This window comes from Tauraco erythrolophus, chromosome 13 (assembly GCF_009769465.1).
Source record: "Tauraco erythrolophus isolate bTauEry1 chromosome 13, bTauEry1.pri, whole genome shotgun sequence".
NCBI lineage: Eukaryota > Metazoa > Chordata > Aves > Musophagiformes > Musophagidae > Tauraco > Tauraco erythrolophus.
Genome location: NC_141477.1, coordinates 23,303,959 through 23,425,854, shown reverse-complemented (window position 1 = coordinate 23,425,854; position 121,896 = coordinate 23,303,959). Strand labels below are relative to the sequence as shown.

General features: G+C 58.4%; 7 protein-coding genes across 15 annotated transcripts; 4 read left to right on the top strand and 3 right to left on the bottom strand.

Annotated features, from left to right (window-relative positions):
- Nucleotides 1-282: 282 nt before the first annotated feature.
- On the top strand, nucleotides 283-13,888 carry ARHGAP36 (Rho GTPase activating protein 36). The gene is made up of 11 exons (XM_086619656.1): nucleotides 283-399; nucleotides 3,527-3,683; nucleotides 5,384-5,446; nucleotides 6,975-7,231; nucleotides 8,281-8,476; nucleotides 8,944-8,999; nucleotides 9,461-9,611; nucleotides 10,370-10,518; nucleotides 11,153-11,323; nucleotides 12,322-12,419; nucleotides 13,750-13,888. The coding sequence occupies exons 2-11, from the start codon at nucleotides 3,569-3,571 to the stop codon at nucleotides 13,886-13,888; spliced, it is 1,395 nt and encodes a 464-aa protein (XP_086475782.1). The 5' UTR covers nucleotides 283-399; nucleotides 3,527-3,568.
- Nucleotides 13,889-17,008: 3,120 nt separating this feature from the next.
- Nucleotides 17,009-20,758, top strand: LOC104373848 (regulator of cell cycle RGCC-like). Its single transcript, XM_086619701.1, has 5 exons — nucleotides 17,009-17,032; nucleotides 17,764-17,919; nucleotides 18,439-18,519; nucleotides 19,510-19,572; nucleotides 20,453-20,758. Exons 2-5 carry the CDS (start codon nucleotides 17,766-17,768, stop codon nucleotides 20,458-20,460), a joined length of 306 nt encoding a protein of 101 aa, XP_086475827.1. The 5' UTR covers nucleotides 17,009-17,032; nucleotides 17,764-17,765; the 3' UTR covers nucleotides 20,461-20,758.
- A 9,636-nt stretch (nucleotides 20,759-30,394) lies between these two features.
- LOC104382843 (Cl-/H+ antiporter 5) lies at nucleotides 30,395-68,506 on the top strand. Of its 7 annotated transcripts, XM_086619789.1 has the most exons (15): nucleotides 40,778-40,813; nucleotides 40,962-41,097; nucleotides 42,964-43,042; nucleotides 43,374-43,523; nucleotides 53,540-53,691; nucleotides 55,897-55,996; nucleotides 57,514-57,698; nucleotides 58,445-58,567; nucleotides 59,058-59,264; nucleotides 60,254-60,334; nucleotides 61,071-61,613; nucleotides 62,358-62,544; nucleotides 63,887-64,285; nucleotides 66,234-66,450; nucleotides 67,258-68,506. In XM_086619789.1, the coding sequence occupies exons 3-15, from the start codon at nucleotides 42,988-42,990 to the stop codon at nucleotides 67,346-67,348; spliced, it is 2,490 nt and encodes an 829-aa protein (XP_086475915.1). In that variant the 5' UTR covers nucleotides 40,778-40,813; nucleotides 40,962-41,097; nucleotides 42,964-42,987; the 3' UTR covers nucleotides 67,349-68,506. The 7 variants fall into 7 exon arrangements, with proteins under 7 accessions (XP_086475918.1, XP_086475917.1, XP_009989182.2 ...); XM_086619792.1 differs by lacking the exons at nucleotides 40,778-40,813; nucleotides 40,962-41,097; nucleotides 42,964-43,042 and adding exons at nucleotides 30,395-30,407; nucleotides 31,317-31,366; XM_086619791.1 differs by lacking the exons at nucleotides 40,778-40,813; nucleotides 40,962-41,097; nucleotides 42,964-43,042 and adding exons at nucleotides 30,395-30,407; nucleotides 31,317-31,390.
- Nucleotides 68,507-74,961: 6,455 nt separating this feature from the next.
- LOC104372134 (tumor necrosis factor ligand superfamily member 10-like) lies at nucleotides 74,962-79,510 on the bottom strand. The gene is given in 6 exon segments (XM_086619929.1): nucleotides 74,962-75,080; nucleotides 75,083-75,403; nucleotides 75,641-75,748; nucleotides 76,230-76,266; nucleotides 76,575-76,721; nucleotides 79,256-79,510. Coding segments are annotated over 6 exon segments (987 nt in total).
- Nucleotides 79,511-85,286: 5,776 nt separating this feature from the next.
- On the top strand, nucleotides 85,287-88,088 carry LOC147527942 (cell adhesion molecule CEACAM1-like). The gene is made up of 5 exons (XM_086619857.1): nucleotides 85,287-85,362; nucleotides 86,151-86,477; nucleotides 86,608-86,877; nucleotides 87,066-87,125; nucleotides 88,033-88,088. Exons 1-5 carry the CDS (start codon nucleotides 85,287-85,289, stop codon nucleotides 88,086-88,088), a joined length of 789 nt encoding a protein of 262 aa, XP_086475983.1.
- Nucleotides 88,089-93,124: 5,036 nt separating this feature from the next.
- Nucleotides 93,125-107,544, bottom strand: LOC147527941 (uncharacterized). Of its 3 annotated transcripts, none has more exons than XM_086619635.1 (11): nucleotides 107,515-107,544; nucleotides 102,731-102,862; nucleotides 101,184-101,525; nucleotides 99,036-99,308; nucleotides 98,733-98,849; nucleotides 97,774-97,875; nucleotides 97,065-97,184; nucleotides 96,741-96,836; nucleotides 96,280-96,378; nucleotides 95,255-95,334; nucleotides 93,125-94,417 (listed from the first exon to the last, which is right to left on the bottom strand). In XM_086619635.1, exons 2-11 carry the CDS (start codon nucleotides 102,762-102,764, stop codon nucleotides 94,373-94,375), a joined length of 1,308 nt encoding a protein of 435 aa, XP_086475761.1. In that variant the 5' UTR covers nucleotides 102,765-102,862; nucleotides 107,515-107,544; the 3' UTR covers nucleotides 93,125-94,372. The 3 variants fall into 3 exon arrangements, with proteins under 3 accessions (XP_086475761.1, XP_086475762.1, XP_086475763.1); XM_086619636.1 differs by lacking the exon at nucleotides 107,515-107,544 and adding an exon at nucleotides 106,233-106,269; XM_086619637.1 differs by lacking the exon at nucleotides 107,515-107,544 and adding an exon at nucleotides 106,233-106,269 and having other exon boundaries at nucleotides 93,125-94,414.
- A 2,735-nt stretch (nucleotides 107,545-110,279) lies between these two features.
- LOC147527940 (uncharacterized) lies at nucleotides 110,280-118,193 on the bottom strand. Its single transcript, XM_086619920.1, has 10 exons — nucleotides 118,139-118,193; nucleotides 115,903-116,247; nucleotides 114,925-115,194; nucleotides 114,286-114,402; nucleotides 112,523-112,624; nucleotides 111,858-111,980; nucleotides 111,538-111,630; nucleotides 111,146-111,238; nucleotides 110,810-110,870; nucleotides 110,280-110,331 (listed from the first exon to the last, which is right to left on the bottom strand). The coding sequence occupies exons 1-10, from the start codon at nucleotides 118,191-118,193 to the stop codon at nucleotides 110,280-110,282; spliced, it is 1,311 nt and encodes a 436-aa protein (XP_086476046.1).
- Between the last annotated feature and the right edge of the window lie 3,703 nt (nucleotides 118,194-121,896).

Here is a 121,896-nt window from a genome sequence, read left to right as displayed (position 1 = left end):
TTTGGGTTTCATCTGCTGGAAGAGCCGATGCTCCGGTGGGTAAGAGCGGGGACAGAGAAGATGGACTGAGCAGCGACCGATCCCCGGCAAGGCGCAGACACCGTCCGGCGTGGGAAGGGCTGCTCCTTCCCATCCCGCCCTGCCCTCTCTCCGTGCGATGTTTCTGGCTCTCGTTTCTTTTGGCAGAAAATTCACGTTCTCATCACCCCTCTCCTCCCCTCGGCCGCGTTCAGCCGCAGCGTCTCTTCTCCGTCACTTCTCCTCCCGCCAGCGGACGGGGAAGATCCCCCACGGCTCCACGGGACACGGTGGAGACGCTGCTTGGAAAACCATCATCTGGGAGGAAGAGGAGGGAGCCCAGGCTGCTGCTGGTCGTGCTGTGAGAAGAAGACGAGGAAGGTAAATGTCAGCCCTTCGTTCCAGCTGGGAAGGGGATGAAAACGGGAGAGAAGCTGCAGCAAGGGGTGGCAGAGCTGAGCCTTTCCCATGAGATTTCCTTAAATAAGCCCTAGTCCTAAAAATAAGCAGGGAAAGTCACTGCAGAGAGGAAGTGCCACGTTAACGCTCCCAGCGAAAGGCATTTTATTTCTGTTTTGGAGTTGGTGAGATTCCTTCTGTGGCATCCCCCTCCGAAGCGGGCTGTGCAGTTCCCCGGCTTTCGTGTCTCGGCGTGTTCCTCCCCGGGGCAGTGCCAGGGCACCCGCCGAGCTGCCAGCGGGGAGTGGGAAGGTGCGGGTGGTGCTCCCCATCGCCTCGCTCCCCGGAGCATAAAGCCACCCTCGTTGCAAGAAGCAAGGACAAGATTTTTGGGAGTTAACAGCTGAAACAGGAGCGTACCAGGGCGTGAGCCGCGGTGGCAGTTCATAGGGCTGTTCTCGTGCTCGTGGCGGGGCCAGATAAGCAGTGGCTTGTCCGACTTCTTCCCGCTTTCCCTCTGTTCTGCTCCTAATCACATTTCCTCCTCCTCGTCGCCCCAACGCAGCCGCATCCTCCGTGGCTCAGCTCCGTCGTCCTTCCCGCTCGGGGGCCGTGCCCGGAGCTGGCAGCTTTGCCCACACCAGGGCCGTTTCCTTTGGCGTGTCCATCTCGGGGCTGTCTGTCTGCCCGCAGCACCCGCAGGCAGCCCCGTGCCCCCGGCCCAGCGGGAACACGTCGTCCGTCGCTGGTGCCAACGCGTTATCCGTGCCCCATCCCGGCCGGGCGCATCTGCCCGGGTCTCTGTTCACAAAGCTCAGTCGGACCAGTTGGTTATTCTGGTCGAAGGCTGACCTCTTGCACGCGGCCCCGGTAAATAAAATTCGTTCCTAAAGGGCTGCTGCTTCCTGCCACGGGTGGATTTTTTCTCTGCGGGGTGGATGTTACAAAAAGCCGCCTGTTGTGTCCGAGGCTGAGTGTGTGAGTGCAGGGAGGGGGGGAAAGCTGAGGGGTGGCCAAAGCCATCGTGGGGCCTGGAGAGCAGCTCCTGACCTTCTTTGAATTTAATAAAGAAAAAGCTTTTTAAGCAAGATGCGAAATCCTCCGTGCGCTGTGCCTCTCCCTCCGGCCCCTTTCCCCGTGTGTCCTGGGGGCTCCAGCCCCGGTGGGGGTCAGGGCCACATCCACCTGCCTGTGGCACAACCCTCTGGGTCAGTATGGTCCCACCACCCCTTCCCGGGGACTTTGCCCCCCAGCCCGGGGGCTGAGCCAGTCATGGGCATGCGGGTGCCCAGTTTTAGTGGCCCCGAGGTGCTGCGCTGCACCGCAGCGTGTCACCGCGTCCGTGCTGGGGCACTGCGCTTTCGGAGTGAACGTCAAATGCTTCGAGAATCTCTCTGTCTTCAGCTGAATCCCCTTTCCCTGAGCTGTCCTCCCCCCTAGCACGGGCTCCAGGAGACTCCCAGCCAGTTATTTTTCACTATTGCCTTAAATCCCTCTTTTTGGGAGGCTCCTTCCGGAGCCCGTACTCTGACCGCATCCGGTCTGCGCACATGCCCGTAACCTCAGTCCCTTATCCGTGTGCCGCTGCTCGTCGCCCTTTGCACCGGGGCGGGTTCACCGGGCACCGGGGCGGTGGCAGGAGGACCAGCCGTGGCCCCTGGCACTGGCACCGCAGCACAGAGCCCAGGGCGGCGCGAGGCGAGGAGCCAGGAGCCGGCACGGGTCCCTGCGCCGGGACACCAGGATGAGCTGCCCAGAGGTGCCAGGGAGGGGATGGGGCATTTGGCCGTGGGGCTGCGCGGGGCCGCGGTCCAGCCTGCGCCGGGGTAAAGGTGTCGGAGAGGCTTTGGCAGAGCTGGTCGGTGCTGGAAACGTCCGATTTACACGAGGTGGAGCCCAGTGTTAAATTAAGAAATAAACTGATTTAAAATGGGGGAAAAGGCAGAGAAGAGCTTGTTACTCCTCATGCTCCGGCGTGCGGCACGCGGTGGGGTGTGGGTGAAGGAGAGGAGGGATGCGCGTCCGCACAGCGTCCTCCGAAGATGGTGCCAGGCCGGTGCCTCATCCCGAGCCCTTTTCCGCCCGGAGCCGCCGGCCGTGCCTGCGCTGAGCCGCAGCGAGGTGCTGCCGGGAGCCGCCTCCGGCACCTTCGGGTGGAGATGGGCTGCCGGGACCCGTTAAGGTGACGCCGGGAGGTTCGGGCCCCCCGACTTGGTGGAGCTCGTTGGAGGGCAGGGGCGAAGCGCGGGGGGTCTGGGGGAGCCGGGCAGTGCTGGGGCTGCCACGGCAGCCGGGGGGAGCGGTTCGTTGGGCGCCGCTTCCAAGCGGCACCGGAGGGCAAAGGAAATCCCACCCTGGCCGTGCCCAGAGCTGATGCCAGTGTTGGTTCCGACACGCAGCTGAGGGTCGGCTCTGCGGGAGCCACGTGAGGACACGCTGGGATGGAGCCGTTGGCTTCGTGTGTGGCATTGTGAGCAGCTCCCGGGCGGGAAGGGAGGGATGTTGAGGAGGAGTCGGATCAAGCAGGCGAAGTGCTGCTGAACTGCGGATTCCCTCGCACCACTTTTTGTTGGAACACGTTGTGCCTTCCAGGTTGGGTAAGGAGGTGGTTGGATTTGCCTCCGTCCTGACTTGGCTCACGTGGAACGTGGTCTGGAGGCTGATGCCAGCCGGGAACTGTGTTCCCGTGGTAAAGAACAGCCAGATCCCAGCGTCAGGACCACAGTCCTGCTCCAGCTCACCAGGACCTGCCCCGTCTTGTGTGCCGGAGCCTGATGGCGCTGCACTTCGTGTGAAAAAGGGGCAGCTGGAATTGGGAGGGAGCTCTCTGCCGAGCACCGAGGTGCCTCAGGGAGCCCATGGGGTCTTGGGAGCCAGAGCTGAGGTCCCCCACGTACCCCCTGATGCCTCCAAGGTCTCTACATGGAAGGTCACAGTGAGATGGTGTGGCTGGAGCACCACAGCCCAACTGGCCCTTCGGCGAGGGGAGACGGCCACGTGTCTCCTGCTCTTGCAAAGACACCCTGTGGCATTTTCAGCCGCTCCTCCCCTAAAGCAGGTGTCTCTGCCACGTGCTCCTGACTCTTATTTTTATGCCTATGTTTTTCAGAGGACCGTTGTCTCAGCTCTTCTGCCAGGACAAAGCACCGAGATGCAGCCCGTGCCCCTGCACAGCCTTTCGGAGTTGGAGAGAGCCGGTCTGCAGGAGATGGCGCTCTACCAGCTGCAGGAGAAGCTGCTCGTTGGAGACCTCAGCCTGGCCAGAGGTAGAGGATGGGAGAGGAGGGCTGAGCCCTTGCTGCTGCTCGTCCCCACGCCCGCGTTTCGTAACACGGGGTGATGTTTATGGAAAGACACTTGTGACACGTTTTGGTCCGTTTTATTTTTTGTCCCCTGCTCTGGTCTGAGCCCCGAAGGCCTCATCAGCCTTTGGAGGAGGGTTCGTGTCCGTAGGAGTGTGAGAACATGACCTCGCCTGCTGTCCGCCTCTGATCCCCCTCATCCAAACCAGATGTGATACGACTTGGGAAGGTCTCCCGGTGGGACCGTCTGAATGCCGTTGGGATGGGACAAACTTTCCTTTGGATTAACGTCCAGCACAAAGTCCTGGTGCTGGGATGGGGCTCATGCAAGGCTAAAGACGTGCTGCTGAAATTAATGGGCAGATAAATATAGAAGCTCCAGAGGAAATGAGCTCCTCTGTCCTGGTCTACAGGGACATACAGGCGTTGTCCGGGTGCCCATAGCCGCCTGCGACATCCAGCCAAGCGAGCACGGCGAGCTGGGCACCGGCCAACTCCTTCCCCAGGAGTGGACCAACTGGAAATGCCTCCTCTGCTCTGGGCCACGTTCTGGTCTCAGCAGGGCAGGAATGCTGCAGCCCCCAGCCCTGGGGTCCCAGCGGTGCGGGGGCTCGGGGGGCTCGAGCCCACCGCCCGCTCGCAGTGGGGCTGTCGCCAGCAGCAGCCTGGGGCAGCTGGGGCCCCCGGGGATGGAGCCCCCGCACCTCTGGGGACCTGTCCCGGGGGAGGAGCTTTTCCTAATGCCCAACCTCATGCTGGACAGCAAGTGCTTACTTGGGGCGGTGTCCAAGTTTGGTTTCCTGTCTTAATTTGGACAATTTAATGCAACGAAATGGCTTCAAGAAAAGAGGGAATTAGCCCCCTCATTCCCAGAGCTGCCGGTTGCCCCAGGGCTGCAGCACCGGCCCCCACAAACTGCTTTCCAGTCCCCGGGGCACTCTGACCACAAACCTCCTCGTGCCTTTTCTCCTGTTTTGTTTCGAGCTGTTGTGATCCCTGCAGGGACACCCCCCACTACACCAGCTTGCCCAAAGCCCCATCCAGCCTGGCCTTCAACACTGCCAGGGATGGGGCAGCCACAGCTTCTCTGGGCAACCTGTGCCAGTGCCTCACCACCCTCAGAGGGAAGAATTTCTGCCTTCCATCTAATCTAAATCTCTCCTCTTTCAGTTTAAAGCCATCGCCCCATGTCCTGTCACTGCACACCCGTGTCCAAAGCCCCTCTCCAGCTTTCCTGTAGCCCCTTTAGGTACTAGGAGGTACCTAAGAGGTCTACCTGGCTAGAAGGTCTCCCTGGAGCCTTCTCCAGGCTGAGCAGCCCCAACTCTCAGCCTGTCTCCATAGGAGAGGAGCTGCAGAATCCCACATCTGGGGCATCTTTAACCCACAGCTGCAGTTTGGTGCCGTGGGACACCCAGCCCAGGTGCCTGCTGTGGAGGGGTCCCTTCCTCCACTCTGGGGGGCTGGTGGCCCATCTCTGGGGCTGTTTCCCCCCAGTTGCTGGTGCCCACTGTGCCATCCCATGTGACCTTTCTGGGCCGTGGCAGGAGGTGCCTGTGGCCGTGCTCTGCCCGCGTGGGTGCGGGGAGGCAAACGTCTTCAAGGGGAGACGGTACTAAAACAGCCTAATGATGCCCAACCTCTGCCTTCTGTTCTCCTCACAGTCGGACCTAAAGGCAGTAAGTCCATCCGCCAGAAACTGGAGAGCTTTTCCAAGGAGAAGAAAGGTGAGCGCCCGCCCTGTGCGCAGGGTTTGGTCCCGGCTCTCGGGCGGAATTGGTGATTTTTGATGGGGCTGAGCTGGGAGGTGCCCAAAACCAGCACGGCGCTTTGTCCCACGGTGTTTCGCTGTTCTCCAGAGTGGGGTGTGACCACATGTACGCAGGCACGGGAGTAGGGAAGGGAAGGGAAGGGAAGGGAAGGGAAGGGAAGGGAAGGGAAGGGAAGGGAAGGGAAGGGAAGGGAAGGGAAGGGAAGGGAAGGGAAGGGAAGGGAAGGGAAGGGAAGGGAAGGGAAGGGAAGGGAAGGGAAGGGAAGCGTGGATGGAACGCGCGTGCAGATGAACGTCCCCCACATCCCGAAACAGATGAGTCCCAACACCACAATCCTGGATGAGTGAGAGGCCCAAAAGAGAGAGAGAGAGAACTCCGAGAGACCAAGAGTCGAAGAGAGAGACCTTGGAAGAGAATTCCAGACTTCTTGGCCAACCCTCATCTATATACCGGGCATGATGTTATGTGATGCAGAACACTCCATTGGCCAGTTTGCCCCTCAATCCTAAGTCGAAGTTCAAATCCTGAGGCGAGTTGTGGGTCAGTTGTCCCACCCGTGCCCCCCCCAGCCTGTCGTGCTCCTGCACGTGGCAAAACATGGGAAGCTGAAAGGTCCTGGGTGTCTCAGCACCAGCTACAAACATCCATGTGCTGTCAACATTCTTCTCATAACAAACCCTGGACTGAAACCAGAACACAGAGCTCTTCCAGCTGCTGAAAAGAAAAACTAACTCTGTCCCAGTCAAAACCAGGGAGCTACGGGGGGGGCAGAGTTATTTGGGGAAAATGCTTTAATTCCAAGGCTGTTACTCTGGAGCAGACATAGCTGGTGCAGAAAACTGGAGGTTAGAATTTGGTAAGGATCTTTTCTATCAGTACTTCTGGTGATTGATGAAGTCTCCGTAGTCACTATGGCATCTTCACGAGGCTGTGACCATGAAAGGGAAGGAAAGTTCAGGAAAAGTGGGAGAGGCTGCAACGAGCACATCGATGGAGGCCAGTTTTCCTGCCATCTTCCCAGCTGCCCTGCATCTCCCTCCTCTTCCTCCAGCGCCCCATCTCCCACACCGTGCCCTCACCACTCGGCTCCCTGCCTGCCTGGCACCCCAACGCCCCCCACGCAGCGTTCCAGGGCTTTCCAGGGGCAGCAGCTCCCCGTCGGGTGTGCCCAGGGGCACTGGGGACGCTCTTCCCACCCCCCCAGGCACTCCGGGGGCTGGAGAAGGAGCCGGAGGGGTCGGGGCGTGCGGGCACTGGCAGTCACGGGACCGCTGTCCTGGATGCAAGCCGCAGATCTCCTCGTCACGTATTGAACCGGTTTCACACGTTGTTCTCCCCGCTCTCCTGCTGGTGGTCACCATCGCCGGATCCCGGCGTTCCCTTCTGCCGGTTATTGTTCCATCCAGGCGTGCCCCGGGCTGCGCGAGTGCTAACGGCGGTCCTGCTGACGGTGCTTTTCCGTTTCTCCCGTGTTTTTCCCTAGACTGCTCCCCTCAGACCTTCGGCATCCCGCTCTTCCAAGTCATCGCCAACGACCGTGCGCACCGGCAGCTGCAGGAAGCGGTGAAGAGGAGCCGCCGGCTCTGCCTGGAGGTGGAAGCGACGGTGACGAGGTTTCGGGCTCAGAGGCAGAAGAGGTCGGCGGTGGGCAGGAGCCGCGGCCTCGTACCCTGCGGGGGCTTCCCAGAGGAGCCGCTTTCCCCAACTTTTCAGGACAGCAGGTCCTGGAGCCAGCGAAGGGTACGACTGCCAACACGGCTGTGCAGGGGGAGGCTCGGACTGCAGCGATCCAGATGTTTCCCTGGATCTTTTGTTAATGAGCGCGAGTTATTGGTGCTGGGTTGGTGCCGGTCTGCTCTCAGGGAAAGGGGATGCTCCGGCTTCCCCCGAGGGATGGACCGTGAGGGGTGGGACACTCGTTACTGGCTCCGCTCTTACGGTGCCGAGGCAGAAGGACATGGCCAGGCAGCCAAAGTAGACAGGGAGAGGAGGAGGTTCATCATCAGTGGCGTGGGTTTTCCTACTCCTCCATTGCATCACGCCTCGGTGAGCAGCACCGTGAGCGGAGATGACTTCTCCGTCAAACGGCGTCGCCTTTTTGGCAACGTCGCGGTTGGAGACCAGGCTTCGTGCTGGCAAAATTCCCCCCGGGAGCTGGGGCCGTCGGTGGGGTCCCACCGGCTCCCTGGCTGCGCCACAGGGAGGGACCCCTCGTGCTGCGGGGACATCAGCTGTGCTGCTCCCCTGGCACTGACCTTCAGCGTTGACTCCCCGTGTGCCGAGGGGCACGGAGGGCGGTGTGGCCGGGCAGCCTTGGCCACCGCCGCGGCGTTAGTCGTCTTCCCTGCGAGGGCAGGTGGGTGTTGCTGGGTGGGTTTGCCTCGTCTCGGGAGTGGAGCCCCACACCTGCCTCTTGCCAAGTGCCCGTAGCCCCTGGTGGGAAGCAGCCCCAGTACGGGTGATTCAGTCCAGTGTATTGTGCAACGGTGAGAGATGTGGGGATGTTCCCTCTCTCCCCACGTCTGCGTGTGCGGCAGGGGCTGCCGCAGTGGGGGGGCTGCCTTCAGAAGCCCCTCGCGCTGGGACCAGCGCACCTGGATGAGGGCACGGGAGACGAGAGGTCTCTCCGTGGTTCTCCTGCAGCGCCCAGGCAGGCTCTGTAGACTCCTGTGTTCCTTTGGAGGTGGCACCTCCCTTCCCACAAACCTCCGAGGTCCCAGCAGTGACGATGTAGTGGGATCTCCGGGGTAGTTCCCACCACTGTGTGAATCACCTCTGCTCCATCCCAGGGGGCGATGTCCGTGGACTCCATCGCCGACCTGAGCGACAACACTTCCAAGCTGCTGGAGGCTCTGCAGTTGTCCCACCCCCACGAGCTGGATCTGCGGAGGAGCCTGGACAGGAAAAAGATGTTGAGCCTCAACCCCATCACCTGGCAGGTCCCGCGGATCGTGGACAGGTGTTGCCAACACATCGAGACGCACGGTAAATACGCGTCTCTCCAGCCGGATGGCGAGTCCTGCGGCGGAACGTGGTGGGCTGGGGTGGATCGGCCCGGCTGGTCCCTGACACTGGAGGAGGCAGCAGATTCCTGGGGCAGGGCACACTCCCGAAAAGCCACCTGGGGAGACTCTGCTGGGCTGGAGGTCACACCTGGGCTGTATGGGTGACCCATCTCCTGGTGCGCTCTGGCCTGGACTCCCCCTGCAAACCCAGCGTCCCGCTCGGAGTGTCTGTACAGGTGACTTCTCCTCCCTGACCCACAGTCAGCCCCAGAACATCTTATGGCTCCAAACCCTTCCTTTTCACCCCCTCTGCCAGGGGTGGGGAGGGACTCACTGCCTCGCCTGCAGTGCAGGAGAACCGCTTCCATGACGTTGAGGGGCTCCAGGGACCAGCCGGGGTGGCCGGGGGCTGTGGGAATGCCGAGCGCTGACCTGTCTGTCTCCCAGGTCTCCAAACGGTGGGAATTTTCCGCGTTGGGAGCTCCAAGAAGAGAGTTCAGCAGGTAAAGTGAGACACTGACTGCATCCTCCGTAGCCGTACCGCGTCCAAAGGATGGGCGCTTGTGTGGGTGGGGGATGAATGAATGGAGCAGACGTTGACATGGAGAGGTGTAAAATGTCCCAGGCATGTGCTGGGTCACAGACAACCCATCACTTGCTGCTGGGTCCTTCTCCCAGCCGTGGAGAGCAGGCTTCATCTCGCCAGGCTGCCCTTAGCAGATGAGCCTCCATCCTCCGTTTGGTGCTTCAGGAGCTCCCTCTGGGAGCCAGGAGCTCCTTCTGGTCCGTGCCCATCCTCTGGGCAGCAGCAGGCTGTGGGGCTCTGACATGCCTTTTTTTCGGGATGCCCTCCTGTCCTGCCAGTGCAGTAGCTCTGTGCAGGGACAAATCCCGGCACCGTGACTCCTACAAAGAGGAGGAACTGACTGTTGCTTTTATTCTTCTCGTTTCTCCCATCGTTAAGCTGAGGGAAGAGTTTGACCGAGGGCTGGATGTGTTCTTGGACGAGCATCACAGCGTTCATGATGTGGCTGCTCTGCTCAAAGAGTTTCTCCGGGACATGCCGGACCCCCTGATTCCCAGAGAGCTCTACGCAGCCTTCCTCCGCGCAGCATGTGAGTACTTGGGGTGCAGGTTTGGAAGGAAAAACAAAAAACGGGAATTTTCTTCCACCTTGTTTGGTTTTGGAAGGAAAACCAAAAAAAAGGGGATTTTCTCCGTGTCCCAGCGCGATTCGGCGCGGTGCGGGCGCTCAGCCCGGCGCTCTCTGGTGTCTGTGCGGTGCCCGGGTCCCCCCCCCTCCCTGTTTCGGGTGACCGAGGTTTTGGGGGTTCTGCACAGCTCCCAGCATCGCTCGCTCTTGGGCTCCTTCCCCGCCTCTTCGCTTCCGTTTTGCCATCCCGCTCGCCTCGGATCTGCGTCCCCAAACCCGCAGCCTCCAACGCTGCTCCCGCACTGGAACCACGCGGCAGTTTTTGTGATTTTTCAAAACGTTCGGCTCCGCCGTCCTTCCTCGGCTCCCCCCTCGCCAAACCCCCCCGGCAGCGGCGGGATGAGCCGCGTGCTGCCGGCGCTGCCGCGTGCGGTCGCTGCGGTCTCCGCTTTTGTTTTTCCTTTTTCTTTTTTGATAGTTGGATTATGATCCCTCTGGTCTAGGGCAGGCTTTGGCTGCGGGGCTATAAAACACCAAATCAATCACGCCGCAGCCCTCACCGGGGTCTCCCGGAGTGCTGATCCCTGCGTGGGTGGGATGAGGGGTAAGATGCCAGCCTGGCTCCCCCCAGAGCTCGTCTCCGTGGATGTTCACGCGGGCTGTCCAGCTGGAAGTGCCTCGCGGGCTGGGAATGGCACTAACGGGCTGCTCTCTGCCCAGGCATGGAGGGTCCGGCGCAGCTGACCACCCTCCAGCTGCTGCTCTTCCTGCTGCCCCCCTGCCACAGCGACACGCTGCACCGGCTCCTGCGGTTCCTCGGCGAGGTGGCCCGGCACGCCGAGAGCTCCCGCGGCCCCGACGGCCGGGAGGTAAGGCTGGCCCCAGCGGGCGGCTGCGCGGAGAAGGGGTCGCTCACACTTGGGTGGTTAAAACCAAGCAGAGCTTCTTGCAAGCCGGGGTGAGTCCTTTGGCCAAACCAAGTTGTCCGTAGTCCCCTTGTCCGTGGTGGGGCTGGGTTGCTCCAGGTAAGTGATTTTTCAGGTCGCAGTAACCCCAGAGGGATCTGGCTGCGTGTCCGTAGGCAGCGCAAGGGGTGGTTTTTGTGGACTAATCCTGGTTTTCCACCTCCAGCTTTCATGGAGGACATGCAATCGTGCATTGAGGCTGATTTTGGTTTCTCTGAACAATTTGAGCTTTAAGCCTCTCTGTGATTCAAAGAAGGTGATTTTGCCCCATATTGCAAGATGATATAGAAATATTGATTGTGACCTTCTGGCAGGGTTTGTGAAAGTGAGGGAGGTGGGAATGGAGGCCCTGATGCAAGGAGGGGATGAGCGTGTGCCCTCATGCCACCAGGGTCAGAGAGGACCAAACTGGACCCAGATCAACACCTTGACCTCACTCAGCAGCTCGTGTTCCTGTCCTGGGGCGGGCGAGGCTATCTTGGGATGTCTCGTGCCGGTGCATCTATAACTGCAATTTCCTTTTGGGCTTGCTTGCCAGATTCCTGGGAATAAAATGACAGTTTCAAACTTGGCCACAGTCTTTGGTCCCAACATCCTGCAGAAGGAGAAGCCTGGAGAGAAAGACGCTGGTGCCATGAACTTTGAAGACAGCGCTGCCATCATCCTGGTGCTCCAGAGGTTGATCGAGCACTACCAGACCTTGTTCATGGTAGGTGAGGCTTTCTCCTGCAGCTTCTCTGGACCTTTCCTCCCCCTCTGAACCCTTCTAACGGCAGCAGGAGGATTCACAGCCCCACTCAGCAGCAGATGACTCGAATTGTGAAAACGTGATTCATTCCTCGTGGCGGGTGTACGTGTTAATTTGGGATGGCTCGTTACTGGCATCGTAAAGGCAGAGCTGAGGGTCATGCCATGAGCAGGTCCCCTCTTCTCTGGCACTTTCCACCCCGGTGATGTCCACCCTCCCGCAAGGTACTCGCAGGCAGCAGTAAGACCCTCCTTACTGTGTCTTCTCCCGGCCAAATCCCGCTCTGCGCGGTTGTCCGGGCAGACGTCAGACCTTCACCGTTACACGCTCCGCTCCATCCTGCTGCGGCGCGGGTGCCTGGGAGGGACGCCAGGCTGGGGACGCCCACCCACGCGCTGGGCTCGCTCGGAGGCAGGGACGGTGGTGGAGCGGGAGAGCCCTGAGGATGTGCGGCCACACACCGGCTCGAGCAGCGCTGGTCCTTCGTGTGGACTCGGGCACTCGGAAGCAGTCCCCAAGGGATGCCGTGTAGGTGGGCATCAGGCGCTCACGTAGCTAAGGGGGCTGCTCTCCTTGAGGACCACTGGTGGAGGCTGTGTAGCTGCTTTGAAACCCCAGCAGATCGCCTCTGGGTCGGTCAGAGCACACGCTGAGCATCCTCCTGGCCCTGGTTTTAGGAGAGGACCTGGGAAATTCCTGAGAAGTACCAGAAACGTCCATTTCCTACAGGTCTATGGGAATGTGACGTTTCAGGTCCCCAAAAAGCCTTGTAGCAATTGTCAGGTCTACAGGGAGCCAAAGGACTGGGGGTAGCGTGGGGAAAGCAGAGGCTGAGATCCCGCTCAGACCCCCGGGAGGTGTGTGGGACGTGACACCAGCACGGTGGCTCTGCGGGCACCTCCGCTCGTCCCACAGAGCGGAGGAGACGCCACGAGCGAGTGTCTGCGTGTCCCTCCCAGGTCTCCCCAGAAATGCAACGTGACGTCCTACGGAGGCTCTTTCAGACAGACCCCGACGTCATCGACTACCTCTTGCGCAGGAAGTCCGGCGCTGTGCCGTAAGTCCCCGCGAGGCTCAGTGCTGCCGGGGAGCGATGGACAAATCCTGCCCATCTTCCTGCCCGTCCTTCCTCTTCCTTCCACCCCTTTCGGTCATGAACTCCTTGGTTAAAATCCTTCACTTCTGGTGCGAACCCCCAACAGCTGAAACATCTGTCCCTCAGAGCTCCCTGTTCTCCTTTTCTCCTGCCCACCCTGTGCCATGCTCTCTCCTGCACCCAAACACCCATCCCGCGGCACCCCCGGCCCCTCCGCTGCTGCAGCCCCTCGGGATGGCACGATGCCCGCTCCGTGTCATCTCCATCACCAGCATCCTCCACATTCTCTTCACCTATGGTGTTGTCTGCACTTCTGTGTGGTTTTCACCTGTGCACGTGTGTCTGTGCACATGTCTGTGTGTGTCTGTGTGTCTGTACACATGTGTCTGTGCATGTGTCTGTACACGTGTGTCTGTGTGTCTGTGTGTCTGTGTGTCTGTCTGTACACGTGTGTCTGTGTGTCTGTGTGTCTGTGTGTCTGTGTGTCTGTCTGTACACGTGTGTCTGTGTGTCTGTGTGTCTGTGTGTCTGTGTGTCTGTCTGTACACGTGTGTCTGTGTGTCTGTGTGTCTGTGTGTCTGTGTGTCTGTCTGTACACGTGTGTCTGTGTGTCTGTGTGTCTGTGTGTCTGTGTGTCTGTACACGTGTGTCTGTGTGTCTGTGTGTCTGTGTGTCTGTGTGTCTGTGTGTCTGTGTGTCTGTCTGTACACGTGTGTCTGTGTGTCTGTGTGTCTGTGTGTCTGTGTGTCTGTGTGTCTGTCTGTACACGTGTGTCTGTGTGTCTGTGTGTCTGTGTGTCTGTGTGTCTGTGTGTCTGTCTGTACACGTGTGTCTGTGTGTCTGTGTGTCTGTGTGTCTGTGTGTCTGTCTGTACACGTGTGTCTGTGTGTCTGTGTGTCTGTGCACCTGCCGTTTGGCTGCAGGATGGTCCCGCAGAGGCTCAGAATTTGGGCTCGTGCCCTTCCCCGTGGTTAGCGGTGGGGCACGATGCGTGCCCGTGACCATGGGAGGCACGTTGCTGCCCCGCGGGGTGAGGCAGGGCACACGTGGCAGCCCTCGGTCTCCTCCTGTTGCTGACTCTTCAGCGACGTGGGCTGTCCTGTGCGAAACGGTTTCCCGGGCCGCAGATCTCACGAGTCGTCTCTGCTGCTGTTCTGTGTCTGTCTGCACGTTCCTTGGGGACTGTCCAAAGAGATGGCAAGTCTTCAGGGTGGCTGCCAGGGGCCGTTCGGGCACAGAGTTGGCATTAGAAGCAGTTTGCAAATAGCATCTGTTTTTTTCACTTTCGTAGGAGCAGAAAGGGTGAGGACTCAACAGAGGAGCGTGCTCCATCCCTGCTGCCGGCTCGGACCCGCGCCCTGGAGAGCAGCTCGGTCTCGGCGGAGTTGTACAGCAACGTCTCCTTCCTAAACCTGGACGTTGGCATCTAGCAAGCCTGCCCAGGCCCTCTGCCCTCTGGACAGAGCTGGGCACCTCTCCTGGCCCCCTTCGGAGGAGCAGAGAAGCGCTGTGGGCAGGTGTCCGACTGCTCATGCCGCGCTCAGCGGACGGGGCGCAGAGGTCCAAAGCAGAGCCCGTGCGGTGTGCCTGCGGGCGTTTGCCAGCTCGGTGGGGCTGGTGCCCGCGGGTATGGAGGAGTAGCACCATGGGGCTGACCCCTGCACAGGTGGGGAGGAGACTGGGGCAGGAGTGGATGGGGACTGTCAGCAGGGCAGGGAGGATGGAGAACGCTTTGGGATCCCGATTACCGCGTGGTGCTGTGCCACAGGCCTGGGTGGGCAGAAAGCTCCTGGAGCCGGACGACTGCGCTGCCCGTGGAGTCGAGCAACGGCACCGTCATTGCAAAGGCACCCTGGCCCGCCGGGTTCAGAAGGAGCCACGGCTTGCTGTGTTTGAACCCAGCTTCCCAGCTGCTTATTGCATGGACAGAACACACCGTATCGACCCCAAACCGTGTGGCGGGTGTAGTAAGAGGGAACAGTATGAGGATTATGAACTTCGATTACAAACGTCAGTTTTCCTTGGGGTAATGCTCAGTCAATAGACCTTCTAATGTATTTTACAGATTATGGTGTACGATTTGATGATCTTTGGCTGAGAAATATCTGGTTTGGTTTGTTCCTACTGCTCCGGCACTGGAAGTCATAGAATTATAGAATGGGTTGGGTTGGAAGGGACCTTCAAGACTATCCAGTTCCAACCCCCCTGCCATGGGCAGGGACACCCTCCACTACACCAGGTTGCTCAAAGCCTCATCCAACCTGGCCTTGAACACCTCCAGGGATGGGGCAGCCACAACTTCTCTGGGCAACCTGGTCCAGTGCCTCACCACCTTCAATGTGGCCACCGGCCCGTGTGTGAGGACTTGCCCTTCAGCAGCCCTGTCCCTCAGGGCCTCCTCCCCGTCCCGCGGCATGGCTCAGGCGCCTTGCTGCCATGACAGTGTCACAGCTTCAGCTGCGCCTTGTAGCATCAAGAGGATTGTTAAGGAATGCAGGAGCCTTCCTGTGCCCCGGAGAGGGAGGAGGTGCTCCACCATGGCCTCAGCTGCATCTCTCCCATGGACAGTCCCTGTCTCATGGTGCTTCACCTTCTCTGCTGCACTGCCCAGGGCTCAGCTCTTCTTTTGTGAAGGTCCCTTCCCTGCAGACGGGTACAGTTGGGGTGGGTGGAGGAGTGGTTCCAGGAGAATGGCGGGCTGAAGAGAGAAGTGTGTGCTGAGAGATAGCTGGTGAAAGCCTCCCAAGAACTGATAAGCTCCAGAGATGAGCAGTGCTGTTGGGTCTGCAGGAGCGGATAAACCCAGGACACCATGAGTCTGCTGAAGGCTTCTGAGGTCACCACCTCACTCGAGCATCAGCAGCCAGCTGTGCAACCAAGGAGGCAGTGGCTGCTCTGTGTGGACAGACAACAGGATTATGCCTGCTGCAAGAGCAGAGCCTCTGGAGACCTTCCACATTTCTTACTAGAAGCCCCTGGCATGTCAGTGCGACCCTCCGCTCCTCAGTCAACAGCCGTTGTTGGTCCCATGTGGTGGGAGTGACTAGTTACCTCCTGTTGGTTGTAGCAGCTTGAGTCCGTTAACTGGAAGGTGCCAACAAGGACACAGTGTTCCAGTAACTGCTGGCTGTGACTTGCTGGTGGATCCCTCTTGTCCCTGCGCAGAGGCGGGGGAGCGCTGGGAAGGGGCACATCCTCAGGTTGGGAGTTGTTACAAACGTTCACCAAGAATTTTGAATCCAAGAAAAAGCAAGTGATCGTTACATCTTCAGTTGGACAAAGGGGCACTCAAATCATTGTGCCAACCTGAAACCTGGACAGCAAAGCAGCTGGGGGGAATGTGAAGCGTTGGAGTCCTGGGTGTACTGGGGATGGGAGGGTTCAGCCTCACTAGGTGCAGTGGGTGAGGGACCATCCTGGGGACAACTTCCCTGCAAGGGTGTCCTACGTTGGACTCCTTGGGGAACCGAAGAGGAACATGTTCTAATGGCAGAGGAAAGGGAAGGGCACGGTTGTGCAGCAGTGGTGATATGACGTCTGGCCCGTGGGATGTTGCTGGAAACTCCGCTTGAGGGCAGCTCCGCACCGGCCGCCGCCGCTTTGCTGCCCGGGAATCGCCGCCTCTGAGCTCTACGTAGACTCTTTGCTCCCTCCAAAGCACCCGGCTGGCACCGCCTGGCACGCGTGAGTGTTTCCTTCTAACTTGTTTTATCTCAGCCGCCCGAAACAAACCCCGCTTCCCAAATCCCTTGCAAAGCACGGTCATTCCCGGAGCGTCAGCTGTAGTGTTGTTGTAAGGGGTGACCACGTCCCTTCGCCCCGTTGTAGGTCAGTTTTTAAGGTCGTGGTGGGAGGAGAAACACGGGAGAAGGAAAACCTACGGCAGAGCCCGTTCTCGCACACCGAGCGGTGGCTGAAGGAGGGGCGAGCTCCGAGGAGAGGGGGCGAAGCTCGGCTGAAGGAGAGTGGAAAACTCATCCTGTGGGACTCCGAGTTCTGGCGGACGGACAAGGACGCGGGGAAGGAAACGGGGCACCTGGGAGGAAACGTGAAGATCTCCTGAACATCTCCAGCCTCGGGAGAAGCTCCCTTGGACCAGCGTCCGGCTGTGCAGAGGGGAAGAGCGCCCAGGAGGGGGCAGGGATGGGCTGGAGATGCCCCCGGGGCTGCTGGTGTGTGGAAGGGCTCTGGCCACCCAGCTCCGCAGGACAAAGGTCCCCATTCCCGGGCATCGCCCCGGGCGTCGCCCAGGACCACCGGAGCGTGGGAGAGGCCGGTCCCTCGCCCTGCGGGGGAGCGCGCAGACCCCCAGTACCGGAACCCCGTGTCTTCCGGGCGACCCTCGCCCGGGCACGGACGGGGGGCGGACCGGAGGGGCGGGGGGGGAGGCACGGAGCCCCGCGGGACGGGCCCGCCGGGGATGCCCCGGGAGCGCCGCGGGCCCCCGAGCCCGGCGGGGCGGAGCGGGGGGGGGGGCGGAGCCTCCCCCCGCCCCGCCCCCCCCGCCGGGGCTAAAACCGCCGCGCCCGGCGGGACCCGCCGCTGCCGCCGCCCGGACCGGAGCCCGCCCGCCGGTGAGTGCCGTGCCGTGCCGTGCCGTGCCGTGCCGTGCCGTGCCGTGCCGTGCCGTGCCGTGCCGTGCCGTGCTCTGCTTCTGCCCACCTCGAGCCCCCCCTCCGGCCGGGCGCGGCTCCCGCAGGGGCTGCCCCTGTGCCCTCTCCTCCCGCCGCGCTGAGCATCCCGCCGGGAGCCCCCCCGGGGAGCAGCGGGCGGGACGGAGGCTCCGGGCCGGGACTCGTGCCCTTCCCGGGGCTCCCTCGGGTCTTCCCCCGGTTTTGCATCAACCCGCCGGTGGTTCCTTCCCAGCCGGGGCCGGACCCGGGGGGAGCGAAGCGGCGCAGCCCGGGGCCGGGGTGGCAGCTGCCGGGGTCGCTGCCCGGCTCCGCGTTCGCTGGGCTCTTGCTGCCCACCCGGGCTCGGCACAGCCCAGGGCCCCGATTCAGCCCTGCCGTGACCTCCCCTGAAGGCAGAGGGAGAAGCCGGGTCCGGGATCAAGACCCTTCCCTGCTTGGGGCCAGCTCTTGCTGGGTCGGGCCCCTGCTGCGCTGGGGGGTGAGCTGGAAGGATGGAGCTGGACGTGCTCGGAGCTCTGTGGCGGGGGGTGAAGGGCAATGCCAGCCTGGAGCTTGCTGCACGGAGGCAGAGCTGTCAGCCTGCCCCGTCCCCAGCCCGGGACTGATCCAGAGGGGCTTCTGCTGGGGCTGCCTGCCTGGTGCGTGCCCCAAACCTCTCGTCTTGCCCCCAGCGATGGCTGAGGAGCTCAGTGACCTGCTGCGGGAGTTTGATGAGGTGATGGAGGACTTTGACAGAGGCCCCGCTCGTCAATACGAGCAGCACTTGGAGGAGCTGAAGAGGAAGGCGGCACACAGCGTGTACGACAGCGGCATTGAGGAGCTGGAGAGTGAGTCTGGGGCTGGGGAATGAGGAGTCCTGGGGCAGGATGGCGTCTGTCGGGATGGAGTCGCTTCAGGAGCTCTGGTAAACCACGGAGCTTCCTGCTGATCTCGCCTCTGAGCTGCCCGCCTGATTCATCTCTCGGGGGCTGGATGAGTAGCACGGGGTGATGACTGCTGGGTCCTGGGCCTGCCGACATCTGCTGGGGCTGCTTCTGCTGGGCTGGCTGCTGCAGGACTGCGGGAGGCTCGAGATAACTGGAACCTCTGAGGGAACCAGTTGACTGTAATAACCCCGAGGAGTCTCCGTGGCTGTGCCCAGACAGCCTCTGGTGCTGTTTGGCCTGGCAGAGAAGCTCAGTTCCCTTGTTCCAGGTGTTCCTTGCAGCAGGGGAAGAGCAGATGGGCTGGCCAAGAGCAGGGGTGGACCAGGGACCCTGTGCCATGCACAAGGTTGATCCCTGATCCGGCAATACATTTGTAACGTGCCTGTGGCCAGGATGGTGACTGATGCTTTGTACGTGCAGGTACCAGCACGTCCCCAGGCAGCAGTCTCAACTCCAGCGAGGAGGACCTCAACACCCCTGCCAACGCTTACCCTGCCAAAGGTGAGGCTGCAAGATCTGCCCGCAGGGCTCATTCCGGGGCTTCCTCCTCTCTGCTTGGCTTGGCTCAGCAGCAATGGGCCTCCGCCTGCCCCGAGCCCGGGGAGGGGTTGTGCCAGTGGGTTCTGTGGGATCTGGAGGTGGGAATGAGCCCTGGGGTCCTGGCAGGGTCCTGGAAGAGAGGCGTGAAGTTGGATCAGCGTGTTCCCAAGCAGAGCCAGGCTGAGCCAGAGCTGTGTTTGGGAGGGTCGCAGAGGGGCTTTGCCCCTGGCCTGGGAAGCGCAGGAGTGTGCAGGGATGAGACGGCCCAGGGAAGGGAGCGCCCTTCCCACACGCACGGATCCAGCTCTGGCCTCAGCTGAGCCCTGCTGACCGACCTCGTGGCCGTGGCAGGATGTGTTCTGCCTCTGCTTTCCCCCGCGCTGAGCCGGGGGCGCCGCTGGTTGGGTTATGGGATGCTGCTCTGCGTGATGCCTGCGGGTGCCATCCCACCCCCGGAGCTTGTGCCTGAGATCGGGGGGTGAAACGCTGCGTGTCTGCGGTCAGGGTCAGTCCTTGGCGAAACCCCTCGCTCCTCCCCTGATCCGTGCGCACATGGCAGGGGCACCCTGCCCTGGGGGTGGGTGATGCTGGAGCTGCCCCTGAGTCCCACGGGACAGGGGGACTCCGGAGCCGGGCGGCTGCTCGGGAAGGTTCAGTGCTGCCGTTTCGGTGCCTTCAGCAGGTGGGTGCAGGCGTGGGCTGTGATCCCACGGAGGGGCAGCGAGGGTGTGCGTGGGGCGTCCAGCTGGGGTACCCCGCTGGGGTATCCCTGAGCTGTGCAGTGAGTGGCTGTCGCACACACAGCCCCCCCCGAGCCCCCTCCCGCCGCTGCCAGGCAGCGCGTGGCTGGGACAGAAGCCGCGGGCAGCCGGAGCGACTGAGGCTGGAAGCGAGGGGCAGGGATCTCCGGGGAGGAACGGGGAGACCTGACGGTGTGTTTCTCTCCGCCAGCTAAGCTCGGAGACACGCAGGAGCTGGAGGAGTTCATTGCGGATCTGGATAAAGTGCTGGAGGGTACGTACGCAGCTCCGAGCCCCAGGCTGCCCCCGGCGTGGCAGGACACCGCTTGGCAGAGCCTGGCCCAGTACCCCTCCCAGCTGGGGCTACCACTGCGGGGGGCCTAGAGCCGGGGTTTGGCTGCAGGGGTGGAATCCTCCTGTCTTTTCTTTTGTGGGAGGAGGGGTTCATCTGGATGTCACCCTCCATCCCCCTTCAAACTCTTTCAGCTGGGGCAGAAATTCCACTGCCTGAGCGTCTTCACTCTCTGGTGCCTCAGTTTCCCCAACTGGCGAAGAGGAGGTGGCAGTACTGTCCCAGCAGGGGGGACTGGGGATGTGAAGGCCAGATTGGTCCTGGCAGCAAAGTCCTGTAAAAAATGGCCTGACAGTGCAACCTGGTGAAGGATGTGGCTGCAGGTCGCCCTCGGGAGGGTGGTGATGTCGCGCTGGGCACCTCTGGCAGCTTCACCCAGGCAGCTCTGCAGTCTGCAAGGCTGGCTGGTCCCCAATAGCTTCCTTGCTGGGGAAACTGAGGCAGAGGCCATGCTTCCTCTCCAAAGAGGTCCCTGGGTGACAGGCTGGAGGCAGAGAGAACTTGATTTAAAAAAAAAAAATGAAACGAAATAAGAATTTCCCCCAGGCAGGCTGCGTAAGTCGCAGTTCTCAGTATCTGTTCCCGTCGGGGTGGCTGGTGGGAAGCACAGCTTCCGCTGGCCCGGAGCCGCGCTGGGAGGCAGCGGAGCAGGAGCGGGACCAGAGCCCCCCCAGCAGATTTCTGCTCTAACCCTGCTGCTGGTGATTCCTGGGGGGTCCGCTGCACCGTGCAGCCCTCGTCCCCCAACACTCGTGTGTCTCACCCATCCTTTTTTTCTCTCCCCACCCCGCTTGTCCTGCAGAGATGTGAGCTGTGCTTTTGGCATGGAGCTTGGCGAGGACGCCCACCGCTGACGAGCCCCGTGCCTTCCCGATGCCCCACCTGCTTCTGCGCCCCTGCCACCCACCGCCCGCGGGGACGACGTCTCTCCCGTGCCACGCTGCTCTGCGCCGGGGATGGGCAGTGCCGGCTGCGAGCAGGGACCCATCCAGCTGGACCGTGATGGTGCTGGACCTTGCTCAGCTCTCGCTGGGGGCACCGGACCTTGCCCTGTGATGGGGCTGGCAGCTCTTATGACCGAGGGGGTTTGGGGGGAGGGATGGGGGTGTCTGTGCCGCTGTTGAAGCTGGAGGAGGAACCCTGGGTGACGCTGGGGAAGATCCGCTCGCAGGGCGCCAGCGGGACCTCGGTGTCCCACAGCAGCGGCTGCCGCAGGCGGTGCCAACCCTTCGCTTCGCACAGGGAGCCGCGGCCCAGGCCCCTGCCCGCGCCCCCCCTGCCGCTGTGAGCACTGTGTAAAGGGTGTCACGCGCTGTACAGAGGAGATGGATTTTTACAAAGGAGTTTGGAAATCTCTGCGCTTGTCTGTGCCTGTCCGGCCTCTTCCCATGGGCTCTGCTCTCAAGGAAGCAAATTAATCCAAATTTGTCTGCCTGGAGCGGGGTAGGGGACCCCTGGTCCTCACTGCCTGGGGCAGACTGGGTACCCTCTGCCTGGTGTGCTCTGAGCTCTGCCCTGGCAGCAGGGATGGATGGATGGATGGATGGATGGGTGGGTGGGCAGAGGGAGGGAGCCAGCTCTGCTTGGGGGGAGCTTAGTGAAACCCCCTGTGATGTGTCCCTGGGACTCAAATCCTCCTGCTGCCTTGTGACCTGCTAGGGAAATGCCCACCCTGGCTGGGGCAAACCCCAGTCCCTGAGCTTGTCCCCCCCAGGAGCTGGCAGGGAGCCCGGCAGCTCCAGCGGGGCCCGATCCTCCCCTGACCCAGCTGTGGAGGGAGGAGAATGGGGCTGGGTCTGCATGAGGGGGGCTCAGCAGGAGCTGCAGGGTGGGTAAATGGCCATGGCAGCCGCTCCTGGCTCTTGGGCAGCGTGCGGGTGGGAGGAGGGCAGAGTCCGACCCTTTCCACCTCCGGCTGTTGGAGGGGGTGACCCACCGCCTGCGCCCTTCGCTCCAGCGGGAGGAGACCCTGGGCACCTGCTCCTGGGGTGCCGGGGGACTGGCTGTGCTCCTGCCGACGCTGTCTTTTGCAAAGCCGCCCGCGTTACCCCGAAGGTGCGTTACGGGGAGCGTTTCTCGGCTGCCCTGAAGAAACAGGAGGAGGACGAGGCCCCTTCGCCGCAGAGCCGCGGTGCAGCTCGGAAAGGCTGCGGTGGGTGTGGGTGGGTGATGCTGCGCCGGGCGTCCCACTTCCAAATGGATGTGCCCCGGGAGCAGTGGGATGACTGGGAGGAGCCCAGGGGGGCAGGAGAAACGTGGGGCTCTGCTTGTCTGCGAGCTGGCGGTGTCTGCGTGGAGCAGGGCCACGTGCCGCTCTGTTGCAACCGTCTGAGCAGGAAACCAGACGGTTTTAGCGTCTTCCCTCACCCCCTGGTTCACAGGGTGCTGGTCAGGACGAGGTTGGTCACCGAATCTGCTCAGCGCTGCCGCAGGCGTCCGCCGAACGCGCGTTAATCCTGCGAACTCAAGCGCTGGGCAGGGGGGGCAGGAGCGTGGCAGGGGCTTCTGCGCAGCCTCGGCAGAGCCCCGCGCAGGGCGAGTCGCACGTGGGGACACTGCCATCGCTCTCCCACGCTGCGTGACGTGGCCGCTGAGCTGCCTCCCAAACGGACCCCCCAGCCCTGGTGAGGGGCAGCCAGAGGATGGGGGTGAGAGCAGCGTGGTGGGGCCGGGGGCGGCGGTGACGCTCTGCCCGTGATGCTCAGAGATCTGCCCGTGATGCTCGGCTGTGCCACGGGGGCTGGAGCACCCCACTCTGCAGGGAGACAGCCCAGGGCAGCGGTGGTGCTGGTGGTGACGGTGACTCCCATGTCACTGGGGCCGTGTTTTCCCCTCTGAGTCACGGCACGCAGGCGTTTCGCCCTTGCAATCCAGCTCTGACTCCGGCGTTTATTCCACCCGCCATCTCTTTCCGCCTCCTGGCATCACAAGCGCCGTACCAGCCTGCGTGGGAAGGGGTTTGTAACCCACCACCCCCGGCCCACCTGGCACCGTGGTCTCTGGCTGGGTGGTGGCGATGCTCGGTGCCAGGCTGGGGAATCCCGTGCCGTCGCCTTCCCTGGGTGCTGCCCGCCGCCTGCGCCCGCGCGGCGTCTGCAAACGTTGCTAAGCAGCTGCGGGTATAAATACTTTCAAACTCCAAATCTGCTGCGGCAGCTACACCCCTGCAGCAAAATAACAGACTCAGTGAAGCTCCAGAAGAGTTGTTTGTTGTGGGGGTTGCCAGGAGAGGGGGTTGGGTTTCACCCCGAATCGGGCAGGCTTTGTGGGTACTGCCTACACCATGGGGCTGAGCTGTCCCGTGTGGTGCAGGATCCTCTCAGGGCTCGTGGTACCTCCTGCACCCACTGATGTAGCTGTTGGGGCTGGCACTGGGCACCCCACAGTGCTGGTGCTACATGTGGGTGATGGGGCAACGTGGGACCTAATGCCAGCACCATTCTGCCCAGCCTGCACCCACAACTGCAGCAATGGTGATGCCCAGCCTAACGCCCCCAGGACGGACCTGTGCACGTTGCTGCCAGCAGACCCCTTTGGGCTCCGGGGCTCTGGCAGGTCCTCTGCTGCGGCAGGGTGGGCGATTATTTTTCCTGGGGACCCCAGGAAAGAGTTGGGGACACACCTGGGTGGCAGGGTGGCACTGAGATGGGTGCTACAGCACCCACCGGGCCTCGGGGTGTTGTCCAAGGGTGGTTGTTGTGCAGCCCGAGGGGACCACTGCCTCCCAGGCACACTCACGGGGCAGCTGGAAACCCAAGAGCAGGGGGTGCTGCGGCTGGTGGGTGCGGAGGGTCGGAGGGGCCCCGTGTGCACGTGCGGCGGAGGTGCTGCAAAAATAATCAGCGCGGGCGAGCACGTCCTGCGCCACGTCAGTTCCTCCCCTGGGCCCTCCTGCCCGCTCCTGCCCCCGGCAGCTCGGAGGAGGCTGGAGCGGGGCCGAGGAGCCCCGGGAGTGCAGGGTCTGGCTGGACTTTGTGCGGGGCTCTGCAAAGAGTCTCGAGAGCGCTTTGGAGCTGCCAGGCTGGGAACCCCCCCTCCGGAGGCACCCGCAGCAGAGGGCACTGGAGGAGCCGGGATGGGCAGGGCAGCGCTGCCGGGGGATGCTGGATGCTGGTCCAGGCTGTCGGGGCGCAGGCAGCAGAGGGCAGGGAAAAGGGGCTGCAGCCCCCCGTCCCGCCATGGGCAGCGGGGAAGAAACCCATCCGTAGCTGGGCTGGAGCAGGTGCACGGTGCCTGCCCAGGGCCACCTGCGAGGCTGGCACCGCTTCCTGCCGAGTGCTCAGCACCCTGCGATCTGCTGCCCGCCAACTGCTGCTTGGGCTTCTCAGAAGCGAGCGCAGCACGCGCGGGGCCGCCGAGGGACGGGAAGTGGCTCACTCGAGTTGAGGCAACTGCACGGGCCTCCTGCCTGCACCTTTTCCTCCAAGCCCAGCTGCAAACCCGGCTTTTCCGGCGGCACCACGGTTATTTGCTGGTGGGGTGGGTGCTGCTCCAGCAGCGGGTCCCGTACGCTCTTCTGCAGGGTCCCCGTAAGCCCCCTCCTCGATGCCGGCTCGCTGAGGAGCCGATCCGTTGGCTTCCTGCGGACCCGAGCAGCTGGGCTGGGGCACGGAGGTGGGAGCGTTAGCAGAGGTGGCCAGTAGCCACGCAGGGGCTGGCAACCAGCCTCCTCCCTCCCTTGCTGCACAGTGGGCAGCTGGAAGCCTCCCTGGTGGCCGTGGCCAACACTGTAGGGGCCACCTCTGGGCAGATGTTGCCCGTGCCCACAGGCTCTCCCACTTTTCCCCTGTCTAGCATCCGCAGGAAGCGGGACGGGGTGCCTTTGGCTGGGTGGCAGGGTCCCCTGAGACTCGAGGGGAGGCTGGACAACCCTGCCTGGGTCAGGGCTTCTCTCCGTGCTCGGAGGCTGATGGAGTGGGACGTGCTCCCTCAGCCTACCCAGGCTTGACGTTCCTCAATGACATTGCTCCCACCTGGAGGGATCTCCCCAGCCCCTGAGGGGGTCAAAAGAGTCACTGGAGTTCCTCTGAAGAAATTACAGGTTGAATTTCCTTCACTGAACCCCGCTGACCAGCCCAGCCCTCAGAAAGGCACATTGAGTGAGGTGTTTCTCCACCAAAACCCCAAGGCAAAGAGCTGCTGCTCTTGCTGAACTTAAAACCCAGTAGCAAGAGGGGCTGGATGTCTGACTGCAGAAGGATTTGGGTCAGGCCCTCAGTAGTCCCACCAAAAGTTCTCCTTCATCCCCATCTGACCACGGCTCTCACATCCTCTCCAGACTGCTGAGCTCCAGCTCCAGCGGGTGCTTCCTCCCCCAGCAGCCGAGATGGCACTGGTGGGGCTGTGCATGCACGGGGACCTGGGTGCCATGCTGCCCTTCGGAGGGGAACCATGTCCTTGGGGAGGGGGAAGTCCCCAGGACTGGGAGGTTGCCTAACCCCGGGGATGCCGTCAGCTGCCGCCTTTCTTTCCTGACAAGTCCTCTCACGTGTTTCGGGGGATCTTTCCAACACTTCTGGGAAAGGAGAAGTAGGATCCTTTCAGGTGCTGACTTAAAAGCGTATTTCCCAGCACATGTTTTAGCCGGAGCCAGAGCCGCGCGGGGGCAGGCACAGCTCTCGCCGGTCACGTTTCCTCTCCAAAATCCCGGCTCATCACTCCGCACCCGCCCGGACCCAGCTCATCCCATGCTGGTGTGAAGTGCGAGGTCCCCCTGTCCCAGGGCTGGCTGGGTGCCAGCGGCGAGGGGAGCATCTGTGGGGGTCCTGTCCTGGGGGGAGTGGGAAGGAGCACCAGCTCCGTGGGACCTGACCATCACGCCGGGTCTGGGTCCTCGTCAGCTCATCCTCCTCCTAATGAGTGTACGTGAAAGAGCCGCCAGCCATGCGGAGCATCCCGGCCCTGGAGCCCTGCCCGCCCTGGGGTGCTGTCCTTGGCCCCTCCTCTACCCAGGGAGCTGCCAGCCCTGGCCGTGCCCGGCCTAAGTCCTGCCCGCGGGAGGTGGTGAAGCAGGTGTCAGCGCAGGACCTGGGAAGACCAAAGTCTCCATCACCTGAATCCCGGAGAACAGCCCTGGTGACGCCCGCGAGGGGGACGCAGGACCGGCAGGACCGCAGAGCAGAGCCCGAGATGTTCTCCTGGTGTCAACCAGAGCTGGGGGTCTTGCTCCTGCTTTACACCCTTCACCCTGATTCCCACCCCAAGGAAACTCCAAGGGTGCTCCCCACCTCCAGGTGCCTCGGGGGAGTCCCTGGGGAGGTCGGCAGGGAGTCGGCAGTCCGTGGGGACAGCGCGCTGTCTGTAAGAGCTGCCAGGGCACGTTGGTGATGGCCTGGAAGCTTTGCCCAGCGGAGTTGCGGCTGCCCCATCCCTGGAAGTGTTGAAGGCTGGGTTGGATGGGGCTTTGGGCCACCTGGTGTAGTGGAGGGTGTCCCTCCACCCCGGTGGAGACCGCAGCGGGTGCCTGCGGTCAGAGGGATTTTGTGTTTCTTTCTCCCGGCCACTGTCCCCCCCCGACCCCCCACCCCGCGCTCCTCCGCTGGGGCCAGCTGCTGACTTCATCCCCTGGGTATCCAAAGAGACAATGCCGGCGGCGGCGGCCAGCGCGGCATCCTGTCCCCTCGCCCCCCTGGGTCACTTCCCGGGATTGTTCTGCTCTGCTCGGACGGGGGCTGGCTGCTGGCCGGCCCCGAGCACCGCCATCGGACGAGCCCCACGTGCCTCCCGGCCGGCCGTTTTCCATCCAGCGGCAGAGCGTGGCTGGGGCACAGGATGGCGCAGGGAAGGTCACTCCGTCTCTCCAGACTTTCTCCCACCGCCTTTCCCCCTGCTCCTGCAGCCCCGACAGTGGTGACGTCAGGTGGCCCCAGACCATGGGGCAGGAGCCCGATGCCCATCCCAACCAAAACCCTTTGGCTGACGTTGCCGGGTCCGGCGCAGCTCGGGGCGAGCTCCAGGGAGAGCAGAGGGACAGAGCTGGTCTGGGCTGGGGCTCCCTGCTGCCTTAGCTGGCATTAACCTCGTAATTAAACTAATTAAATTAATACCAGGAGGGTCCAGCCTTGTGTCACCATTCCTCTGGCACCAAGCCTGCATTCAAGCGGGGGGCTAAGCCTGCAAATAACCCTCCTCAACATAATCCCCCCCGATTTTCCGCACCCGGAGGCCAGCAGTCTATTCATACAGTGACCTTTGGACTGGAAATACCTTTTTTTTCCGTGTAATTCCTTATGGTTTGGTTAATGTGATGCCCAGCCACACACTCCTTTCCTCGCTGTGACCCGTGAGTTTTCCTGTCCCGCCTGTCCCATGCAGGGCATGTTTAGATTTTGAAGTTCAACTCTTTTCCCGTTTTGCTGTGATATTTGCTGTTTTGGGGGATGTGTTCCTTGCTCTCTGTTGGCTCCCAGCTGCGCACTGGCTGTCACTATTGGAAGGGTGATGCTGGGCAGGTACCGCTGGTGGCACTGCATGCAAATACCAGGTGGATGAAGCATCCTCTTCCTCCCTGCAGCCTCCATGGTCCAGAGCATCCCTTGCTTCCCACTCGCCCTCTGTATGGTCAGCTCGGACCTGCCCCTAGGTCCTTCTGCCCCCCCAGGCCAGCAGCTCCATCCCGGCATGGTTGCCATGTGGGGTTGGACAAGAAGCTGGTTGTGTCCTCTCCGAGGATGGCCTCCGGTTTTATCCCCACCCCGGGAGGGTACGGGGCTGAGCTCTGCATCAGCAGCGGGATGAGGCCATGCCTTCTGCAGGCAGCGGTGAGAGGGCGCACCCGTCACCGGGATCTCTCTCTGGGTGCACTCTCCAAGGGAGGTGCCAGATCCAGGGTGGCCCAGAGCACGGCAGGGACAGGTCCCGGAGCACCCAGTGCTTTGGTCTGGGGTCTGCCGGGACGAGGAGGGTGGGGAGATGGGAAAACCGCAGCAGCAGGAGAGATAAAGGGCAGTGGGCTCATCACAAAACAATGCCAAGGAGCAAACTGGGGGCTGTGCAGATGAGGTGGTGGGACGCTGGGTGCTCCCAGCTCCACTCCCCCCTCCCCGGCCACGTGTTTCCAGCTTCGGCTATTTCAGGGCTTCCTGTTTCCCTGAACCGAGCGGCTTCCCGGTGCTGGGGATGAGGCAGGCGGCCCTGGGCTGTCCCTGCCTCTGTCTGATGGCTCTGACTTTCGCATTGAGCCAGGGGGATTTTTTCTTTCTTCTGGTGAAGCTCCTGGGCCAATGGCATGGGAAACAATGGGCAGGAAATCGGGAATGGGGTTTGCCTTCCTGCTCCCAGCAACTCTGTTCATGGAGTGTGTCTGCAAGTATGTCCATGTCCAGGTTTCTCTTCCTGAAGGTGCCCCATGGAGCAGTCACCGCAGCAGCTCATGTTGCTGTTGGGATGAGCAGGATGGTGGTGGGGAGGAGCAGAGCCTTCTCCTTCCCTCTGTCCCCCAGCCCCACAGCCCTGCTCCTCTCTCCCAAAGACTGTTGCTTGGCAGAAAGTCGGTTTTCTGCCGAGGTTTCCAATTTGCACCTCCCCATCCTGTTTGTTTCTGGTTCTTCCAGGCCTTTTGCATGCTATGCAAATGAGAAATTAAATGCTGATTTTTTCCAGAAATTAAAAAATGAGAAGTTCATTTGATGGGAAAATAGTGGGGCTGTCGGTCCTGCGGGAACTGGGCATGGGGCTGTTCCGGGGAGCGCTGAGGGCAAGGACCTCCTCCGTGGGGCACGCGGGACTTCCCAGACCTGGGGCCGGTAACTCGGTGAAGAGGGGAGAAGGGGACCAGAAAGGAACCGGACCAGCAAACAGGGCAGGGGAGACCCCCTCGCTGCCATGTGTGCTGGGCCTTCGGGCAGCGGGAGGGAGCGTCCTGCTGTCCGTCTGCCCCTCTCCATCAGCCCCGATGCCCTGAGCATCCCTGCCAGGCAGGCGGTGGGGCTGAGAGCACTCGCACTCCCAGCTCAGTGTGCCTCTGAAGGGTGGGAGCACAGGATTGGGGGGGGGGGTGGCTGCATCCAGCGGAGCCACCTGGGGCTGAGGCCGGAGGAATGGGTACTGGTTTCTCAGCACTAACCCCTGGGAGAGCCCGGCTGAGCCGTGTGATCACAGGGACGATCGGATGAAGCCGGGGTCCACCTCCTCCGGACGTGCGGCAGCGTCTTCCTCCGCTGAAGGATCTTCGCTCACACGGTGCCATGCTGGTGCCATCTGCTCATGTCGCCGTTATGGTAAAATTAAGGCGTCTCTTCTCCCACATCCCCAAAATGGGAGTGTTCCAGCCCCACTGCGGCATTCACCCTCTTTGCTACCTCTCCTGGTGGGACACGGGAGGTCTGAGGGCACCAGGGCGTCGGGCATCGGGTGAAGCCTTTCGCTGGAGAGGCGCAGGGCCGCGTTCCCTCGGGGAAGCGAACACATCTGCGCAGCATCTGCGCATCTCCCGGCGGGCGGGAGGTGGGAGCTCGCAGGGGCTCCCGGCCAACCTCTGCTCCGGGACGAGGGAGAGCCGGGGGCCGGGATCCTGCCCTGCCCTGGCCCTCTGGCACCCGCGGGGCCGTCTGCTGCCCAGCTCAGCCCGCTGCCAGGAGCGAGGCGGGTTGTCCCTCCGCTCCCAGCATCCCCACCCCGCCGTGCCCTCCGCACGGCTCCGCGCTCCTCCGGGCGGTGTCCCAGCAGGGACCGGCCACGCTCCCCGGCGCAGAGAAGAAAGCAGCCAGGTGTTGAGCCAGGCTCCATGGGCGGAGGAGGAGAAGACACCCCCGAGGGCACCGCGGGTAACCGGGGCGCCCGAGCGAGGTGCTCCCGGCCGGGGGTGGGCTCTGCCGGGCAGCTCCTGCCCGCGCCGCTGCTGCCCCCTGGTGCTGCCGGTGCCTGGCCCGGCCGGGCTGGTGGGACCGGTGCCGGACGGGGAGGGGGGCTGTGGTACGGGGGCTGCATCGGAGGAGCTGGTGCTACTGGGGGCACGACCCGTAACCACCCCGGCTGCTGCTCGGGGGGGCTCGGTGCTGCTGAGGATGCTCATGCGCCGGCGGGGGGGAAATTCCGATAAAAACCGCTGCCAGTGGGTCCTCTGTGGCAGTGCTTGGCCCATGGAGACAGGTGGGGAGAGGGAAACTGAGGCACCGTGGCTGTCCTTCCTCCCCGGCTCACACAGCGGCTCAGTGCTCCGCTCCGATGGTGCAGCCAGTTTGGGTGCAGGGGGGTTATGGGGAGCATCCGGGCAGAGACCAGTGGGTGCAGCCAAGCTCAGGGGGTCTGGGCATGGGGGGAAGCTGGGTTTAGCCCCAGAGCCCTGAGGTGCTGACCTGGTGGGGACTGGGTGGGGAATGTCCCCCCGGCTGGTGGGGGGCCAGCGAAGAGGGGGAGAGGATCCGGCGGGGCGGAGGTGCGATTCGCGCTGTGGCCTCACGGTGGCCTCACGCACGGACCTTCCGCACGCGCTTTCCCTGCCCTTGACCCCGCCGTGCAGAACGAGGAGCGTACCCCTTTAAGAGCCCGGCGCCCACCCTTAAGATGGCGCCGGCAAGTCGGGCAGCGACTTCAGCAGCGGCGCAGTGCGCCTGCGCACAAGCCCCGCCGGGAGAGAGACGAACAGGGCGGGCCCCTGGCGCGGCGTCACGTGGCGGCCCCGCCCCGCCGTGGGTGGAGCCGCCCGGCGCGCAGGTGCAGCGGCCGCGCGGGGCTGCGGGGCCGGCGGCGGCGCGGGGGGGGCCCGGGCCGGGGCCAGGCTCGGCCTCGGCGGCCGGAGCGGGGCCCGGAGAGCGGAGGTGAGGGGCCGGGGCCGGCGCCGGGCGGCTGAGTGCGGGCGGGAGCGGAGGGGCCGAGCGGTGGCGGGGGGGGCCGGACGCGTGGCCGCCGCTCGTGCCGCTGCGTGCCCCGGGGTCGGGACGGCCGCGGGTCCCGGCACGGGCGGAGAGGGGCCCGCGCCGCCAGCCCGGGGCCCGCCCGGTGCTCGGGGTCGGGGGGGGGGGGGTGGTGCTGCGGGGGGATCGGGGGTCCCGCGGCGCTGCGCGCATCCCGAACGTCATCCCGGGTGATAACGTGGGGAGGGAAGTTTGGAATAACGCCGGATTGAGTTCCCCCGCCAGCCTCGGGCCGCCCGCCGGTGGCTCCATCCCAGAAGGAACGTGAACACTGGCAAGGAGCTCGTGCTGGGAGCCTGTGCTCCCGGGAAAAACCCTGCTGGCTCCCAGTTTCCTGAACATAAACGTTTGACAGCCTGCTCCTGGGAACGAAGGCTGGCGCGTGCCTTGTCTCGTCGTGTTCCAGGGTCAGCAATAAGTCCGCAAAGTGCGGCCTCAGGCTGAGGCTGGGTTTGTGGGCCTGGGGGCTTCCCTGTCACCCCCCTGCCGCCTCCCTCTCCAGCACAGCCGTTACACTTGTGGCTGCTAAAATTAATTTGCTTGCCCCGTGCCTGGCCAGTGTCGCAGGTGGAGGTGGGAAGCAGGAGCTTTGGCAAAAGCTGGCGTAGTAAGTTGAGGACAATCACGAAATGGGAGAGTTCCTGGGTCTCTGTGTCAGGCAGGGATGTTCTCCATGAAACTTGAGACAAATCCAGTGCCTGCAGCCCCCCTGGCTCTGCGTTACAGTGACACCCGCGCCGTTCGGCACTGGGGAAGGCTGCGTGTCCCGCTCTGTTTTCATGCCTGGGCAAGTGACCCTTTCTCTTCCAGCAGCTCCAAGAAGCGTCGGAGTGAAGGCAGGAGCAGCCGAGCCTTGGGAGAAGGTACCGAAGCCGCTTGTGGGATGGGTAAATGATCCTCTCGTAATCGTGATTGACCTCTCCTGCGGGCGACGTGCCGAGCTGCCGCTCGCTTTTCTTCTGTCTGCTGGAGTGCACGCGGTCAGGGCTGGTGTCCTCCTCGGTTTGTTTGGGTGCTCAAGGAAAATTCCCATCTGAAGGAGCCTCCGGGAACAGATGGGGCAAGAAATAGGTCAGCCAGAGTTTGGAAATCCTTTAATAGAGCGTGTGTTCCCGGCTTCTGGACGTTGCGAGCTTTTGTTCATCCAAGTTTTAAAGCTTTCGCTAATCTTGAAGGTTGTACCTGAGTGGTTTTCTTTTTTGCAGCCAGAATGAAAGGAAACGATTTAGCTTTTTACACTTGTGCGAGCAGGTGTTTGTGAAATGCACACTTAGTAATTTTCCAGGTGTTGCTGGTTCTGTTCTGGGCTCCTGGTGGCTGTGGGGCAGGACAGGGAGCACTGGCACCTGGGAGGCAGTGGGGATGTGCTGCTGGCAGATGCTGCTGTGCCTCTGACTCCCTTTGTTCCCAGAAGAACTTGGAAACAGGATTATTTTTGTTTTTAAAACACTGCTTGAATGACGGTTGTATAAAACAGCAAATTGTTTTTAATTTTTTGGGATGCAATGGCCAAATCATCTTCTTGCTGGCCTGAGCCAGAGCCTTCTGAGCTGCTCCTTTCTGAACTGGCCTCCCACACCCTGCGTGGTGATAGTGAAGGTCTGTGGTATATGACCTTAAATGTGGTTGCACCAAAATATCTTCTGAGATTTGGATTTGTTTTTGGTTTGCCCAAGGTTTTGTGGCGTTGTCGCTAACAGTTGTTCTGCAGTAACTCCAGGAGCTGAAATGATTCGGGAGCAGCACCCGACCAAAAGTGTTTTTTTAATGGAGTTGTGTTGTACCTGCACCTTCTAACCCCGCCGTCCACCACACGTGCTTAAAAACCTGCAGCAAACTTCCTTTGGTCTCCCTGAGGACTCACGGGTCATAATCTTCAGCCACCAGAAAGCTGCAGAAGGTAGAAGCCCACCACGGGCGCTGAAATACAAAAGCTCATTTCTCTTTCCTCCTGTCGCGTTTTGCTGGGGTCACTGGGAGGTTGTGCTGCGTTTCATCCCGTGCCCCTCACCTTGGAGCTGTGCTGCCGTGTGCTCTCGGCAGCCCCGCTGCGTTTCGGGGCTGGGTGATGCCGTGAGGCAAGGCTTTCCTTTCATCTAAACACTTTTTCTGTCGTTCTCCAGCACTGCTTTCTCTGATCTGCATTTGATCCAGCTTGACGATGGTTTGTTGTTTTGTTGTTTTGTTTTTTTTTTTAAATAAAAAGCCACGAGGCCGGTAATTGAGTAAGAAACGCAGTTGTAACAGCAATATTTCAGGAAATGTGTGTTAGTGATACATTATTCTGGCTGTGGATGTGTCGGCATGGCAACAAGCCGGTTGTGCAATTGCGGCGTTGCAGGGTACAATTAGAACTCGGAGTCGTTTGCTGTCCGGGCGCAGAGCTGCTCTGCACGAACAACTGGTTTAATGGGAGGAATGGTGGAGCGAGCTCCTGGGTCGCCAGCAGATGTTGTCACGCGAGCCGGCGGCGGCAGGGCTCGGCAGAGGGGTTTTAAAAACCACGGAAGCCCGATGGTGCAGGGGGGGCAGTGGCTCTGGCGTGGGGCGGTGGTGGGTGGCTCCGTGCCTGGGGAGGGTCTCCTGATGCTGAGATGCCTGGGAACATCTCTTACAGCACCGAGGCTTGTGCTGCTGCTGCCTGGATTTGACGAGGGGATTTTAACTGCAGGGTGATGTAGGCAGATGTTCTTTTTTTCACCTGGGAATAGCGTTTTCAAGAGCCTGTCTGTGCGGTGGTGGCGGGCGGCGGCGTCCTTCCGTCAGATCCAGGTGCTTGCTGCAGCTCCGTGGGCTCTCAAGGCTCATCTGCTGCTTCTGCACCTTTGCTCCGTGTCCGCCTTTCTCAACTCCCACATTATTTTTTTCCCTCTGCCACAGTTGCTCATTTTCTTCTTCCATCCGTGGTGTGGGAGGTGGCACCAGCTGTGTTTCCGGCCGGATCTGGTCACTCATGAAGGAAGGCAAACCTGTTGCCCAAAGTTCCTCACCGTGAGCGTGCTCGTGTAGGGCTAGAGTTCATCCATATGATATCACAGGTCGTTTGGGTGTTCCTGGGTGGATGAAGCCTGACCGGGCAGCCAGCACCCCAGACTGCGTGCACAGCCAGACCAGGGCTGGCAGTGGCTGACGTGGCCATCACCTGGTCTTAGACTCATCCAGCAGGTTTGTCCAGGAGTTTGGATTCAGGTCTGAGCGCCCGGGCGCAGCATTTGACAGCGTGGGTTTGAACATTTGTGTGCGTCTTGTGTCACGCGTCTAATTATTCCCCCTGCACCAGCAGCTCGCTGTTGGTTATGCAGCACAGCTTCACCTGCAGTTGTTCCTGAAGGACTGTGAGCCCTGGATTTGGAAGATGCTTTTCTGGATGAGTCCCTTGAGCCTGGAAGCCCACCCATCTCCTCGACGTAGCTTGGGCAGAGCAGATGTGGGGCCCTGGGGAGCCCGCTGCCCGAGGCGGAGCGGGCACGCTGCTCCAGCCAGGTAACCCTGGGCACATCCCTGCTGGACAGGAGAAGCCACGAAGCCAGGTGGTTCGGAGTTCCGTGGTGCCACCTATCCATCGCTGCCACGCTGCAGGTGTTTGTGTAGCGCTTTCGGTTTGAGGCCGCCGCTCGGATACCGCGACGCGGTGTGGGAACACCGTCACTCGTGGTTCGGGGCTCGTCGGCGCCGCTGGCGGAGTTCCGTGGTCTGCACGGCTGTTGGGTGCGTGTCTCTGCGTCCTCAGGGACCCCGTCAAGGGTTTCCTCCGCAGCCCCCTGTTTCTGGAGGCTGAGCAGTGGGTGAGGCTGGCTCCGGGGCCGCCGGCCGTTGCAGCACCCTGTTGTGAGCTGGAGAAGAGAGAGTGGCTGTGCTGTAGGGCAGAATTGGGTCCTGGAGGCCCCTTCTCTCACTCTGCAGCTCTTTTCCAGTCAAACGGGACGCTACAGGTGTGCTTGGGTGGTGGTCAGGGGAGATGGGGCTGCCCAGGCGAGCGCTTTGGTCAGACAAGGGTAACTGCTGGCTTTTGGGGGGTGGCAGATTTTCATCGTGTCCCTCATTTTCATCTTAATAGTCCTCTTGCCTCTGTGTGGGTTTTTGCTTTAAGCAGAAAATCTCAAGAAATGCAAGTGCTGTAGCGAGCCCTACGCAGGGTACGTAAAATTACCTCCACTTTTCTCTTTTATTATGACACCTGGTACAATATCACTTGTTAAAAAAGTTTTACTTAAAAGAAATACAGCTGCAGTCAGTGGCAGTCCATTTCTGCTCTTCTTCGAGATCCTAAGGACCATAATGGATAAAGAGGAAAACCCGTGTGTGTTTACGTAGTGTCCGTGATCCCTGAAGTGCTGCGCGACGAGAAACGCAACAGTTCTTCAGGAAATGTGTGTGCAGCCGCGTTTTCCAGAGCACCTTGTAACGAGCAGCACGGAAGGTGTCCGTTAACGGAGGATCCGAAAGCCGCGTGGTGGCTCCTCTCCCTGTCGTGGATGAGGCCACCGTGCCGCCGCCGAGACTCGACTCCCAGCGGAGCTTCCTGAGAACCTGGCTGGAAACTCGGCAGAGGGTCAGGCTGCGTGTTTCAGTGACCGTAGTGGCTTTGCTCTCTATCCAAATTTCACTTCTCCCAAAGAGGGTATGGAAACCTCTTTGTCTTTCGAGGGTGCTGGTGCCGTGGGTAGCTATGGAACGTTTGGACACGGAAACGTGGCAGCTTGTGCTGTTGGAGGGCGAGAGACGAGCTGCTGAACCCGTGTCCTGGTTTTGTCAGAGGCTGAACCGTCTGTGGAAATTCAATGAGTCCCGAGAGCTGTTTCAGTATTGCGGTCAGCGAGTTGGCCCCGTTGTTCGCGTGCCAGCTTGTCCTGGTTCAATGCCGGGGGTGTCAGACCTGTTGGGCTGGGGTTCAGTGCTTCCAAAACTCCATTTTTATCCCCTCTTCTTGAGGAACTTCTGTCTTGTTTTTTAAACATCCAGCGACTGTACGAGGAAGGAGCATGCATACTTTGGGTCAAATAACCAGCCAGCCTGAGGAGGTGCCTGCGAGCAGGATGTGGCTTTAGAGTCTTCATCCAAGATTTTGATGTTTTCAGGATGGAAGCCATGTCAGATCCGTTCTTAACGCTGAAGCAGTCTCTGTGATGGAAACCACGTGCGTTTGTTCTGGCCGTTTCGCTCTGGGTCGCATGTTAATCACGCTCTTCCCGTTCGTGTTGGGAAGGCTGGATGGATGGAGTGGCATCGGGCTGCGTGTTGGCGAAGACTTGCTGACCTGAGGATGGCCCGTGGACACGGTGGAGTCATCACTTACCAACTGCACGGGTATGTTTTAAAAACAAGGCTGTAGCTCAGCTGATAGTCCTCCGCAGAGCCGTGCTCGTCACCGTCCTGGATTTCCAAAGAGGGTGGTAACGGCAGAGCAGCTGTCGGTTGTGGTTCAGTATGGAAACTGCTGTAAATAACTGAATTTAGGCTGGAAAATACAGAAAGCTTAAAACTGGGAGCAAAAGCCCCTTAACTGTCTGTCGCACAGCGCAGTCACAAGCTGCCCGTGATTTGGGTCGTCTGTGTTTTCGAGTTCAGCTGCTTTCTGTCAACGCGTTAGCCTGAAAAGAAGCTGGAAGTGTTTGTGAAGGAGCTCTTGGGAAGAGAGGTCTGAGCTAAAATTGTGGCTTTTTAACTGGAATGTAAAATGAAAATTACAAAAAGTTTAGGAGGAAAAGAAGCCAACCCAGCTGAAGCAAGGCGGTCTGACTCGCGTCTCGGCGCTTGCAGCGTTTCTGTATGAGGAAGCATCTAAAAAAGCAGAGATTTCTGGAGAAAAGCACTGAAACATCCGTGATCCCAGTGAACAGGCGGGTCAGGATGCTTTGATCCTAACATTGAGCAACAGTCATGTTGTACACGAGGGTAAAACCAAACCTGTTGGAGAAATGCGAACGCTGCGCCGGGTCCGTGCCTGGCGTCGGTGCGTTCCCTTCCCCTGGCATCGCCTCGCTGTGCGCAGCCACGTGCTGGCGACTCCTCTCGGCGCGAGAGATTTCCCTCTGGCTGTCCCGCGTTGTCTTAATGGGAATTTACCCCCAGCCAGAATAGGGCCTGGTTTGCTGGAGGTGATTTAGCGACCTAACAATTGGGAATTCCAGTAACGTTGTAAACAGCCTTGTTTGCTGACTGGTGAACGTGGCTTGGCTTGTTTCGACACGGTTCCTTAGAGCCGTGCCCAGCGTGACTAATATCACAAGGAACTGGAGCGCGCCCGGAAAGAGAGAGGGAGGATGAGGTTTCCTGGAGAGGCCAATTGGGGCAGTAGATAACTGGGAGGAAATAACTAAGAAAATATGTTTCTAATAACGAGTTGTGATTTACTGGGGCTACCAGTGACAGCTGAGCTGAACTCGTGCCGCACAAGGTTTCTTTTGGCTTTTGGAGGACCGATGCTGGTCGAACGGGGCCGGCAGTGCCGTGGTCGCATCCGTCTGCTCTTGGCATCGCGCTGCCGGAGCGGCTCGTCGTGGTCGGTACCTGCCTGGAGTCGTGCCCGGGGCTGTGGCGGTGCGGAGCCTCCCGGCGTGGTTGTAGGATGGGGAGCGTGAGCGCAGCGCTCCGCTTCTGGAACCGACTTCCCTTCGCCGAGGAAGGCTGTTCCGGGCGAACCCCCGCGGTGGGGACTGCCCGACCGCCGGCCGGGACCCGCACGTTCCTTTCACGCCAGCAGTGCAGAACCAACAGCTTCCTGCCGTTTCCGCGAGCAGTGAAGAAGCCTTTCCCCCGTTCCGTGGATGGAGACGCTGAAGCAGATAATGGTTTGGCTAAAGCCACAAGTTGCTTTGTGGGACGAGGATGCAGCCCTACGGCTCGTGGCTCCTGGCCTCCAGCCTGCACGACCTCGTCTCCTAACGACTTTTTGCTCGTTGGCACCGCGGGACGCGACGGCCGGCGTCGTCGGAAGCGACGCGTGGTGCGGGAGCGAGGGAGCAGCAGCTGTTTGCCTGCAGCACTGTTCATGGGGTGGCTCTCGGGAGCGGATCTTCCCCAGGACTTCCACCTCCCTCTGCCCTTTTCCACCTCTTGCCCCGCGTGCGGCAGGACCAGCTCTGGTTCTGTGATGGCACGAACGAGCCTGGGCACTTTGTCACTGCCCTTGGCCTTTGTGTCCCTATCGGAAAGCCAGATGTTTCCAGAGTTCCCATCACACTCTGTCTTGTTGCCTCTTTTTTTCCCCCCAAAGCACACAGAAAAATCCACCTGATCTGCCCTCTCGGGCAAACCCGGGGAGCTCTCCTGCAATGTGCCCTGTGACTATGTTTTGCCTCCCTAAAGTCTTCTGCCCAGCTCTGCGTAGCTGTCGTGAGCTGTGGGACTTCCTGGTAAAGCAGGAGAAATGGTCTGCTTTTTTTTTTATTTCTAGAAACGCCTTTTATGTAAAGCGTCTGCAGCAGCAAACTGTTTCTTTAATCAATGGTGGGTGATTGTGGGGGATTTTTAGTCTAATAAATGAAATACTGGAACATCTTGCTTCAGGAGATACGGCTTTCTGGCAAGTAGACGTGATTTGCTTAACAACACTCGTGGAAACAAGAGTTTTATTCAGGAGCCAAGTGTCGTTGCTCATGAGCTGAGGATGGAATCAGCTGTGAGTGATGTTTGCCTCCGCCGGAGCGCTGCGCTGCACTGAGTGGTGTCAGCCGTAGAGATGGATGAGTTAGTCACGAAGAGGTGACACTTAAGGACATCGGCGGCGGGTGTCTGTGTGCCTGTGAGCATCCCGGGGTGGCGGTGAATCTGTTAACGTGTGATATCAGCCCAGTGTATAGAAATTATCATAGAATGGTTTGGGTTGGAAGGGACCTTCGAGATCATCAAGTTCCAACCCCCCTGCGCTGGCCAGGGACACCTTCCACTACACCAGGTTGCTCAAAGCCCCATCCAACCTGGCCTTGAACACTTCCAGGGATGGGGCAGCCACAGCTTCTCTGGACAACCTGTCCCAGTGCCTCACCACCCTCGGTTCCAGGGGACCCTGAAACATCCCACGATTCGTACGGCGCTGTCTGGCGTTACCTGGTGAAACGTGACGGTGTGTGTTACCGTGCTGGAAGGACGTCAGACCAGAGCATGGGATATCGTGTCCCTGGGGCCCGCGTGAGTACGTGTCGAAGAACAACGAAGGAACCTCAAACAAGCCCTAAAACAATCCAAGTCTTTGTGTCCGGCTTGTGTTGGTTGATTTCCCAGTTCCTCTGAAACCATCTATTGTTCCGGCGTGGCCGTGCAGCCCTTGCCCGGTGTGTGCCCCTGCTCAAGCGGCCGCGGAGGACGGGATGCTGCGGGGTGGAGTGGCTGGAGCAGGTCAGCCTGGCGCCGGTGTAGGGGGTGCGCCGGGCACCCGAATCCAGCCCGAGGGGCGACTGCTCCACTCCTGACCGCTGACTTCTCCGGACCCCCTTGTCCGCCCCGGGAAGGGACCCCTCATCTCCTACGGGGAGAGGCGGGCAGTGGGAGAGGTGGACAGGTGCTCGAGGGTGAAGCGCTCGCCAGAGGAGAAACGGGCACGTGGGCAGCGAGAAGGGAACGCAGGTGAAGAGATGCTTTTATGACCGCGCGCCTAGAACGCAAGGGCAGAAGATGCGTTGATAATCTTCTCAGAAGGGTTTGGTGCCTCAGTTAAGTGATTCACGTGCTGTTTGTGAAACCGAGGCGTTGCCAACAGCGACACGCTGCAGAACGTTTCGTTTCTCCCGTATTTATGTGTCACATGCTGCACCCGAAGGGAACTTAATGATGGTGTAAAAAATCCTCTGGGTTATCAGCCCACGTGTTGGTGCAGTTTCCTCTGCACGGAAGGGGGGACTGGTTGTAGCTGCTTCAGGAGCACAGGGAATCGGAGGAAGGAATGACTTGGAAAAATAGCCTCGTCTCTTATAAAGCTATAAAACAATACTTTCAGGAGTTCCACCGGTATCTGAACCCTGATTTGTTTTCAGATGAGGGCTGAAAACCTTGGAGCTCTTCCATGAATGCTACTTCAAACTTTGTACGCACACTGGTTTGATTATTTTTTTTTAAGCAGTTAAAGAAGAAATTACAATTGTTTTGTTTGGGTTTTTAATTTTTATTTTTTATGTTTTTGTTAAGATCATTGCCCAGCCCTCTTGCAATTCCCTTGAAGTCTGCACATCGAGCCCACACCCGACAGGGTTACGTGCTTCATGGGCTGCGATACGACAAAATCCAAACCAGCTCGCTTAGTTGACCAGTGCACTGAAGTTTCTATCTCATGGAACAACCTCCTCTGCTCTGAAAGAGAAACCTTTTCTTTTTTGTTTGTTTTTAACGGTCAGGTGAGTCTCTGGAGTGATAATATTGCAGCAAAGCCTTGCTCTGCTGGCGCCAAGCCACGTACCTCGAGCAGTGGCATAATGGCTACATGATTGTTGGGTTTTTTCTCGCGCCTTTCCTTTGTGTTTGCGGTTGCAATTGGTTTATTCTGGTTTTCGTGGTTTGTGTGCCATCGGATCTGGTGGTTGTGGGAAGGGATGTGCCTGTCCCTGGGGGATGCCGTGGGATGAGGAGGAAGAAGTGCCCTGAACTGCCAAGGCTCAGCTTTGATTTGCTGATCTTGGGAGGGTAAAAAAGGACAATTTTGGGGTCTGGGCTTTGGTTTTTCACGGAAAGTAGCTGCTGGGTGGTGGGCAGCTGGCTCCTTCTTCCGCAGCAGCAACCGCTGATGAAGGCGGCTGGTCAGGATTACTGGTCAGGATTACTGGTCAGGATTACTCACTGCTCCTTTTTCAGCTGTATTCTCCTGGTGGGATGTCTCTGTGGTGCCAGTGGAGCCAGAGCCAACCCTCCCATCCGATGCAGGAGTCAAAAATGCTGCAGGAACTTTTACCATGCTCTGACTTGGAACGCATCGCACCTGCACGCCGGAAGGATGGTCCGAGCTCGCGCGGGGCTGGCCGGTGGCGGGGCTGACCGGTGGCGCTCCTCTGGCTGCAGAGAGGAAGGGGCGACCGTGCTGGTGATGCTGGTGATGTCCAAGCATGGAACTGGGAGAAGAGCGTTGATCAGAAAGCGCTGCGAGGGCTGGGGCCGGGTTTGCTCCGCGGGACGGCAGCGGGTGCTCCGGCTTCCTTGTCGCCAGCGCTGTCATCTGAGTCACTTCCAGGCGGCGCGGCGCCCACCCCGCCAGGTTCTGCTTCCCCTTTTGCTTGGCCGCGATGGGAAGAGCCAGGACGGGCTGCAGAAGGCAGAGGAGGTGGATGGGGGCCGCCGGAGGAGGATGGCTTCTCGCTCGCGTTGGGCGCACCAGGAGCCTGTCGGTACGTAGGGTGCTGCGGGGCGCCCCGGGCAGCACCCCTTTGGGGGGAAGGAGCCAGCTGTGTCCCGATGAAGAACTGCGGTAAATTGACTGAGCAGATAAGCACGAGAACAGACTTTCTGTTTTTTCCTTTTAATGCACATGGAAAGGCCCTTCTCGCCCGTAGAGGGAGCATTCTTGCAAGAAAAAGTGACTTAAACCTGCATCTCCAGGGACTGCTTAGGGCTCGGGAGAGAAGCCAGCACGGAGTTGTGTGTACGCGTCGGGCGTTGCTGCCGCGGGAAGGTGACGTGCTTTTGGCTTGGGTTTGGGGTTTTTTTAAGCTGTAAATGAGACCAAAGTCGGGGATGGAACGGGAGGAGCAGGGGGTGACGTTGCTCCTTTATGCTTTTTGTGCAGAGCGAAGACGTGAATACAGACGTTTTTAAAGCTCCTCTTCCTCATATATATATATATACACACACAGAGTCTTACTGGAAAATAAATGCCTATAAACCCGTGTTATGCAGCAGAAAACCCTGCGACACACGAGCACCGAGTTTCTTGTTCTCCGCTGGGGCCAAGCGTGCCGTCCCTGCCGCCCGGGCTGGCAGCTGGCGTTTGCCCCGCTCCCTGCGAGCAGCGACCCAGAGGCGCACCGCAGCGTGTTAATGAATCTTTAATTATTTTTATTGTTAGCTGCTAAGTTACAGCTTTGGATTCCTGTGTTTCTCCTGCCGTGGCTCTCCGTGGCGCTGCCGGAGGACAGCAGCCCACGCCGTCTCCGCGCTTTCGGAACAGCCGGTGCCCCTCGGCCGGCGCTCAGCGCTCGCTTTACTGCTGTGTGCTGCACCAGTTTAATAAGTAAACAGGGCTTAAAAGTTGAGTCATGTCGTGTTCCACAGAGTAGGGCTCAGCGACGAGGCCAGCGTGTCGCTCCGTACAATGCCAAGGGCTTTTTTTGGTGGGGTGCCTTTTTCTTTTTTTTTTGTTTGTAATAGGAAGTGCTTTCTGCAGAGTGTGTAATTCGTACTGTTTGCAAGTGCTGGCTGGCTTTTTCCCTTCCCAAAATAAAGCTGAGCTGCGTACTTGGTTCCTCTATAATTCTCTTGAAAAATATGTGTGTGTGCAAGAGGAAAGTGAACACAACCTGTCGTCTCACTGAGATGAAAAGATTCCCACTTTCAGGTTGCAACAGCTATTTTTGAGTCCGAGACCTGATTTATTTTTTTTTTTCCCCCCAACTTAGCTTATTATTATGTTTTCAGAGCTTGTGCTTTCATAGTTTCCCTGCCATCTTAGAGAAGAGGAGGAGAGATGACGGGTTTCGTGTTGTGGTCTGGCGTGGGCAGCTCCTCGAGGTGGCCAGGTCCATTCAAGGGCACTTCTTTTACGATTATTTATGAAGTTTACTCGCACACTTCCAGATTGCATTTTGCAACTTTGTGGGCAGGTGGTTAAGAATCTTTCACTTAACTCTTAAGGTTCTTTTGCTAGTTTGCCTGCATCTCAGAGAAGGACAGGTAGGTGAGCTTGGCACATCTGGAGGGCATCACAGCTGCCTTTCTGCTGCGAGGATCCTTCCTCTGTGGTGGGCTTTGCCCAGTGCTCTAGCAGTAAATACAAGGACACCGTGGGAGGTGAAATGGTCAAAAAAAGAAAAAAAAAAAAAAGTAGTTGCAGACCTGTTGAGAGCACATGCAGAGATTATTTAGAAGATCCATCAGCGGATGTCACTTGGCTTATCTACCGTGGTGTTGGCCTGAGTCATTTCCCACCTGCCGTTAGAGTGGGTCTCTGGTTCTGTCTGGAGGTGATCAGCAGGTAGAGATGGTTTCACAGGCTTTGTGGGAAATACAAAGGAGAAAGGAAGTACCTTGAGAGGCTTTTTAGACCAAGGAATATAATAGAAATATATTAGAAATATAACCAGTTTTCTACAGAGAAAAACTTTCTCTGAGGCACTTGTGCTGCTCTTGCGTTAGAGATTGTAGTGGGATCGCCGGAGCAGAGCCGCGGCGGTGGGTGACACGGGACGGTGCAGCTGAGACGGGGCTGGTTCTGGTTTTTGGGGTGGTTGGTTGCAGTTTGTGGGTCTCATAGCCTCGCTTAAGCCTGCCTCGTGGCTGGCAGCTGGTCTTTCAAAATCCAGTTTGAGCCCTTTCCCAGCAGGCCGTGGACTGAGGAGTAGAGGATATGTGTGCGGGATCCCTTATTATGGAAGGATTTTCCTCTGCGAGGCTTAGCTCGGGTGTGCAAAGTTTTCTAAAACTTTTAAGACCCTCTTGCTGCTGTGTCTGCCTTTCCAGTTGCATTCAGATGCCATCAGATGGGACTTGGTGTGTTTCTGGCATGTGGCAATATGAAATCCAACACAGGAGCTTTGCTGGGAGTTGTGAGCGTCCAATTTTGTCCTGTTCTACCCCAAACTTCAGGTGGTATCGCTGCATTTCTCCTTTGCATGGGAAGAGCAGTGTGGCCTCCTGGTCTTCGGGACAAAGCGTCAAGTGGACGTCAGTCCAGTTGCCTTAGAAAATGGGTCTTCACGCTCGCAGTCTAAAAACTGTCACCTTTGCTCCCAGGTTTGGAAGCTCTGGCCATGGATCAGAAGGGCTATCGACGGGGGAGTTTCCAGAGCAGCACTAGCGATGAAGATATGCTGGAAATAGCCGGAGCATCTCTGGACTTCCCCATGGCAGACGACGACCCACCGCTGGACAGGGAGATGGGAGGTAATCCCCGGGCATCGCTCCGCTTCCTGCTTTTCCTAACGGCTCTCGGAAGGATTTCGTGGTAACGTTTTCCACGTGGGTCCCGCTGGCCTCTGCTGAGCAGAGCACCGATACGAGGAGCTGTGTGTGTCCAGTAAGCTGTCGGAGAGCAAAACCGCTCTCTGCTGTCTCTCTGGTTACTTTGCTGTTAAATGTAGTGCATCATCTCCCAACTCTTTGCTTTTGGGGCTTCTGGATAGTCCTTTCTGGAGTTTTCCGAAATAGCTGCTGTAGGGAAGAGCTGGTGGTGCCACAAGGGAGGTGTCGTGAGTGATGGGCAGGGGTGAGAGCGCAGAGCGATTCCTGGGGTTCGTGATACGGGCAGAGACCCGACCCTCCCCTCCCCTTCTTCCTTATCTGTAATTTTAAAAGTTGTCCATTGTGGAGAGAATCCAGAAATGTAAGGGCACAGGGGGGTTTGGTGCTGAGCTCACTTGGTTTGGTGCTTGGCATCCCCTGCCACCGCCCATCTGTTGCTGCCGTCGCTGGGCTGAGCCTGAGGTGGTGAAATCAATGGGGGAGAGATCAGTCTGCGTGGTTGTGCTGAGCTTTGGCACAGGACAGCAAGATCTGCCTGATGTTTTTTCTTCTGTGAATTATCATAAGTTAGTTTGAAAGCAAAAATACTCCATTTTGGACAGCAGGCTGCAGGTCTCCCTGACTGCCCATAAACCTTCTGGTCCTCTTCTTCCCCCATCCCTGTTTACTGTAGGGCAAAAATTGAAAAGAAATCCTTCTGTTCCGCTTCTCAGCTCTGTGCTCTGCCGCTGGGTGCTGCAAATGAAGACAGACTTCCCCAAAAGCCACCTGTCAGAGCTCTCCTGCTGCTGGACATCCCGCAGGGAGCACGCGGTTGTTTCCTCCTTGGCTCGGTCCCTCACCGCTTCCGGGCTCAAGCGGAGGACGCATCATAGAATCACAGAATGGTTAGGGCTGGAAGGGACCTTCAAAGGTCATCTAGTCCAACCCCCCTGCAAGGAACAGGGATATCTCCAACTAGATCAGGTTGCTCAGGGCCTCATCCAACCTGGCCTTGAACATCTCCAGGGATGGAGCATCCACCACCTCTCTGGGCAACCTGTTCCAGTGTTCTACAACTCTCATGGTAAAAAATTTTTTCCTAATATCCAACCTGAATCTACCTCCCTCTATTTTAAAACCATTACCCCTTGTCCTATCACAACTGGCCCTCCTGAACAGCCTCTCCCCATCTTTCTTGTAGGCCCCCTTGAGGTACTGGAAGACCGCTATAAGGTCACCCCGGAGCCTCCTCTTCTCCAGGCTGAACAGCCCCAACTCTTTCAGCCTGTCCTCATAGGAAAGGTGCTCCAGCCCTCTTGTCATCTTCGTGGCCCTAATGGACGCATCGCCGCGGTTGTGTTGCCCGAGCGATAAGCGTTGGTTTGCGGTTAAAACCCCTCTGTCCGTGCACAAAGGGGATGTGTGGAAGGATCTGTGTCCTGAGCGTGGTGTGTCCTGGGTCCCGTCCGACGCGGAGGACGGAGGCCGTGGTGCAGGTGTTGGGTGCTGTGCTCGCTCCAGCCTGGCCTCGTGGTGGAAGTGACTTTTAGAACTGGTCACATCTGGGAGTCTGCTTCAAAACTCCCTGCACGGAGCTTGAAATAATGACTTGGGACCAAGTTTACCTCCAGAGATCCATTAATTACTGGTATGTGCAGAATTAGGTGCATAGAAACAATCATGTTATGCATGTTGGTAGTGGAGTTGTAAATTCACGTTGTCTTACCTGCTGGTGGGAGCTGCTGGCTTTATAGCCATTGGGGTATCAGCCGTCTGAAGTCAAGTGTCTGCTCGTGTTTAATATTTAGAGGGAAGGACCTGAATTCTTTTAACTTCTTGTGAGGAAACTTTGTAAAATTTGAGATTTGAAAGAACTTTTTGTAAAGGAACAGTTTGCCCAGAGAAGCTGTGGCTGCCCCATCCCTGGAAGTGTTCAAGGCCAGGCTGGATGGGGCTTTGAGCAACCTGGTGTAGTGGAGGGTGTCCCTGCCCATGGCAGGGGACTTGGAACGGGATGGTCTTGAAGGTCCCTTCCAACCCAAACCATTCTGTGATTCCATGAAATTATTATTCTCTGGAGCTTAGAAGCAACGGTGGGTAACTCAAGCTGAGCTTAGTTCTGTTGCTGGCCGAAACCAGCACTCGGATATTTCCCTCTGTGCTTAGATGGGCTTTTTCTGTCTCCACCAAGGGCATTTGAAGGCCTGTGGCTACTTCTAGGAAAAAAGCGAGGGTCCACCCCGCTGGCATGTGTGGCTTGGCGCGATGGTGGTGGTGGTGCTTCAGGGGCTGCCCTGGCCCCGGCACACAGCGGAGTGGTTCCCCTGGGAGAGGCTCTTTGTTGGCAGGATGCTCAAGTCCGTGGAGAGGGGGTCGACAGAAAAGAGGAAATGTAAAAGGGGGAAGAGCTGCTTGCCCAAAATCAGTTTCAGTTCACTCTACAAATTTCCCCTACTGACTTCAGGAAACGGTTGCTGGCAAATGTTTGGGTGTCAGATGGGCAACTTGAAGATGTGGTGGCACAGGCTTGGCTGGAGCTGGAGGGGTGGTGAGGACTGGAGGTGAGGTTCTCCCGCGGTGGAGTCAGCTGCAAACCTCTGCCTGGGACCTGGTCCTTCTGCTGTCTGGTGTGTTGTTGGATGAGGGGGAGCTAGAGACAGCTTTTGGAACTGGAACCAGCCCCCTCTGACCACTGTCTTGAGACGGTCAGACTCTCCTGCAAGAGCATCTCACATTGAAAAACCAGCCACGACTGGAGCTCGTAGATCCTGTCAAGGGACCTGAGGATGGTACTGGGTGCCTGGGTAGGTTTGTAAATCTGGAGTGCGTTCAGCAGCCGATGCTCCTCCGTGCTTTCCGTGCGAGCCCTTGGCTGACGAGCGACAGGACGTTGGTACCGTGTCAGGTCCCCGACGGGAGCCACCAGCCTTTCCTGCTGCCTGCAACATGGGATGGTGTGTTGAGAAATGTCTTTGCTGAGGATCTAGACTGACATGAAGCCTTGTTCTCCAGTGGTGTTTGCAGGAACGCACCTGCTTCCCGACGGCTGGAGCTCTTCAAGACCTTGAGCCAAAATGTGGCTATTCTGAGCGCTTCGGGCTCGTTTTGGTCAAAAGGATTTAAAATGCAGTGGCTTTTCCCCCCTGCTGCTGTGCCGTTGGCGCTATTTAACACTCACCGTGCGTAGCACATCCTCTCACTCTTATCTTCTCCAGGTTGGACTTCAGCCCTTCGTCAATAAGAGGTGACAGATAAGACTTTACTTGATTTTTATTATTTTTTTCCCACACTGTTAAGTTACTTGGCTTTTCAATAAAATCCCCCCAAAACTTTACTAGTTTTCCTTGCAGCCTGGGTACCACACCAGGCAGCAAGTGAATCCTAGCGGGGCTTTCTCAGAATTGACCCCACAGCACAGATGTTGATCTTGGCCGAAGGGCTGATGGGTGGCACGGTCTTTTTACGGGTACAGTCACGTGTCCTAGAAGTTGTTTCATTTCATTGGCATCACCTCCTTTCTGTGCCACACTAAAAGCGACCAGAACTACACGTGATGTTCAAAGTGCGTTTGTACAGCAGTAAATCTTTTCTGCTTCTTAGTTTAAGGGATTTAAAAAAAAAAAAAGCTATTGTTGACTTTTCTCAAGTATTGAGCAATGACTTGCAGAGCATTATCTGCAGACACTTGAAGTTTTGAGTCAGACAGGCTGACTTAGAGCAGGACATGTTTGCAGTCGTCTCTTCCCCTCCCCGCATGCCTTGCTTTGTAGGCACTGAGTTTCTTCTGCTCGCTGGTAGCCCAGTGTCGTCCTTCGAAGGCAGCTGAAGAGCTGCTGGTTACCCAGCACACGTTCCAGTAAGGGTAGGCACTGCTTTCCCAGACCACTTACTCATACGCTGAACAGCAGAAATGGACGGGATTCCATGGTTGCCTTCCTCCTCTTTCCAAAACATAGAATTTGCCTTTGACATCCTGAGTCTTCAGCCAGTTGCTTTTCTGTGATAAAACTTTCCCTGTTATTCCCCGAGAGCTTAATTTGTGTAGGACGTTCTAAAGAAAACTGTACCCAAAGCTTCCTGAGTACCTACGTACATGGTCAGTGAGATTATATCTGCAGTCCTGTTGGTTTGGTGTTTTGTTTTTTTTTTTTTTAAGAAATAGAAGATTTCCAAGGCCTGATTCCTTTAGCAAAGTGTGTCTGAACAGCTGCCTTACCAAGGGATATCTCCTAGATGAGGTGTTGCTTCTGTCAAATGCTCTGTTATGAGGGGAAGTTGTACTGATTTCTAGTTCCTTGATATCCCTTTCCAAAAATATTAAAGTACACATGGTTTCCTCTGAATAGGTCGGAGTAGCTCTGGGTGTACAAGTCGGGCATCGGTGCTGGCTTATTTGTGCTTTTCTCTGGCTCGTGGCGGCGGTGAGGAGCGAGGTGTAGTGCCTGGGCATGATGGTGGCCTCTGGATGGGCTTTAAATTGTAGGGAGCAGAGGCAGGACCGTGGCCCCTGCTTCTTTCGGAGGGAGACTTTAAAATGTTTCAGTGGCTGGAAGGTCTCCTTTTTGCTGTGGGATTTAAGAAAGTTATTTTATTTTTGAGCTCTAAGGGCAGGAACGGAGTATTGCAATAGCAACACACAGCTCCCAGAAGCGCAGCAGGGTTAGCAGAGCTTAGATCCGTGTGGATTTCTGATTTTATCCGCTTGTTCTGTCCTTGTCTGTACTCTCCAGACGTGCTCTGTGCGATGGGAAGCGGGGTGCATGGCATGGCTGGCTGCAATATTGGGGCTGCCCAGCTGCTCTCAGGGGCATTAAATACCTTTCCTTGGTTTGCTGGCCAGGGGAATTCGCTGAGCTGCTGCCCCTCTGCCCAGTCAGGCACGTTGACCCACCCATGAGACATGCTGAAGGGCCAACCTCCAAGAAGGGTCCCTGAGCTGGGAGACATCTCCCCTGGCTTTTTTCTTCACCTGCCTTCCTCCTTGACCTCCGGACAGAGGCGCAGGGTGGTGGGAGCAGCCTCCGGCCGGCGTATCGGGTGAGCCCACAGCCAATGTTTGCTGGGGTGTAGTGTTTCAGACTTGCCAGACGGTGTTGAAATGACAAGCTATCGCTAGCAAACTGGAGCCAGGACAACTTAATCACCCTTTGAGCTCTTATGTGCATGGAATGGGGAGATAAAGGGTGCTCACGGGGCCGGGGAGGGCTGGGGGAAGCGCTCCGAAGTCCTGCCCGTGCAGAGAGGACAAAAGGAAAAATTGAGCGCCTGCCTGCTGGAGAGACGGCGAGCACGGAGCGTTGCTGCCAGCCCTGCAGCCAGGTGGGAAAAGAAAGAGTTTTTTGGTACATCTGGGACTGACCCACCAGTGCTGAGATACTCCGTTGGTAGACACGTGTTTTCCTGTGCCGGAGCTCAGCTTGGCCCGGAGCTCTGAAGCCGAGCGGATGCGGAGCAGGGTCTGTGCCAGGGGCAGCGCCGTGGGTCCGACGTGGCTAACGGGGTGCTGGGTCCAGGGTGTCCCTCCACAGCCAGACTGGGTGAGGGGGTTAAGGGCCACGTTTGCCGGATCTTTGGGGTTGGACTGTCGGGGTGCAGGGGGTCTGGGGGCTGGAGTGCACAGCTTTGCCCTCCCTGGCTTCTGGCGCTGAGCAGAGCGAACAGCATCCGCAGCGAGCCGCTCTCCAGCCTAAAGCCCCTGCGCCGCCAGCTCCAGCTGCCCGCGGTGCCCAGTCTGTGCCGCGCAGCCAACGAGCAGATTCCCGACCTGGGGGATATATTCTGCCCGATGGAACATCCCGAGCAGTTCTGCTCGCAGCTTCGGGGTGCAGCCTCCGTTCCGGGCGCATCGGGAGTCACGGTCCCTGGACATCGCCAGCTTCCTCCGTCCGTGCCCGCCTGCGGGCGCGAGCCTCTCCCCGTGCCGCGGGACGCCCGCGGCTCCGACAAGGTGAACCTCTCCCCGTGCTGCTGGAACCCGCCGCCCCGGCGAGGTGCACGGGCGGCTCATGTGACGGATGCGGTGACGACACGCCGGGCGCGCGGGGAGGGCCCGGCGCTGCTGCGGGCACGTCTCCGGCCAGGTCCGGAGGAGGAGGAGGAGGATGCAGCGAGTGCCGCTGTAAGACCAAGGAGCGCCCGCCGTCCCTCGACCCGCACGGCCATGGGGCGGACGGGCTCCCCAGGGTGCTCCTGTGGGAGATGGAGCGGCTGAGCGAGGGTGAGGAGATCCCTTCCAGGGAGGAAGGGGACACGCGAGCCAGGGGGGAACGCGTCCGTGTGCGGGCGTGCGCTGCGGAGGCTGCGGGGCTCCCACTGCTCCCAGTCCTGTGCTGGGGCGAAGGGGTGGTGGGGTGGGGAGAGCCCCGGGCGGTCTGTTGGATTTCTGCTGTGTAATGGTCGTTGTTTGCCGCTCTCCCTGCTGTCTGCAAAGCCCTTTCTTTTTTCCTTTCTTTGGAGCAGGGACGCGGTGCGGAGGCAGGCGCCGGCCGGGTGCCGGGCTGTGCTGGCAGGACGATGGATAAACCCGTGGGTTCGCTGCGCTGTGAACGACAGATGCCTGTAACTTTAACAAGCACTGCTTTTTTTTTTTTTTTTTTTTAAGCCAGGCAGACTCTCTGAAGTGGAGCATTAACCCATTTTTGGGATAGGAGGTGCTCAAAATGCTAAAAAAAAAAAAAAATCTGTGTTTAAAAAATGAGCCGTACTTCTCTAACAGGGTCGCATGTAACTTGCTGTCTCTGGGCATTAAATACTGATTTAGGGATCCGTGTGTTAGGAACTGGGGAGACCTGGATGTTTGCCTTGGCTGCGTTTGGGCAAGGCACTGCTGAGCTCGTTTCTTCCTTTATTCCTATCTGCTTATCCTGGAATCCTTGATTTGTGACATGCCAAAGCAGGAAATATGGTTTTGATAAATATTTATGGCTGTCAGCCATTTTAGGGTTCAATATTACTCCTGGAAGAAAATAAGGGTGTTTTCTCATTACCTGCTGTCACGGGGACAGCTCATCCACTGGCACGGCTGTGAACCCGCCGTGCGTGGCTGGAGACTTCGGGGTTCTGGTTTTGTCATAGAACCCCCGGTGCTGTAGGGACGGCGTGCTGGGCTGGATGGGGCCGGAGAGCAGGAGCAGGCTCCAGCCTGCACCTGGCTGGTCCCCAGCCTGCACGTCGAGTCGGAGCATCCCTTCCGCGCTCGGCCTCGTGGCAGGATCCCCGTGCCCCTGCCGGTTGTGCTACGGACGGGACAGTGCAGGCTGGCACCCGCGGGGCTCCGTGCTGTGTAACGGGGTGTTGCTGAGGATGCCACGACCCGCAGCCCCTCCCGTGTTGCGGGGTGATGCTGTGTGCCAACCTCGTGCCCTCGGGGTCTTGTCCGTGTTGCTCTGTAGCTGCTCTGAGCTGGGAGAGTGTTCCCAGCACAGCTGGAAGTTGCTGGTCTGGGCAGTTATTCCAGATGAGCGAGCAGGGAATGACCCCGATCTCATCTTCTTGCAGAAAACACTTCTCAAAGTAGTCTGTTGGGTTTAACGCTGTGTTATTAATACTTTTTTTTTTTTTTTAGGACGGCTGTATCTTTTTATCTTTAGGGAAGATTGTGGTAGATGTGCCAAAATTGAATTGAGCAGCCAGTGAAAACTTGCTGTCTGCAGCACGGAGACAGGGATTGTTGTTGAGCTTCTAGAGGAATGGCCATTCCTGTAGAAACAAAAGCAAACTCTTGCAGCTGGGCTGCTTGGCTTTGCGAGGTGAGCGTGCAGGAGATAGTCCTTCATCTTCTGTTTCTCAAGGTAGACTCAGTGTCCGGCCCCGAGCCTGCCGAAGGCACCGTGTAGCTCGGTGGGTGTTGGACAACTCCAGAACGTACGTTCGTCATCAGCTGGGCTCAACACAGAGAAGTGGCTGTTCTGTCCCTGATCTGCTTGTAGCAGGAAAGGAGGTGTTCTGCGCTGGGATGGGTGGCAGGTGGGTCAGCAGAGCAGCTCGAGTCCCAAACGGAGGGGATTGTCATCGTCAGCTCGTGGCTCTCCAGCAGCCCTTCTGGTCCCTATAGTGTGGTTTTAGTTTTCAGAAGTTGGGGGAAAAAAACAACCCAGATAGCAGTGTGGCAGGTGCAGCCCTAGCTTGGGAGGTGTTAGGGCCATGGAGCACCCTTGGGAGCGAGGGCTTCTCAAGGGAGCTTCAGAACTAGGATTCACCATGCAAGACAGTGTCACTTCTGTTTTCTGAGGATGCTTTTGCATAGGGGATAATAGTCTGTGGGGCACCTTTCACCTCCGCTGAAATTTAAGGGAGTGTTTCTTGGAGTAACCCTGGCAAGTTCTGCCCTTTCAGCATTCAGTGGCTTAAAGAAAAATGTATGGAGTAATTACTGGAAGGTGCTGGTGGTGTTGACTTGGAGCAGGGGCCTCCGTGCTCTCGCAAGCAAAGGAATGAAGCTTGGGCTGAAACAAGAGAAAAACTTGTTCTGTGTCAGTCTGTGAAGAGAACTGCTTGATTTCCTTGGATAAGGATAAAAAGACCTTTGTTGTGTTTTTCCCTCAATGTGTTTCAACACCTTCTTGAAACTCCTTGCAAGGGGCTTTGAGGAACTCATTTTTAAAGGAGCAAGGAACAAGTGTTACGTTAATGGGGGTTTAAAGGTTCTTTTCAAATCAAAGATGCTCAATATTTTGTTCTAGGAACAAAGGAAAACAGGAATAGATTCATGGAAGTTTTCCAAGTGGAAAAGATTTAAATGCATTTCCCAGGGCAGGTGAAATCTGCTTGGGTCCAAGGGTTCTGCCCGGGCTGCCCGAGGGCAGGCTGAGGTCTGCTGCTGCCCTCTCCCCTGGGTACGGGGTGCGCCCGGGCGCTCCAGTGGGCACAGGGCACGTAGCAGGCGGGTGGGCTGGAAGGGAGGCAGGGGCCAGCGTCACCTTGGCCGGGAACTGCCGTAAGCCGAGTGCGCGGGGACGTGGAGACAACATCAGTCCATCGGATCTGACCCGTTTTCTACGCTGAGGTCCAGGTCTGGGGGGATGGGACTGGGTGGTCGGTCAAGGTCCCTTCCAACCCCAGGTGTTCAGTGAGTCTGTGATTAATGGATTTCTTTTCTTGGCAGAGGATGGTGGAACTTGGGGGGAATGACACTTCGGAGGCTTTGCTTGGGACCATGGCTTGTACCGTGCAAAGCCTTTGCTTGTTGTCTTCAGGTGGACCTGCCAACCCTCATCTCTCTGTAGACGAATAGTTTTCTGTAGGTCCTCGCGTTACGCTGCCCCACAGCCGTGTTCCACGCTCCCAACTGCGAAGAGACCGTCTTGCGACCAAAATTTTGGGAGCGTACATCCGCACTAAGCCTCATTTTCCATGGACTGCAGTAGGTTAGGTCAAGTCGTTTGGCCAAGTTTGTTTCACCTGAAGGGAGGCTGTGAGCCCCAATTTTGGTATCTTCCCAAGCCCCCGTTTGGTACCACTTTTGGCTTTTCAGGCCCTCCTGGCTCGCCCCAAGCGATGGGGGAGTTGGATGCTTTCCTTCTCCTGTCTCCCTGCTCCCATCCAGAGCCTTCCTGCTGTTCCTGCTGTCATCCTCACTCGATCCACCTCCGACTCCCTTCAGCTCTGCTGGAGGTCTCAAGTATTCGCCTTCTCCTCTCCCCTCTGCTCTCCTCAAATGGCAGAAGTTCTGGATTTAGGCAAAAGTTAACATCTGGATGCTAGTGTTGATTTACTTTGCCGGTGCCTGAACAGTTGTTTCCAGGATCGACCCCGTCTCCACGTGAACTGCTGGAGCTGGGGAATGCGCTGCCCACCTCATCCCTGGACGCTTGCTTGGCGTATTCAGCTCAAGGAACAGCTCATTACCTGTTTGCTTCTGCTGAAATCTGTGGTTTTCCCACTGAGTTAGTGTTTTGGTGATTTCCTTCCCCCCTAAAAAGGAGGAAAACTAAGAAATGCTCCATTTTTCCCCCCAGGATTTTCCTCGTATAATGGAGGAGGGATGAACGGCACAAGCACGATGATGGATTTCCTGGAGGAACCTCTTCCTGGCGTGGGGACCTATGAAGACTTTAACACTATAGATTGGGTGCGAGAGAAGTCCAGGGACCGAGACAGGCACAGAGAGGTAAAATTTCTTACTACTCCTTGCTGGCCCTGAAGGCAGAATGATTAACTTGCTGGAGCTGATCTTGGTTCCGAGTGCTGGATGGAGGAGGCACCTTCTGAGGATGCCCCTGGGATGGAGGGATTGTCCTTAGGGTGGGAGCTGAGCACCTCTCCGCAGAATCTTTATTTTGAGGAAGAAGAGCACCAAATTGAACGTGTTGCAGTTTATCAGTTGCTACGTCTCTTCCAACGGCTTTTATTTAATTAAAAAGCTTTGGTGGGTTTCTGATCCATGGCTTAAATGCCTTAAGGGCACATTTTCTTACACCGTGTTAAATTTGCTCAACCCTGAAGCGTAGCAAAACCTGCACTCCTGCTCCGGGAGGGTGCCTGCAGTATTTGGAAGAATTACACTGCTGTTGCATGGCTTGTCACGGAGGAATCTGAGCACCATGACCCTGTCTATTGATAAACGAACTATTTTCCGCTCATGCCGTTGCACTTGTGAACGATGCTTTTTCTGTTGGAATTATTTCATGCTGCACGTTTGAGAAAACTAAGTGCAGTTCTTTCAGAATTGGTTCCCGGGACTTCGGTGCTCTCTGCAGTTAAAGGAATCTGCTTAGGAAGCAAGGGATGCTTTAGATAACGTACCGACGTCCCCAGTGTGCTCCCGGTTCACGAGAAACCCTTGCTGGCAGGACCCTTGTAGGGCGATGACTGAACACAACTGGTCTATTTGCTTACCAATGTAGTCTTTAATTTTACTTTTTTATTTTCCTGAGCCTCACAAAACATCTTATGCCTTAGTAACAGTGCCCAAACTGAACGTGGTCCTTGCCCAGAGTGCACAGGGTACAGTGCAATGCCCAAACTTGAGCAAGTAGAGACCCAGCTAAGGGGCACCATGTCCCCGCTACCGCCTGCCCAGAATACATTTCCCATCTATGGGTTAAGAGTACAAACCCAAAGACTTCTCACACGTCTGCCCACGCGCAGGTGCGTGTGTGCAGAGATGAGCCCCGTCAGTGTGGAGCAGGACGATCTGTTTCCCATCTGCAGAGATGCTCGTATAAAAAGGCCACTTCTGTCTTTATGGAAAGAGGTTGAAATCGGGTCAAGGCAGAAGTTACTGCTGGCCAAAGAGGTGTAGGGTTGGTCCAACGAAAAGAAATCTAAAGGAAACAGTTGTTAGTCGTGGCACCCACCCCAGCCCTGCCTCGGCTCGGCAGCAGTGCTACGCAGGATCAAGGCGGTGATTGAAAGCCAGAAATCCAGAGGGGAAAAAACTGAACATCCCTCATTCAGGCAGAAAGGATTCTGACTTTATTCCTCGTTTAGTGAGTATTAGTTGTTTACATCAACGTGCCTTTTTATCTGGGAATAACAGCGGTGTACTGGAATGTTTCCCTTGGGAGAGGCAGCCGGGGGAATCGGGGCGCACAAAGCTGTTCTCTCACCCTTTTGTCCGCCTGTCAGAAGCACTGAGGCTCACGGGCTTCACCCGTCCCCGCCAGCGCCTCCGAGGAGCTCACCCTGCCAGGGCATCTCCAACGGGTCCGAGTCCCGCGTTCCGGTGCCACCAGCACAGCCCGGTCCCAGTTGGACCGTTCCTCTGTGTTGGCATTACACCTGTGACCTGCCTGGCATCCAGCTGAGCAGCACAACGTCTGGTTTGCGTCGGGCTGTCGGGGCAGTGCCCGGCGGCTGTGACACGCTGGTCACAGCTGCTCTTCGCTCTCGCCGTCGGTGGCACCGGTACCCGTGCGGTGGGATTGAGAAACTGCTGGGGGCGAAGAGCTTCAAGGTTTCTTCACTGTTCAGATTCGCTTGTGGCATCAGGATATGGGCGACTTGCTGTCGCTAACGAGTAATGGCTTTAGAAGGTTAAGGGATGGATTTTGTCTTGGTTTTGTGCAGAAGACACCTAGGAGGAAAGCTTTACCTGAATACTTTCTTTTTTTTATGGGAAAAATGCAAGTATCCTTGATCCATTCTTGTACATCTCCTAACCAGAGCTGCACTGACTGTGCCAGCTGTCAGAGCAGCCGCTGCCTGATGCTTTTTCTCTTGCCCCTCAAAGCGGAATACGCCACGACAGCTGTTTTGAACGTTAGGGGCCACCTTCCGCTAACAACGTCACCGTGCAGTTTTTAGAGCGTTTACACCAAAGTAAATCAGTGTTTTGACAGACTGTTGTTTCTTTTTGAAAAATCTTTTCTAGATCACCAGTAGAAGCAAAGAGTCCACCTGGGCACTGATACACAGCGTGAGCGATGCCTTTTCTGGCTGGTTGTTGATGCTTCTCATTGGGTTGTTGGCAGGTAAGAGCAAACTGCGGGTTAAAACGAAGTCCTGGTTCTGCGCCGCAGCGTTAGTGTCCATTTCTGCTACAAATGCTGGCACGTCCCTGGAGCAGGAGGGGTTTTGCCCCTGGAGCCAGGGCTGTGTCGAGAGGCTGCACTCACGTTTGTGGCTCTGCTGCTGCTTTACAATTTATGGAAAGTTGCTTTACAATTATTTATGGAAAGTTGCGTTCATGTGCTTTGAGGCTGTGTTTGTGTAAATAGCCAGATACAAAACTGAGACTGGAAGCTGTCCTGGATGCTGCTCTGGATCTGCTGCTGGTACAGTGCTCTGAAATAAGTAAATAAATAAAATTCATAAACAAATCATCAGAGTGGATCAAAATGCTGGGTCAGAGGATAGTGTAGTGCTGTACGTCGTCTTTGCTGAACACTCTTCATTGACACTGGAGAGGTGAATGCCAAGGTGCCAAGGAATGCTAGCAAGACTTTCTCTTGCACCCCTCCCTAAGCTGTAAGAAGTCGGAGGTGTTTCTCGGGAAGTCAGGCTTCTTGCAGAGGTTGGCTGGCTGAGAGCTTTTCAGTGACTGCAGGAGCAAACTTTGGACCCGGAGCAGCACACGTAGGTCGGTTGGATACAGATCTTCCCGATGGAAGGCAGCTAAGCATTCATCACTGGGAACGAGGTTAAACCTTCTGTTAATATTTATGCAGGAAAGCTGCTGGCCAGTTTTTCATTAACTGGAGGATTTGCTAAATATTTATTGCTACCTCTGGAGCTTGTGCCAGCGCTTGCTCCTACAGATCAGAGGTCTCTGCTGGTGGCCTCTGTTGATGTGGCGTTTTAGTCGAGAGCAGAGCTGACTGCAGCGTTTATCTTTGGGGATTGCAGGAGTTATTCTTAACAGGGAAAATAAGAACGTGCTTCAAGAATCCTCTTTTAAAAGCTGAATTACTTTCTGTACTGGCACTCTGCTTTGCTTTGTTTCACTTGGCGCAGTTGTAACTTTCCCCCCCCTTTTTTTTTTTTTTTTAAATTGGGATTGGTGATGTTTTTCCCCAAATTCAAAGTTATTCCCGTCAGTCTTAGTCGTTAGTGTGACACTGGGATTCCAGCTCTGCTGCTGGAGACCGGTGACGTGTTTTGTCTGCGTCCTCCAGCGATGTGATTCATCCCCCTCTGCCTCTCAGACTGCTTCCTGCACCATATTTCATAAGTGCTCTTTCAGTGGGGTTGGGAAGAGTTAATTTCTGGTGGTGTAGGGTGGGTTTGAATGCGGTTCGCCGTGGTCAGCCTTTGAAATATTGTCAGTCATGCTCCGTTTCCTGACCTGCTCTTTTCCATATATATACGTAAGCAAATCTTCCCATTTAGCGCTCTCTAGAATAAAAATTAATTGTAGTAAAAAGTACCAGTACTGCTCTATTTGCTGATAGGGGAGTCAAAACCCAGGAGGGCAGACTGTAACCTTCAGATATTTGAATCTGCAGAAGATGACTATTAAGTTTTTAAATTATTTTTCTCTTTAACGTAGGTTCCTTAGCGGGTCTGATCGACATTTCTGCGCACTGGATGACAGACCTGAAGGAAGGCGTGTGTTTAGCAGGCTTCTGGTTTAACCACGAGCACTGCTGCTGGAAATCCAACACCACCTTCACGGACAGAGACAAGTGCCCCGAGTGGAAGAGCTGGTCCCAGCTGATCCTTGGCCATGGAGAGGTGACGTGTGCCTACGACTGGGTTTGCTGCCCAGTGTCCCGTTTCCCCAGCCCGTATCGTCCCTTCCTGGTGGTGTGGGTGTATATGCCACAAGCTCTGGGTGGTTCAGGGGTTTAACGTTCATCGTTGGGGTCTTCCAAGGGCGTGAATAAACTCCAACAAGTTACGGAAGCGTTGCCCGCGGAGGGGATGGGCAGAGGCAGAACACTGACACGTTTACAGGCGCCGTGTTGTAGCCATGTGTCTGAGATGTGCTGCTGGGAGGGCGTTTTCCCCGTGGACGTTTTAGAGGAATGCCGGATGAGCTCAAGTCTTGTGTTTCTGGCAGCTCTGTTCAGTGGAGCAGCCCCCTTGACTGGGACAAGGCTTGTCCCAGTACCAAGCCGCTCATGGACCTTGTTTGCTGTTTTGTGTGTTGTATCTAAATAATTTGCTCTTTGGAGACACGGTCGGTTCGTATCCCCGTAACCCAGCAGGTGTAACTTATAGAATCACAGAATGGTCAGGGCTGGAAGGGACCTTCAAAGGTCATCTAGTCCAACCCCCCTGCAAGGAACAGGGATATCTCCAACTAGATCAGGTTGCTCAGGGCCTCGTCCAACCTGGCCTTGAAACCCTCAGGCTTCCTGTAGTTCTCTTCGTTTTGGGCTGATAACTGCACATGAGCTGGCCCGCTGTGCCGCCCGCGGGTTGGAGGCGATCTCGGTCGGAATGATCTCATTTGAGTACATTTCTCTGCGTTTCAGGGAGCTTTTGCCTATATTCTCAACTACTTCATGTACGTGATCTGGGCCTTGCTATTCTCCCTTCTGGCCGTGTTGCTGGTGAAGGGGTTTGCTCCTTATGCCTGTGGCTCAGGAATCCCAGAGGTGAGTGAGACTGAAAGCGGGTGTTTTTTTTTTAAGGTGGGATAGGGATCCACCATCCAAAGATGACACGTGCCTGCTATGGAATGATAATTTCTTGCACTTTAGACAGTGTCTTAATACACACTTTTTGCCAGACTTACTGAAACCCGTCTGATACTGAAGCCTCCATGGGATCCCTTTAAAAACTGAAATATTTTGGTGTTTGCTGCAGGAGGTACAAACGCTGTTTGTGTAAGACGGGCTACAAAAGCTGCCCTCAGATTTGCTTTTCAGCAGGGAGAGTAGCCCTGGAGGAAGGACTCAAACAGCTGTTTCTGCCTTTACACAAAGGAATATTTTTTACGGATTGTACGTTACTTCTGATAGCTGGGGAGGGACTCTGGAAGCTGTAGTGGGAAGCTGAGAGCAGGACTGGGAGCACCTAGTAAAACAGGAGCTCTGACCAGGGCTCGAATGAAGGCCTGTAGAGCTTTGTGTGCTTGACTTCCAGATCAAAACTATCTTAAGTGGTTTCATCATTAGAGGCTACCTGGGCAAGTGGACGCTGATCATCAAAACCATCACCTTGGTGTTGGCGGTGTCCTCTGGGCTGAGCCTGGGCAAGGAGGGGCCCCTGGTGCACGTCGCCTGCTGCTGTGGGAACATCTTGTGTCATCTCTTCACCAAATACAGGAAGAACGAAGCGAAGCGCAGAGAGGTACGGAGGGACAGCGGTGGTGGTGCGGGGAGACCGGTGGGTCTGGCGCCGCGTGCTGAACGTGAATCGTTGTGTTCTGGCACGTTCTCGCCGTGCTTCAGCGCAGCACACGGCTGGAGCCAAAGCCATCTGGGTTAGGGAGTGACACCACAGCATCTCCCAGCACAGGGTGGTGTTCTGTCTGTGCTGGGAGCGTTTGCTGGCACTAACCTGCTGCAGACCCGGTGCCGCAACGCGTGTTTGTGTTTACCGTGCGACTCCGCGCGCCGAGTTGGGCCTGTTTGAGGGACCTGGACTTGGCCGTAGGAGTAGAACGAAGGGCTTTGCTTCCAGGGACACATGATGGGGAGGGTGTAAGAACCAAACTGCCACCTAGTGCGGAGCTGGTGAGTGCTTCCGCACCGAAGGGAGCTGTAAGGCTTTTCCCTGGACAAGTCGCTGGAGGACGGTGAACATGAGATGCGTAGAGTCACATTGGCCAATTCACCTCCTGCTAAACCAAACCCGACAGAATCTGCCCCATGGGCAGCAGGGTTTGGGGTGGCCTCGCAGCACCTCCAGTTACGCTGCGTGACCCTCTCCTGAGAAGCGGTGGGGATGTGAGACAGGCCAACGTGGGAAGAGCCGGTGTGTTCTGGGAGGCGAGATGGCGGCTGTTGCGTTCTACCGGAGCTGGAGCTGAGGTGAAAGCGCAGCGTGAAATCAGCTGAAATGGAGAAAGGGAACTGCCAGTGATGCTGCTTCTATGGATTCGGGGCTGGGACTGTTGAAATGCTAAAACTAATGTTTTTGTAGCTCCTTGCACCCCTTCTCCCTAGGGAATTGGCTCGCACCATCTTTTCCCTGCTGTCTTTAAAACAGGTCAGGCCCTGGCTTGCCGTGCACTCTCTGGAGATTAAAATTGTATAAATCTAAGTGAAGGCAAACAAAAAAAGAGGGAAGGTCGGGGGGACTGAAAACGCCTGACTGTTTTTTGGTTTCTCTCTTAGGTTTTATCAGCAGCGGCAGCTGCTGGTGTGTCCGTGGCTTTCGGCGCGCCGATCGGAGGGGTGCTCTTCAGCCTGGAAGAGGTAACACCAGCGTTTTCTATTGGCTCGGGGCGAGCTGTTTCATTGCAAGAACTGACCCTGCTGGTTTAAAAATACGGCCCGCTCGTGGCTGCTTGGGTGTGGGAAGGAGACCCTGTTGAATACTGATTGGTGGTGTATTAACAAGGCCAAGCAACCTAAAAGTTTTTTGGGGTTTCAGGTAATTCTTACCCATACTGGAGAATTTATTTTTGGGTGATGCTTTTCTGTAGCTTTGCAATAAACCTGGTGCTGTTTATTGGTCTGTCCGTGCTCAGCAACGCTGACTGCTCACAGCCTCTGTCGTGTTCTCCGTGTATCCGCTCTTTCCTGACAACTCTGTCCCAGGGTACCTGGGAACAAACTTATCCGGCTTATCAAACCCCTTTTCTTCCCAAGGAACTTGTAATCCTCGTTCTTTTGATCCAGATGTGAAATGGGTCACTGCTGCTTGCTTCAGGGCTGAGCTCGGAGGAGGAATAAGATGCTCCATCCCTGGAGACGTTCAAGGCCCGGTTGGATGAGGCCCTGAGCAACCTGATCTAGTTGGAGATATCCCTGTTCCTTGCAGGGGGGTTGGACTAGATGACCTTTGAAGGTCCCTTCCAGCCCTAACCATTCTATGATTCTAAGATGGTTTTGCTCATCTGAGCTATAGTCGTGGTGGCAGCTGTGGCAGGCACTGCTCTTCGGACTCTGCAGAGCATGAAGGCCAATAGTTCTTTTTTTTCCTCCTTAGGTCAGTTACTACTTTCCCCTCAAGACACTGTGGCGATCCTTCTTTGCTGCTCTGGTTGCCGCGTTTACCCTACGCTCCATCAACCCTTTTGGGAACAGCCGCCTGGTTCTCTTCTACGTGGAGTTTCACATGCCGTGGCACCTTCTGGAGCTCGTGCCCTTCATCCTTCTGGGAATATTCGGTGGGCTTTGGGGAGCTTTCTTCATTCGCAGCAACATTGCCTGGTGCAGGCGCCGCAAGACGACCAAGCTCGGTAAATACCCCGTGCTGGAGGTGTTCGTGGTGACCGCCATCACGGCCGTGCTGGCCTTCCCCAACGAGTACACCAGGATGAGCACCAGCGAACTGATCTCTGAGCTCTTCAACGACTGTGGGATTCTGGACTCGTCCAAGCTCTGCGAGTACGTGAACGATTTCAACAGCACCAAAGGGGACGACCTGCCAGACCGAGCGGCTGGCCCAGGAGTTTACACAGCCATGTGGCAGCTGGCTCTGGCCCTCGTGATGAAAGTCTTCATCACCATCTTCACCTTTGGCATGAAGGTGAGAATTTGCCTGTAATGGAGCTCGTGTTCTTCTCATCCTCTGCAGGAACCCCAAGTCTCAGGGTAGGTGATGGACTGCAGTTGTCTGTTCTGGTGCTCGTAGCTGAGGGCAGCAGAAACCTTTTAGCTTCAGTGCGGGCACCAGGTGTGGTCACTGAAGCTGGTGTCTTGGGGGCACTTCATGCCCCATTTTCCAAACACAGAATGCTTCTAAATTGTCCTGCCTTAAGCCTTTTTGGTGTATATGCAACAGCGAATTGCAAAGCAGTCGCTACCTTGATTTGTAAGTGCTCACTTCCCATAGCTGTGCCTTGGTCAGATGGTTCTGAACCTGCCTGGTGGCAGCCCCCTGAGCTGTGGATACAGTGCCCAGCTCTGAACTTTCCTGCAGTGGGGTTCAGCAGGTGGAGCTGAGCATCTCCGCCTGCCCCACCGTCCTCCAGTGGTCCGTCCAGAAAGGTGACCCCACCGCAGAGGTTTGGGCGTCACTGTTGCCATGAGGTGGTCGCTGACGTTCAAGGGCAATCAGCAAGTCCGTGAGAAGGACGTACGACGTGTGAGAAAGCTGTATGACAAATGTGTAAAGGAGAGGGGGGCAGATTCTGACTCCAAAGAGCAGGAGCTTTCGGGATCCTGGGATAGCTGGAGCGCAGTGGTGGATCTCGCTGGCAGGGGCTCTGCTGGGGGTTGCTCCCGTCACCAGTCCTTGGAGCGGCACGTTTACCGATGGGTGTTTTCACAGGTGCCCTCGGGTCTCTTCATCCCCAGCATGGCAGTGGGGGCCATAGCGGGCAGGCTGCTGGGAGTAGCCATGGAGCAGCTGGCGTACTACCACCACGACTGGGCCATCTTCAGCGGCTGGTGCAGCCAGGGAGCCGACTGCATCACCCCGGGCCTCTACGCCATGGTCGGGGCCGCCGCGTGCCTGGGTAAGCGGGATGGCTCCTGAAGTCGGGGCTGTGCGTTGGGTCGTGGGTGCCCATGGAAACTGGCTTCATCTCAAGAACTTTGCAGCACAACGCGCGATGTGTTTCTCATCCCGTTGCCACCCTTCTGCCAGCACCGACGTGTCGTTGGATGGACACGACAGGTTTCAGGGGAGTCTCCTGAACGGGCAGCCAGAACAAACGAGACTGGCCAGGGACTTTTGATGTTTTCTGTGGGTTTTGAATTCATTTTGCTTCCTGTCTGGCCTCAAATCTGATGGTGCAACTCTTCTTTCAAGTGCTCTGGTTTTTGGTAACACTTCTTCCGCTTGGCTGAATTTGAGAAGTTGAGTGCACGTGACTGAACTTCACTTTCACTGTAATTCCCAATCCCCTCCTCCATGGAATAATATGTTTAACTCTTAAGGGACTAGTGTAGTGTGTCAGGAGAAACTCTCATTTCGGGCACAACAAAAGCATGCTGCCAAAACCGATCCTTGGCCTTTTTAGGAGGGATTGTTTGCGTGCAATTGGTGGAAAAGAAACACAGTTCTGCTTCATGAACTGTTGTGTTACGGCTGGACAGTACTAAATGATGTGTGCTCCTTTAGGAGATGGTTATTGGAGCAAAACCCCCCTCAAATATTGGGGAGTAGCTTTGGGACTTGAATCTCAAAAGCACAATTAAAGTATGCCAAGACAAATTGCTGTTATAAAAAAATGATGTCAATGTTTAAGAAGACTCGTCTGTCTTCTCTTGAAACGCCTCAATGGTTTGAGTGTTGAAAACCTACAAAAGTGTAATGAACAGCAGACAAAATGGCTGGCTGGAAGTCGGTGAACTTGACAGGAAAGTTGTCTGAAGCTGCTGCTCTTGGAGAGTCAGTGCTGGTAACCAGAGGGTGCCGGGATGGCACCGGCGTTTCACGTACAGCTGGTCAGAGGTCCCGTTTCATGGATCTGCCCACGCAGGTGTGTGTAAGGCCCTTCCGTGGCACGGCCAGACCATTTTGCAGCTGGCTAAGTAACACGAGAGAAGGTTAGCCATCTTCTAAGGTTGCTTCGGACCCGTCAAAACCATGCAGCAAATCCTTACAAGGCAGCTCATGGCAGGATGTTCTGGAGGGGACGGGTGGTTTCAGTGCTGTGGTCTGCTCGTGTTTGGCTTCTGCTGCGATGCTGAGTGTGATGTAGGAGTCCAACAGTGCAACCTCTTGCTGATACAAGACCTTCTCTAGATGCGTTGGCAGAGGACAGCTGGAGCAAACCTCAGAACAGCTCTCCTGCCTGGAAACCCCCGAAATTACCTGTTCATGTCATCTGTCTTCCTGTGTTCTGTTTGCAGGTGGGGTGACCCGAATGACTGTGTCGCTGGTGGTCATTATGTTTGAGCTCACGGGTGGACTGGAATACATCGTTCCTTTGATGGCAGCAGCCATGACCAGCAAGTGGGTGGCTGATGCCATTGGGCGGGAAGGCATTTACGATGCCCATATTCGCCTCAATGGATACCCTTTCTTGGAAGCCAAGGAAGAGTTCTCGCACAAGACCCTCGCGATGGACGTAATGAGGCCACGGAGGAACGATCCTTCTCTGACTGTCATCACTCAGGACAGCATGACCGTAGAAGATGTTGAGACCATCATCAACGAGACCACGTACAGTGGCTATCCGGTGGTGGTGTCGCGGGAGTCCCAGAGGCTTGTTGGATTCGTCCTCAGGAGAGACCTCATCATTTCAATCGGTAAGAGGCAAGATGCTGTCTGAGTGAACGATGCTGTTAGAGGCCTTCAATGGCACCAGCTGTAATCTACTTGATGAGCTTAAACACCCAGTAGTGATGGTGGCTGTGCTCACTGATGCCTGCATCCCCCTCCCCGAGCCGCGTGGGGTCTGCGTGCATCGAGCGGGAAGGACAGGATGGCTCTCCCGGTGCGATTAGTGTGGCTCTGCCGAATTCACAGGCCTTAGGGCACGGTTGTGGAGCGTGAGACTTCTTGCCAGCAAGAACTAAGCTTTCCTGACTTCGTGGATGACTGGATGTGGAAAGTTTTCTTAACTGTTAACGTCTCAAACCTTATTTTATTTCATTGAGGAGAAGTCTGGTTGGTCAATGGGTTGTGGAATATTGGGTCACTTCTAAGGTGGTGCTGTCAAACCTATAAATACCCATGCTAATGTTCAAACCTTCCATCTCCCTTCATGGCAGCCGGCCTGGTCTTGCACACCGTTCACTCGTGCGTCGGTGGCTGTGAGGCCGGTGGTGCGCGGTGCTGGCAGGACTGGGTGTGCTGGTGTCGCTCAGTGCGATTTCCACCTGAGGTGTGAGTTGAGCTCCTTTGGAAACAGCATCGCGGTGTGTTCTCCGGCGCGTGGTTGAACGCATGGTCCCAGGCTGGCGTGGTCCCACGGCAGAGCTAGGGTAGGTTTTAGAGTTGAGTTGCCAGCAGCTACAAATCAGCCCCGTGTGTTCCCCCTCTCTTTTAAGGTAAGTTTTCAGGGTCGGTGTCAGTTTTTAGGATGTGCAGTGCAGTCTTTTGGAGCGCGTGAATATTGCTCTCGTTCTTCGGGTAAGCATCTGCCCAAGTGCTTAAAGACAATATGCCCTGAAATACAGAAACAAGGGCACTCTCATGTTGGAGCTACTTGCATTGCCTTCCTTCTGTGAGGCAGCTGCGTGGTGTGACCCCAAATTCTTGTGTTTGTCTTGGTTTGAATCCCCAAGGACTCGTGAAGAGTAATCTCTTCCCCAGGACGTGCAGGGTAATGCCCTGTTTGTGCCACGGGATGGGATTTAGCTTCTGATGGGCAGCTCCGAATATCCAGTCTGGTGTTGGGCTGCCAGGCGAACCCCTTCGCAGCAAGTCGTGGAACGTAGATGCCAAACCGGAGCTGCGATGTGGCGGACACCCAGACTGGCCCTGGAGCAGGGGTGCGATGGGCTGGTGTCGGCACCGGAGTGATGCCGAGTGCTTAACTTGTTTGCTGTTCTGGACTCTAGTCGTGGGCGTGGAGCCTGCGCCAGCAGCTTAAGTGCTTAAAAATATTTATTTGGCTACTCTGCATGGGACCCAAGTTGGTGACTTAAAGTACAAAGCATTTTATCGACCTCCTCTTAAAGCTGGGAAGTTAAAGATCTCCAGAATTTGTGTTTACACGGCCAGAGCAAAATGTGGAGATGTGCAGCAGCCCCGGCGTTGGGCAGAGTGTGTGCCCATCTCACCCCGGGGTGAGGCTTCGGGGTCCTTAGAGGTTACGCTGTAGTTATTGGAAGGAGGATGGAAACGTGTCGCACCCTCCTTGGGTCGTTGATTGCCTGGAGAAGTGGTGTGAGTGGAGGGAAGGAACGGACCTCTTCTCTATCTTCTTAGATATAAGAAAGAAATTTTTCACTCTGAGGGTGCTGAGGCACTGGCACAGGTTGCCCAGAGAAGTTGTGGCTGCCCCATCCCTGGCAGTGTTCAAGGCCAGGTTGGATGAGGCTTTGGGCAACCTGATGTAGTGGAGGGTGTCCCTGCCTATGGCAGGGGGTTGGAACTAGATGATCTTTAAGGTCCCTTCCAACCCAAACCAGTCTATGATTCTATGACCTTTAAGGCCATCCCAGCGTGGGCAGAGAGAGAAAAGGGTTTGCTCTTCAGTTTGGGAAAGGAAAGGAGGGATGACGCTTAATGAAATGTTTCTTCTTCCAGAAAATGCCCGGAAGAAGCAGGATGGGATTGTGAGCACTTCAATTATTTATTTCACTGACCACTCTCCTCCGCTGCCTCCAAGCTCCCCCTCCATGCTGAAACTCAGGAGCATCCTGGACCTCAGTCCTTTCACCGTGACAGACCAAACACCCATGGAAATCGTCGTGGATATATTCCGCAAGCTGGGATTGCGCCAGTGCCTGGTTACTCACAATGGGTAAGAACGCTGCGGGCAGAGCCCTGGGGTCCCAGGGTTGCCCCTAGACCCGAGTCAAAACCTCCCCTCCTTCGAGTGGGGAGCACTGAGCGTCACCGGGAGCGTCGGTACCTGGAAAAAAGCGGTGGTGGAACCCCTGAGCCGCTTTCGGTCGAAGCAGGGACATAAAGGTGAAGACGCAGCTCCGTGTGGTGGTGGGTCTCACGCCGATGGAACGGGCTCACGGCCACCTCTCAGACCTGGCCACGTGTATTGTGTAACTGCTTAAACTCGCTTTGGTGCCGCTCCGAAGCCACGTGCCAGGTGAGGTGGGAAGGGGGCATGGGCAAAGGTGGCACCCGAGCGACCTGTCCCCTGGAGCGTGGCAGGAGCAGGTCCTTCCCCCGCTCCCTGCTGCGACGCGCTCGGAGCAGCTGAGGTTTTCGGCTGCTGACGGGTGGGTGCAGAGCTGGGCACCGCTCCCCGGTGGTCCTGCCCCATCCCTGGCTCCCGGCGTGCCTTTCCGCACCCTTCTGGCAGCAAAGCTGCGGAGAGCGCGAGGACTTACAAGGCAGCTCTAGACGTTCAGGTTGATCTTTTCGGAGGAGGTGGGTGTTAATAACCATTAACACTTGCCTTTTGGTTATAACCTTCCCTTTTTTGGTGTGAAATACTGATTGATGGAGTTTCCTGGGGCTTGTGAGCACCAGACTGCGTGTGGAGTGTCAGCGCCATGATCCGAAGAGGCACTTCGGTGACAGTTGCCCTACGCGAGAGCAAAGGGTCCTTCCGCGGTGTCTGCTCTAAAAACGTGCCTCTGTTTTTCAGGAAGCTGCTGGGGATCATTACCAAAAAGGATGTGCTGAAGCACATCGCACAGCTGGCTAACCAGGACCCCGATTCCATACTCTTCAACTGAAGGCTGACGAGGAGGTGGTGTGTGTTCAACACAAGGCAGACTGTAGAGGTGACCCTGGATATACTTCCTTATTTTTATTGAGACCACAGAACTGTTTTCAGCGTTTCCTTCAATGGAGCTGAAGAAGATAATTTTTTTTCTACCAGATAACCAATTGCACTACATAATCTGTGGAACATAATCTTCTTTTCAGAAGAAAAAAAAAAAGACTTTATTTACGTTGCTTTTGTGAAGTCGCATTGGAAAGATTCCATGAAGGAGTAAAAGCAAAATGCTACAGAATTGTATCTCCTCTTCTTATTTTCTGTGAACTCTTGTCACTAACGTGGAGGAAAACAAGGTGTGTACCTTCAGAAGCTGTGAAGGAGAAGGATGAGTTTGCACACAGCGTTCAGGCGGTGCCGGAAAGATGCGATTGTAACTCAGGGCGGTGTGTTCCCAATCAGCCACTTGGGAAAAGCAGGAACCTTGTCAAGTCGAAACAGGGAAGGGGAGGAAAAGAGGTGGCTGGTTGAGGATGTTTTGCTGGGAGGAAAAAAAAAAAAAAACAAACCACAGGAAGACAACCCCCCTGGAAGACCAGATCCCCTTAGAATTCGGCCCAGTTTCTGATTGGGAAGAAGCTTATTTTGATGAACCTTCTGTGAATGTGTTCAGTCGCTCCGCTGCTGCCTTGCCAGGAGGACCCGGAGGAGGCGGCAGGAGGAGTTAACAGTCGTGTTCTCATCCTGATCCCTTTTTTAGTTCCATACCCAAGGTTTTCTTCTCCATGATTTCCCTTGAGCACGTCACCAAAATCGCAGGGGCCCAAGTTACTGCCCCCTTTACCGCCCTTCCCAGTAACCTCTGATGGTGGTAGGTCCCGCACAGCCGACCTGCCCCGTAATCAGCGGTGCCTCAGGTGGCTGAGGACGTCCCGCTGGAGAGCCCTGTGCCCGGGACGTCTGTGCCCGCTCCACTCCTCAGCCCCACGTCCCGGCTCCAGGGCCGGCCCTGCCGCGGCTCCGTGCCCGCGCACGGCTCCGTGCCCGTCCCCTTGCCAACAACTATGCAATGAAGCCCTTCCCGAGCGCCGTCGGCTGAGTCGCTCGTTCCACGTCTGTGCTCCTCAAGTCCCTCTCCCAGATCTTACCAAATTATTTTCCTGTTAATAAAACTATGACCATTCACTGGAATTTTGGAGGTATATGAATGCTTTCGGAGGTCGATGTTGCTCATGGTGGTTTCGGTCGGCAGCGGATGTCGTTTTGCTGTCGGTGGCAGCGGGGCTGCCTCTGGCTCACCACCCAGCTCTTGAGTAGTGGCCAAGAATTACGGGGCGAGTGCTCCAACTGCTTCCTGATGGTCCAGCTGTGGAGCAGGCTGTTGGGCAGCCTCGGCCACAAAGGCTGTGGTGACAAGTCCCCTTGTCCTGTCTCCGGCGCCTGCAGCCCCAGGTGGCAGAGGGGATGGGTTGTCCTGTGGGGGAGTTGGGTCTCCTGGCTGGAGTCAGCTGGAACTTTGCTCAGTCTTCAACTCACTCAAATATAAACAAATCCGTCATCTCTACTTGGAGCAGAAGCAGCGTGTTTGTTTTCCCAAAGCCATCCAACAGCGCGTCCCCGCTGCCGCCGCGGCAGCCTGGCGGCGAGCTGGTGGTGTCTTGAGTTCTTGTACAGCTCAAAGCTGAGTCAAACCAAGATGTTACCGCTGGGTTTGACTTTGTCTGCGGTGGTTTTGCCCAGCGGGAGGTGGCTGCTGAGGTGAAACAAAGACCTCAGCGTGCCCGTGAGTCGCTCACAACTTGAAATGCTTCGTGTCCTGCCCCGGCCCAGGGGTTGGCACGGGCAGGGTTTCAAGTCCCCGTGGTGCCAAACCAAACATGGTGACGATGGGTGAGTAAAAGAGAAACGTTGTGGTGGTACAAGACCTTTCTTTGCCTCTTGTTTGAGCAGATCTCTCCTTTCTTGCTGCTTTTTAGCACGGAAACGTAGTTTTCCTGCAAACGAGGACGCGTGCTGCCGCGGCTGGAGCTCGGGTACGCGTGGGCGAGGTGGGAGCGGGCACTCTTGGCGCGACTTCGTAGCTGCTCTGTCTGTGCGTGAAAAGCTGCTGACCCCGTTAACCGACGTCAGTGGTGTCGGTGTGGAGAAAACACTTGTTTTGGCTCCAGAGCTGTTTCCAAGCTCTGGTTCTCCGTGGAGGGAAACTGGCAGCAAAGTCACTGCGTCGGCTGCAGCAGAGACACCCCGTGCCCGGGTGGCACGGGTGTGGATGTGCAGCTCTGTGCCCTCCCTTTCCCACTGAGATGTGGCTTCTAGAAGCTCCTGCCCGTTCCCTGTCTGCTTTGGTTGAATTCCTTTAATTCCTACAAAAATAAGTTCAATTCTCACCAAGGATTCTGTGCAGGGGCCAGACCATACTCGAGTTCTTTTAACTCCAGCGTTTTCTGGTGCTGCCTGGGATGGGTCCAGTTCCCCTTCCCCGGGCGATGTGAGCTGCTGCGAAGGGTTTTGCCCCGTCCAGTTCTTGTTTTCCCTATGGTTTTACCTCCGGAGCGGCTCCAGGAGGAGCCCTGGGGTTCCTGTTCAGCAAACAGCTGGTTATGCAAGTCGGAGCTGGAGCCGATCCATGCGCTGGATGATCCGTGCGCTGGATAAATAACACAGAGCCCGTGACCTCCGGAGCCGAGCGAGACACGCGGCGCTGGGGCGAACGGCCGGGGCTGGTGCTCTCGTAAATCCCTCTGTCACCCGTTGCCAAAACCTCCCGACCTCTGGCTCCAGGCAGGCAATAAGTGCCGTGATTTTTTTCCTGGTATCTCCAGCTTGTCTCACTTGGGGAAGCAAAGGGGAGAACAGCGTGGCGCATGAGATCCGTGCGTGTGGATGGAGCTGGCTCAGCTGTTTTGGTTTGTGCACGGCTCGCTCCTCCCCGGGGCAGCGCAGGGAGCTGTCGTTGCTGCCCGGGGAGCCTGCACCCGTGCCAGGGAGCCGTGGTGATGCATCTGCCAGGGCAAAGGGAGGGACGGCTGAGCTGTGGGCACCTGCCTGGCCCCTTCTGCAGCCCCGTGTCCAAGGTCTGGGCAGTAAAGGGCGATTCACTCTGGAAGGGGAGAGAAGTCGCCTCCAGCGCAGCGTCGTTGCTTTGGGACCTCGGCACCGGCCCCCGTGGGGCTGCAGGCGTTTGGGGAAGGTGCTGAGCAGCTCTGCTCCGGGAGCGCGGGCACGGACGGGATGGGTGGGAACGGGCTGCTGCATGCACTGACTTCCCTCTGCTCGCTCATGTTGCAGGAGCATGAATGTTTTCCCGTCGGTTTAACGAGCATCCTGCAGCTACCTGAATCCTACTTGCTGTTTCATTTTCCGCTTTTCCAGGTGTATTTAGTGCCTGGGGGACAGCGGTGGTGGGGTGAGCTGTCCCCGGGCAGAGCGCTGGGCACCGGTGGCATCTGCGTGCGTGCAGTGGTGGGGTCACAGCCCCGGGCTGGCTTTGTACACTTTATTTACAGTGTCCCGAGGAACGATTTCCTGGGGTGTTGACATGTTTTTCAGTGTGGATTTCCTCCTTCCCGCTGCCAACTTGCTTGGGGCTGGAAAGTGAAACAAGATCTCGTTTGGGAGGGAGCAAAAGACTTGGAAGTAGCGACGAACCGGTTAATAACAACAGAAGGAGGGGGGAGAAAAGAGACTTCAGCCCCAGGATTTATTTTGAGACAAAGGGCAGCGCTCGGCGCTGGGAACGCCCTTGGCTGGCGCGTTCGCCGGCGCTGAATCGAAAGCGGAGCTCGGCGGCGGCGAAGATAAGAGGGTCCGTAGGGAGCAGCGCGTGTCCGGATCAAACCCGGACTTCGCTTCTCACCGTGAAGCCCCGAGAAAGGAGGTCAACCTGGAAGTGTTATTAGGGCTGTGAGTTCCCACCCCCCCCCGACCCCCGGGTCTTTTTTAAAGCAGGAGGTTTCGGAGCTGTCGGAGCAGCTTTCACTCTGGGGTGGTTTTTCTCCTTTTCCCGAGCGGTGCTGGCGGCGGCCAGGGAAGGCACCCCGGAGCGGGTGGGCTGACCCGCGCTGCCTTCGGCACGGGAAAGGCAAACCACGTTCTCACTGCACGACTTGCCTGGTAACCGGTGTCCTGGCACTGAGGTTTGGTGCCCATCCTCTTCCCTGACACCCCGCGTTCCCCCTGGCACGGCCCCGGCTCTGCCCGCGCAGCTGCAGGAAGAAATCACGGCACGGCAAAGTAACCGTGTCCCGGATGAGTAACGCAACCGGCGCCGCGACTTTACACGCCATCGGGTGCCAAATTGTTTTATTAGCATTTACACACACACAGACTTTTTGGTGTCAAATCCACGACAGCGCAGGGCTCGAGGTGTCTGTGCCACCCACCAGAAATGCACCCCGAGACGGGTGAGGCTGAGCCACGGGCACCCCCAGTGAGCTCTTCCCTGAGGGTCTTGGAGCCTTTTACAAACTCCGACATCCACAAGTGGGGAAACTGAGGCACAGAGGCTCCATCAGTGACCAGGTCTTCTGGTGGAGAAATGGCGCAGTTGCCTGCCTGTGCTCTCGGCTCTTGCCCAACTCAGTCTGGTTTCTCCATCCCTGGCAGCTGCAGACAGCGAAGGTGGTGAGGGCTGGCAGGTTACGGTTGTGACTTCAAACCCCCTTGATTAAAGACACCCCCCTCCTCTTCACTCCGCCGCGCTGTTCTGCAGGTATTCCCCAAAAAATCTGTGTGTAATGTGTCCATGAGCTCTCAGCTTGGCGAAGGGCACGAGCCGGGGGGTTCTTCCAGTCCCTCTCCGAAACGAAAATGCTCAGTTTCTGTGGGTGTCACGTGTGTGGCCGTTGGGTTGATCTTGGATGAGGCTTTGAGCGACCTGATCTGGGGGAAGGTGTCCCTGCCCATGGCAGGGGGGTGGAACTGGATGATCTTTGAGGTCTCTTCCAGCCCAAACCATTCTGTGATCTTCAGGACTTTCCATCAACATCAAGTTTAGAAAAGCCAGGACCTGCTCTTGCACAAGGAAGCAGCGAGGCAGCTTCGCCGGGTGCTGAGAACATCTGTGTGAGTGTGGGAACGAACCCGGAGTCTGCAGGGGCCGGGGGGATGTGCCAGAGCAGGAGCTTCTCCTGCACCCACTGCCATGGGCGCTGGGTGGGTTTGGCTCCAGCAGCACTTGCTGGGTTTCCAGGTAGTTTGGGAAACTGAAAACTCTCTTCCAGTTTGGCGCGTGCCAAATGTGCATCGAATTCCCCGGATTGTTTTGCTTTTCTCAGCCTCTTGGTTGTTTTTTTGCATTAAGCCTCCTCTGAGCTCACGCCGGGGACTGGGCAGGGTGACGTCAGGGGAGATGTTATGGGGTGGGGAAGAGATGAAGCATCAGGACCTGGTGACCCTCCTGGAGCACCCTGCGCCTCTCCAAGCAGAGCTGGGACCTCCAGGGCACCTCCCGGGCCGGGGCCAGCCTGCCCCCCCGCCAGCTCTCTCCCCCCGACTGTCCCGTCTCCCGTTGCCAGCGCTGCTGGGCTCTCGCCACGCTCAGCGAGGCGGCTCCTGGGGTTCATCTCCAAAAACATCCACCCACCAGCCTTCTCCCTTCCAGGAAAGAGGAGTGACCCGTTGGCACTGAGCCTGGCTCTCCTGGCCAGCCTGGAGGCTGCTTCACCCGCGCAGCAAATGGGAACCCCCCTCCGGGCCGGGGGGGCTGCTTTAAATTCTACTTCATAGAAAAACTTGGAGCCACCTGCTCCGGCTCCTGCAGCCCCGGGTTGGCTGCCTCACCCCTGAGCTCCCACGGCTGCTGCCAAAGGCAGCTCCAGGGATGCAGGAGCGGGATGAGCCCGGTGCTCCCCAGGGGGGACGTTTCAGGCTGGTGAGGATTTGAAGAGCCCCAGGTGGGTGAGAAAGCAGGAGATTGGCATGAGAGGGGGAAGAAAAAGGGACCATCTCAAAGGGGGTTTTGGAAGGGTGGTCGTGCGCAGGGGGATGGGGCCGCGCTGGAGCAGGAGCCTGGAGGAGACAGAAGCTGGTGAGTGGCAACAGCGAACGGCTGGGGATGCTGGGGGATGCAGGAGCCACCAGCTCAGCCTGGCACCAGCTCCTGGCCCCAGCCAAGGATGCCAAGAGGGGGAGCTTGGGCTGGGAAAGCTGTGGGATGAGTACTGGGAGGAAGGAGCAGCCCCTGCCTGGCCATGGCGCGACGAGGAGCAAGCCCATCTTGGCACCCCGGGGTTTGGCTGCTCCTCGGGCTGGGCTTGGTGACCCTAAAGCGGGAGAGGAGGAGCAGCACCACGGGGCTGGGTTGGGCTGGGGCGGTGGGGCAGTGAGCAGGGCTGCCTGGCACCCGGGGGCATTGCACCGTGCCCCCCAAGCATGGGACCAGTCCGCACCTCGGAACAGCTGGTTCGGAACGTCTGGTTCGACGGGCACTGGGGCTTCTCGGGGGCTGGGGTGCCCGGGCAGAGGGGCCAGAGCAGCGCTGGGGTACAGGCTTTATTTAAACCAGTACTGAGCCCGCGCTCGTGTCCTTTGTGGGAGCCGGTGCCATCCTGTCCGTGCATGCCAACAGTCTTGGTATGATGCCGAGGTGACAGGGCATGACAAACGGGGGTGGCGTCCGTGGCCGGGGCAGCCTGACCACGCTCTGCCCTGCTCGAACCCAACGCTCGCATCCGACGTGGCCGTTCACGCCGAGGGGTCGGTCCTGTCCCTCCGGGGTCCGGTGCGGCCACTGCCAGGGCTCACCCGCGAGTTGAGATCCCGGGGCTGGGAGAGCCAAAATCCCTGGGAAAGAGACGCTTGGCTGGAAGCGCCGGGAGGTGTGATGGTGAGCTCCGGGGCAGGATGGGTCTGTGCAGCTTGGCTCGGGCAAAACGTGCCTCCCCGCCACGTGCCTGGGCGCGGTGGCTCGGGCTGGTGACTGTTGCGGCTTCGTGGTCCTGCTCTTTGCCCTCTCCTGAAGCCAATTGTGGGAATCGCTCCAGGCTTCTCGTTAGCCTGAACTGAAACTCCTTCGGTCCCTTCCAGGAGCTGGCGCTGGACCCGCCTCGTCCCTGCAGGTTGTGTGCCAGCCCTGCGCCCGCTGTGCTGCTGCTCTCTGCCAACCCCGATGTCTGTCCCAGCACCTCTGGCTCGGGGGTCCCTGAGCCCCCACAGCCCGGCCAGGTCCACCCCTGCCAGCCGCGGGCTCTGACTCTCCACGGGTCATCCTGCCACGGGGACGTGTTGTCATTGCGGTTGCGGACGTGGCCACGGTGCCTCCCTGGCAGCAGGGAGCCCAGCGGTGCCACCCGCTCTGTTTGCTCCGACAGGGGCCAGCGAGGCGACGTGTCCCCAGGGCTGGGACACCCCCCTCGCACACGTCACCCCTGGGCCCTCGGAGACCCTCCCTGGCCACGGGCTTCCTCCTGGCTGCACGGCGGGACCCTGCGCGGCACCGAGCACAGGGAGTCCCTGCGGGCACCCACCCCCCGCGCCCTCCTCTGGCTCATCCCTCGCCGAGAGGGACAACACGTGCTGGGACGGACTCTGCACCAGGTCTGTCGGCTGTTGTCCTGTTCCAATAGCTGCTGCTCCGGGGCCACGCGGGACGGTGGGTGGGCAGGAGCGGCGGGAAGGCGGCGGCGGCTGTCACAGATCGAGCCGGAAGGCACCGAAGTAGCTGGCTGCTGCGTCGTTGTAGTCGATGGCCAAGGAGGAGACGGAGACGAAGAGCTCGTCGCCGGCCTTCAGCTCAAACAGTCCCCCTGGTAGAGCGCGTGGAGCCCGTAGTCCGCCCCGGGAGCCCAGCACTTGGTGCCCACCCCCTTGAGCAGGAGGATGGGTTGGCTGTAGGAGGTCTTCCAGTTGATGCACTGGACGAGCTGCGGGACGGAGACGCGGGCGCCGGCCCCGTCGCTGGGGTAGCGGAAGTAGATCTGGGAGTAGACGTAGTACTTGCCCGCCTGGTTGACGCGCAGCCGGCCGTCCCGGTAGGTGATGTTCTGCAGGTGGGAGTGGATGGTGCTGTCCTCCCAGCGGGCGATGGCGTGGCGGCACGACTGGGAGAGGTTCCCGAAGCGCCGGGAGTTTCCTGGGGAGAAGGAAGGGTCACTGAGGGGAGCGAGATGCTTTGGGGAGGGCTCTAACTCTCTCCCACAGTCATCCAGCTTGGAGAGGTGGAGAAGGTGGTCTTGGACCGGACAGGAGAAACATCTTCCCATCTGCCACCCAATGTGTCCTCCCATCCCATCCCTGCCCTTTGGGTGAGACCTTTCCCCTGTTCCCATCTCAGGAGCCCACCAGCACTCGCCGGGGCTCCCCGACTCACCGTCCTGGGCCAGGCTCTGCGGGCGGAGGATGAGGTGTGCCGAGGGCTTGCCGGCCGTCCTGGCAGGAACCTGCCCCTCCGACGCGTTGAAGTGGCTCCGCCGGGCTTCTGCGAGGGAAGGGACAGCGGGTGTGGGGGACAGAGCGCGGGGACGCGCGGCCCCGCGCCCGCAGAGGGGGTCCGTCCCGAGCCCCCGAGGGAGCGGGCAGGGAAACGTCCCGCTGACCCGTCAGGAGGGAGGTTATTTGGGGATGGAAACGTCTCGTCAATCATTATCCAATGTTTGTGCTGGCCCCGGTGGCTCCCCGCGCTCCGGATGCACACGGCTGTCCCTCCGGCCCCCTCCCTGGGGACGTGCGCCCTTCACCCCCCCCGCTCCTCCCTCCTCCTGCCCCAGCTCCCAGCTCCATGCCCGCCGGAGTTTGCCCTGGGAGCGACTGAGCCCCCCCAGGCGCTGGCACCCCCGGCTGCACGCCGAGCCCTGCGCACGTGGCCCGCGGCTCCGGCTGCCACCGGCCCCGGTGAAGAGGTGGTCGACAGTGGGGTCCGTCCGGCTGCCGCCCCCGGTGCGGGGCCGCGAGGGACTCACCCTTCACCGCGCTCCTGCGGATAACGTTCTCCGTCACCTGAACCGTTGCAGGAGAGAAAGGGTCCCGCGGTTACAGGGCACACGGGCGCTCCCCGGCTCCTCTCTCTCCCATCCCTTCCTGACCTTCTCTTTCATGCCATGTCTGGGCTTCGTCAGCTCCTCACCGCAGAGGGCACGGCGTGCAGCCCCGCTCCTCCACTCCCCCCTTAAACCAGCCTTGCCACCACCCTCCGCCACCCCTCTGGTGGGACCGATGGGGAAACTGAGGCAGGGAGGCAGACAGGAGCTCGCCCATCGGCTGTCCCATCCTCCCCTGGTCCCCAACACCGGCAGGTCGGGGCTCACCGTGGCCACGTAGGCTTTGATGGTGTTGGCCAGCTTGAGGCAGGACTCGTTGCCCACCAGCTCATCCAGGCCGGAGCTCTGCGGGTGCTGGCTGATGACCTGCAGGCACCGCAGCTCCTCCGCGCTGCCGGGGGCCTGGGCTTTGAGCTGCAACACAAACACCCCGCACACCCCGTTCAAAGCGGGCTGGCGGGGCCGGGGGAGCAGCGGGGGGGCCGCCCTCGGACCCGCTCCTCCAGCGCCAGGGCTCCCGCAGCCGCGGGATGCAGGATGTAACCCCGGGCTGCCCCGATTCCCGTGCCAGGCTGGGACAGGGCGGCACCGCCAGGATACAAACACCAACCGCATCTCCTGCACCGGGATGGTGGCAGGAGGGTCTCGGTGGACCCCGAGTTCTGTCAAAAACCTAATTTTTGTGAATTGGACAGGTTAAATCTCATCTCGTCCTCCTACGATCCCCGGCAGAAGCGAGTCCTGCGCGTCCCAGCTCTTCGGGAAACGCGACAGCCCCTTTCCTCGGGTTCCAGCGCCGAGCGCGAGGAAGACCCCAGGATTCTCGCAAGCTGCAGCGCACCAGGTAAAGGAACGGGACCCGCCGGCCACGGACGGGACCCCGAGCAGCCGCCGCGCTGCGTCAGCCCGGGCAGGTCCCAGACGCTCCCTCGCCCGCGCTGGCTCGTGGCCGGGGCTGGAAGCCTTCCCCCCGCGTGACACGGGCTGCTGCATGGCCAGCTGTGTCCGCCCGCGCTGGCCCGGGGCTGACCCCCCTCAGTGCCAGCCTCGCGGCGCAGCGGGGGACCGGCACAGCTGGCTATAGGGTGTTGCCACGCCGTGCTGCTGTCTAGGGCGTGGGGAAACTGAGGCACAGACGGGATGGCTGCCCTGAAATCAGTGTGCCAGGAGTGAACGCCAGCACCTTGACCATCCTGCTGTTATCACTTGGGTCATTCCCAGAGCCCAGGACAGAGCCCAGGAGTCCTTGGGCTTGGCCACATTGTCACCTGGGGCTTGGCCACATTGTCACCTGGGGCTTGGCCACCTCCAGCACCCTGCACTTCCCCCAGGTCCCTGCTTGCTCCAAGCCCCCACCAGACTCCTGCCTGCCCATCTCCATCCGTCGCAGTTTCAGGTGCTCCCTTCACCTACTACCAGGTGCAGACTCTACTACGAGCAGAAAGACCGCGTGAGGTCAGACAAAAAGGGTTGGATCTGGGGGGGTTTGGCACTACTGGGCCAACGGGCTGCGGTAGCGAGCTCGGAGGGACCGGTGCGGCCGCTCGCACGGCTGGGCGGCGGGAGGAAGGCGAGCGCGGCCCCGGCAGCGCGTTCCCTGCGGGAGCATCCGGGCAGCGGGGCTGCAGCGGGCGCGTGGATGCACGGACGGGGCTGTTTGCGTGGAGCTCCACACCACGAGGGTGTGAGGTGTTTAAATTAAGGAAAAAGTGGGGAAGTTTTGTAAAACCGGAGGCACTGCCGTACCCCGTGGGAGGGGGTGAGGGCCGGCTGGGGTTCAGTGTGCCCAGAGATGCTCAGCTCTGACTGCCCATCCCCAGCACAGGTCCCACGCGGGGATCCAGTGACCAGCCTCTGAAATTATCCCAAAGAGGCCAATTTAAGCGACTTTCTCCTCCCTCCAGCCCTTCCCTGTGGCTCTGCCTGCCCGCATCCCCCTCCCCTCCCCGGGGCCTTTCATGTGGATCCCTCCCAGCGGCTGCCCCCTGGGATCCGGGGATGGAAACAAAGCCCAAAGCCGGGGCTGACGCCTGCTCCGCAGGATGCCCCGCCGGGCACCAGACGGGCTCTTCCTCCCGCATCCATGGGCAGGGCTTTTCCTCCCCCCCCCCCCCCCCCCCCCCCCGCCTCTGTTGTGGTTCTGTGCCATGCTCGGCACAGCGGGACCCTTTTCTCGACGGCCCCCACCGCCACGGGTGATGGTACCACCGGTGGAGCCTCCCGGCAGCCCCGAACTTCCCTCTCCCCCCAGCGACGATCTCTCGTGTTTGGGGGGTCCCCTCCTGGACCCTGGCGGGGGGCTGCGGGCACGAAGCAGCTGCTGGGGGCGGTCCTTGAGCAGGACCAGGCCTGGCACGTCCCAGTTTGGGAAGGGTCGGACAGGATGGCGGGACCCCAGCACGGTTGTTTGTGTGGTTAAGCACCCGAGAGCTGCTGGTTTTGGGAGGGGGAGGGTCTCTGCCAGCCAGCCAGGGCACTGCCAGCAGCTCACAAAGGGGGTGAGGAGGATTCGGGTCCTGGAGCGTGGGTGGGCTGGGAAAGGAGGGGGTGGCGAGATGAAGTAGGAGCCAGGGCTGCTCCCCCCAGCCCATCTGCGGGCTCCGATGGGAGCCCAGGGCAGCCCCCCCCGCCCCGCGCAGCTCCGGCCGGAGCCCAGGACAAAGGCTCCTTCTCTCCACATCTGGATCCGCGGCTCCCGGGGCAGTGTCCCCCCTCCCTCCCCCCCCCCCCCCCCCCCCCGCCCCCGCCTCCACATCTGGATCGCCGCGGGGCAGCGCCGGCAGCCGCCGTCGCCGGCAGAGCCCTCCCCGCAGCCCTCGGGTCTCCCGGGGTGCAGCACCCCCGCCGGCCCCGGCCCCCCGGGGCCCCTCCCGCACCGGTACGGCTCGGGGGGAGGGTGTGCGGGGGGTGGGGGGCGCAGGACAAAGCCCCCGCGCCGGCGGGCTCACCTTGGAGATGGCCATGGTGAAGTAGACGAAGAGGCCGGTGGTGGAGGCGATCTGCAGGGCGAGGATGGCCATGACGGCCACGCTGCCCCAGAGCGGCCCGCACCGCCGCCGCCGCGCCCCGCCGGGACCGGGACCGGGGCCGGGGCCGGGGCTGGGACCGGGGCCGGGCCCGGGACCGTCCGCCAGCATCGGGGCCTCCGAGCCGCCGCTGTCGGAGCGCAGGTACTGCCCGGCGCTGGGCTGGTGCGGGGCCATCGCCCGCCCCGGCTGCCGCTGCCCGGCGCCCACCGCGCTCCGACGGGGCCCCGGCGGCGGCGGCGGCGGCGGCGGGAGGGACCGGGCGAGGGGCGGGGCGAGGGGCGGGGCCTCCCCCGCAGCCACCTCCCACCGCGGGGGTCGCGAAGGGGTCGGGACACGGGGACCGACACGGGGACCGAGGCGGGGACGCGGGGTCGGGGACGCAGCGCGGCCCCGGGGACCGCAGCTGCCCCGTCGGCAGCGGGAGACGGGCGGTGGGACGACGGGGGCGGGGGTGGAGAAGGTGGCGAAAAGGTTTTTTCCTCTTGCTGTTCCAGCAGAAAGGCAGCGCTGATGCTGCCCGGGGGCCCCCTCTTCCCCATCTTCCCAGCGCCTCCTGACCTGCACCAGAGCCTGGTCAGAGCGAAGCTGCAGGAGCAGGACAAGGGAGGTGGGACGTGATACAGATAAGAGTCGTGGAGGGGGATGCCGAAGGGCTGACGACTGATTTATTACTAACCTCATCGACCTCAGCACCCGCTCTCATCTCCAGCACCCTTTGTGTCCTCCGCTCTTTCTGCGGGAAAATGCTGCTGAGCTCCTGGTGACTCGTCTTGCAGGGACCTGAGCCCCTTCCACTTCCATGCTGTGTCCAGGATGCTCCTGAGACACGGAGACCTTCCAGCCAAAAGCATCTGCCAAGTCCACGAGCCCAGGCACTGCTCGGCTCAGCACCAGTGCGGGCACCGGCCCTGCCCTGGCAAGTAGCCGTTGCCACAGGCGAGATGCCTTCGCTGGAGGTGGGGAAGGGCACTGAGTTGGAGAGCGATGATTACCCATTTCTAAAAAATCCGATTAAATATGAACCCTCCTGGTTGTTCTTCTCAGTAAAAAGGCTCAGGACCTTCCGAGCCAGGTGGAGGGGAAGAGCTAGAAAAGGCCCAGCAGACCTTGCCCTGGTCTCTGGCAGCAGTTCCACCTGCTTTTTTTTGGGGGGAGGGGGGGCTGCGTGTGCTGGGGGGTGGCAAGGACCCCCCCACCCAGAGCAGCCAGCCAGGGAGGGGGCGGTGGGGGCAGAGGGGGCCAAGCTCCTGCACTTGGCGAAGGTGAACCAGAAGAGCCAAATGCATTCGCAGTTTGGAATGAGGATGCACGTGCAGAAGCAACCTGGGCACTGGGATCCTGGGCCACGGGCTGCTCCGTGGATGAGGTGAGGGCACCTGCGGGCTCGGCTGATAAGCTGGGGGAAAGCTGGAGCTACAAGAACTCAGGGCTGCTCTCCATGCCTTGGGGACGGGAGGTTTGCAGAGCTGCTGAGCCTGCGAGCGAGGGCAGGAGCTGAACTGGAACAGTGCAAAGAAAATTGGGCGGGAGCCAGGTAAAAAAAAAAAAAAAACAACACAAAAAAGCACCTCCTGATACTGGCTGAGGAGTTGTTTTTCACTTTGAACGTTTCCTGGTCTGTGCACCAGGAGAGCCGGGGCCAGCGGAACCTGGAAAGCTGTTTCCTCCGCGCTCGCTGGTGCAGAGCAAGTGCAGGAGAAAGTGTTTTGCTGGGGCCACGCTGCTGCTGCTGGTGGGGCACTGGGCTGGGGGGAACCAGGCGTGGGAATGGGAGGTGCAGCTGTGATTTTCCAGCGTGTCCTTTGGATTCGCTTCAGCTCGGCTGGCAGTCAGAGGTGCAAGTTGGCCGTGTTATTTTCTTACGTTTTACGGGGTGACAGCGCGCACAGGATCTGCTGGGTGCGCCTGGCCTGGGGCCCCCCCGGGCTGGGTGTCCCTCCCCGGTGCGAGGCTGGAGCTGAGCTCCGGTGCCAGCTCGCAGCGTCCCGGGGCTGCTCCTTCAACACAAGCCACAGCCCGGCCGCTGCTTGAGCAGCAGCTGATTTCTAACATGTGTTGGCTGCGTGATCCTGAATCTGGAAGCTGCAGCCCCCCGGGAGATGAAATCATCGTGTGCAGCTCCGGGAGGCCTTTGCTAACCCCCCCAGTACGCGCTCTCAAACTTTTGTCTTTCGATTTGAACTGAGCAATTCCTGTGCTGAGATTTCGGGACTCCTCTTCGGGTCTGGAGTTGGCCACGAAGATGATGCGAGGGCTGGAGCACCTCTGCTGTGGAAACAGGCTGGGAGAGTTGGGGCTGCTCAGCCTGGAGAAGAGAAGGCTCTGGGGAGACCTTCCAGCACCTCCCAGTACCTAAAGGGGCTACAGGAAAGCTGGAGAGGGGCTTTGGACATGGGCGTGGGGTGACAGGACACGGGGCGATGGCTTTGAACTGAAAGGGGAGAGATCACAGACACGGTGACGCGTGTGCTCTCGCTCACCGAGGTGCTGGGACCCCCCTGCCTGGTTCCCGGGAATTCGGGGAACCGTGCGAGCCAGGCAGAGGCTGGGGGGGGGGGGGGCTGCTTTCAGCAAAGCGGTGGCTGGAGCTGACTCAGAGCTTCCCACCACAGGTTTCCTGCTGGCTCAGGGCTTTTTCGTGCCTCCCCACCCTCCTCCTCCCCAGAACTACCCAGCTCCGTGGGAGGATGCTGAGATACGTTTGCTCCCCGCAGAGCTGTGAGCGGCCCCTTCCCCTTGTCGAGGGGGCTCAGGGGGCCAGCGTGCGCCTGCTGCCCAGTTCTGTCTCAGCTGAAACCCTCTTTCTGGGTGAACCTCACTTGTTCTGGGGCTGATGGACGCCTGGGCAGTGCTGAGGGGCGGTGGGATTCGGCCCCTCCGCCTGCAGCGGGGCTAAAGCAGCCTTTGGGCTGCCCCACCGCCTGCTCGCTATGGGGCTGCAAGCGGGGAACATCAGCTGTGAGGACGCAGCCTCTTCCCTCCCACCCCATGCCCTGGGAGCAGCCCCCCGCCCTTGGCTGCTCAGTGGGTCACTCCCTGCCTGGGGCTTGTCCCTGCCATCATGGAGGAGGGAGACCTTCCCACCTGCTCTGGCCCCACACATCGCCAGGTGTAGGGCTGGGGTTGGTGATCACCCCGAATGGGATAGGACAGGCTGTGTGGGATGGAGACAAGCCGGCCCTTGCTGCTCGGAAGCCGTGATGGAGAGCTGGTGTGTGCGTGTGTCCTCCTGAAAACCAGCATGGATCTGGGCTCCTTCACTCCCTTACTGAGGCTCAGCCCCAGGACCCGTCATTGCACCCCGAAGGAGGATTGATCCCATCCTGGGGCTTCTCCTGCCATCTCCGAGCCATTAAACTGGGACACAGCTCCCGGCTGCTCCTGGGCTGTGCAGGGGAAAAGGGAGCTCCGGGTCCGTTTGACTCATCGCCTGCGTTTTGCAACCTCCTGGCAAAGCAGAGCATCAACAAAAACAAGAGAAAAAGAAAAAATAAAAAGAGGAAGGAGGACAGCCAGAGCCCAGCTGGGGTCCAGTGCGTCAGCCGGCGGTGTGGGCCAGCCGTGCCTCCCGTCCCCACTGCCACGGCTCCGCTGCCCTGGTTCTCCTTCCAGGCAGCTGCCTCCACTCCAGCTCTTGCAGCGGGAGCTGGGGGCGCAGGAACAGCCCAGTAGAAGGCACTCGGGCAGCCCCCCCGGGTCCCACCGCATCCCGCCACGCAGGGCGACAGCCACGCGTGTCCCCGCACGCAGGGAAAGCGGCTGGAGGTGCCGGGAGGGATGGGCATAAAGGCGCCTGTTCCTGTGTCCATGGTGTTGGCCAGACGTGGTGGCAAGCGTGTGCTGGGAGGGGGCACGTGGGTGGCCACCAAAACGCCCTCAGTCCCTTTTCTTTCGGAGAAATGGGCCTGGCAAAAGGTGTTTCTGCCCTGCTCCGTGGGCAGCCTGGTTTCCGTGGAGTGGGAAAAGGAGACAGAGATCCCGGCTGTGTTCACCCCTCTCCCTGCTGCCTGGGGCTCTGTGCCAGCCCAGGCAACCTGAACTGCTTTTTCTCAGGGACTGGCTCGTTTTCAGCTCCCAAGCTCCAAGGCCTCTGCAGCCGGATCTCCCAGAAGCTGTGTGCTGAGCAGTGATGTCCATGATGCTGGGAACGCCGGGACACCCCGGCAGCGGTGCCTGGGGGGCTCCCTGCCGCATCCCTCCTGCCCGCCCACCTTCACTCCCTGCTGCTGCATCCATCAGATGGATTGACCCTCCGAGGGGTGAAAAGCAAGTGACTTGGAAGAGCTGGGAGCATCCAGTAGAGCTGCTTGACGAGGCTTGGAGCAGCCTGAGTGAGGGGAAGGTGTCCCTGCCCATGGCAGGGAACTGGTGATGCCCTTGCCCCACTGGCCATGGTATGTCTCGTGGTGCCCAGCCCTGCCGAGGGAGCAGCCAGCCCTTGTTTGGGCTCCAGGAGTCCCTGGCGAGGGCCAGGGCCAGCTGCCAACCCTGCGTGAAGTGCCGGGATCCCCTTCCCTGCCCCGCGGAGATGGCCTGGCAGCAGTGCCCTGGCCAGGGGCATCCCCAGGCTCCGGTGGGTGGATGAAGGGCCAGTTTCCGCCTGCGGCGCCTTCTCCGGGTTGGGCGCTCTCATCCCAACTCTCCTCCTGGTCTTCTCTGACCACCGATCTTCTCGCTCCCCCTAGTGGGACGGTGCCTTGGCAGCCCTGCCTGCGCACACGCCTGCCCAAGCTTCTGCTCTTCCGTCTCCATGTCTCCCTGGAGATCTTCCTCCCTGGCTCCGGTCCCTGGTCCGGCCACCCCTCTCCTCCCCGCAGCCCTGCTCCCCTCACCGGTCCCGGTGCGCAGACGGACGGGTCCATCCCAAGGGATGCAGCGGGGCTTCCCCGGCCGTCGCACAGCCAGAGCTCTGCAGGAACACGGGGAGCTGCACATCTCCGGACACTGCCCGACGCTGTGACCACCCGTGGCAGCCGACACAGAAACAACAAAACGACCTTTTTGGCTTTCCCTGTGCTGCTTCTCAGTTTGGTTTTGAAACAAAGTCCTTTCTTCAACCAAAGGGGTTGGAAAACCCAGTTTCTGCAGCAGGTTGTGTGGATTCGGTTGGTGCAGCAGGTTCTTGCCATGATTTTGTGCCGCGCGTTTGGTTCGTGCAGCAGCTTTGTGCACACCCAGTCAGAGTAACGCACCCAGTTAAAGCAGCGCCTGGGGGGATGCTGGAAGGTCCAGCACGTTCCGCAGCTGCCGAAGGCACTGGGAGGGGGCTGAGGGGACCCAGCCGTATTGCGTTCCTGAAGTTGCTTGGGGCTGGGAAGAGATGCCGTGGGGGTGTCTGAACCTGCCGTCAGCAGGAAGGTCTGCTCCGGCACGGGGGGGTTGCAAACCAGTTTGCTTGGCTGTTTTCTATATCTCTGTATCTCTATCTCTGTATCTGTCTGTCTGTCTGTCTGTCTCTCTCTCTCTCTCTCCAGGGTTGGTTTCCCCAGGAGAACGTAGGGGTTTGCTGCGGGGGGGCGGGGCAGGGAAGGAAGGGGAGGGGGAGGGGGAGGAGGAGGAGGAGCAGGAGGAGGAGGAGGAGGGCGGGAGGCTAGAAGCCAAACCCGTGGCCAACTCCCCCGCCCCCTCCTGCTCTGAGTAGGGGTCTCTCCCCGGCCGAGGCGGGTGTCCCCCGCCGTGGTGGGGCGGGGGGGCTGCGGCAGCCCCCGGTCAGGGCCGGCTCCGCGCTCCGCCGCGCTCCCGAGCCAAGGTCACCCGGTTGAGCGACAGCGCCAAAAGCCGGTGGGGCGGGGGTGTTGCGGGGGGACTGGCTCCGGTTCGCACCCCCCCCCGCCCGCCCTCCCCGCCACTTCCCGCCGTCCCCGGGGCGGCTCCGGTTCCCCCGCCCCGCCCCGCCGGCGGGAGCGTCCCGGTGCCTCGTGGCGGAGCTGCCTCCGCTCCGGCTCCGCAGATGTTGCTGCTCCTCATCCTCCTCTTCCTCCTCTTCGCCTGCCCCGGCAGCTCGGCAGCCGGTCTGGGCATCACCGGTAAGTCTCCGCCGCCGGGGGAAGGGGGGGTGGCGGTTCGCGGCCCCCCCCCGCGCTCTGCGCTGCCGGGACTGCGCCCCGCGGGGGCGGCCGGGCACGTTCCAGGGGTGCCCGTGGGTCTCGCACCGATCGTTTTGGGCTGTTTTGCTGATTTGTGAAGAGCTGGCAATTGCAGCAGGGCGAGGCGGAGCTGGGGGGGGGGCCGGAGCACCGTGGCGGGGGGGGGGGGCTGCACCTCGGCGAGCCCCTCCCCGGGCCTCAGGACGTTTTTCCTGGCTGCTTTTTTGGGAAGCGAAGGCAGGTCCCGGGCTCGGGCGCTCCTTAGCCCCGGCTTTTCCCCGGCCACGAGCTTTCCCGGGAAGGTCTGGAAAGGGCTTTCCCGTCCCTCGGCGCTGTTTCCTGGCAGTGACCCGACGGGAAAGCGCTCGTGGCCGGTGAGGGCCCCTTCAGCCCGGTCACCCCGGGGTTTGTGCCCCCGGGAGAGCGGGACGGGGGCAGGGGGGGCGGCTCTCGCAGCCGTCCCGGGGTACGGGCTACCGGGGCTGCGCGGGATGCGAGCGGGACCGTTTGGGCAAAGAACTGCGTTTTTCGGGCGACGGACACGACGGGAACTCGTGCACAACCGGCGGGACCTTCTCCTTCTCCACGTCGGGGCTTAAAGCCAGAACTGACGAAATCCCCGGCGCTGCCGTTTGCAGAGCGGCTGAGCCGGGGGGTTTCTGCGCCCACCGCCCGGGTGGGTGAAGCTGGAGCTCGGTGGCCACAGTGGCATCTGATTTCTCTTCCAGCCCGCACCCTTCCTCCCTGCTACTCCGCTGACCTCAGGCCGGCGTCGGAGCGACTTGTCTCGGCCGTGGGCTGCACCGTGCTTTTGACCGTACCGCCGCTGAACGCCAGCACAGTCCGCTGGGAATACAAAAGCGGCTCGCGGGAAGGAGTCATCGTCAGTTATGCTTTCGATAGACCCGCCAACACCTCCCGCCTCTACTGGAACCGCACGAGGTTCAACGAGACGGACTTCTCGCTGCAGATCCTGCTGCTGCGGAGTGGTGACCGGCTGTACCGGTTCCGGTCCGAGTCGGAGGCTACGGGCTGGTTCCAGCTGGGCGTTGTCGGTGAGTGATGAGCTGGCAGAACCCCGCTGCCGCAGCCGGAGAGCTCGAGTTGCTGTGGAGGAAGGTGGTCCGGGTCTGGCAGCTGGGGAGCTGCGGGTTTGAACGCTGATGGTCGCTCCATCTTTCCCAGATCCGCTGTCCGAGCCAGAAATCGTGGGCAACTCATCAGTGACGGCGGGACGCAACACCAAACTGGTCTGCAGGGTCCTGACAGGGAAGGCAGACTTGTACTGGTGGAGGAAAAATGAGGAGCGGCTGCTGGGAAGCAGCCGCATCCGGTTCATTGACAACTCCACCCTGTACATTCTTAAAGCCTCAATGAACGACAGCGGCTACTACGCTTGTGTGGTCCGCAACGAAGTCAGCCAGAACGAAACCTCCTTCCTGCTCCACGTCCAGAGTAAGTGGGGATTTCTTCCTGGTACCTGGGAAAAGAAACAGGGGAAACAGCCCCAAAACCCCCACACACCCTTGCCCAGTGCCCCTGTGCCAAGCGTGACTGCCCCGCGGCGGGTTTTTGGTTGGAGGGGGTGGGCAGGGGGTTAAATTCCATCTGGCTGCAGACACTGTGGATCTTCTGCTTTGCAGATGCCGCGGACGTGGTGTTGCCCGTGAACCTGGCGTGCGCGACCATCGGCTCGCTCGCAGGTGGGTGCCAGGGCTGGCTCAGTACCCTGGCTTTTTGGGTGGCTGCTGGGTGCTATGGCAGGTGCTGCGTGCGGACAGGGCTGGGGCGAGGGGTCTGGGCTGGCTGATGTGCCACGTCCTTGCTGGCACCCGGGCGTCCTGCGGGCAGGGGCTGGTGCTTCGTCACCGCTGTCATTTCAAGGCGGGATGTCCCCAGACCGAGGAGGTGACGTCCTCCGTCACCTTCCCTTGTCCCCCTGCTCCCAGACGTGGCAGGGAGGGTTGTCACAAAAACAGCTCCTCGGTGTCCGGAGCAGGCACGAGGTCGTGCTTTACTGGGGAGTTGCACGTCCCTTCTGGGGTAAGCGCGCTGAGCTGCGGTTTTCTGCCCGCAGAAGGGAAACCCGCTTCCTTACTCCCTGGTCTGCTTTTCCTCCTTTTTTGGAGCTGGAGAGCACTTTTTCCGGCCCATCCCCAGTCCCTGGCAAAGCAGGGATTTTAATTCTCAGATTGCCAACTGCAAACTTGTAGGGAAAGCAAAAAAAAACCCAACCAAACGCAGGAAACGCCCAAGTCTGGACCTGAGAAGAGGATCTGGCGGTTTGAAGGAGCAGTAGGAGGCTCTGCCTCGGTGATTTATGCGTCTGTTTTGCTATTGCACAAAGTTTTCAGGTTTTTCCTGTGAAAAGCCTCCGGGCACTGGGTAGGTGCTGGAAAAGCTCATCGGTGTGTTCCTGCCCTCGTTGTCCCTGTGACGCTCCCCGTGTGCTGCTGGTGCGTGGCCGGAGCTGGTGGTGGGTGGTGGGTACCTGGGGGCTTCCCCCGGACCCCCAGCACCAACCCTGCCACGAGGTTTCCCGGCCGAGCGTTCCTGTGCTTCGAGCACCGTCTCTGGGTGTTTAATGGAGGTTTAATGGTTTGTTCCCAGGTCTCCTCATCTGGTGCAGGAGAAGGGACCGCCTGTGTCGCAACGGCTGCAGGTGAGACGCCTTCGGCCCCTCTCTCGGGGCTGCTCCTCCAGCCGTAGCCACAAGCCAAAATTTATCCTTGGCTGGAACATCCGTGCAGGTGGAGGAGGCTGCCGAGGGGCTGCTCACCCCGCTCCGGGGGCTCAAAGCGTTGGCTGTCCCCCCTCTTTAGTCCCCCCTGGGATTTACTCTGGAAATATCCTTAATTCCCCCACCCAGACCCTGATAGTGCTGGTTATCTCCAGCAAAGCGGGTGCTGGCAGCAGGGCGCGGGGTCTCGCCGGCAGCGGGGAACCTCGGGGTTCCTCCGGGCCCCTCATCCCTTTGCTCCATCACCTGTTCTCCCTCTGCACTGGCTTTTTAATTCCCATTATGCGTTTTCTGAAGCCAGGTGAACTGGGGTGATAGATCCTGTCCCAATTCCTCCCATTGCATTGCAGTCAGAAACTCGCCCTGTGTTTTTTGGGAGAGCGGAATCTTCCCCAGCAGGGAAATGCTCAGCTTCTCCAAAACACGTCCGTGGCTCGGATGGGGCCAAACTCTGGATTCCAGTAACGCTTTCCAGACGGGCATGAACGGAGCTGCCGCAGGCTCTGGGGCAGAGCGGACGTACAGGATGTGCAGACGTGCTCAAAACAGCCCCCCTTAATGGGTGGGGTGTTTTTTTTTTTTTTTTTGACTTCTCCGAAGGGCTCCAGAGGTTTCTGGGAAGTGAGTGATTCTCGAAATCTTCTTGGAGCTTGCTCACTCCGTGTGACCACAAAAAACTCGGGCTGTTAACTGGATAACTGGACTTCCTGGAGGGTGAGGACGAGGATGTGTGACCCCCTAAGGATGGGAAACCCCATCCCAGATGTGGCCAGGCGAAAAGAAGAGGGCTCTGGGCTGGCTCATGCAGCCGGGTCCCGGGTAACTGCTCCCAGGGGTAAGTGGGCTGGAGTAGCTCCTGAAATTCGGAGCAGAGCACAAGTCCAGACCTTCTTGGCAGCTGCGAGGCCTCAGAGGGGACCTGGGCACACAGAGGATCCACACCCAGGAGATGGCTTAGGTGGAGACCTCTCTTCTCCTTGCAGGTGCAGAGCTTGAGCAGCCACACTCTTGGTGCCTTCCTCCGATGGTGATGGTGATGATGGTGGTGGTGATGCTGCCTGGGGAGTGCCGGATGTCTGCTGCTGCCCCAACATCTTCTGGGCTCACCTCTGGATTGCTCAAGCTGCTGAACCCCACAGATATTTTTTTGTGAAACACTGGCTTGGACTATTTCCGCGTTGTCCTGCCCTTCCCCAGGGCTCCTCGTGCGTCCCTAGGGAAGCAGTGGCCGTGGCCGTGCCTGGAGACCCTCTGCTGCTGTGTTCATCCCTCCCTCCTCTCCTGCCCTCCACCGGCCACGCGGGGAAGGTGCTTGTGGATGTGCCGATGGCTCTGGAACAAGCCACCATCCCCACCGGGCACACACGTGGTCCTGGGGCTGCTGGGGATGGCCGTGGTGCCAGCCCCTGTGCCAGTCCGTGCGCCAGCCCCTGCCTCCTCAGGGCTGGAGCCCCTCACCATGGCCTCCCGGTGTGCTGCCGTGCCCAAGGCTGGCCAGGGTGGCTCAGGGGCTGAGGCCATGGGTGTTCTATTCAGTTTGGCCCTCGGAGGGAGGAGAAAGGGCAGGATTCTGCCGTTGTGTGCACTGGGGAGACTGGGAGATGAGTGGAAGGCGGCAGAGGATGGAGGAGCAGCAAAGTAGTTGCAGACCCCGAAGAAGTTCCCATGGCTGCTGTGTTAGAGCAGAGCCGTGGGGGTGCTCCCGAGCCGTAGGGGTGCTCCCGAGCCCATCTCTGTCCTGCAGCCTCGGGGTCTGGGGTCAACCCCCTCCTCTTCCAAGCGCTGGCTGCCTGGGCTGTGTGTGTGCCAACACAAGTGCATCCTTCCTTCCGCCGCTCCCACGGGTGATGGTGGCTCTGGGTTCTGGTCTGGTTTGGTGTGGCCAGGGCTGCCCCACGTCCAGCCCCGCTCCTGGTGCCTCCCTTCCCCACGCGGCTTCTGCAAAGCTCTTGTGGGCTTCGCTCGTGAGAGGGTCGATATTCGATCCTGTGGCTGGAATTGCTTAGCCTGGGGATACAACTGGCATCCTCACCCTGGAGAAAACTGGGTGAAGGACCTCCTGCCGTGCCTTGATTGCACCCATCCTTCGTGGTGATGGGAACGACCCCCGGTCCAGCACCCTGAGCCGGTCCCTGGCACCTCTGCGAGCGCAGTGGTTTGGGTGCCCTGCTCCAGGTACTGGATGGTCCCTTCTCTCCCCGAGCAGCTGGTGGCTCGGGGACCTCTCCTTGCTCCGGGTGATCGGAGCTGGGTACAGGTGGGTGTTGCTGTTGCTGGGGATTTGCCTGTAGACCTGTGTCTGCAGCAAAGGGCTTTCCTGGGGAGGGGGGTGGTGGGTTCCCCTCTCCCCGGAGTGACCCCTTCTCTATGGAGAACGGGAGCACACCTGGGAGAGGCCCAAATCCTGTCCCACTTTTCGGAGAGTTGCCTGTAAATCAGTTTGGGGACGTTGTGGGTTGGTTTTTTTTCATGTCTGTTGCTGTTAATAAAAGCGCGTGTGTTGTTCCTGGGAATATCGTCCTGATCTTCAGGGGCTGTCGTGACTGGGGGGACCGAGCTGGGGTTAAACCAACCCGACAGCCTCGCTGCGGAGCCGGGTGAGGATATTTTTAACCTGGATCAGTTCGCTGAGTCACCAGGACCTGGCGAGCAGCCGCCCTGGCACGGTCCGGGGTCCCTGGGGTGGTGGGACTTGGGAGAAGATGCCACCCAAGTGGGATGGGGTTAGAGGTGCCTCTGGGGTTCACCCTGTGGGTGCTTCTCAGGGGAGGTTTTGGCTTCGAGGTTTGTCTGGTGGCCTTTGTACGCAGGTTTGTAATCGGAAACGCCTCGCCTGGGCTGTAGGAAATACCTTTGTGCGTCGTAGCAGCTGAATCCAGTGGGGAAAAAAGAGCCTTTGGGAAAGGTGGGAAGTACCCGGCGAGTTTAAACGTGCCCTGAGCGAGCAGGTCGCTGCGGTCGTACGCCGGAACACATCGGATGTGCCGGGATGTGCCTGCGGGAGGGGTGTTGCCAGCATCCATCTCCTCCCAGAAAAGCAAGGATTTGTGTGTATTTCAAGCTACTACCAAAATAACCACTAGTAAAGCAGCAAGTATTGATGTTTGTTGATATTTGATGTTAATGTTATTGATATCTAAGTATCGATATTAGAAGTATGTCTATCTGTGATTGATTTCTTGCACAAACATCTGTATATATGAATTATTTGACATTTACTGGGATAACACTCACCAAACCGCTCCCAGGAGCGAGGCTGGTTGGTGATGGACAAAGTCTCCCTGCATGGATGATCCGTGCCAAGGACCCGGCTTCGGGCAGGCACCCCCGTGCCAGGGACCCGGCCGGTCCCGTCTCGGGCAGAGACATTCCCGCAGGGAGAGGCTTCGTTTTGGGTAGCAAGGGAATGATTTTTGCACCGTAGTGACATGAGGGGGCGTAGGACACCGCCGTTGGGAGCAGATGGTTCTGTTTCACCGGCAACAGCCCAGAGATGATGATTTCCGTCTTTCTCAGGACGATTTTTGCTTTCCCGGACTGTTTCTCTATCCCTCCAGCTGAAGCAGCCAAAGCCTCTCACCAATTCCTGCTTTCCCTGACTTTTTCACCTTTTTTGACTGATTTCCCCCTTTCAGATGATGCGTTTGTTGTCGGTGTTTCTTGTTTCGGTGTTATCGAGGGTCTCTCGGGCTGTTCCAGGTTTGTTGCTGGTGGGAATTGGTCCCTTGCACCCAAAGCCAGCGGGGGAGAGGGCTGTTCCTCCCCTGGCGAGCAGGGACACCCCGAACCCAGCCTGGTGTGTGCCCGTGGGGACGAGGGGTGTCCCGGCGCACCAGAAGGGTAAGTGAACGTGGGAAGATACCCCCATGGCATCCTGCCAGGACGGCTCGGTGGGGATTCAGCCGGGCTGTGGGTGCTCGGCCAGCCGGAGTTCGGGTGGGGAAGCAGGGCTTGGAGCGGGGAGGTGGAGGGAGGTGGTGGTGGGTGAGGAAGCCGTGATGAATGTGTCGTAGAGCTGACACCGTGTCCGAGGGGGACTGGTGTGGTTTAGCCCAGCTGGCAGCGAAGCCACCAGGTTGCTCGCTGGGGTGGAGAGGAGGAAAATGTCACAAAAGGGTCGAGATAGGAACAGGGAGGGAGCACCCACCAGCCATGGTCCTGGGCAAAACAGACTCAGCTTGGGGACAAATCAATTTAATTTATTAAGTTACTTGAGAGGATAACAAGAAGCAAAGCCAGATCTTAAAACACTCCCCTCACCCCTCCCTTCTTCCCAGCTGTACCTCCTCCCCCAGCAGTGCAGGGGGGCGGGGAATGTGGGGGTTGAAGATCAGTTCATCACACGTTTCTGCCACTCCTTTCTCAAAGGAGGAGGACTCCTGACACTCTTTTCCCCTGCTCTGGTGGATCCTCTCCTCACGGGACAGTCCACAGACTTCTCCCAGGTGAGTCCTTCCCGCGGGATGCAATCCTTACCCGTCACATTGCTCTGGTATGTGCTTTTCCCACAGAGTCATGGCTTCTTAGGGTGCAGCCACCCGCTCCGGCGTGGGGTCCTCCAAGGGCTTCAGATGCATCTCTGCCTCGTTGTCCGTCTCCAGCAGTGTGGGGTCCTTCCCACGGAGACAATTTATGACCTCCCTTGGGCACAGGCACCTCTGCCCCAGCGTGGGGATCTCCATGGGCCGCGGGTGGGTCTCTGCCCCACTGTTCTATCTCCACGGGTGGCAGTGGGGGCCGCCTGCTGCCTAACTGTTATTGTCCCACTGTAACTCCCGAAACACAGACAAAGAGACTACGTTTAGAAAGAAGACATCGCTTTATTTGAGGAAAATTCCCAAATCGAGTGCAACATTGTACAGGAAACTGTATGTATTTATACGGTGAGATTTGCAGGGTACATCTGCCACACGAAATCCCACCCATCTCCTCCATTTGGGGGCATTGCAGAGCTATCCTGGGCACGCACGGGGCCTCAGGTGGTCATTTGGGTCAGTAGGTGCTTGTTCTACAGCGAAGTTCACTTCAGGACACAACTAGTTGCAAAGACTGAAACAGCTTTAGGAAGGACTGTGTTTAATATTCCATTGGTACCATCACCATGGGCCGCAGGGGAGTCTGGGGCTTCTTTGCCCCCATCTTAAATAGGGCATTCGCAGAGGTGGTGGCCTGAGGGGATGGGGGTCTGGCCTGGTCAGAGGCTGGTCCGATCGGTTTTGGAGCTGGGGAAGCTTCTCGCAGCTTCTTACAGGGGCCATCTCTGCAGCCCCTCCCCATCACGTAAACCCAGCGCAGGGAATGAAGAAAAGGACCTTGGCAGAACTTACTGCAACTTCACCTCCAGTGCTGGAACCTGCAAAGGAAAGTGCTGAAGGCCGGGGCACGAGTGCAGGGTCAGTTAAGGGTCCCGTGGAAGGGAAATGGGCTCAGGCTGATCTAGAGGGATGCTTTGAAATACACTAAAAATCCCACCCCGAAGGTACACGGGGATGCTGATGGAGCTGCCTTTCCTGGTGAGCCAAAGCGGGGCAGGCGAAAGCGGCAGAGGCAGGGGCAGAGGCAGAGGCAGGGGCAGAAGCTGGCACAGCACCCGAACAGGTATCAACCGGGCCAGCGGCCAAAGCTGGCAGTTAATGTGCTCTTCTGGAGTTGTCCACACCAATTAAGAGCAGCAATGCATTCCGGTTGAGAGAACTGGATCAAATTTCTCAAAACACTCCAGAGCATCATTTTGCTCCCTCGATGGACATTTACGTGTCTTTTTGGTGGTTTGGTTTTTTTTTTTTTTTTCTTTTTTCGTGACTCATTAATATTTTTTAAAAAAAGAAGGCACAGGGTGTGTCGGTGTTACTGAGGCTGGTTAACTTTCAGCTTGGAGTCCGAGTCCATTTCTGGCTCGTGGAAATGCCGCCCGTGCCTGGTTGATGACCGGCATTGGCGAGGGCAGTGATTAGTATTTCCTGGTTTTATTTTTATTTCCACCCAGGTTTTATGAAGAGCGGGCAGGGAAAGCGGGTGGGGAGTATCCCACAAGTTGTCACTTGGAGCTACTGCTCGGTGGCCCGGGTGGCAAGGCTTTCGCCGACAGCCGTGCCTCGGCGGTGCTGGGGCAGGGGCAGAGCTTACGGAAGCTTCGCTTCTCCTCAGGGCTCTTGCCCGGCTGCCCGCGGCGGGTGGGCTCAGGTCCCCAGCTGGCAGAGGGACAACCCTTTACTCCTCTTCTTGCTTCTGTCCTTGGGTTTCTTCCACCACCTGCTGAAAACACAGGGACCATGTCCTTTGGTGGCACGGAAGAGACTGGGAGCTCTCCAGCCATGCTGTGAAGCATCCCATAGTCAACCATGCTGCTGGGGGGACAGGCTGTGCCAGCCCTGGGACGAGCATCCCCCTGGCACGCAGTGCTGTTGCTGTCCTCTTAAACATCCTGATCCCTTAAACCGGCCCCGGAGACTGGGGCAAGAGTGAAGCGAGCACGGAAGGCTGCAGGTACTGGTGATGTTGGGAGTATCATCGAATCATGGAATGGGTTGGGTTGGGAGGGACCTTCAAGACTATCCAGTTCCAACCCCCCTGCCATGGCAGGGACACCCTCCACTACACCAGGTTGCTCAAAGCCTCATCCAACCTGGCCTTGAACACTGCCAGGGGTGGGGCAGCCACAGCTTCTCTGGGCAACCTGTGCCAGTGCCAGAGTAACAGACCTGTGTCTTATTTGTAGCCCTTTTGGGTTAGGTGGTGTGGAAGACTCTGGTTTTTCCCAAATCAGACCACAGTAGCCCTGGGAACTGGTGTACTGGGAACACCAAGATGCTTTGCTGGGTAGCCGAGCACGTGCCGGTGAAACGGCGGCACTCGGCATTGCCCGCTGCACCCCCCAAACCCAGGGAAGCTCCCCAGGACGTGGCAGTGACCCCTGGGGTCCCACGGACCGAGGTGCCCGCAGGCTCCCTGACTGCCCTGGGGTGAGGACAAAGCCCAGAGCGTTCTGCAGGCAGATGCTTCCTTGTTATTATGATCTAACTGTTCATTATGAATTAAATATTCATCATTAAATAATAAGGATTTGCAATAGTGGGGAACCAGCCGAGTTACCAAGGTGGCTGTGACTTGGGTGCTCCGGACGGCATGCTCCTTCTCCATCCTCATCATCTTTTTCCTCCTGTTCCTGTGATCTGGGAATAAAGGAAAGGCCAAGTAACTCTTGGGTTCCCAACCAACCCTCCTTCCTACCAGCTCCCCGAGATGCTCCATGTGACATGACTGAAGGCTGATCCTGCAGTTTTGGGGCACCCACCGGGGTGCCCAGCGGCCCACAGCCCACACAGGGGGAGGCTGGACAGCAGACCTGCTGCCAGGGAGGGTGTGAGCGGGGCCGGGGGGTCCGTGGCTGAGCAGCTCTGGCGTGGCTTAGCCCGGCTGGCAACCAAACGCCACCCAACCGCTCAGTCACCCCCCCCAGCCCCAGGGAATGGGGAAGAGGATTAAAGGGAAAAGGGAAGGAGACTCGTGGGTTGAGATAAGAACAATTTAGTAATAATAATAGAAAAAAATATGATAATAATACATACAAACAAGTGATGCACAGTGTAATTGCTCATCACCCAGTGACCAACCCCCACCCCGTCCTGGCTCATGATCCTGAAGCAGATAAGTCCCGACACCGCAGTCCTGGACGAGTGAGAGGCCCAAAAGGAGAGAGGGAGAGAGAACTCCGGGAGCGAGAGCCCCTGGAAGAGCGAAAGCCCTTCTTGCCAGTCAACCCTTGTCTATATACCGGGCATGACATCGCATGTTGGCCAATTTGCCCCTCAATCCTAAGCCCAAGTTCAGATCCTCAGGGCAGTTGTGGCCCCTCCGTCCCAGCCACGCTCCCCCCCAGCCTGTCGTGCTCCTGCACATGGGCAAACCACGAGAAGTTGGTAACTCCTGGATGTCTCAGCACCAACTATAAACATCCGTTCGTTATCAACATTCTTCTCATAACAAACCCTTGAACACAGAGCTGAAACCAGAACACAGAGCTCTTCCAGCTGCTGAAAAGAAAAACGACCTCTGTCCCAGCCAAAACCAGCTCAAGCTCCTTACAGTTGCTGGAGGGAAACCGCGGAGCTACTCACACCGCAGGAGGAAGAGGAGCAGCAACGTTACGATTGCCGCAGCGGCAATGATGCAGCTGACTACCAACGGCTGATCCACGGCCTCCGAGCAGCCTCGCTCTGCCAAAGAGAAAGGGAGAACTTGTCAGCAGCTGCTCCTTTGGCCAGCACCCCACTTCTTGAACATTTGGGTGCCATGAATTGAATCCAGGGTCTTCCTGTGCGACGGAAAGGGGGGTCCCTGTGTGTGAAATCACGGGCGAACCTTGTTTTGCCACATATGAGCTACAACCTCCCCGCTCAGCGCAAAGCTGCCATGACCACGTCAACTCCAACAAGGTTTCATGCAAGACCAGCCATGCAAAGCCACCTACGGACCCTCTCTGCCCCGTGTGAAGCCAACCTCCCCCCAGATACCCCACTGCTCCCCAGGAGGAAGGCGAGTGAGGGTCCGACTGGCGCAAACCCGGGCCACCCCTTACCATGGAGCTGCTGGATGTTGTGGAGCAAGAGGACGGCGAAAAGCAAGTTGACGACCAGTGTTGTGGGGGCTGTGAGGCTCCGGATGACATGGTGCCCTGGGAGAAGGAAAAATTGCTGAAGGATGAGAGGACAACGCGTGAGGAATGCTGGCTGGCATGCGGGGGAGCTGGGCTTCGGTGGGAGGGTGAGCACGGTGTGGGCAACGTCTCCGGACAGCAGCGTGCCAAGCCTCCACTCCCTCCTGGGAGGGAAAACCCGAGGAGTTCACTCCTGGGCTCTTCTCACGCCTTCTCCAGCGGAGGTTTAGATCAACAGCAACTCACACGTTCTGGTTTCGAAGCAGCTGAGAGCTGTCGGTCTCCTCACTGCTCCGGCCACCTGCACAGCTCCTATGGCCGCGGCACCGAAGAACAGCCCGAGCAAGACGAAGGCCACGGAAAGACCTGCGGGAAGAGAAGTAAACCAGGAGGTGAGATGGAAACCGGTGGCAGAGGCATCTGAGAACGAGGCAAGGGAAGGTGGCCTGTGGCAACCCTGCGCCCAGGATCTGGCACCCCGTGCAGCCACAGAGGGTCCCGTGTCCCAGGGATGGGTCTGGGAGCGGGACTGGCTCGGCGCTGCTGGCCGGGGGACTGTACCCTACAGGTGAGGACAGTTTTTACCCTGGCAGCTGGTAGCAAGCGCTGTTTATTATAAATGTGCACATAGAGCTGTTTTAGAACAGCTGAGCTTTGTGTTTGTCACCCATGGTCCCTTACGGGCTGCTGGAAGTGGTTTCTGAACTGCTTTGGGTTTTTGAGAAGCCCTGGAGAAGGGGTAGTGGCACCCGAAGAGCGCAAAGGGCCAAACGTAGCCCTTCGGTTCGAGAAGAGCGGAGAAAGAGCAGCCCGCAGGCTACAGCGCAGTGATCGAACTTCGGCCTCTCCAAATCAAACACATCTGCATCAAAGATGCTACTGGAAAGACCTGGGGGGGGAAAGAAAGATGAGACACCAAAGCAATCAAGAACAAACCAGGTTAAACGAATCCTACCTTCTTCCCACATCCAGGTGATGGAGGTGGCAAGCAGGAGGAGAGAGGAGATACACAGCAGCCCGTGAGCAGACACGACGACGTGTTTCTGTGCTTCGTCTCCTGGGAAAGAAGGCAAACATACTGGTTACCACACAGGAAGGGGTGGGTGCAGTCTGCAAAGGGAAGATAAACAAGTACAGCTTTTTGTTGTAAATAACTGAATCCCTGAGGTTTAGAAAGCCTGGAAAGAAAACCTGCAGAACTTTCAAGGGCTTGCTTTGACTTCAGGAAGAACCAGGAGAGACCAGCCCGATTCGAGGTTGTTCCACACGCAACCAGACACCAGTTCCATCTAGTGAGACACTTCACAACACTTCTGCCTGAATTTTTGCCTCCCATAATGACCAGACAAGTGCTGGGTTTCCTCTGGAGACCCATTTCACGGGGGAAAGCTCTTGCCACAAGCACCAGTCATCAGGTTTGTGTTCTATTAGTCAATCTATAGGTTGCTGCAGAGGCGCCCACATTAACCCGTACGCCCCTCGGGCACGGATCCAACACCATGGCCCAAACACCGGTGTGCTCAGTCACCAAAACCCACGAGACGTGGTCTTTGGCTTGCTCCAGGCAGGCAGGCTCTTCCCACGCAGCCTTCTGTGTCCTGCACTTTTTATTTCTTCCCCAGGATGCCCGAGGAGCAGGAGAGCAACGACCCGTACGTGTGGTACTGTCGTATTTTTGGCTCCATCTCTCTCAAAGCCATTTGGGATCAGCTGCTTCTGGAGGGTTTTATTTTCTGCGCAAGATGCAGAGGTATAAGGAGAAACGCACGAGCTGAGCGCGTCTCCTCCCGCTACCCAAGTGAATCAGGACGACAGCGGAGAAGGAGCTCGGCTGAGGCTTTCTGCCAGCCACCCTGCCCACGGCGGGGAGAGAAGGGTGTAGTTTGGGTGCTGGGGCGCAGCCCTGGCACTCACCGAAGCGGCGCTCCCTCAGCCGACAGGGCGCAATGATGAAGCCGACGGCGGAGACGGTGACGAACATCAGCGCGACGATGGCCAACCTCTGCACGTGGCGTAGACGAGGAGTGAGACCTGCGAAGGCAGAGCCGGGGGGAACCCATGCTGGGGACCACCCCAAAACACGCCCCACAGAGCACTGGAAAACTCCAGGGACGAGTCCTGGGTCTTCCTCGCTCAAGAAAGTCCCCGAGAGGCAGTTGCACCCCGCCGGTTGGACCTGCGATGGCACGGCCAAGCGCCGGGCGCGCCGAGGCTCACCTGTCACTGTCAAGTTCAGAGCTGCCTCCTTCCAGCTGATCTCGTTGCTGACGTTGCAGGAGAAGGAGCCGCAGTCCAACTTCTCCCCGCTCCTTATCTGCAGCACGGTGATGTTCTCAAAGGGCAGATGATAGCACTTTTCTGGGGGAATTGGACGTCCCTCCTTCTTCCAGGAGATGGAGGCCACCGTGCCCTCCGGCAGCATGCAGAGCAGCTCGATGGGTGAACCCGCCAGGTTGGAACTGCGCCGGAGCTTGGGCTGGGGCACGGGCTCTGCAAAGCAGAGAGCAGCATGGTCACACCCCGGGAGCAGGAGGTCTGCAGCTCCACACCTCCAAACTGGGCGACATCCACCAGGTTCAGCTCCCTGCCCTTGAGGGGACTTTGTGCCATACGCAGGCGGCTGCCCATGACCACACAATGAGATAAAGGTTAAGGCAGAAGGTGCCCCCCGTTTCTATCACTCTGGGATGAAGGCACCGTGCAGCCTGATGTCCCATCCACGACCTCAACCCACAGCCAGACTCGGCTGCCAAAAACCCTCTGGCATTTCTCAGCGACTCTTTTAGGGTCTCCAGCCTGTGTCTTTCAAGTCTCCTCTACCCCAAGTCTTGCTGCTCCAGCTGGATGCACCTAAGCCCGATGGGATTCATCCCAGGGTACCGACAGGGGTGGCTGATGTTACCACAGGACCTCTCTCCATTATTTTTCAATGGTCCTGGGAATCTGGAGAGGTCCCAGTCAGCTGGAAGTCAGCAAACGTTGTCCCAGTTTTCAAGAAGGGTGAGAAGGAAGACCCCGGTAATTACAGACCTGTCAGTCTCACTTCAAGGCCTGGCAAAATTATGGAGAAGGTTATTCTGGGAGTTGTTGAAAAACGCTTGAGCAACAACGCAGTCATCAGTCACAGCCCACATGGGTTCATGAGGGGAAAGTCCTGCTTGACTAACTTTTAGGAAATTAGGTCACCCATCTGGTTGACTAAGGGAAGCCAGTAAATGTGGGGGTTTAATTATTTTAGGAAAGCTTTTGCTACTGCCCCTCACAGCACCCTTCTGTGATGGATGTCACAGGAGACAAGACCGTAATACGTTGGGTGAGCAATTGGTTGATGGGTTGGGCTTAAAGAGTTAGAGCAAATGGGGTGACATCAGGCTGGGGGCCAGTCACCAGTGTGGTTCCCAGGGCTCAGTTTTAGGCTTAGTGTGGAGCAGAGAGCTGGGCAATCACCAACTGAATGAAATTCAACAAGAGCAAGTGCCAGATTGTCCACGTGGGATGGGGTAATCTTGGTTATATGGACAAACTGGGGGATGAGAGGCTGCAGAGCAGCCCTGTGGAAAGGGATCTGAAGGTCTGGGTTGATGGCAAGTTGAACAGGAGTCTACAGTGTGCTCTGGCAGCCAAAAGGGCCAGCTGTGTCCTTGGGTGCATCAAGCACAGAATCACTAGCTGGTCAAGGGGGTGATTGTCCCACTCTACACTGCACTGGTGCGGCCCCATCTCGAGCACTGTGTGCTGTTTGGGGCTCCTCAACACAAGGACATCAAACTATGACAGTTTGTCCAAAGAAGGGCAACGAAGATGGTGAAATGTCTTGATGGCAAGACTTAGGACGAGTGACTGAGGTCACTTGGCTTGTTCAGCCTGGAGAAGAGAAAGCTGAGAGGTGACCTCATCACTGAGGGATGACCTCATCACTGAGGGGTGATCACATCATAGTCTACAACTTCCTCAAGGTGGACAGCAGAGAGGCAGGTGCTGATCTCTGCTCTCTGGTGACCAGTGATAGGACACGAGGAAACGGGATGAGGCTGCGGCAAGGGAAGTTCAGATTGGACATGAGGAAAAGGTTCTTCACTGAGAGGGTGGTCGGTCCCTGGAACAGGCTCCCCAGGGAAGCAGTGATGGCACCAAACCTGTCAGAGATCAAGAAGCATCTGGACAACACTCTTAGTCATATGGTTCAGTGTTAGGTAGCCCTGTGAGGGGCAGGGAGTTGGACTCCGTGATCCTCGAGGGTCCCTTCCAGCTCAAGGTATGCTCTGATTCTCCGACTGTCCTGATTGCCATCTTGAGGACCTGTCTGCTGCACTGCCTGGCCAAGCTTTGCCTGAGAAAGCCATCCTCTCCACCCATTCCACTTACTGAGAACTTCCAGGAAGGTCGTCCTGGCTTTGTTGCGCATCAGGTCAACCGTCGCCTTATAGATGCCGCTGTCCGCCTCTCGCAGCCCCTGCAGGAGAAGGGAGCCGTTCTCCGGGTAGAAATCCACTCTGCCCTGGTAGGCGGCGTACACGGTGGGCTGCTGGTGGCCCGCGTAGCACTGCAGGATGACCTCGGAGGTGCCGTTTCTGATGTATTCCCACTCGGTGAAGTTTACGTTCTTGATGTCAGGTGCGTCCATCAGGACGGAGGACCCTTCAGCTGCAAACCTTCTCTCCGTGACTGCCACCCCCATGGAGGACACGTGTGAAAGCAGCAGCAGGCCTGGAAACAGGAGAGATGGCAGAGCAGGATGGGTTAGTTTTAAAGCAAAGGCCAAAGAGCAATTTAATCTGCTTGTACATCCCTTTTTTTTCTTTTTTTTTCGGCACAAGCTACCAATGGAGTTCCTGAAGCGTGTTGTGCCATGTGTCTCATTTCCTTCCACCTTTGCCAAGATAAATACAATAATGTTTTCGTTGGTGTGTTATATAAACAATTCTTAGCCAGCCAAAACAATTCCTTGCCCTTTGAAAAGAAAGAGATGAGAATCTGGAGGTTTTGGGGATTTCCACACACCAGGAGTTGCCGACGGGGACCACAATCAGCTCCAGCTGCTCCGTCGGCACCGGATGGAAGAGCATTGCTTGGAAAACAAGCTCTGAAACGCACTTTGTTGGGACTAGGTGGTCCCAGCTGCTAAATAACTGGTGCCTGAGAGCTGCCCTTTGTGAGCGCTGTGAAAACCTGCAGGTGCCTTCAGCCTCGGCCTCATCATCCTCACAAGAGGATGTCACACCCTGCGCAACTGATGCTCCCGCTTCTCTGTGGGCTGAGCCACCTCATGCATCCAGAAGGTGCTTATTCATCCTGTGTCCACACCTCTGAGTGATGCAACAGCTGCTTTTAACACGAAAATGAGCCTAAATGGGCCCGTGTCTGGAAAACGTTTTATGATTTCTCCAGGGGGGAACGAAGCTAATGGGGGGGTCAGTCTGCAAACCCCTGAAACTGACCCCTCGGCTGCCCAAAACCCAGGTGCAGGAAAAGGGCTCAGCGACTGGGAAGTCACGTCCGACACCTCCAGCCCCCAAATCTGCCAGAAGAGGGGTCCTGGATCCGCGTTTGGCACCTTGGAAAGGTTACGCCGGCTGCTGAAGAAGGAGCAAGCGCGAGGAACAGACGTGGAAAGCGAAGCTCATCTAAGCAAAGAGGGAAGAGGCTGGGGGAAGGCTGAGGAAGGGGTTGCCCATGGCCAGGGGATGGAGAAGAGGCTCCCAGGGCACCGATCTGCTGGCATGGGGGGGAGCAGAGCCGCGGGGACGCGGTGGCACCTGGATACGGCGGTGCCGTGGCACCAGGAGGAGGGAGGCACTGCCAGGATGGCTCCGCGGGCACGAGCCTTCACCCACGCTGCCGCGGCCCAGAGTGGAGACACGAGGAGAGGACGGGCACGCCGCGAGCACGTGCTCCGCGCCAGTCGTACTCACAGTCCATGACGGCCGCCCGCAGCCATGCCAACATGGTAACACCCCGTGGGCTCCTTCAGAGCAGCACGAGGGGTGAGCTCCTCCTGCGGCCACGTGCGCTCCGGACAGCTGCTCCAGGCATGATGGACCGGCCTGCGAAGGACACCGTGAGAAGCACCGTCAGCATCAGGGGTCGGGGAAGGTGCTCAGTGTGGGGATGGGGGAGCCCCCGACCTGCTCCGCGTGTCCCCCCAGCACTGGGGGCGCAGCCCGAACTGGGGGTTGCTGCAAGTCCTTGCTGCTTCTAACGGCGCAGGGAAACCGTCACGGCCGTATCTGTGCTCAGCACCAGTTTGCCACGGCGGTTAAAAGAGCCTTCCCAGAAGCCAAGAGCGCTGGTCCCAGACCGCGCCGAGAGCAGCAGGGGCGCAGCAGCCGTCGGGGGGACGAGCGCGCCCGGCCCCCTCGGTGCGCGCTGCCGCTGTGCAGTGCGGGCAGGTGCAGCCCCGCATCCTGCCTTCCCGGTTCCTTTCTGCAGCCGTTGGCCGCGAAATTGCCGTTTGTGCCCAGCAACCCCCTCCGCAGCCTCCAGGGGAGGAGGAGGGGCACGCTCACCCCCGCCCAGCCACACCAGTACTGCTCTTCTCACGTTTAACCATCTCGCCGCTGCCCCACGCAGCCCTGACCCTTGTCCTGCGGCACGGAGCGACTGTGGGCTCCGCGTCTGCCTGACGCATCACTCCAGAACTCCCAGTTCTGGAGTGATGAACTCCCAGTTCTGGAGTCCCCAACATAAGAAGGACATGGACCCAGAGGAGGGCCACGAAGATGATAAGAGGGCTGGAGCACCTTTCCTATGAGGACAGGCTGAAACAGTTGGGGCTGTTCAGCCTGGAGAAGAGGAGGCTCCGGGGTGACCTTATAGCGGTCTTCCAGTATCTCAAGGGGGCCTACAGGAAAGATGGGGAGAGGCTGTTCAGGAGGGCCAGTTGTGATAGGACAAGGGGTAATGGTTTTAAAATAGAGGGAGGTAGATTCAGGTTGGATATTAGGAAAAAATTTTTTACCATAAGAGTTGTAGAACACTGGAACAGGTTGCCCAGAGAGGTGGTGGATGCTCCATCCCTGGAGACGTTCAAGGCCAGGTTGGATGAGGCCCTGAGCAACCTGATCTAGTTGGAGATATCCCTGTTCCTTGCAGGGGGGTTGGACTAGATGACCTTTGAAGGTCCCTTCCAGCCCTAACCATTCTATGATTCTATGATTCTATGATCACCGTCAGAAACCTCCATCCCACCCCTTTCCCGTGCCCTCCTCTCCAATCTGAAGGCTCCCACACTTTCCAGCCTCACCTCACAAGCTCTCCATCGCTTTGGCTGCTGTTCTTTCGGCCTTCTCCAATTTTTTTTTTTTTTTTTAGAGACCTTTTGCCTCGGTTTCCTCACTCCAGAGCTGTAACACACATGGCACCGACGGGAGAGGGCTGGAGAATGACCAGCCGGCCTCCAACGCGCTTTGCCGTGGGTGGAACAGCGCTGGGAGCTGGTTTGCAGAACCAGGCTGGAAGTCTGGCGTTTGGAAAACAGGGATTGCATTCCCAGCTGGGCGTTGCAAGGCCCTGGTGCAAGGGTGAGGGTGGGGGTGTGTGGGAAAGCAGACAGTGGGACCATTTTTTCAGCCCTGGTTTTTCACCGCCCTGTGATCAGAGTCTCCGCTGGGACCAGCAAAGGTCAGGGTGGTCCGTTTTAGAGAGACATTTATTCCATAAACAGCCCAAGGCTGGTGGTTGCTAAGGGATGCAGAGGGGAGGAGATGTGTTTAAGGCTTATCTTGTGGCAGCATCCAGCTTTCCTCTGGAAAACCCAGCAAAGAGCAAAGCAGTGTCTGAAAGGGAAACCAGTTCCACCGTGGAGCTGCCCACGTGTGCGGCCGTGCCCAGAATCCTCTCCTGGACCCGGCCAAAGAGCACCCCCAGCCCAGCCCCCCCACGCCAAGAAGGGGAAGAGAAAAAAAACACCCCAAAACCCAAGGGAAGAGAAAACAGCCGTGGTAGGTTGTGCCTGGCCAGCTGCACATCCCTGCGCTCTGCCCTGCTGAAGGAAACGGGGGCATAAGGTTCTGGGGAAAAGTGCCCGAGTTACGGGTGATTCAGCTTCCGTGCGGTTAAAAACGGCCGTTATCGGGACGGAGCGGCTGCGGCACGCTGCAAAGCCACATTAACGGGCAGCAAGCTGGTTATCTGAGCACTTCCATGTCTCACACGACCTCCTTGTTGGGCCCTTCTAGGCTAGCGGAGAACATGGAAAATCCTGTCATTTCTGTTGTAGGATTTCCTCACAACTGGATTTTATCTGCTCGTTAACCCACAGGTCTAATTAGAAGTGGAGGGGAAGGAGGAGACTGTGTCTCCTTTCCCTTCGCAAAATGCCTGAGGTCCTGGAGGAGGGTTTGAGACGTGGGGCTTGTGGTGCTAAACTGAGCTGCTTTTTTCGGCTGTGTTCTCCCGTATCCTCTTGATCTCTGAGGTCTGGGCAGGAACAGGCTGTGGCTTTACAGGGAAATGACAAACATGTTTTTTTTTACAGATACAGGGCTGGTTTAAGGATGTAAGAAAAGCTGCAGGAAAAGCATTTATGTTCTTTAGCGATGGAGGATTTCCTGTATCCAAGGAAATCCAAATAGATGCGGAAATGACCATCCTCCCACCCAGCACAGCTGGGTATGACAGCTTCTCCCTGTGCCTACGGAGCAGGAATAATGCTTAGCCCGGGAGATGGAGAGTGTTTGGAAGGAGGGCACATCCCACACCTCCTGCTCCAAGTGCTGCGGCTCTTTTGGAATACTAATCCCTCTTCCTCTTCCTTCTCCTCCTCCTCCTTTCTCCCCTCCACCAGCAGACCAGGACTCCCCAGATACATAGCTGGGGAATGAGTAAGAGCCTTTGGTAAGGAGATGCCCAGGTGGAGGAGGGGGTTAGATCTGCTGCACTCACATGGACTGTTTTGCCTCTTGAAGAGAACAGCATCCATACACCACTTGGGAGACTCATCAAAGAGGCACTTTGGCCCCTCATCCAGCCTTTCATGGGAATAGAATGTGCATTAGCTGCTTCATCAGCTGCAAAGAAAGAGCTCATTATGGACCTACCAAACCCAAACAAACAAGGTCTGTGTTTGGAAAAGGGTTGTTCCCAGTGCTGCACAGCCCTGCCAGGCTCGAGGGCTGCTGAGGACATAAATCAGGGGGGCCAAAGGAATGCTCCGCTGCTATTGGAACTGCCTCCTCCTCCTCCTCCAGGTGTTGGCAGCTGGCTGGGGGCTGGTGCAGACACGGCGGCCCTTGGCCGTTAGCTCTGCCCTTATCGCTTCGCCCACGCAGCCATGTGGGGACAGGAGAGACGATGGGGACAGAGGAGGCACCGGCTCTATCAGTCCCTGGCAAAAGGGAGGTGGGGGAGGCCTCGGGCTGGGGTTATCTGAGCGCAGGTGGGATGGGGCTGGGGCTGCTCGGACCCCACGTTTACCTGGAGGCACGTCTCCAAAGGCACGAGGCAATGCCAGCTCCTGCAGAAGGGTGCCACGTCCTGGCCCTGAGCCCAGCTAATGGCAGAGATGTTGTGACAACAGACCTTGGATGGGAACAACAAAAGGGATGTGTGATTTGCAAAGACCAAGGTCCTTTCCTGTGCCAGGCACCTGGAAACACTGTGGGCTCTTTCATAAAGTTCTTTACTGCAAAATTATACAGAACAATCTTTGGTCTTCCTGGATATAACAAAAAAAAACCCCACCCAGATGCAAATCATCCTATTATAAGTCATCCCACAGCTTTGAAAGATTAAATATCACATTAGCAAGTACGAAACCTTTCTGAGCAACGTCGAGCTCTGCTCTCGGTCTCACATCTGCTGGGGCATGGCAAGAAGAACAGGAAGAGGGGGTGTGCCACTGCCCATGATGAGTAGGGAAACCCCAAAACGCTCCTTGTTTGCATAGAGGGGAAAAGCCCCTTCAAGGTAAAACCCCCAGGCCCCTGTAAACAGCAGGACCGTCGCGAAGGTTCTTCACGGCTGTCACAGGCTGTGACGAGCTGCAAAGCCCACGGATCCGTTTGTGCTCAAATCAGAAGCGAGAGCAACCAAAGCCGAGCGGGTGCCGGTGGTCACCCAGAGAAGAGCAGCTGGATGGCAAGTGCAGCTCTAAGTAAAAAACCCCGACTCACAAACCAGTTACGAGTTGCTTAGGGACTTTTCTGACTTCACCCTGTCCCTACCCAACGCTCTTCACCTCCCGCGCTCCAGACAGACAAAATAACGTCGGCAAAGAGGCCGGGGATGCACCACGGCAGCGGGGGGTGCGGACCCTCGAGCGGGGCTCTCCGGGGGTGCGCAGGCAACCTGGGGAAGGGGTGCAGGACACAGGTGGGTTGTTCAGGAGCTGCATACGTGGCACCGCTGACCTGCCCGTCTCTAAGTATTTATTTGGTATTTCTGGGGCTGGGCGGGAGCTGAGCCCGGGGAGCAGAGCCCCGTTCCGGGCAGGAAGTGATGGGGGGGGGATCCCCCCGGCCCCTGCCCCATCCCCGCTGCTCCAGGAGCCAACGCTGGCACCCCGGTACACAGCCCCACCGCTCCGGACCCCATCCCCACCGCTCCCGGCCCCATCCCCACCGCTCCCAGCACACATTCCCCGCCGCCCCCGGTCCCGGCCCCACCGCTCCCGGTACACATTCGCCACCGCCCCCGGTCCCCGCCCCACCTCCCCGGCCCCGCCGGACGGCCCCTGCCCGCGCCCCGCGACACTCACCGCGGCTTCGGGGCCGCCGCTCCGCTGCTGCCTCCTCCCGCCGCACCGAGCGAGGCTGCGCCGGCGCGCCCGCGTTGCAGGACACGCCCGCTGCAGCATCTCTCCAGCCCACCGCTGCCCAGGGACCCCCAGCCCCGCACCAAGTGCCGCTGCTCCCCACCACCGTCGCCCTTGGCGTTCTGGTCTTTTGACATCACCTCTCACGGCACCCTCGTAATGCAGCTGCCGCAGCCGGGGTCCGTGAGCGAGCAGTGGGGTGGGTTAAAGCCACCCAAAGAGCCAGGGCCGGAGCGCTGTGGCTAACGGTGCGTCCTGAGGGTTGGCAGTGGGGCCGGTCCTGTTTAACGTCTTCGTTAATGACATGGACTATGGGGCAGAGCGTGCCCTCAGCCACATCACCGAAGCTGGAAAGCTGGGACCAGCGGCTGGTACAGCCAAGGGTCCCGCTGCAGTCCAGAGGGACCTCAACAGGCTGCAGAGATGGCTGAGAGGGACCTCGTGCTCTTCAACAAGGGGACACAGGAAAGGAAGAACCCCAGGCACCAGGACACGCAGGGGCTGGCTAGGAAGCAGCTCTGCAGAGCCTGGGGGTCCTGGTGGACACCACCACCTTGACCACAAACCAGCAACGTGGTCATGCAGCAAAGGTGGCCTATGGTGTCCAGGGCCGCCTTAGGAGGAGCATGACCCACCCTTCTGCTCTGCTCAGTGCTGGGGAGTCCCCGTCTGGGGTGCTGGGTCCAGTTCTGGATACTCAGGGCAGGAAGAATATGGATTTACTGGAAAGAACCCAGAAAAGGGCCGCGAAGATAATTGACACATCTGTCATCTGAGGAGAGGCTGGGACTGTTCAGCCTGGAGGAGAGGAAGCTCAGGGGGGGTCTCATCAAGGGGAATAAATATACAAATATCTAATGGGGTGGGTGCAACGAAGAGGGAGCCAGACTTCAGCGGGTATTTGCCAAGAGGCGATGGGCACACGTTAAAAAGGAAATTCAACCCGAACGCAAGAAAACATCATCTGACTGTGAGGCACAGGTTGCCCAGGGAGGATGTGGAATCTCCATCCTTGCCAGCATTCAGCAGCCATCTGGCCACAGTCCTGAGCGACCAGGCACCCTCAGCATGCCTCGCTTAGTGCTAGATTAAATCAGCCACTTTTTTTTTTTTTAAACCTTAATGGTATTACAGAAGAGCCAGAGACTCTGCTGACAAGGACCAAGCAAACAAAAAGCCATAAATAATTCGTATTCACGGCTACCAGGGCAACAGCGAGGGAGGACATATGGCTCAGAGGTGTGTAAACAGGCCCCTGCCCCGCAGCAAAGCTCCTTTCCGTCCGTATTATCTAGAGATGCTCGTGACATCGCGCTGGGAAGAGGGAGAAAATTCCCTTTACGAGCGGCAGGAACTGCGGCTCTGGATGCGTTCACTTCCCCACGCAGTTACCGCTGCAGGAATACCCGGAGGGGGCGGAACTGAAAAAAGAGACTTTAAAAAGCTGTAGAAATGGGTGAATTCTTAACTCCACCTCCAGTATGGCTGCGATGTCTGGGGCAGACCCTGTCGGCTCCGGGAGTGACTTTGCCTCTGTCTCCTCTCACCGTGCAATTAGGTGATGCCGAAGGCTGTAACAGCCAACGCGGCCTCTCGCGGTGTGATGTCCCATAAACTCACCGGGCTCTGAACACTCAGCCTGAGATGGAGCACGTCACGGTTTCCCCGGATCCCCATGGTGAAATCCAGCCCCGTGGCACTGCGTGGTGAAACCACGGGGCGCTCACAGCCTCACCCCCCACTTGTGATTTTAATGTCTGTTTTTCGTACGTCTCCATCCTGCTTAACTCCTGATCCTCAGCTGCGCGCTCCTCCCAAGTCAGGTCACCTGGAGAAGGGTCAATAGAAAGTTCCTGCTGAAGGTAATGGGTTTTTTTCCCCATTTTCTTGACACAAGAGGCCCAGGAGCTGCTGTTTCTCTACGGAGAAAGGGGGGAGGCGGGGAGGGGGCTGAGATGCAGATGTGACGCTGCCTGTTCAGGCAGGAAGTAACAAAGGAAGACCAGAGGAAAAAAAATAAATAAAGTTAATAAGGATCCAGATTCCTGCTGTAGGCAGCACCTGAGCCCTGACCTCCCCATCGCCACCCCAAAACCGCCCCACGGCCCAGCCCCCTCCTTGTGGGTTGGAAAAGCCATCCCATCAACGCAGGGTCAGGGCTCCTTTCGAGCGATTTGCATTTAAGCAAATCAAGAGCGGGCTCAGGGCAGCTGCTGGGGAGGGGGGGGACGGCACAGGGGTCCCCCAGAGATGCTGTCCCCATGGCACAGGGGCACAGCCAGGCCTGGGGGCTGTGGGGTTTGGGCTAAAGGGGACCGGCAGCACTGGCATAGGGTGGGGCGGGCACCTTTAGTTACCCACAAATGGTTAAAAAATTTAAAAAAAATTAGAAAATAACGAGTGGCCTCGTTATTTCATTATCGTGATGAACTACTGAGAGAGGCTCCAGCGACTGTCCCGAAAGGGGCTTCTCTATGTCAGGGCCTGGTTTTAGAGAGAAGGGAAGCAAAAACCAGCTCTGTGTTTTAAAAAAAAAAAAAAAAACAACAAAAAAAACCCCAAAAAAGGCAGAAATGAGTTTCTTTCATTGCTGTTTATTACAAGTCGTGCAGAGGCTCAAACCCACTGAAACTGAGAGCCCTGAACCCGTCAAACCCGGGAGGAAGATTGAGTTGACTTGACCAAGTGAGAAACGCCCCGATGGACCTCTAATGGGTGGGAACCGCGTCCCTGCTGCTGGGCTGGGACATCTCAAAGCACCTGGAAGAAGAGGAGGGGGGACGTGCTGAGCCGTGCTGGGGCCAGCGGCTCCGGGATCCCTGTCCGGACCAGCCCCGCACGGTTTTGGCTGGGGTGAAGAGAAGCTGGTTGAGGTCCATGAGGTTGGGATGCACTGGGAGCCTTCCTGCAGGCTGGCAAAGCCCAACTGCACCCACAGCACGGCTGGAATCCGGAGTGCCGGGATGAAACCAGCAGGAATTAAGGCTTAAAGGCTTCAGGCTGAGGCCATGAGGGGCAAATCTGGGGGGAGATTTGAGCAGGGGCTCAAGCACGTTGCTGGGGAGGGCCTTCAGAGCTTCCTGCTCTGAACCGGGGTGAGACCAGGGGCTGGGAGGGCAGCGCTGGGCTGCGTCTTTCTTGGGGTCTGGGACTTAAGGCACGGGGTAGTTTCCACATCCCACCATTTTCTCTTCGAGATGGGATGAGGTGATGCAGAAGGTGCCAACAGAGGACGTACCTCTCTTTGTCCACCACGCGGCCGGAGCTGCGTTCCTTCAGGCACCCCTGAGTCGTGTGATCTGCGGAAGGACAGGTCTGTTCCCAGCAGTCGGGAGAAAAGCGTATGAGAAGGAGTGACCGCCCAGTGCGGGATGTGGTGCACGGGGGGACACCAGTGGGGGGGTCACCGGGGAGGGGAAACACGCAATGGAGACCTCATGAGGTCTTCGCGAGCGCCGAACAATTAACTTTTAAGTAATTCACACGGCCGCTCGATCGCGTGGGGACAGAGGGAAACCAGTGGCTAAACGCACGGCACTGGGAGGGCGGGGAAGGGACGGAGTGGGGGACTCACAGCAGAGGAAGATGGCGAGGAGGGGGAGGGCTGACACGGCCGCTGTGCTGACCGCGAGGGCGGTCACGTCCACGAACGCCGCGCATCCTTCTTCTGCCGGAGCCGCCGGGGTCGGCGCGGAACGCCGCCGGAGCGGGAGAGAAAAGGAGAAAGGCAAAGTGCCACCGTGAGAACACGCACACGGGCAACAAACACCACAAATAAAAGGAGGAGGGGGGTGAAAATTAGTCTTCCTTTTGCAAAAATTTCACTTCCCTGAGAAACCCGATTTGTTGGATGTGTTTTGGGAGCAGGTCTAACTCCGAGCGGCCAGACCGCGGGGGTTACACGGCGCGGACAGTGCCAGGCTGCGTGTGATGGATGCGCGGGCGGCCCCCAGCACCCCCTCTCACCGTGGCGGTGGCGGATGTTCTTGATGAGGAAGGTGGTGGTCAGCACCACCGACACCACCCCCGCGGGAGCGGCGTAGCCCATCGTGTGCTGCGCTGGCCGGGGGACAGACGACAAAGTGACGTTAATGCGCGTGGCGAGACACGGACCGGGGGTCTGCCCTGCCCGTGCTCTGGTGTGGAACCCACCAGCCTGAGTTAGCACAGAAGCAGGAATAAAGTTTTCATTTTTAAAAACTGAAGAGAGAGATTTTTGGGTCAAATAAAAGCCTCAGGGACTGGTTTTATCTCCCTCCTTCCATCCTGGGTCAGAGCTCACTCACCTGTTTTGCTTTTCAGCTGGGTGAGCTTTGTGGGCTGGAAGGTGACGGTGGCGGAGACCAGGAAGGTTATCACGACCACGTAGGTAAGGGCGATCTCCGGCAGGATGATCGCAATAGAAGGGCCTGAAAGAGCACGGGACGAGGCAGGGCACCGGTCCCTGCCCTCATCTACCACCTCCACCACCTTGGAACCCTCCACCACGTCCCTGTCCCACCCTCTCCTGACCCTCAAGCCTTTTCGACCCATCCTCGCAAGCAGCCGCTCCATCCCTCGATCGTTCCAGCCGCCCTCCTGCGATTAACTCTGGGAACGGGCTCCGGGGGGGGGGGGGGGGGGGCAGAGCTGCATGAATTGTGCGGGTGGGTGTGCGACCCCTGCGGTGCTCCAGACCCCCAAACCCCCTGAGACCACGCGTCGGGGGGGGAAGACACGCGTCGCTCTGGCTGGGTCTATCCCACGTAGCCAGCTGCGCATCCCTCCCCTCCGCGGGGCCAAGCCTTCCCCTCGGACCCCCCCGAAACTCCCCATCTCCCAGGAGGTCTTCACCCCACGCGGTTTGCACGACAAGGGTTGCTTTTCCACCCTGCACCTCGCACAGGGTAAGGGAGGAGGGTCCGCACAGCACCGGCCCCCACCCCAAACCGCCCCCGCAGCCACCTCCTACCTTCCTCCCGCATCCAGAGCATCCCAGCGGTGCCGGCCAGGACGGCGGCGATGCACACCAGCCCACACGTGTAGGCGCTGAGCCACCTCCACAGCTCCCCCCCTAAACACCCAGAGCAGCGGGGGGTGATTGCTGTGACCCCTCAGCCCCGGGACAGCCCGTGCCAGCCCCCGCCTCCCCTTCCTCAGAGGTGGGACGTAGCTCAGCCCCACCTGGGATGCTGGGGGATATCCCCAGCCAGGATCCGGTGGGTTTGACCTGCTCTTTGGTGTGGGTGGCTGGAAAGGGCTCTGTCCCTCTGGGACAGCGATTAAACACACTCTTAAAAATCACAGAACGGTTGGGGTTGGAAGGGACCTCAAAGATCATCCAGTTCCAACCCCCCTGCCATAGGCAGGGACACCCTCCACTACACCAGGTTGCTCAAAGCCTCATCCAACCTGGCCTGGAACACTGCCAGGGATGGGGCAGCCACAACTTCTCTGGGCAACCTGTTCCAGTACCTCACCACCCTCAGAGGGAAGAATTTCTTCCTTAGATCCCATCGAAATCTCCCCTCTTCCAGCTTAAAGCCATTGCCCCGTGCCCTGTCACTACACGCCCTTGTCCAAAGCCCCTCTCCAGCTTTCCTGTAGCCCCTTTAGGCACTGGAAGTTGCTGGAAGGTCTCCCTGGAGTCTTCTCTTCTCCAGGCTGAACAGCCCCAGCTCTCTCAGCCTGTCTCCATAGCAGAGGTGGGAACAGAGCCTGGTGTCACAGATGGAATGTGACGTGATATTGTGGTGGTGCAACCCCCCCTCCCTGGCCAACATTGTTCTTGTTTCAATTGCAAGTGCAACGGGCCCCTATATATAAATATATAAAATATAGATATATAAATAGTGATTCCAAGCGAGACCCTTAGAGCTCTCGTGGATCCCAGCAGGCTGTGACCAGCATCTCCCCTGGGCTGGGACGCCTCGTAGGTACCAACTCCACGGCTCATCTGCCGACAAAGCCGACGGAAGAGCGAGGTGGAATACCCTCGAGTCTCAAGTATTTCCCGCTGAGGAACGCCGACGTGCTGTGAGTATTTACTCCAAACTCCAGAGGGGAATTTCACCTCTGGGCTCGTCCCCTCCATCTGCCTCTGCCTACCTGTGTGTCGGGACAGGCACATTCGCCTTCACCAGCCCCGGGGTCTGTATTTCACCAGATCCAAATATTTCTGTCTGCGCTCTGGATGTTTTGTACATACGTGCCTAATATTTTGATTTAGGATGCCTTGTAGCAAGTGTGAGTCTTGTCATTCTCGAGTCTGTAATTAAGTCACTATTTTAATTATAACTTATCCTACTGTCTTGTTAATCTTTAAATTGGTTAATCAAGTGTTGCCAAAATTTAACCTTTGGTTTACCTCATACCATTAATAAATCTTGAATTGTTAAATCTTAACTGTGTTAAAACATTCCATCTGTGACACCTTGTAACCCCAGCTCCTGGGAAACGTCTCCTGTAAAAGTGTGGGTCAATCCCTCAAGTCTCTAGAACAACGATGTCTGGGCAGTACCAGGATCTAACCTCACTTGAGAACAGAGCAAAATCAGCTTTTTGCCATTAAAAAACGTGTCCAGGAATGTTTTTCTGCTCTCACAAAGACCTGCCAGATGGTGTGAAGATGAGATGTCTGGGCAGCTGGAAGGGGAAGGAGCTGGTGACCAGCTCCTCGCGCTCCCCCACCAGCCACGGACACGAGGGTTCGGCTGCCCCCAACCGCCAACTCACTTATTCTCAGCTTTTCAGACTGGCAGACGGGAACAATTAATCCCCATCCCGAGATGGCAGCAAAGACCACAGCAACCACCGCAATCCTCAGCACGTCCTGCAAGGGAGGGGAGAGACCTGGGGGAGAAAAAGCCCCGAGGAGTCAGGCCACTGGCAGGACCAGCGTGGGTGGCTCTGGCAGGCCGTGGGGCTCCTCCATCACCAGGATGGATCCAATTTATTTGCCGGCTGGTGGCCAAATCAGCGCTTTCTGCTGTAGGCTGTGGTCCATGAAATGTCCAACCTGGGACGTGTGCTGCCCACAGGCTTCCTGGCCACCACCCCCCTGCCTGTGTCCTGCTCACCATCACCTTGGCCAATGGCCATCGCTTGGGACATTCTCCAAGAGGGAACAGCCAATCTCCTGCTGCCCATCCTGCCAAGGACTGCGCCTTGGTGGGATTGGAGAGCGGGAATTGCTGCTGATCATCCTACGATGGGGAGCTCCTGTTGGCAGCACGTGGGCCACAACCTCATGAGAGGGTGGCCGGACCCCTCGGGGGACAGAGGCAGAGGGATGGGACGAAACCACCCAGGGATCCCCAGGGAAGAGTGGAGAGAAGGAGGAGTGGTGGGAGGTGGAACCTCAGCAGCGATCACCTGCAATGGTGACGTTCAGGGAGGCTTCTGCCCAGCTTATCCCGTTGCTGGCGTTGCAGGAGTAGGAGCCGCAGTCCGACTTCTTCGCCGGCCGCAGGTACAACACGCTGAGGCTGTCGGAGAGGCGGAAACCTCTTTCCAGGGGAAGGGGCTGCCCGTCCTTCTTCCAGGCCACGGTGTCCACCTCGCCTTCCGCCACGTCACAGAGCACCTCGCCAGTGGCCCCGACCACGAGAGCGCTGGTCCGGAGCCGAGGGCGAGACACGGGCTCTTGGAAGGGAATGGGGGAAACAGAGGGTGTTGGAAAACATGTCAGGAAATGAGAAAAAAAAAAAAAAGAGGAAAAGGATGAAGAGCCCATTCAGGTTTATGTGTGGTGGAAAGGAGAAACGAGAGGGGAAGGGCTGCGGCAGCATCATGGCAACGTTACCTAGAGCCAGGGCAAACAAGAGAGTTGCCAGTTATCAACGGCAGCTCTTATCTCCGTGGCAGCAGCCGGCGCCTGCGGATCACAAACCGGCCGTCGCTCAGCCTGGGCTGGGGGGGGATTTTTGTCGTGGCTTCTCCACAACGCCCGCCCTGCTGGGCTTAGCTCCATCGCCTCTGCCAGGTCCCCCTCGCCCAGGGTGCCCCAGGTACCCCCGTGGCTGCAGATACGTGGCGTCCCACCAGTCCCTCCATCCCTGCACCCAGAGTAGAAAACAGGGAGGAAATTGCTTTTCCAGGCTGGAGCCCAGCCCTGTGCCACAGCCAGGCACCCCACAGGGTCTCCTTGGGCACCACCACCGGATCTTCTCCCCTAGGACAGGTTGGGAACCTCTTTGTGAAGTCTCCCTGGTGATGCCTCCATGCACGGCAGGTTCAACCCGTTAGACTCAGCTCAAACCCCTTTGTCTGGCCGATGGTCCACGCACGGTCAAACACCACCACGGCTCCGCATCCGTCACCCCACTCCTCCCTCCTGCACCCACCACTTACTGAGGACTTCCAGCAGGATTTTCAGGCTCTCCCTGTCGCCCGCATTGACGGCCACTTTGTAGATGCCGCTGTCACTTTCCTGGATGTCCTCCAGCCAGAGAGACCCGTTGGATGGGTGGAAAATGGCTCGTCCTGTGTAGGGCGCGTGGATGGTGGGGCTGCGAGAGCCCCTGTCGTACTGCAGGACGGTGCGGGAGCTGGTGCCGTTGAGGTGCTCCCACCACATGGAGTCGGTGTCCGTGACATTATCCGGCCCGGGAAGCAGCACTGAGGATCCCACAGCGATGGATTTTCTCTCGAGGGGTCCTGCCACTTCCACAGCCTGTTGCAGAGGCACCAGCAGCCCTGGATGGGGTGGGAAGGGAAGATGAGTCGGGGAGATGGAGTGAGTTGGCATGGTCTGGGAGAGGCTTTGGGACCCCCCCGTGCCAAGGACATGCACATGGACCCCTCGGTCACAGCCTCTCACAAAGCCATCGCCCTTCATGCTGCCGAGACATCCCAGCCAGAGCTGATCTGGATGCCTGAACACAGCGCAGGGTGCTGGGAGATCCCTGGCTGCAGGGCTGCAAGTTCCCTCTGCCTGGGTTTTGTGCGTATTTGGGTGGCATCTCCTCCCAGTCTGTGCCCAGGACTGTCTAATCCTCACCAACTTCCATGACTTATTCCCGATCTCTGGTCGTCTTTGGGGCTGAAAGTGCTCACACACTCCCAGCGGAGGGGGACGCAGCTGCCCCCCCCCCAAACACATGGCAGTTTCTGGGCTTGTCTTGACTTGGGCTCTACCAGGTGCTTAGGGACTTTGAGAGAAGCTGCTGCAGGCAGGGCACAGCTCCCAGCACCCCCTCCCCAAAAAAAGAGCTTTCTAGGAAAGCTGGGCAGAAAGCACTACCGCGGTCCCATCGTGTAAAGTGGATTCTTAAAAAAAACCAACCCCAAACAAAAAAAAAAGGTGAAGTTAAAGGCTTTAAAGCAAGGAGGCAGCCCCGGGCAGAGGGAAGGAAAGGAAGGGCGTTCAGCTACCCAGGCAGAGCTGCGGTTAATTGCCAGTGGCAAATCCCAGTGCTCCCAGAGGCTGCTCTGAAGCAGCCACCGGCATTTCTGCGGAAGATCCTCTCCTCACCGAAGCCATCACTCCACCGAACCCTCGTGCGGGACCGTCAGGTCCGAGACCCGCCGAGACGGGCACCGGTGGCAGCAATCCCAGCCCATCCCACGCACCTGCCGCCCGACACACGGGATGTCAGGGAAACACGTTCCCAGCGCCAGCGGCCCCGGGCAGCGGCTGCGAGGCGCAGGGATGGTGGGCAGGGGGCCGGGGACCCCGCTGGCTGCACCGGCTGTGTTGGCTCTGCCCTCTGTGCCCTGTCCCGGTCCGGCCGCGGTAAGCAGACGTTCGCGTGCGTTCGCAGTGCCGCCTGCCGTCTCCGCGAACGCGGCCCAGCGCCGGCCCGCGGGCCCCGAGCGGGGATTTCTCTTGGCCATTTTGCAGCACAGGTGGGAAAGAAAATAAGTGTAACAACCCCAGGGAACCCAGCTCATCCGACGATTTTCATTTCTAACTCTCATGACCTTGAGAAACAGCTACTGGTTTTTGTGCCCCTCAAACCGTAGGATGTACAGGGGGAGGAAATAATCTCATGGCTGAAAATCCCCTTGCTCTGCTCTGGGGGAGCACTATTTACACAGAACGTGCGGCACCATCAGCAGAAAACAGAAAATATTTCATCGCAGGCGTTTTTTACAACACATCCAAAGCTCGTCCTATAGATGCTCGAACAGAACTCACTAACTCGACGGTGTCTGAAAATCTGGGTTTATGGGAATGGGTTTCCTCTCTATTTCAGACACTCACCCTGTAAATCTTTGCACATTTGTGCTTCAAGGCAGCTGGTGCATATGTACAGACCACAGTGAGATCGCTCCCCTGAGTACAACCGCAACAAATTTTGTTGTGAGTGTCAGCCCTAGCGCGGATCTGCAGCAGACGTTTAGCCTTGGCACCGTGCCTCGCTCTCCAGCTGCTCCTACCTCCTCTGCCCGTGGGCAGCGAAGCAGAGACACCTTTCCCCTTCAGATTAACCGTTTTGCCCATCTAAAAAGTCCAGAGATGCCTGTTGCAAAGCTCCATTGAAGCTTCTGGCTCTCTGCGTGCTTGCAACAGGTGAGGATCTGGCCCGGACCGCCCCCCCCCCAGAATGGCACCAGCATCTCACCTCGCCTGGGGATGATTTACCTGCAAGGAGCATCCAGCTGGTCCCCAGCAGCTCCGCGGGACGGCACAGCGGCATCCGTGGAGGAGAAACGGCTCAAAAATCACCAAGCTTTTAAAACAGCCCCTCCAAGGCCGATGGAGGAGAAGAGTGGGTCCGGCTGCTCCGCACGAGGAGCCCTCCCACCCTTCAGGACTGGGTTTCCCACGCAGTGCCGTGGACGGTCCCAGTCCCAAGCGGCTCCACCCCGCCGTTATCCTGCCGACGGCTCCTCTCCTTCCTCGCCGCCTCCTCTCCCGCTCGTCCGTCGCGGGGGACCCTTCCCGGCAGCAGCGCCCGCTCTCGCCCCCGCGCTCCTGGTGCCACTCCCCGGCGCTGCGGGAGGCAGAGCTGCCCAACGGCTCCCGGTGCCATGGCTGGGAGCAGCGGCTCCCACCACCCAGACCCCCCGATGGCCTTTCTGCCGGGGCAGGGCAGGGGAGGGACCCAAAGAGACCCCGATTCACCCCAAAAACAGCCTCATGGCAAGAAACGCTGAGCTTGATTGCGGAGCCAAACTGGGGAGAGTAACCCGCCTGACCCCGCTTCTGGGAGGGGTTTGCTATTGTTCTTGCAGCACTACAGATCACAGGGGATGTCTCGGATCCTGGCCGTGCCCTGGGGCCAGAAGGTCCATCTCCGTCCCTTTCTTACAGCTCAGCCCTCTCCCGTCGTGCCCCCGGGACTGGAGCCCTCCCTGGGCAGAGCAGAGCTTGAGCTCACCCTCCAGCCCGCTTCTAGAGGCGGCCAGGGGCTCAACGGGGCTCCAAGACACTCGTCCCACTGCGAGGAGCTTTTTCCTCCACCGAGGCAGATGTGGACCGAGATCATCCGTGTCCCACAAGCTTTCTGCAAAGGGAATTTCAGTTTAACAGAGAGACACTCCCGGGATCAGATGAGCACCTGGGGACCAAGTTTCACACTCTGGATGGGACAGCAGAGGGACGAGCAGCTCGGGGGGTTTGAGTTCTGCCCCAGAGCGCCAGGGAAAGCTCTCCTGCCCTGCCCAGTGCGCTGGTGCTGTCTGCCTGCCCCACACCACCAAAACCAGAGCGTGACAGATGCTGGGACAGGACAGCTGTGCGTAAAATGTTGAGAAAAGGTGGGTGGATGCAGATGCTGTCGGGTCCAGAACACAAACACGGTGATACCTGTCAGCTCCACCAGCCCCGTCCACCCGCTCCCTGCCAGCCCATGCCCACCCAACCTGCCTGCCCTACTCAGCCGGTCGCTGACCGTGCCATCCCCTTTCCCATTTTGTGACCCTTCCTTTCACCAAATGTCTCCTTCCAAATAAATATATCTGTGAGTACTTTCCCCTCATCGGTCCTCGTTTTGCTGCACCCATCCCCAAATTCAATATTCCCGGCACCACCACCGTGACAATCTCAGCTTTGGCTGCTGTTGCCCGTTTGGTTTCCTCTTGGCATCCTTGGCCTTGCCAGCCCGCTCCCGGAGAGGTCCCTGGTGCTCCCCACCCTCAGCCGAGAAGTTGGGCTGTTTCTCACTTCCCCCGTCCCTCGGCCACCGTGAAACGCACCCGCACGCCGTGCCCCAGCTCCGAGCTCCGACGCTCCCGACACGCTGTTCCCTGTGCCCACCCGCTCGGTTCCTCCATGCCAGGCTGGGTGTTTGCAGGATCATCCGATGGCATTTTGCCATCTCCACATGCAGCTTCCGTGAGCGTGGGGTGGCCGAGGAGCTACAAGGAGCTGGCCGCAGGGCGAAGGCACGACGCGGGCAGGAAAACGCAGTTTGTCCCCAGGAGCAGCCGCCCCGTCCTTTCCCCAGGGACGTTCCCTCCCTGGAGCAGCACATTCCCCTCGGCAACGTGCAACAGCAACGTTTGGGGTGACCGGTCACCCCGGGGTGTCTTCAGAAAGACGATGGAAGGACGGAGGTCTCGTTCTCCAGGCAGATAATTTATTTGCTTGCAGGAAGGATGAGCTGCTGTAGACGAGTGTCGCCCACCCACTGCTCCCACAGCATCCTCATCCTCCATATCCACCGCTCCGTTTAACTCCTCCAAAGAGTCATTTTTGTCAGTCAGGCCACTCTTGGCCACGCTGATCCTGCCAGGTCGCTGGGAGGAAGCTTTAAAAACGTATCATAGAATCACACAATATTCTCCACTTTATCTAAGGTTAAGTAAGTGAAAAACCGAGGCAGGTTTCCGCTAAACTCATTTCACAAGTACTTTAAAAGCTTTTCTGGCAACTGGTGTTGCACCCTGAACCTTTTGAGGGGCTGGGAGAGACCAACCTGTGAACCCAGCAGCACAAACCTGTAGATGCTGCCCGCGAGGAGCCGTTTGCACGGCCGCCGCTTCGGGCCAGTGCAGCTCACTGTGGTCAGAGATAAGCAGAGTGGGCGACCAGCAGCAGATGTGAGACTCCTGCCCACAGGGTCTGAAAGCACAACCCCAGGTCCTTCTCTCTTCCTGCTTCCACGCTGCCACAACCCCGAAGTCAGGAAGGGACGATCGTCTCTCTCTGCGAGAAACCAGAAGCGCGCGATGAAAAAGCGAATTGTGTTTTCTGGTCAAGCTCAGCGTCCCGGCAGCGGTCAGGGACCCCTCCGACCCCAGCAGGACCAAGCCCAGGATGCAGCAGGGACGTGCACGGGGCAGCTGACGGCTGCTCACCCCCTTCTGCGGTCCCCAGGCTGGAGGAGAGGTGTCTGCACAGAGCTTTGCATACAGGAGGGTTCCCGAAATTTTCCACCTAGGAGGAAATGAGAGGAAAAACCAGTCCAACCCATGAAACTGATAAACCCACTTATCCAACCCACACTGTGTCAGCTTCTCTGCGAGGATGCTATGGGAGTGGTATCAAAAACCTTACTGAAGTCAAGGCAGACAGCACCCACTGCTCTCCCCTCGTCCACCAAGCCAGTCACCTCACCGCAGAAAGCTACCAGGTTGGTTAAGGTGGATTTCTCATGTCCATGCTGAGTCCTCCTCATCACCTTCTTGTCCTTCACATGCTGGGAAAGGGCTCCCAGGATTAGCTGCTCCATCACCTCCCCAGGGACTGAGATGTGGCTGGCTGCCCTGTAGTTCCCTGGCTCCTCCTTCTTGCCCCTTTCCGAGGGCAGGAGCTCTCCTCTGGTCTTCAGAAACCTCTCCCAGTTGCCACAGCCTTTCAAAGATTATCAAGACTGGTCTTGCAAGGCTGTCAGCCACTCCCTCAGGACCCATGGGTGCACCTTCTCAGGGCCTCCTGGTGTGTCCGGGTTGCTTAAGTGCTGCCCAACCTGATCCTCTCCCATGGAGGGAGCCCTCCTTGCTGTGGATTTTCTCCAGGCCCTCGGATTGCTGAAGGTTGGTCACACTGGTAAAAAAAATGAGGTGAAGAGGGCATCGGGCGCCTTGGCCATGTCCCTTGTCACCCGTTGGGCAGCAGTCTCAAAGGACGACGTTGAGCCCCATGGGCCTGGGACGGATAGAAACCTGGAGGAATAAATTAGGATGAGCAGCAAGGCTGTTGAGAGGACCAGGGAGCCACTTGAGATCTTTAAAACGCACCACCAGACGCATCCGGCCGGAGGAAGCTCGCTCTGCGATGCAGCCAGCGAGCGCCTGAGGTCTGCGAGCACCGAGCCATTTGCAGCTAGGAGGAAAGCCACACTGACCTTTACGAGCCTCGAAGAGCAAACAAAGACGAGCGTGTGGGGAAAAGGCTTGTGAAGAAGCTGCTCAGAGAAGGAAACGCAAAGGCGGAGGCGGCCGGCACATGGCAGC

Bases quoted from the DNA above. Each gene is read 5' to 3' on its own strand.
- ARHGAP36 (XM_086619656.1), top strand. From the start codon at position 3,569: ATGCAGCCCGTGCCCCTGCACAGCCTTTCGGAGTTGGAGAGAGCCGGT. The intron at 9,612-10,369 runs GTGAGTACTTGG...CTCTCTGCCCAG, and splicing joins AGCCTTCCTCCGCGCAGCAT to GCATGGAGGGTCCGGCGCAG. The intron at 12,420-13,749 runs GTAAGTCCCCGC...TCACTTTCGTAG, and splicing joins AGGAAGTCCGGCGCTGTGCC to GAGCAGAAAGGGTGAGGACT.
- LOC104373848 (XM_086619701.1), top strand. From the start codon at position 17,766: ATGGCTGAGGAGCTCAGTGACCTGCTGCGGGAGTTTGATGAGGTGATG. The intron at 17,920-18,438 runs GTGAGTCTGGGG...TTGTACGTGCAG, and splicing joins CGGCATTGAGGAGCTGGAGA to GTACCAGCACGTCCCCAGGC. The intron at 18,520-19,509 runs GTGAGGCTGCAA...TCTCTCCGCCAG, and splicing joins CAACGCTTACCCTGCCAAAG to CTAAGCTCGGAGACACGCAG.
- LOC104382843 (XM_086619789.1), top strand. From the start codon at position 42,988: ATGTGTGCGGGATCCCTTATTATGGAAGGATTTTCCTCTGCGAGGCTT. The intron at 43,043-43,373 runs GTGTGCAAAGTT...CTTTGCTCCCAG, and splicing joins CTCTGCGAGGCTTAGCTCGG to GTTTGGAAGCTCTGGCCATG. The intron at 62,545-63,886 runs GTAAGCGGGATG...TTCTGTTTGCAG, and splicing joins CGGGGCCGCCGCGTGCCTGG to GTGGGGTGACCCGAATGACT.
- LOC147527942 (XM_086619857.1), top strand. From the start codon at position 85,287: ATGTTGCTGCTCCTCATCCTCCTCTTCCTCCTCTTCGCCTGCCCCGGC. The intron at 85,363-86,150 runs GTAAGTCTCCGC...TTTCTCTTCCAG, and splicing joins AGCCGGTCTGGGCATCACCG to CCCGCACCCTTCCTCCCTGC. The intron at 86,878-87,065 runs GTAAGTGGGGAT...TCTGCTTTGCAG, and splicing joins CTTCCTGCTCCACGTCCAGA to ATGCCGCGGACGTGGTGTTG.
- LOC147527941 (XM_086619635.1), bottom strand. From the start codon at position 102,764: ATGTTGGCATGGCTGCGGGCGGCCGTCATGGACT. The intron at 96,379-96,740 runs GTAAGGGGTGGC...TCTCTTTGGCAG, and splicing joins CAACATCCAGCAGCTCCATG to AGCGAGGCTGCTCGGAGGCC. The intron at 95,335-96,279 runs GTGAGTAGCTCC...CTTTATTCCCAG, and splicing joins GCTCCTCTTCCTCCTGCGGT to ATCACAGGAACAGGAGGAAA.
- LOC147527940 (XM_086619920.1), bottom strand. From the start codon at position 118,193: ATGCCGCTGTGCCGTCCCGCGGAGCTGCTGGGGACCAGCTGGATGCTC. The intron at 111,981-112,522 runs GTAGGAGGTGGC...GTGCTCTTTCAG, and splicing joins GCTCTGGATGCGGGAGGAAG to GCCCTTCTATTGCGATCATC. The intron at 111,631-111,857 runs GTGAGTGAGCTC...TCCCCCGGCCAG, and splicing joins CCAGCTGAAAAGCAAAACAG to CGCAGCACACGATGGGCTAC.